The sequence below is a fragment of the Nomascus leucogenys genome, chromosome 7b (assembly GCF_006542625.1).
Source record: "Nomascus leucogenys isolate Asia chromosome 7b, Asia_NLE_v1, whole genome shotgun sequence".
NCBI lineage: Eukaryota > Metazoa > Chordata > Mammalia > Primates > Hylobatidae > Nomascus > Nomascus leucogenys.
The window spans coordinates 39,419,982-39,564,160 of NC_044387.1; the positions used below are offsets into that span (position 1 = coordinate 39,419,982).

Consider the following 144,179-nt stretch of genomic DNA (forward strand, 5'->3'; position numbering starts at 1 on the left):
CCCTGCTACTAGGGAGGCTGAGGTAGCCGAATCGCTTGAACCAGGGAGGCAGAGGTTGCAGTGAGCCGAGATCGTGCCACTGCACTTCGGCCTGGGCAAAAAAGCAAGACTCCGCCTCAAAAATAAATTAAGAAAAAAAAGAAAAAGAAACTGCTGAACTACTTTTCAGAGTGTCTGTACATTTCCACAAACAATGTATGAGAGAGATAATTTCTGTGTATGCTTACCAACATTTGGTATTGTCAGTAGTTTTAAGCTATTCTCATATGTATGTAGTGATATTCGTTGTGGTCTTCATTTGCAGTTTTTAATCGCTAGTGATGAACATCTCTGCATGTCCTTATTTGCCATCTATATATCCTCTTTGGCCTGTTCATGTTTCTTGCTCATTTTCTAGCTAGAATTTTTGTTTTGTTGTTATTGTTGAGTTTTGAGAGTTCTTTAAATATTCTAAATGAATCATCTGTAAGATATACGGTTCCCAAATATTTTCTCCCAGTGTGTAGATTGTCTTTTCATCCTCTTAACAAGGTCCTTCAGAGTAAAAGTTTTAAATTCTGATGAAGTGAGATTTACCAATTTTATTTTTGTGGCTTTTTTGATGTCAAGCACTCTTTATCAAGCCTTAGATCTTAAAGATTTTATTTTTCTTCTGAAAGATTTATAGGATTTTTTATCCTACCACTTTTTAAATTATAATTTTAAAAACCATAAAACTTGCCATGGTTAAGATGAACTATTTTTAAGTGTACAGTTTAGTAATGTTAAGTATATTTGCATTGTTGTGAAACAGATCTCTAGAACATTTTCTTGCAGAACTTAAACTCTATACCCATTAACCAGTTACTCTTCTTCCCTCACCCATCCCCTAGTAACCATTATTCTACTTTATATTTCTATAAATATGATGACTTTAGATACCTTATATAAGTGGAACCATACAGATTTTCTTGTGACTGGCTTATTTCACCAAGCATAGTGTCCTTCAGGTTCACCCATGTTGTAGCATGTGGCAGGATTCCCTCCACTTTAAAGACTGAATAATGTTCCATTGTATGAATATACCACAGTTTGCTTATCCACTCATCTGTCACTGACATTTGGACATTTGCATTGCTTCCACCTCTTGGCTTTGTGAGAAGTGCTTCTATAAACATGGGTGGAACAGGTTTGTGAGAAGTGCTTCTATAAACATGGGTAGTTTGCTTTATAATTAAATCTATAATCCAGTTAGATGATTTTTGGCTAATGTGTGAGATTTAAGGTGAGGATGATCTTTCTGGATATGCAATTTTTCCAGCAACATTTGTTGAAAAGACTCTTCGGCAATACTTGCGTGGAACTATTTCTGGTTTCTTTTTCTATTTCATTGATCTTTTTTCTATCCTTCAGCTAGTACCACACAGTCTTGATTAAGGTAGTTATATAATAACTCTTAAAATAAGATGAAGTGATTTCTCCAACTTCATTTCTATTTTTCAAAAGTTGTTTCAGCTCTTCTATTTCCTTTTCCTTTCCTAATAAATTTTAAAATAACTTTAGTTTTGTCTTTAAAAAATCTTGCTAAGATTTTTATAATAATTGTGTAAAATATGTGTATTACCTTGGGGAGAAATGACATTTTTACTCTGTTGAGTGTTCCAATCCATGAACACTGGATGTCTATTTAAACCTTCTTTGTTTCACCACTGTTTTGTAGTTTACATCACAGTAGTCCTGTACATATTTTGTTAGATTTCTACCTAAGTACTTCAGTTTTTTAAAAAGATTATATGTAGTATTGTATTCTTATATTTTAGTTTCCACAGGACCATTGCTTTCATGTAGGAATACAGTTAATTTTATATGTTTTACTTGGAACTTTTGGCATCACTGAAATCATCAGTTCTAGGAGTATTTTTATAGATCCCTTATTTTTTATGTAGACCATTGTGGCATCTGCAAGTAGAAACAGCTTTATATTTTCCTTTCTAATTGATGTCTTTTATTTCCTTTTCTTACCTTATTGAGCTTCCTAGAACTTCCTGTAATATGTTTACTAGCGGTGGGACTGGGAGACACCACTGCATTGTTCTCATCTTAAGAGGAAGGCATTCTACTTTCACCACTAAGTAAGGTGTTAGCTGTAAGATTTTTGTAAATTTTCTTCATCAAGTTGAGGGTGTTTTTTTTCCTTATTTTCTGGGCTTTTATCATAAATGAGTGTCAAATTTTGTCAAATGCTTATTTTGCCTCAATTGATATGACAATGTGATTTATCTCCTTTATATTGGTAATATGGTGAATTACAATAATTGTTTTGAAATATTGGACCAATTTTACATCTCTAGGATGAATTTCAAATGGGCATTAAGTATAACTCTGTTTATATATTGCTGAATGCTATTTTCTAATAATTCATAAAGGATTTTTGCTCTATATTCATGAGAGATATTGGTTTACAGTTTTCTTCATTTTGTACTTTTGAGCATAAAAGTCATATTGGTTTCATAAAGTGATTTGAAAAATGTTCCCCCCTCTTTCATTTTTTGGAAGAAATTGTGCAGATCTTGTGTTATTTCTTTTTTAAATGTTTAATAGTATTCTCCTGTGAACCGATCCGGACTCAGATATTTCTTTTTTAGTAGTTTTTAAATGATGAATTTAATTTCTTTAATAGTTGTAGAGCTATGCAATTATCTTGTGCATACTGAATAATCCTGGGTAGTTATGTGGTAGTTGTATAGCCCATTTCATCTAAATTGTCAAATTTATGTGTGTAGAGTTGTTCATACCATTTCTTTATTATCCTTTTGATATCTATAGGGTCTATAATTATATTGCCTGTTTCATTTCTGGTATTGGTAATTTGTCTCTCTTTCTCTGTCTCTCTCTCTTTTTTTGCTCTGTCAGTTTTGTTGGAGCTTTGCCAATTTTATTGTTATTTCCAAAGAACCATCTTTTTGTTTCACTGATTTTCCCTGCTGTTTGTGTATTTAATTTCATTGACTTCTGCTCTTATATTCATAATTCTCTTCCTTTAGCTTGATTTGGATTTTTGTTCTTCATTTTCTAGTTTCTTGGTGTGGGAACTTAGGTGGATTTCAGGCTCCTTCTCTCTCTCTTTTTTTTTATTAATTAAAGTTGACACTTTATTCAGATTACCTTCATTTTTATCCATGTTTCTTCTCTCTTCCAAAATCCCATTCAGGACACCCCATGACATTTAGTCCAGGTGTCTCCTTCGGCTCCTCATGGCTGTGACAGTTTCTCCGACTTTCCTTGTTTTTGAAGACCTTGGCAGTGCTGAGGAGCACTGTTCAGGGATTTCATAGAATATACCTCAGTTAGGATTTTTCAGATTTTTTTTAATTTTTTTTTATTATTGTACTTTAAGTTTTAGGGTACATGTGCACAATGTGCAGGTTTGTTACATATGCATCCACGTGCCACGTTGGTGTGCTGCACCCATTAACTCATCATTTAGCATTAGGTGTATCTCCTAATGCTATCCCTCCCCCCTCCCCATACCCCACAATAGTCCCTGGAGTGTGATGTTCCCCTTCCTGTGTCCATGTGTTCTCATTGTTCAATTCCCACCTATGAATAAGAACATGCGGTGTTTGGTTTTTTTCCCTTGCGATAGTTTGCTGAGAATGATGATTTCCAGTTTCATCCATGTCCCTACAAAGGACATGAACCCATCATTGTTATGGCTGCATAGTATTCCATGGTGTATATGTGCCACATTTTCTTAATCCAGTCTGTCATTGTTAGACATTTGGGTTGGTTCCAAGTATTTGCTATTGTGAATAGTGCCGCAATAACCACACGCATGCATGTGTCTTTATAGCAGCATGATTTATAGTCCTTTGGGTATATACCCAGTAATGGGATGGCTGGGTCAAATGGTACTTCTAGTTCTAGATCCCTGAGGAATCGCCACACTGACTTCCACAATGGTTGAACTAGTTTACAGTCCCACCAACAGTGTAAAAGTGTTCCTATTTCTCCACATCCTCACCAGCACCTGCTGTTCCCTGACTTTTTAATGATGGCCATTCTAACTGGTGTGAGATGGTATCTCACTGTGGTTTTGATTTGCATTTCTCTGATGGCCAGTGATGATGAGCATTTTTTCATGTGTTTTTTGGCTGCATAAATGTCTTCTTTTGAGAAGTGTCTGTTCATGTCCTTCGCCCACTTTTTCATGGGGTTGTTTTTTTCTTGCAAATTTGTTTGAGTTCATTCTAGATTCTGGATATTAGCCCTCTGTCAGATGAGTAGGTTGTGAAAATTTTCTCCCATTTTGTAGGTTGCCTGTTCACTCTGATGGTCGTTTGTTTTGCTGTGCAGAAGCTCTTTAGTTTAATTAGATCCCATTTCCAATTTTGGCTTTTGTTGCCATTTCTTTTAGTGTTTTAGACATGAAGTCCTTGCCCATGCCTATGTCCTGAATGCTAATGTCTACGTTTTCTTCTGTGGTTTTTGTGGTATTAGGTCTAACATGTAAGTCTTTACTCCATCTTGAATTAATTTTTGCATAAGGTGGAAGGAAGGGATCCAGTTTCAGCTTTCTATATATGACTAGCCAGTTTTCCCAGCACCATTTATTAAATAGGGAATCCTTTCCCCATTGCTTGTTTTTGTTAGGTTTCTCAAAGATCAGATAGTTGTAGACATGCAGTGTTATTTCTGAGGGCTCTGTTCTAGTCCATTGATCTATATGTCTGTTTTGGTACCAGTACCATGCTGTTTTGGTTACTGTAGCCTTGTAGTATAGTTTGAAGTCAGGTAGCGTGATGCCTCTAGCTTTGTTCTTTTGGCTTAGGATTGACTTGGCTATGCGAGCTCTTTTTGGTTCCGTATGAACTTTGAAGTAGTTTTTTCCAATTCTGTGAAGAAAGTCATTGGTAGCTTGATGGGGATGGCATTGAATCTATTAATTACCTTGGGCAGTATGGCCATTTTCATGATATTGATTCTTCCAACCCATGAGCATGGAATGTTCTTCCATTAGTTTGTATCCTCTTTTATTTCACTGAGAAGTGGTTTGTAGTTCTCCTTGAAGAGGTCCTTCACGTCCCTTGTAAGTTGGATTCCTAGGTATTTTATTCTCTTTGAAGCAATTGTGAATGGTAGTTCACTCATGATTTGGCTGTTTGTCTGTTATTGGTGTATAAGAAAGCTTGTGATTTGTACATTGATTTTGTATCCTGAGACTTTGCTGAAGTTGCTTATCAGCTTAAGGAGATTTTGGGCTGAGACAATGGGGTTTTCTAGATATACAATCATGTCATCTGCAAACAGGAACAATTTGACTTCCTCTTTTCCTAATTGAATACTCTTTATTTCCTTCTCCTGCCTAGTTGCCCTGGCCAGAACTTCCAACACTATGTTGAATAGGAGTGGTGAAAGAGGGCATCCCTGTCTTGTGCCAGTTTTCAAAGTTAATGCTTTCAGGTTTTGCCCATTCAGTATGATATTGGCTGTGAGTTTGTCATAGATAGCTCTTATTATTTTGAGATACATCCCATCAATACCTAATTTATTGAGAGTATGTAGCATGAAGGATTGTTGAATTTTGTCAAAGGCCTTTTCTGCATCTATTGAGATAATCAGGTGGTTTTTGTCTTTGGTTCTGTTTATATGCTGGATTACATTTATTGATTTGCGTATGTCGAACCAGCCTTGCATCCCAGGGATGAAGCCCATTTGATCATGGTGGATAAGCTTTTTGATGTGCTGCTGGATTCGGTTTGCAGTACTTTATTGAGGATTTTTGCATCAATGTTCATCAAGGATATTGGTCTAAAATTCTCTTTTTTGGTTGTGTCTCTGCCAGGCTTTGGTATGACGGTGGCCTCATAAAATGAGTTAGGGAGGATTCCCTCTTTTTCTATTGATTGGAATAGTTTCAGAAGGAATGGTACCAGTTCCTCCTTGTACCTCTGGTAGAATTCAGCTGTGAATCCATCTGGTCCTGGACTCTTTTTCGTTGGTAAGCTATTGATTATTGCCACAATTTCAGAGCCTCTTGTTGGTCTATTCAGAGATTCAGCTTCTTCCTGGTTTAGTCTTCGGGGGGTATAAGTGTCGAGGAATTTATCCATTTCTTCTTGATTTTCTAGTTTATTTGCATAGAGGTCTTTGTAGTATTCTCTGATGGTAGTTTGTATTTCTGTGGGATTGGTGGTGATTTCCCCTTTATCATTTTTTATTGCATCTATTTGATTCTTCTCTCTTTTCTTCTTCATTAGTCTTGCTAGCATTCTATCAATTTTGTTGATCTTTTCAAAAAACCATCTCTTGGACTCATTAATTTTTGAAGGGTTTTTGTGTCTCTATTTCCTTCAGTTGTGCTCTGATTTTAGTTATTTCTTGCCTTCTACTAGCTTTTGAATGTGTTTGCTCTTGCTTTTCCAGTTCCTTTAATTGTGATGTTAGGGTGTCAATTTTGGATCTTTCCTGCTTTCTCTTGTGGGCATTTAGTGCTATAAATTTCCCTCTACACACTGCTTTGAATGTGTCCCAGAGATTCTGGTATGTTGTGTCTTTGTTCTCATTGGTTTCAAAGAACATCTTTATTTCTGTCTTCATTTCATTATGTACCCAGTAGTCATTCAGGAGCAGGTTGTTCAGTTTCCATGTAGTTGAGCAGTTTTGAGTGAGTTTCTTAATCCTGGGTTCTAGTTTGATTGCATTGTGGTCTGAGAGACAGTTTGTTATAATTTCTTTTCTTTTACATTTGCTGAGGAGTGCTTTACTTCCAAGTATGTGGTCAATTTTGGAATAGGTGTGGTGTGGTGCTGAAAAAAATGTATATTCTGTTGATCTGGGGTGGAGAGTTCTGTAGGTGTCTATCAGGTCCGCTTGGTGCAGAGCTGAATTCAATTCCTAGGTATCCTTGTTAACTTTCTCTCTCCTTGATCTGCCATTATGTAATGGCCTTCTTTGTCTCTTTTGATCTTTGTTGGTTTAAAGTCTGCTTTTTCAGAGACTAGGATTGCAACCCCTGCCTTTTTTTGTTTTCCATTGGCCTGATAGATCTTCCTCCATCCTTTTATTTCGAGCCAATGTGTGTCTGTGCACATGAGGTGGGTTTCCTGAATACAGCACACTGATGGGTCTTGACTCTTCATCAAATTTGCCAGTCTGTGTCTTAATTGGAGCATTTAGCCCATTTACATTTAAAGTTAATACTGTTATGTGTGAATTTGATCCTGTCATTAGATGTTAGCTGGTTATTTTGCTTGTTAGTTGATGCAGTCTCTTCATAGCCTTGATGGTCTTTATAATTTGGCATGATTTTGCAGTGGCTGGTACTGGTTGTTCCTTTCCATGTTTAGTGCTTCCTTCAGGAGCTGTTTTACGGCAGGCCTAGTGGTGACAAAATCTCTCAGCATTTGCTTGTCTGTAAAGTATTTTATTTCTCCTTCACTTATGAAGCTTAGTTTGGCTGGATAGGAAATTCTGGGTTGAAAATTCTTTTCTTTAAGAATGTTTAATATCGGTCCCCACTCTCTTCTGGCTTGTAGAGTTTCTGCCGAGAGATCCACTGTTAGTCTGATGCGCTTCCCTTTGTGGGCAAACCCACCTTTCTCTCTGGCTGCTCTTAACATTTTTTCCTTCATTTCAACTTTGGTGAGTCTGACAATTATGTCTTTTGGAATTGCTCTTCTCGAGGAGTGTCTTTGTAGAGTTCTTTGTATTTCCTGAATCTGAATGTTGGCCTGCCTTGCTAGGTTGGGGAAGTTCTCCTGGATGATATCCTGCAGAGTGTTTTCCAACTTAGTTCCATTCTCCCCGTCACTTTCAGGTACACCAATCAGACGTAGATTTGGTCTTTTCACATAGTCCCATATTTATTGGAGGCTTTGTTCATTTCTTTTCATTCTTTTTTCTCTAGACTTCCCTTCTCGCTTCATTTCATTCATTTCATCTTCCATCACTGATACTCTTTCTTCCAGTTGATTGCATTGGCTCCTGAGGCTTCTGCATTCTTCATGTAGTTCTCAAGCCTTGGCTTTCAGCTCCATCAGCTCCTTTAAGAACTTCTCCGTATTGGTTATTCTAGTTATACATTGGTCTAATTCTTTTTCAAAGTTTTTAACTTCTTTGCCTTTGGCTTGTATTTCCTCCTGTAGCTCGGAGTAATTTGATTGTCTGAAGCCTTCTTCTCTCAACTCATCAAAGTCATTCTCCGTCCAGCTTTGTTCTGTTGCTGGTGAGGAACTGCGTTCCTTTGGAGGAGGAGAGGGGCTCTGCTTTTTAGAGTTTCCAGTTTTTCTGCTCTGTTTTTTCCCCCATCTTTGTGGTTTTATCTACTTTTGGTCTTTGATGATGGTGATGTACAGATGGGTTTTTGGTGTGGATGTCCTTTCTGTTTGTTCATTTTCCCTCTAACAGACAGGACCCTCAGTTGCAGGTCTGTTGGAGTTTTCTAGAGGTCCACTCCAGACCCTGTTTGCCTGGGTGTCAGGAGTGGTGGGTGCAGAACAGCGGATTTTCATGAACCGTGAATGCTGCTGCCTGATCGTTCCTCTGGAAGTTTTGTCTCAGAGGAGTACCTGGCAGTGTGAGGTGTCAGTCTGCTCCTACTGGGGGGTGCCTCCCAGTTAGGTTGCTCAGGGGTCAAGGACCCACTTGAGAAGGCAGTCTGCCTGTTCTCAGATCTCCAGCTGTGTGCTGGGAGAACCACTACTCTTTTCAAAGCTGTCAGACAGGGACATTTAAGTCTACAGAGGTTGCTGCTGTCTTTTTGTCTCTGCCCTGCCCCCAGAGGTGGAGCCTACAGAGGTAGGCAGGCCTCCTTGAGCTGTGGTGGGCTCCACCCAGTTTGAGCTTCCCGGATGCTTTGTTTACCTAATCAAGCCTGGGCAATGGTGGGCAACCGTCCCCCAGCCTCGCTGCCACCATGCAGTTTAATCTCAGACTGCTGTGCTAGCACTCCGGGAGACTCCTTGGGCGTAGGACCCTCCGAGCCAGATGCAGGATATAATCTCCTGGTGTGCCATTTGTTAAGCCCATTGGAAAAGTGCAGTATTAAGGGGGAGTGACCTGATTTTCCAGGTGCCATCTGTCACCCCTTTCTTTGACTAGGAAAGGGAACTCCCTGACCCCTTGTGCTTCCCGAGTGAGGCAATGCCTCGCCCTGCTTTGGCTCGCGCACGGTGCGCTGCACCCACTGTCCTGTGCCCACTGTCTGGCTCTCCCTAGTGAGATAAACCTGGTACCTCAGATGGAAATGCAGAAATCACCCGTCTTCTGTGTCACTCACACTGGGACTCTCTTTTTTAACAAAGAATTTAAGACTGTAAATGTCAGCATTGCTTTAGCTGCATGCCCAAATTTTTGATGTGTTAAATTTTCATTTTCTTTCTGTCCCATGTACTTTTAAAATTTCCCCTAAGACTTTCTCCTTGACTCAGGAGTTATTTACAGGTGTGTCTTTTAACACCCAAGTGTGGATATATTTCTGTTATCTCTATTACTAATGTCTAGTTTGATTCCATTTTTGTCAGAAAACATACTCTATGATTTCAATTCTTTTATATTTTTTGGTGTTAGTTTTAAAGTCCAGGATATAGTCTATCTTAGTAAATGTTCTATATGTACGTGTGTGTTCTGCTGTTTTTAGTATTCTAAACATATAAATTAGATGATATTCATTGCTGGTGTTATTTTATATACTTGCTGTGTTCCTGTCTAGTTGTTCTAACCATTGTTGGAAGAGGCTTGTTGATGTATTCAAACATAATTGTAAATTTGTCTATTTATTATTTCAGTTCTATCAGTTTTTGCTGATGGTCTACCACATATTTTGCAACTCTATTGTTTAGTCTATATTTTCTTGTGGGGCTGATTCTTTTATTATTATGTAATGTCCCTTTTTGTTCCTGGTAATTTTCTGTGCTCTAACATCCATTTTATCAGATATCAATATAGTCACTCTTGCTTGCTTTTGATTAATGCTTATATGGCAAATATATTTCCATCCTTTTACATTCAACCTACCTTTATTGTTCCATTTGAATTGAATTTCTTGTAGGCAGCATATAGTGGGGTTCTTTTTCGTCCACTCTACCAACCTCTGTCTTACTGGTATAAGAAGCCTATTTGGATTTAGGGTAATTATTAATTTATTAGAACCTAAGTCCACCATTACTTTAATTTTCCTTTTCTTCTGTTTTTCCTGTTTTCCCTTCATTCCTGTGAGTTACTAGAACTTTTTTTAGAATTCCATTTTGATTTATCCATAGCAATTTCATTACATTTCTTTTATAGCTTTCTCAGTGGTTGTTCTAGGTATTATATAACTGATTATGTAACTTTAAATATAATTTGTTACAATTTACTGATATTGAAATTTTACCAGTTTGAGTGGTTTAAAAACCTTACCTATTTTTATGTCTGTTTATGTTGCTCCTTTATAAGTATCTTCAATATGTCCTTTACATTTACATTACATTGAGAACCAGATCCGTGTTGTAACTTTTGCTTTAATAGTAAAAAATTATAGAGAAAAATCAAGAAGGGAAGAATGTCTATTATATTTGATGCTTCTACTCCCTCCAGAAGGTGTTATTTCTCCCTTCCTGATGTTCCCCAAATCCTTCTTTTATGATTCCCTGCCTCTTTGAAGAAACTTCTTTAATCATTCTTTTAAGGTAGGTCTGCCAGTTTCTTAGATGTTTTCATTAAGGATATCCTGATTTCTATTTCATTATTCAGAAATTCTTTCATCAGATATAGAACTTTGGACTGCCTACTCTACTTTTCTATGAGCATTTGGAAAATGTGACACTTGTCTTCCACAGTTTCTGATGTGAAATCTACTGTCATTCATTTGGTTTTCCCCCATAGGTGAGGTGTTCTTTCTCTATCTCTGCTTTTAAGGTTCTCTGTCTTTAGTTTTCACAATTTCCATTATGTTGTGTTTTGACCTGGATTTCATTCAGTTTATTCTGTTTGGGGTTTGCTCAGTTTCTTGAATGTGTAGGTTAATGGCACTTGTGAAAGTTGGGGAAATTTTCAATTGTTGTTACTTTGAATATCTTTTCAGCCCAACCTTTTATCCTCTCCTTCTGCAATGCCAATAATACAAATGGTATATCATTTGTTACAAGTCTCACAGGGCCCGAGGCTCTGTGCATTATGCATTTTTTTCCCAGTCTATATTATCTCTGTTATTCAGAATGGGTAATATTTATTTTCTCTATTTCTTACATCATCTATTTATTTTCAGTCGCTATTTGCTGAGGTTATTTTTCATTTGTTCTTAGTTGCTCATGAAGCATTTTGATGATGGCTGCTTTAAATAATTGTCAGATAATTCTAACATTTGATTCATTTTGGTTTTGGCATCTATTGTTTTTTTCTTAATCAAATTGAGAATTTCATGACCCTTGGTATGTTTTTTATGGAAACCTAATATTTTAGATATTATGAGATTCTAGATATCATCTAAATCGGTTTAGTAGACCTCCTCTGTCACCACATTACTGGGGAAAGAGATACTCACTTCACCTTATTACTGTCAGGTAGAATTAAAAATCTAAATTCCTCATTCTGCCTCCGTTAAAAATCCAGGGTAAGAGAGGTACCTGTTTCCTCCACATCCAGAGTGGGAGTTCAGGCTTCTTACTAGGAATGAAAGGGGTTCCTTATCACCAGTTCAGGTGACAGTCTTGGCTCCCAGCTCCCTACTTGGGGAGCCTTTGCTGCTAGAGGTGGAGGTGGGGACAAAGTAGCTGTGTAAGTCAGAATATTTTACTGTTTGTTTTATAAGACCTAATGTTGTTAGCTGTACTTACCAGGAGGAGTGGGGGAAAGCATATCTACTCGATCTTTCCAGAAGTTGATCTCCCAATTGTTTTCTAATGCAGTCACCAAAAAAATACAATTACTCACTTCCTTTAAACTGGCCTCACATGCTTTAGAACACCAACACTTATTTACCAATCATTAATCATTTTAGCATATAATTATTTCAAATGAGTCAAATAAAATACATAGTGAAATACTGTATATGCCCCCCTAATATTTTTTCCCCTTAACTGTTATAAACATTAAAATGCCCTACTTGGAATATTGATTCTCTTTTGTAGTACTAGACATTTTCATAGAATATAAATTTTGAAATATTTTGCAAGCATTTGTGCTGAATCAACCTAAACTAACATGGCAAAAAAAAAAAAAAAATGTACCCAGAACAGCGGGAGTCTGGCAATATGGCCAAATAGGAACAGCTTTGGTCTGCAGCTCCCAACGATATCGATGCAGAAGGTGGGTGATTTCCGCATTTCCAACTGAGTTACCTGGTTCATCTCACTGAGACTGGTTGGACTGTGGGTGTAGCCCAAGAAGGGCGAAGTGAAGCAGGGTGGGGCATCACCTCACTTGGAAAGTGCAAGCTGTCGGGGAAACCCCTCTCCTAGCCAAGGGAAGCCATTAAGGACTGTACCGAGCACTCTGGCCCAGATACTGCGCTATTCCTACAGTCTTCGCAACCCGCAAACCAGGAGATTCCCTCCGGTGCCTACACCACCAGGGCCCCTGGGTTTCCAGCACAAAACTGGGTGGCCATTTGGGCAGACACCAAGCTAGCCACAGGAGTTTATTTCTCATACCCCAGTGGCACCTGGAAAGCCAGTGAGACAGAACTGTTCACTCCCCTGGCAAGGGGGCTGAAGCCAGGGAGCCAAGTGCTCTGGCTCAGCGAGTCCCACCCCCACAGAGCCCAGCAAGCTAAGATCCACTGGCTTGAAAGTCTCGCAGCCAGCAGAACACAACAGTCTGGGCTGGACCTGGGACACTCGAGCTTGGTGGGGGGAGGGGCATCCACCATTGCTGAGGCTTGAGTAGGCAGTTTTCCCTCACAGTGTAAACAAAGCCACCAGGAAGTTCAAACTGGGTGGAGCCCACCGCAGCTCAGCAAGGCCTCTGAGGCCAGACTGCATCCTCTAGATTCCCTCTCTGAAAAAAAGGCAGCAGCCCCAGTCAGTGACTTACAGATAAAACCCCCACCTCTCTGGGACAGAGCAAACTCTGGGAAGGGGTGGTTGTAGGCGCAGCTTCAGCTGACTTAAACGTCCCTGCCTGGTAGCTCCGAAGACAGCAGCAGATCTACCAACACAGTGTTCAACCTCTGATAAGGGACAGACTGCCTCCTCAAGTGGGTCCCTGATCCCTGTGTATCCTGATTGGGAGACACTTCCCAGTAGGGGCCGACAGACACCTCATACAGGAGAGCTCTGGCTGGCATCTGGTGGGTGCCCCTCTGGGACGAAGCTTCCAGAGGAAGGAAGAGTTAGCAATCTTTGCTTTTCTGCAGCCTCCACCAGTGATACCCAGGCAAACAGGGTCTGGAGTGGACCTTGAGCAAACTCCAGCAGACCTGCCACAGAGGGGCCTGACTGTTAGAAGGAAAACTAACAAACAGAAAGGAATAGTATTAACATCAACAAAAAGGACGTCCACTCAGAGACACCATCCGACTTCAAAGACCAAAGGTAGATAAATCCACGAAGGACAAAAAGGCTGAATATTCCAAAAATCTGAACGCCTCTTCTCCTTCAAAGGATAACAACTCCTCACCAGCAAAGGAACAAAACTGGATGATGAATGAGTTTGACGAATTAATAGAAGTAGGCTTCAGAAGGTGAGTAATAACAAACTCCTCCGAGTTAAAGGAGCATGTTCTAACCCAATGCAAGGAAGCTAAGAACCTTGAAAAAAGGTTAGATGAATTGTTAACTAAAATAAACAGTTTAGAGAAGAACATAAATGACCTGAAGGAGATGAAAAACACAGCATGAGAACTTCGTGGAGCATACACAAGTATCAATAGCCAAATTAATCAAGTGGAAGAAAGGATAACATAAATTGAAGATCAATGAAATAAAGCGAGACAACAAGATTAAACACACTGAAAAGAAAAGAACAAACCCTCCAAGAAATACGGGACTACGTGAAAAGACCAAATCTACGTTTGATTGTTGTACCTGAAAGTGATAGGGAGAATGGAACCAAGTTAGAAAATACTCTTCAGGATATTATCCAGGAGAACTTCCCCAACCTAGCAAGACAGGTCAACATTAAAATTCAGGAAATACAGAGAACACCACAAAGATAATCCTTGAGAAGTGCAACCCCAAGATCCATAATCGTCAGATTTACCAAGGTTGAAATGAAGGAAAAAATATTAAGGCCAGCAGAAAGGTTGGGTTACCCATAAAGGGAAGCCCATCACACTAACAGCGGATCTCTCAGCAGAAACCCTACAAGCCAGAAGAGAGTGGGGGCCAATATTGAACATTCTTAAAGAAAAAGAATTTTCAACCCAGAATTTCATATCCAGCTAAACTAAGCTTCATAAGGGAAGGAGAAATAAAATCCTTTACAGACAAGCAAATGCTGAGAGATTTTGTCACCACCAGGCCTGCCTTACATGAGCTCCTGAAGGAAGCACGAAACATGGAAAGGAACAACTGATACCAGCCACTGGAAAAACATACCAAATTGTAAAGACCACCGATGCTATGAAGAAACTGCATCAACTAACAGGCAAACTCATCAGCTAGCATCATAATGGCAGGATCAAATTCACACATAACAATATTAACAATGTAAATGGGCTAAATGACCAATTAAAAGACACAGACTGACAAACTGGATAAAGAGTCAAGACCCACTGGTGTGCTGTATTCAGGAGAGCCGTCTCACATGCAGAGACACACATAGGCTCAAAATTAAGGGATGGAGGAATATTTACCAAGCAAATGGAAAGCAAAAAAAAAAGCAGGGGTTGCAATCCTAGTCTTGATAAAACAGACTTTAAACCAACCAACCAAGATCAAAAGAGACAAAGAAGGGGATAATGGTAAAGGGATCAATGCAACAAGAAAAGCTAACTATCCTAAATATATATGCACCCAATACAGGGGTACTCAGATTCATAAAGCAAGTTCTTAGAGACCTACAAAGAGACTTAGACTCCCACACAATTATAGTGGGAGATTTTAATGCCCCACTGTCAATATTAGACAGATCAATGAGACAGAAAATTAACAAGGATATCCAGGACTTGAACCAAGCTCTGGACCAAGCTGACCTAATAGGTATCTACAGAACTCTCCACCCAAATCAACAGAATATACATTCTTCTCAGCACTACATTGCAATTATTCTAAAATTGACCACATAATCGGAAGTTAAACACTCCTCAGCAAATGCAAAAGAACAGAAATCATAACAAAACAGTCTCTCAGACCACAGTGCAATCAAACTAGAACTCAGGATTAAGAAACTCACTCAAAACCCCACAATTACATGGCAACTGTACAACCTATTCCTGAATTACTACTGGATAAATAACAAAATGAAGGCAGAAATAAATATGTTCTTTGAAACCAACGAGAACAAAGACACAACATACCAGAATCTCTGGGACACATTTAAAGTGGTGTGGAGAGGGAAATTTATAGCACTAAATGCCCATGAGAGAAAGCAAGAAAGATCTAAAATCGACACCCTAACATCACAATTAAAAGAACTAGAGAACCAAGAGCAAACAAATTCAAAAGCTAGCAGAAGACGAGAAATAACTAAGATCAGAGAAGAACTGAAGGAGAGACAAGAAAAACCCTTCAAAAAAATCAATGAATCCAGGAGCTGGTTTTTTGAAAAGATCAACAAAATTGATAGACTGCTAGCAAGACTAATAAAGAAGAGAGAAGAATCAAATAGATGCAATAGAAAATGATAAAGGGGATACCACCACCAATCCCAAAGAAATACAAGCTACCATCAGAGAATACTATACATACCTCTATGCAAATAAAGCAAAAAATCTAGAAGAAATTGATAAATTCCTGGACACATACGCCCTCCCAAGACTAAACCAGGAAGAAGTTGAATCCCCAAATAGACCAATAACAAGTTTTGAAATTGAGGCAGCAATTAATAGCCTACCAACCAAAAAAAGCCCAGGACCAGACAGATTCACAGCCAAATTCTACCAAAGTTACAAAGAGGAACTGGTACCATTCCTTCTGAAACTATTCCAAACAACAGAGAAAGAGAGAATCCTCCCTAACTCATTTTATGAGGCCAGCATAATCCTGATACCAAAACCTGGCAGACACACAACAAAAAAGAAAATTTAAGGCCAATATCCCCGATGAACATCTATGCGAAAATCCTTGATAAAATACTGACAAACCGAATCCAGCAGCACATCAAAAAACTTATCCACCACGATCAAGTCAGCTTCATCCCTGGGATGCAAGGCTGGTTCAACATACACAAATCAATAAACATAATTCATCACATAAACAGAATCAATGACAAAAACCACATGATTATCTCAATAGATGCAGAAAAGGTCTTCGACAAAATTCAACACCCCTTCATGCTAAAAACTCTCAATAAATTAGGTATTGATAGAACATATCTCCAAATAATAAGAGCTATTTATGACAAACCCACAGCCAAGATCATACTGAATGGGCAAAAACTGGAAGCATTCCCTTTGAAAACTGGCACAAGAAAAGAATGCCCTCTCTCACCACTCCTATTCAACATAGTATTGGAAGATCTGGCCAGGGCAATCAGGCAGGAGAAAGAAATAAAGGGTATTCAATTAGGAAAAGAGGAAGTCAAATTGTCTCTGCAGATTACATGACTGTATATTTAGAAAGCCCCACTGTCTCAGCCCAAAATCTCCTTAAGCTGATAAGCAACTTCAGCAAAGGCTGAGGATACAAAATCAATGTGCAAAAATCACAAGCATTCTTATACACTAATAACAGACAGACAGCCAAATCATGAGTGAACTCCCATTCACAATTGCTACAAAGGGAATGAAATACCTAGGAATCCAACTTACAAGGGATGTGAAGGACCTCTTCAAGGAGAACTGCAAACCACTGCTCAAGGAAGTAAGAGAGGACACAAATAAATGGAAGAACATTCCATGCTCATGGGTAGTAATAATCAATATTGTGAAAATGGCCCTCCTGCCCAAGGTAATTGAGAGATTCAATGCTGTCCCTATCAAGCTACCATTGACTTTCTCACAGAATTGGAAAAAACTACTTTAAATTTCATATGGAAACAAAAAAGAGCCCATATAGCCAAGCCAATCCTAAGCAAAAAGAACAAAGCTGGAGGCATCATGCTACTTGACTTCAAACTATACTACAAGGCTACAGTAACCAAAACAGCATGGCACTGGCACCAAAACAGAGAGATAGACCAATGGAACAGAACAGAGGCCTCAGAAATAATGCCACATATCTACAATCATCTGATCTTTTACAAACCTGACAAAAACAAGCACTGGGGAAAGGATTCCCTGTTTAATAAATGGTGTTGGGAAAACTGTCTAGCCATATGTAGAAAGCTGAAACTGGACCCCTTCCTTACATCTTACACAAAAATTAATTCAAAATGGATTAAAGACTTATATGTTAGACCTAAAACCATAAAAGCCCTAGAAGAAAACCTAGGCAATACCATTCAGGACATAGGCATGGGCAAAGATTTCATGACTAAAACACCAAAAGCAATGGCAACAAAAGCCAAAATTGACAAATGGGATCTAATTAAACTAAAGAGCCTCTGCACAGCAAAAGAAACTATCATCAGAGTGAACAAGCAACCTACAGAACGGGAGAAAATTTTTGCAATCTATCTATCTGGCAAAGGGCTAATATCCAGATTCCCAAAGAATTTCAACAAATTTACAAGAAAAAAACAACCCTATCAAAAAGTCGGCCAAGCATATGAACAGATACTTCTCAAAAGAAGCCAACAGACACATTAAAAAGATGCTCATCATCACTGGTCATCAGAGAAATGCAAATCAAAACCACAATGAGATACCACCTCACGCCAGTTAGAATGGCGATCATTAAAAAGTCAGGAAACAACAGATTCTGCAGAGGATGTGGAGAAACAGGAATGCTTTTACACTGTTGGGGGAGTGTAAATTAGTTGTGGAAGACAGTGTGGCGATTCCTCAAGGATCTAGAACTAGAAATACCATTTGACCCAGCAATCCCATTACTGGGTATATACCCAAAGGATTATAAATCATTCTACTATAAGGACACACACACACGTATGTTTATTGTGGCACTGTTCAGAATAACAAAGACTTGGAACCAACCCAAATGCCCATCAATGATAGACTGGATAAAGAAAATGTGGCACATATACACCGTAGAATACTATACAGCCATAAAAATGGATGAGTTTATATCCTTTGCAGGGACATGGATGACACTGGAAACCATCATTCTCAGCAAACTATCACAAAAACAGAAAACCAAACACCAGCATGTTGTCACTCATAAGTGGTAATTGAAGAATGAGAACATATGGACACAGGGAGGGGAATATCACACACCAGGGCCTGTTGTGGGGTGGGAGCTAGGGGATGGATAGCATTAGGAGAAATACCCAACATATATGATAGGTTGATGGGTGCAGCAAACCACCATGGCATGTGTATACCTATGTAACAAACCTGCACGTTCTGCACATGTACCCCAGAACTTAAAATATAATGAAAAAAATTTACCCAGAACAACAAGAAAATTTGTTCTCTGCATCATTTTGACTTAAAATATCTATTTTTATGAAGTTCATTACTGCCTTTTAAATTGTTCAAATATATTTTGGGATACTTTGAAAATTCCTTTCTGAAAGACTTCTGGTTTGAAGTGTTAAACTAGGGTCCCAGCTCTAGGTGCACTTTTTCACTGGGCTTGAGAAGGACATATTGTTCAACATGATTTAAATTACTTGTGAGTACACAAAAAGAAAAAAAAATTAGTGTTTTCTGTTTAGTGCCTTTATATTCTCTTTTAAACCACTATTAAAAATAAAAAGCATGACAATGTTTTTCAATACTTAAATTTTTAATTCACAAAGTACTATTTTGTTCAATTTAATTGCATATTAGATGTATCTTTTGAGTTACATGCAACAGAAAATGTTTTTTAAACATTCCTATACAGACATTTTCTGTGCTATTTACACAGTACAGAAAGCCCTCAATGAGAATTTAGGCACAAATGCTTACAAAGGAGAACATTATAATTATTAGAAAGTATGTGAAAATCCATGATCCCTGATTTAAATAAAACTAAAGATTATGATATTTCTTTCTTTAAAAGTACAAAGACAGTTAATAAAATGCTAGTTATAAACATGTGCTATGATTTTGCAGCATTAAATAGTATTAAGTTACATATGTAATAAATATAACATTGTGCTACATTATTTTCTAAAGTAAATTAAAAATTAAACAGCAAAATCAGTTTTTATAAACAAAGTTTTTTAACATAATAAGCCAACATAAATATACATAGTTGTTGCAGGTTAATCTTGTGATTAAAAGTAATTTTGACAATGTTATTCATGAATTATTTTCAGACTTCATAAGCAAATTTTATTGTAAAAGCACAATCACACATTCATGATTCACTGAGAATCACACAGACATTATTATTATGACATGAATCAGAAGATATGCAAGTCCAAAGAGTTCTCCAGTGCATTCCACAGGACAGCAAAAACATGACTTTCTTTGCCAGCTTCTCTTACAATTTGTGAATCATACTTTTGAATGCAATAAATCTCAACCTATTAGAGGCGTTTGGAAATTAATAAAACTTTAAGCTTACTAAACTGTCTCATTATAGGCAGTTTATATTGAGACTCACCTGACATTTACTTAAAATGGCTATTTCCCTATGTTTACTAAAAATGGCTATTTCCCTGAAAGTTGATTTTTGTTTCTCATTTACTTGTTGCAGATGCTACTGCTGTGTCTATGGCAGACTATCCACAATGTACTTAAATTCTCTCTGCAGGCTAAATGTACGACCAGAGAGTATTTTCTGCCTGTTGTCCTGTGGAAATCATAAATAGCACCTTCTTTCACTTTCAGTGGTTGGATGATAAATTTTATGGCCACCCTCCCAATTTATAAGTAAAATTACAAAAAAAAAAAGAAAGAAAGAGTGCTATGGCAAATAAATGTGTCTTGATTCCCCAGCACCACTATAGGGATACAAGAGTGGCAAAGCATGGGTTCCATAAAAATTCCATGGAATTTATGATATAACTGACCAGTTGAAAGGAATAAAATTGTTGTTAAAAAATACAGATTATAGATAATGGCCTCATTTTCTAAGAAGCATGTAATTTGCAGGCCAAAGCTGTTCAACGTGGTGGTTAATCCTAGGCTCTTCAGGACTCGGTGAATGTGAATCTCAGCTCTAAACACTTACAGGCACAGTGACTTTAGGCAGCTTACCTAATCTAAGCTGGAGTTTCCTCATCTATAAAAAAGTAGATATTAACTGTTTTTATAGCATAGGACCATTGTGTGGATTAAATGAACAAAACATGTCAAAGCCTTTTGCACAGTGCCCATCATATGCCATGCACTCAATTCCAGTTATTATCCTTAGTGAAGCAGAATTCAATTGGTAAACAGGGCATGTAACTGACCTTCTGGATACAGTGCAGATATATTCCTAAGTATCATATGAAAGAAGGGCCCATAGTTCCATTTTCTTTTTCTCAATACTAGAGTAGGATAAATTCATGGTTAATTAACAAAAATCAAAATAGACATTACATAAATCTGTATAACTTAAGATTCTAAAACAATTGAGTCATTCTTCTATTTTTCATTCATTCAGTACGTATTTATTCAGAATATAGTACAAATAGGTCACTTTGCCTTTAATTAATACTGCAACACATACTTGAACTTATTTCCACCTACAGATGAACAATACTAATGAGGAGTAAGTCCCCAATTCTTTGCATAGATTTGTTCGATTAGACAAAATGAAAGAAATGCTTTCAGTGATCAAAACTAAACTATGAAACTGTGAAAATAATTATACCTTTTAAGATTAAATTTTGAATTGGATCTGAGATATTCTGAAGTATACTGGCAGGTGAAAGTGGAATGAGGTTAGTGGAGTGAACGCAAACATCAACTCTCTACAGTATGATGTAAAGAAATATAATCACTAAATTTCGGGGGTAACAGATACAGGGTCTTCCTCTGTCTCCCGGGCTGAAGTGCAGTGGCAATCATAGCTCAGTGCAGCATCAAACTCCTGGGCTCAAGTAATCCTCCCGCCTCAGCCACCCAAGTAGCTAGAACTACAGGCAAGTACCACGCCTGGCAAATTTTTTATTTTTTGTAGAGACAGGGTCTTACTATGTTGCCCAGGCTGGTCTCAAGTTCCTATCCTCATGTGATCCATCCTCCTTGGCCTCCCAAAGTTCTGAGATTATAGGTGTGAGCCACCACACCTGGCCTAAAATTCTTGACATTTAAAATCTATGCACTATCTTATTAGAATAAAGGATACAAATAAGGTTTGCATTTGTACTGTCCATGAAACGTTTATGAAGAACAAGGGGAATTTAAATAAGTTGAAAGCAACATAATCTGTGTAATAGTTTAGGAATTAGAACTCATTTTGCTCACAAGACACTAATTCATTATTACCAAAAATATGACTGGACCTTTATACTATTCTATGTGTTTTTCAAAGTAAAAGAAGCAAATACTGAAGTTATAAAAGTTTGTTTTTATTTTTTCAATTCTGATTTGTCACAATTTAGATTGTTTTTCTAAGAATAAGTAGAAATTTACAAAATTTAATTTTTATTTATACATTCATCCATTCAATACACATTTCAAGACAGCTGTATTGCACCCTCTCAGTGGTAGTTACAGGACAAAGAAAGAAAATAATCCAAGTGAGAGACCAACAAATGTATACTTATAACACAGAGTAATAAACACAAATAAATGTGGAGTTATTTAAGCATGTAAGATGGTACATGCTCTACCAGGTATGGGGGCTTCTCTAAGACACAAGATCAGATTAAAGTCTTGAAAGATAATCTGGGGTTAGTCAAGCACGTAGAAGTGTGAAGAGCACTTTCTGAGCAGAATCTCCATGTGCCAAGTCTAGTTCAAGAGACTGGACAGAGATTAGCAATTTGGAGAATGCAGTATTAAGAAATGGCAAAGGTGAGCCTACAGAGATTCCAAAGTTGCATAGTGAGGTTTGTGTTTGAGAAAGTGGACTCAGGCAGCCATGCAAAAGAGGGATTAATAGAAAAGGAGACTGAGGTAGGAAAATCAAGGCATTAGCTGTTGCAGCGGGTGTGGGCAGAGTTGGGGAGGCAATGGGGTGGATTCATGAGCTATTAAAAAGGTCAAAGGAGCAGGGATTCATGACCCATAAGTATTAATTAATACAGAAGAAAATATCAGAATGAGTTCTAGATCGGGGCCTGAGCAGCTAGATGTTGGGATAGTAACAAAAAGACTGCAAAAGGAGAAGATTTACACTTTGGCAAAAAATGTATATGAAAGTATCTGGGAATTTTATGCCATCATTAAATCTACTTATTATGCCGAAAATGCTTGTTAGCTGGAAAGACTAAGAGAATTCCCCAAGGTGCCTAATATATAAACTTGGAATAGTTTTCCTACTTCAGCTTTTATGAGGCTTATTATTTGCAGTCAATTTATAGTTGGTCAGTATTAATCCATTTATCATCTCTGTAAGATTGGTTAATGGAAGCAGATTAAAATCCAACAGTGGTAATTTTCTATAAGTCCTCTAGAGAGACTACAAAAAGCCAAAAATCAACTTTAATTTTTGAGTACTTTTCCTAGTTAAGGTTACTGAGATAAATTGTCTTTGCTAGAAAAAAATAAACAGTATTGCCAATTAAAAATTCAATTTACTATAGAAATATTTCTGATTATTTTACCTTTGGGAAGCAATGCTTCTTGCTTGAAAATTGTATCAGCCTCAATGGTTAGTGGTGGTAAAATGAAGAATGCATACTGCAGATGGGCTACACATTTGTTTCCTTGTGTTCTATATCCCCAGTCACAAATATACTGCTTTGAATTGTATTTAGTCAAACAGCAGACTTGACTAATATTTCCCTGAATTCAAATAGTTTAGATTAATTAAGCTAACTGATTGGTTATCGACCATTATATAGATATCACCCAAGTAATGTCGTCAAAATAATAATGAATTAAACTAAAATAAATGTATGGCCCTGAGACCAGAATAAAATGAAAACCAAGAATAAAATAAAGTTTGCCATTACTGGGATGTATTCACGTTCAGCAAACTTATATATGTAGTTAAGATGCTTTACAACAAAATATTGCATTTTGTTATAGAACAAAGTATTGAGCAGCTTCCAAGTCACTACCTTATGTGTATTATTCATACTAATAATATTGGTAAACATTAGTGATACAATTTTCACTACCAAAATTTTTTTATATTTTTCTTAGCGAATACATGGAGCAAATTTTTATAAAGTATTTCTTTTCAAATCATTGAATTCCTCCTCCCCAACCTTTAAATCCCCTAGTTGCTAAGAATCTTGGATTCCACACCACCACTCTTTGCTTCTGTTCTTAAAGTTGTTGCCCTGTGAGCAGTGGGACACTGCACCCACCAGCTCCAATGACACATCATGGTCATTTATGTTATCTAGTATACTGTGGCATGATTTTAGTATTTCATTCAAGCATTAACAGCTTTTCATGTCGATTCAGATTTTATAAGATTTGATTACAGTGAGTTTATAAAATATTTCAGTTATATATGCAATAGAAACGAAGTATCCTGTTTTTGAAGATAAGTCTAAGGCATTCACAGCAATAAAAAAGAAGTGCTTTAGTACTTCTGGACTTCAGTCAAGGGAATTATTATTGTAAAGCACTAATAATGCAGGTTCAGATATTTAACCAGCCATAGATACCAGGAAGCCAGGTGTTAAATCAAAGACACCAGGAAACCATGAGCCACAAAAGCATCAGTGTAGCAGTGTTTTAAGTATTACGACTATATGGACCTGCACCCTAAAACATAAACAATGGTTTACCTTGTGAAGTTCAAAACCCTACTTAAAGACTAAGAAGCACTTTAGCCTGGTGGGAAGAGCAGTGGTTATGAGTGGAATAAAGACTGGAAAATTTGCTTTTGTAGTGCAGAGCTTTAGAGCAAGCACAGTTTTATTTATTTGCCTTAAACCAATATTTCCGGATAAAAGGTATATTTTTCTTGTGGAGATTGTAGAGTAACTATCATTAGCAAAGGCAGAAAGTATTCATTTCAACTTAGTAAAGACATATTTTTTCACTATCACAGAAAGATGACCTTTACATAAAAATTGTTACATATACTTCCATAGATACTAAGCATGATTTTTTTAAAAACATAACTAAGACAAATGGCAAAGGCTTTCTTTCTCATGAATTCTTTGGTTATAAACAGGTTTTGAGTGATCTTTGTTCTATGAAGTATTAAGTGATTCTGCTGATATCTGTTCTGTGTGTCCTTTGAAGACCAGAATGTAATTAATTTTATTCTGGTCTAACATATTTATTCTGATTTACATTGCTTTTATGTAACATAATTACAGAATGAAAATATACCTTTAGACCTGAGACAGCCTATATCATTGATGAAGGTCCTGCTGAGCATGTTGCACAAGCTTTTCATCCTTTTGAAACTACAAACTCAGAGCCTCTTCATAGGAAGGATAAACAAAGCTGAAATACGAACTCTGTACATCTTCCAATGATTCTCGACATGATGTTTTGTATTCACTGGCCCAGAGACTCCTGAGTTAAATAAAGCATAATCAAATATAATTAGTATGTTCTGGTTATTTTATAGTAACTTACTATCACTTTAGCAAAGCAAAAAATACTGGAGGTGAGGCATCCAATCTACTGCCAAAACAGAGCTCCTACTCTAATGTTGATGAACTAAAAATTTTGAATCTAATCAGCATAGAAAGTTAGCTTATATGCATAAGTTTACACCCCCAAATATATGGGAATATATGAAACTAAAATAACAGAAAATCCAGAAAATTTTAGAGGAAAACAAATAAAGCTACATGAAAAATTGTAAAAGAAACTAGTCCATGGTGATAAAATAAAATATGTAGCCAGTGCAAAAGATTTACTTCTAGATTGGTTGCTATGTGTCCTCTGGTGGAAAAGGAAAGTATTTATTTTTCTATAACTATACTGTATATTTTCCCCTATAATAGTGTAAGCAAGCATATTTGAGTACATCATAAATGACCAGATCTTTTACGGAACTAAAAAAAAGTAACTGATTAATAGACAGCCTATGTATATTGAATTTTACCTTTTATTTGGAATATCATTCAGAAATTACTTACATTTTTTCTACGCCTGGGGACATTTTCTATACCATTGCTATCATCTGATTTCCTGTACAGAAAACAAAAAAGAAAATTACTAAATGCTTATATTATATAAAATTAAGTCAGTACATCACTGATACGGCTATCAGGTTAAAATTCAAACTGTCAATACAGACAGAATTCTTTCTTCCTAAAAATGTTTTACTTACAATGTTGAGTTTATTTTATGGCATTGCTTGAAGAGGAGCTGTTACCACAAATGATAGTGACAAAGGCTTGTTGATCTTATGCACAGGGAGAATTGCTTCTCCCCAAGCATGAGTGAGGACTTGGGCATAAAGACCATAACTTATGTGTTGTTTTGGAAACATGCAAAGTAATAGCCAATTAGGAGGTCAGCCAACATGTGTGATATTGGTGCTATACATTTGTATGCTTATTACACTGAAATAGAGGTTAAAAATGGTTCTTTTTCCACCCAAAGTTTATCAGAGCAGGACTACAAATGTGGGCCTCAGATTATAAAGATTGATGAAAACTAAATAACCAGTATGCATAATGAATACCTTGCCCTTCAAGGTCTTGGGGGCAGGCTTCAATTATCAAATCATAATGCATATCATAAGACAGTGTTACTTATAATTAACGGATAATTAATATTTTCTAAAAAAAAGAAATCCCACCTGAGTGCTTCTTTTTCTTTTGTGTGTACTCTTCAAAAGCAGAATAATGGCCACTAAGAAAACACCTCAGCAACTACTGCAAGAAATGGTTTGAGGGGCACCAAAAAGCTCATTGTTCTGAATGAGTTCAAGTGCCCTTGATATTTGTATACAATCTAAAGATAGTGAAATAACTTAAAGAAAAGCTAAACACCTTCAGTGATCCTTATGGTGCTGTACAAGATGAGCAAAATGATGTACATTAATCCAATTTCAGAAAAATAATTCATCTTTTACACTATATATTGAATCCATTTTACATTGTTCAGAAGTGATGGTCCATTCCACACTGTTCTGGCACCATTCTTTCAGAGTGTGTTTTAAATCAGAATGCAACTTCCAAATGTGAGCTCAGAAGAATGGTTAGAGACAGTGGGAGGCAGAGCTCAGAGAACAGAGGAATCCGAGCAAGGTTCTGTTTTCAGATATGTCAATGACTGTCACGTTTGTTATATGATGCTAAGAACAAAAAAAAAAGGCCAATACGTGGAAATAGGAAAGATTAAAAGTTCAAATCAACATAAATAAGATATCTATGTTCTCCAGAAAGAGAAGGGATTCTCTTGGGAGTGATACAATTCCCTTCCAACTATGGGAGTCTATGATTCTAAGACAACACTGCTTTTCCCTATCTGGTGTTATAGGATTTCTGATGTAGTTATTTTGTGCCCTTAACTTGGAAGCTCATATCATATTGGTTTATTTTACCAGCCTATGTGAACGGAGTGAACATGATTATTTGAATAATGTCAACAAATATCTAAATGACAACTGTCTGCTCCACTCCTGCTATCCGTGCCTATAACACTCACTCCACAGAGCTCCTGTTGGCTGATAAACTCTAAGTGCCATTTTATGTTAGTTATACTTGCTCAGGCCTTCCATTTCTCAGGTTTCTTGCAGCAACTTTAATCTAGCCTCGTTTTCCTGGCCCCCAGCCCTTGGCTCTATTGCTCAGGCTTTAATCCCAGTCTTAGACACCTCTGTCACTGGCCTCTGTACTCAGTTCTCTGGCTTGGAGGCATTTGGAACTCCCATCTTTGCCAAACTAAATTATATCCCTGGTGATTTTATTTCCAGACCTCCTCATGCTTAACTCTAAACAAAGGCTGTGTAAGGAACCTGTGGCACAATTTGTGTTCTCTGAATAATAATAACTAATAGAATTCTAGGCCAGTGATTTTCAACAGAGGATCAAAACCATTTGTAGATGTTTTCAAGAAATACAGATGCCATAGCCCCAACCCAAGAGGTTCTGATCCAGGATATTCAGCAAGGTCTGAGCAACTGTATTTTTAAAGAGACTCTTAAGTGATCAAAAATTGCCAGGCTTCAGAACTATTGCTTTAAAAAAATAATATTAAATACTTCCTGATGGTTACTGCACACCTTCTGTGCACCATAACCTATGCTATGCATTTACACATATAGAATATTCATTCCATCCAACAACCTCGTATGGTGAGTACTATTATTAAATCCATTTTGTAGAGAAGAAAGCTAAGTACAGAGAAGTGCAGGTAGTAAGTGATGAAGAATTCTCACGCAGGCAGGCAGACGTGGAATGCCACTTTCCACCACCACGTGGACATATACAGAAAATACTCCTCTGCCTTTTTCCCCCTAACTGCAAACATTTCATTCAATTTTATAATTCCCTGTATTTTACTCAAGTGAAAATTAATCTGTAAAAAATAATACTTACAGCTGTTCAATCTGCTCAAATTCTTTCCCCTCATCTGTGTAACAAAAGAAGAATTTGACTATGAAGTTGGTTTGTCATTTTTATGGAACATATATGCTCAATTAAACCTCCTTCCTAAGTAAGAAAGTACTATGCTATTTCTCCTGTTTGGAATGAAGGAGAGACATGCTACCTTAAACACCTACACCTCCTTTATCTGCACTACAGACCTTATCTGCATTTCTGATCAAACATAGTTAGTGGTCTGGTATTTTCAAAAACATGACTGCTTAGTTTGTCATTATTTAAATCATTAAAAATGTAGTATAAAATCGGAAAGAATATAGGATGTAAGGTCAATTTTCTCGAGAATTACGGCTTTATCAACCTGTAACCCATCAGGCACAGGCCACAAAAATAGGAAATGACAGGACAGTCTCTCTTTAATAAGAACTCTGGTTAATAAAATATTTTTTAAAATGATAATCTAAGTGAAAGAAAAATTGTTTGAGACTTTTTATATTAAGTTATCATAGATTTTTCTAATATTCCAGTGCCAGAATACATATCACCTAATTGGTACTTAGGTACCAGTAGCACCAAAAAAAAAGGGGGGGTAGGGGGGCGAGAGAAAGAAAAAAGGCATTTTTAATACTAAGCTTTTTCAGGAATTGAAACAGGAAGACCATGGATATATGTTTCCAGCTCACTGTCACCATTGTTATAAACCTAAATACTGCTCCAAATAAGAAAATGAAGATTTTCCCCAAAAATCCTAAAGTCATTGCAATGTATCAAATCATAATCCATAAGTAAATGATACGTATAATTAACTGATAATACTTTCTAAAAAAAACAAAAAAAAGAAATCCCACCTGAGTGCTTCTTTTTCTTTTGTGTGTACTTTTCACAAAGCAGAATGGTGGCCACTAAAAGAACCACCTCAGCCACTATTGCAAGAAATGGTTTGAGGGGTACCAAATAGCTCAGCACCACAAGCTCAACATGTTCTTCACTCTCGCCTAATTGAAACAGCGCACGGCACCAGTAAGATCCCCCATCTTCCTCCAAAAGTTCTGTTATCTTCAGCTTTGTTTCGTTAGCATATGTTCCATTGATGACATATTTATTCATTTGAACACCAACAGGAACCTAACATGAGGAGACATTAAAATCCATTCCTATCATAGTACATAAAAGATACATGATATAGTTTTTCAGTGAAAGCTATAAGATAATGCCAACAACATTGCTTACTAGAGAAAGGCATATTACAATTTGTGAGAGGTTATCTATAACAGGCTTAAGTCTTCTCAGAGTTTGATCTCCCAGGGAGCAAACAGAGAAAAAATGTATACATTGCTATAAGGATTTAGCACCGAATGTTTCAAACTACAAAGAAGCAAATAGGTCATCACGGCTAAATATTATAGAAGAATTAAAAACAGAAAAATCCCAATCATCTGAGTCTCACATTCCTATCCTTGCCTAGTGCTTTAGTTAAAGTACTTTTTCCTTCACAAGCACAGGCGCACATTCAAACTACCACCACCCCAGAAGCTACTATTTCTGATCATTTCTATAAAGGAAAATCGCTCATTCGGACAATGTGATTTCCCCAGGCAGAAATGAAGATGAAACTTTCAGGCCTTTGGAGCTGATGTAGATAGAATGGAGGGGACCCTCTGTAAGCCTGGGATCTGAAGTGAACTGCACACCTTCTGTCTTTTCATATCTGAATTTCTTTCTCTCTCAGATAAGCTGGCTTCTAAGATTTGCTGGGCTTTCCACAGCCTCACAAGGTGCCATACTAAGCTATTTGGGGCTGTTTTATTTAATCTATTTAAATTAAATTTTATTCCCAAGCCATTTGATGATTTTCCTGCTCCATCACTCAACCGCACTGTTCAATAAATGCTAATCTGCATACAAATATTCTCAGAGCTTATCCAAGGAAGAACTATCTGTGAGTATATTATTCACGCAAAAAAAAAATTCCAGCAACCTGGCACCATGTGCACAACACTGCCTGGAATGTTTGGTACTGATTGGTCAAAGCTAATCAATCAAAGTACCATATTTTTAACAAGTACCCAGCTGATTCTGATGCACATGGTTGCTCTACATTTTGAAAAGGCATTTGTGCTCAAGTTTTGACCTGTGTCCTATTCCCCAAACTTTTCTCACACCCTAATAAGACTCATGCTTAGAGTCAAATTAAGAGGATAATGACTAGTATGGCAATGGACAAAAGCAACAGTACGTCTAAAATGACATTTTCAACATCTGATATAATTAGAGGAAGGCTAATGTTTTTCAGGTATTGTTGTACCACATACACATCAATAAATAAAGCTGTGTATTTCAAATACCACAGCTGACATTTGTTTTTACAAAATTACACTTTTTTAAAAAAAATTACATATACACAATGATTGCCTTTCCTCATCATCCATCAGAAGACAAGCAGGAGTAGGAATGGCTTTAGTCTGCATCTATGGGATTTGGTTGGAGCTATTTCATTGAAAAACTAAACCTGTTAGCACAGAATAATTCACACTCCCTTCTGAATCATCTGTCATCCTTCAATAGTCTATAATAACACCAATTTTGTCTAAGAAGAAATTTAATATTTCATTGTAACATCTACACTGTCTCACATGTTCGTTCTACAATTATAGCTTGCCTTTAACGGGACTTTAATTGTAATGCTTATTAGTGCCAGAGCAAAGGAAGGGTGTCTCCTAAAGGACAATGTCCTGAATTTTCCTGCCATTAGAGGCTATTTGTGGAGAAGAAAGGAAACCAGGAATTATTTATAAAATACTCATGTTTTTCTTAATATCAGCTCTTTGAATAGTGATTTCTCTTAGTAAAAAAGGAATTAAAAGTATTTGGCTTCTCTCAGGTAGCTTGAAAAGGCCAATGACACTTACTGATAGAATCTAACATGTAAGATTAAGTTACAAAGTTTTCATTATTTTCTCAAATAGTGCCATTATTTTGCATTCTATCACAGATGTTTCAGGAGACAGAAGCCCAAAAAGCTGTCTAGCATTTTTTCTAATTACTTTCATGGAATGATTTTTAAAAAGAATATTTTCTAATGGGGTTATTTCTAAACTAGGCAACTATACACAAAATGTAATTTCTTTTCAAAGAATGTAATTAAATTGTTAAACCTAAAAAACAAACTACCAGCTAATGAAACGTTAAGAGTACCTTCATATGTATAATGTAAACATGCCAAAAACCATCAAATGACAACTCTGTTTGTCACTGCTCTTTATGAACATAAGCTAAACAACAAGATAACAAAAGTATAAATCATCCTAGGAATGCTGAGTCTGTTACAATCTTGTTATTTTTTAAATAAATGTTTTTTGTTGTTGTTGTTTTCTTCAAATCAAGGAACTATCTTACCTTTACACTCCCATTACTACTGTACCAGGTCCAATTTAAAGGAAAACAATTTTGACATTTACATGTCAAGACAGCAGAATCCCCTACGTAAGAGATCAATGGCTTGTTTTTCCCATGAAGTTCAGGGACTGAGAATAAAATAGAGAAATATATGTTACTGAAAGAGTTTAGGTAAAGGAAATGTATTAAATGTGCAGATGTGGTCTCCTTTCATTTTTCATTACATTATTTTACATACTTTCAGTTATATATAAATGAAACTAATTTATAGTAGTTAGTAGTAATAATAATAGTAGATAGATTCAATATAATTGTCTCCAATGTACAGAAATGGAAGGTCTTCTATTATTGAGCCTAACAACAAAAGTATTGTTCCTTTTTGGATAAGTTACATGTTTTGGGTAAGAAAGAGGCTTCATGTTTTCAAACCCCTGTTCCTTCTTCCCACCTACTAAGCTACCTTAGAGTAATTATTTTCTTCAAAGTTTTAACCTCAGGTAGCATTTGAGTGAGAAGATAAAATTTCCAGGATAGGAAATCTTTAGTTGACACTAATTTATGAAAAGCCAGCAAAGAGTTAGAGAAGGTGGGAACAAGGAACAAAGGAAAATTAACAGAAAGAGAACAGCGTTAAGAAAGAAAATAAGATTTAAAAATGCTTTCATGTGGTTTTATAAAAAATATATATATACTAATATCCATCATGATAAATTTCCTAGTCAAGGAAATTTAAAGTAGATTCCATTAGAAACAGAATACAAATGAGCACTGAATTTAGAAAAAAAATAAGTTTTAAGGGTGCAAATAACTTGGTAAAGAATATTAAAAGATAACAGCATGAACAGTACAATGAAAAGCCTACATGGTGCATCAGTTCCTTCTGATTGACCTTGAAGGATGTATTATAGAAGGTACACTTGCATTGAAGATGTAGACTCATCAACTAAGACTATTTTGTTAATTTTTTTCTTTTACTTTTCTCAATTTTAGCAGGTTTTTTGCTTCTTTTGGTTTTGTGTGTCTGTGTGTGTGCACATGCGTGTGTTTGTGTGTTTACTTTTTTCATTTATATGTTTAGTTTGCCAGTAGGGAAAGAATGTGTGAAATCATGTCAACTAAAGACCTGCAGATAAGCAGAGATTGGAGCTTGGCTAAAATAGGGATTCTTTGCTGAAGCCACAAGGTTCCCTACAACCTGAGAGGAAAAGCAGCCACACTTCCTGAGTTCCACCTGAAGAGGCACAAGATGCATTAGTGCATTACTAGGGCAATGACCTCTACAGCCCTGTTAGGCTTACCTTAAAACAAACACTGTTTTGGAGTGCAGGCTTTGCATTAGACGCTAAGTAGTTAAGGACACAGTTTCCGCTTTCCCAGGTTGTTTATCTCTCAGATATCCTATTTCTCAATCTCTACATGTTTCTTTCTGGCAATTGAGTCATGCTTTAGCAGGAAAATATGTGTTGAAATAGGTTCAAAATACCAAAATTTACCCACAGGCTAAGAATAAAATGTGGAAGAAAGGTAATTCTTGGGGAAAAACCTGGCAGAATATACACTGCTTTTCAGTATTCCTCGAAGAGCCACCTGCTTGGGAAGCATACTGGAAATTGCAAGGGGCTTTTCAAGAAAGTTGAGTATTCTATGAGCTTTGATGAGGAACATATGACTATGTTATTAAACCATCCCAACTAAATATTAAAATCAGGCTGTAAATTGCAGGTAGCTGACAATGACTGAGTGACAACATGGAAAAGCTGAAACCAAAATTCTGTTTTCTTGCCATCTCTTCAGTTTTCTTGATTATCCCCTAGACTAATGACTAAAATACCATAAACCATGCTTTTGTTCTGCTATATATGGCTAATAACAGCAGTGTGGATTTAAATTATAAAATGCACTATGTTCAGGCAACATGACATCTGTTTGAACTATTCTGGGGTTCAGGGCCACAGCTTATATTTAGAAATATTTATTAATATAAGGACAGTGAGACAGTATTCTAATGTGCCCTGTTGACCTTTTAAGACTTTGCATAAAGTAGGATGCATTAGAGTGCTAGGGTTGGAATAAACCAGGTTTGAAGGAGGTGAAATTGCTGATTCAGGCTAGTTTCTAGGAAGATGGGGTTTGGATATACCCAGTAAAAGTAACAGCTCTCTGGAGTTGTAAAACTGGAGACTATATTTGTGTATTCATGAACTAGAACAAATTGGCCTAAATGTCATATTGGTTCAAAGACTTTTAGGTATCACCAAATTAGGAAAAAAGATTACTCCATGTAGTAAAAGAATGCTAACTATACTTCAACACTGGGATCCAGGGCTGAAGTCCCAGGTGATTCTATTATGCTACCTTTCCATACTTTATATTTTTAGATACTTCCAGGGCAAGACAGATAGTTGACCTATGACAGGCTTCACTACATTTGGTACTATCAAAATCTCATCATGACTTCCAAAAAGTTCTTGTTCTTTACCAATTAAATTTCTGCATACTTTCTACTAAGAGATTTTAACATTGATAAATATTATGGAAGCTTTCAGCAACCACTCAGAATATTTGATCCGCTACTGAGAAACACTGTAGACCATCACTCATCTTTCTCTTTCTTGGGTGGCAAGTAATCAGCAACATATTAGCAGTCACAAACTTCCAGTGTACACTTTTGCTGTCTCCTCTGTCCTGGCATCAACAGTGAAACACATAAAGTCAGCAGGTTTTTGTGCATTGAACCAATCAGTAATCTTGAGGGACTTTGACAACCTTGTAGTAGTAAATCAACAAGCACCCATAAAGACAGCAGCAGGGACTTTGCTGATGAATTGTTCTGAAGACTCAGGCTCATGCACTATAGGTGGCTCATGTAGTCAATGGCAGAAAAATTTATCTTTGGCTCAATTTAAAATAGAGAATAAAACAGGCTTTTCATCTACATGCAGTTGTAAGTCTTCTAAGAAAAGATAATTATTGTTCTTAGGAAAAACCATTAAGTAAACCATATGGAGAAATAATATAATAGGACATTTATAAAAATACACACCATTTTATAAGGCTTTCAGACCTATTAAATAACTATAATATCAATAATATACAGATGTCTTTAAATACTACTCAAGTAAAATTATTTCTCTAAGCAATATTCAATTTAGAGGAATTATAGAGAATTTTTATTTTACGAAGGAAGATTTGAAAGGACCCAACTTATTAATTTTATAAATATCTTCAAGATATAATACATACTTAAAAGTTATGTTAATGTTAAAGGGGCATTAAAAACAAATTAGCTAACCTAAGCTGCTTCAAGACAACTAGAAAAAAAAAAAAAGTAAATGTTCAGTGATTCTTTGCTTTCCTTAAAGCCTTGATTTAAATCCTGGGCCTTGGGTCAGCGCTGCTGACACCAGCCAAAATCAGCTTAGTTATGTCAAAACAGTTGGAGAATCAAGAGGCCTTCCGTGTGAATACTTGCAATTCAATGTATTGGTATGTTGAAAAGCAAAATGCTTGTTAATCTTCACATTAGACACAAGAATGATTATGAACTTCCACATAATAATTTAAGTAATTATCAAAACTAATGAGAAAAATGTGTTATCTTCAATATTGAAAGCAGGTGTGACTAGTATATATTTCCAGAGCACAATGTCTTAGAAAAAAAATGAAAAGTGTTTAAAGTTGAGTATCTTGGGAGAACTTTAAGTCACAAGATTCTGTGAGCATTTCCTCAGAATTTGTAGGCCTTCTTTACATATTTTTTTAAAAACTCAATAAAGCATGTTCACTGAAATTTTGTGTGTTTAGTATTATATTTTGCTCATTGGGAAGAAAAAGAAAGAGAAAGGGAGGAAAAAAGGAAGGAAGGAGGAAGGAAGGGAAGGAAGAAAACGAACTCAAAAGGTGGGAGGGAAGAAAGGACAGAAAAAGGGAAAGGAAAAGAGAGATTAAGGAAAGAGGAGGGGAAGGGCAGATGAGGCAGGAGAGGGAAAAATGAAATGCGTAAGGAAAAGGAAACTGAAAGGAAATGTATATGGTGTTATCTAGTCCTTCACTAAATTAAAGGCAAATGGAGGGAAAAAAGTTAAGAAAGAATATACACGACTAAAATAATCAAAGAATGATACTAGTTTCTGCTTTTGGAGAGACCAAGACATATAAATACAAGAATTTATTATATTCAACACATTGGAACAATTACAAAGCCATAAAAATAAAATGACTCTGTGAGTGCAGAAGGGATGCAATGAGGGACAAAAGAGTGAACCACTAGATCATGGCAATGGTGAAGCAAGCCATTCTGCTATTGATGGAGCCTTGAGAATAGCATCCACATTCTGTCACAGCAGACAGTCGGGCTTTAGGAGTTTTAGGAAAAGTTACAATTTTCATGTTTCCTGGGAAATTAGTGCAAAGCAGAGTCCAACGTAGTTAATATGGCAACAGATTGCATTTCCCAAATACCAGCACGATATTATGGTTCACTAATCACCACAAAATACTGGGTTTTTCATAATGATAATTATCTAATTCAAATAACTAGTCTTTATTATGAGATTGAGACCTTCCTGAGTTTTGGTTTAATGATGGTAACAGTAAAATATTTTAATTCGTTTGTTTCCAAGGAAAAGAAATGTGGATGATATTCTGGGGCTTGTATATATCTTTAAACCTCCTTACTTGGTAAGATAAAAAGTAGGCAACCCTTTGTGCATCTCCATATTATTTTTAAGTTTTATGGATCCTAAAATCCCATGTCCTGGATATAGAACATCAACCCACACTCTCAGAGGCTGGGACCACAATAACTTAGAGATGTGGAGGACAATTATAAAAGCTATGAATTTAAAGGGATAAATAAAGAAATTCAGGCGACTGATATAATTCACTAATAATGTGGTAGGCTGGCCTTTTGAACTAAAACCTGTGTTTTAAATTGACGAATAGAAGCAGGAAGGAATTGGACTTGGGGGATACAAGACCATTTTCAAGGCTGCCTCTTGTGGCTCTGGAAAGCATATGACTTTCTTTCAGCTACATTAGGTTTATTATTGTAAAAATAATTTAAAAATTACAGGATTGAGAAATCGAAGAACATAATGCTGAAGTTATTAACTATTCCTCAAGTTATTAATACTGACCTTTGAAATTAAATGTTCCCCTTTGTTCCTTTTCCTCTCGAAAGAAACAAGAATAACTTCCCATTTGTTTGCTATTAATGATGGTGAACCTAAAGATAATTCAAGTTATTAATATAGGCTTAGTTCTCAAAACCTTCTTAATGAAAATGAAAAGACTTAGCCATTAATCAAAATTAAAAAAGAGAAATAATTCTGTAAATATGCAAATTAGAATATTAGCATAACATTCAAGTGGCTGCAGAGGAAAGAATGCTCAGTCAGCAAGAATATTTAGAATCAAGCTACTTTTGGTGAGCAAGGTAGGTTAAAATTTGTATACTCACCTGTATTGGGTATACAAGGTGCTTCCTGTCGCACTGACAAGATAATTATTCTCAAGTTGTTCACCATCTTTTTTCCAAGTCACATTTACTGCATTCAAATCCCCAGATGCTGTGAACTGGCATGTGAGATTTACATTAGAAGGCCTTTCCAAAGTGATATTTTTTTCTACTAGCATACTAGAATGTTCTGTTGGCACAAAAGAGGACAAAATGTGAAAGTTATATTCAGAGGAATCTAATATATAAAACATTTTATATTGTTAACAGTAGTGTTTTATTGACAATTTCTTTTTTTTTAACTCAACAATGTTTATTAGAAGGCAACTGTTTTTATTTTTTTTCAAGGGAACAATAGAACCACAAGCATTAGCGAAAGATGAATTATCTTTGAAGTTTTGAATGTTTGAACCAGATTTGGATCATATTGATGATGGTCCCTTGTGATAAGCTTGTTTCTTTTGGATAATCTTCAACCTAAAATTACTAATTACTGAAAAATCAGATTAATGTATTATTTTCTTAATAATACAGAAAGGTAAAAGTCTGTGTGGAATATATGGAGTGTTACTTGTGCACCATGTAATAATGAATATTTAGAAACAGATTCAACACTGAAACACTTAAAGCAAATTTCAGGGGCTAACTCCAATATTACATATACAAGGAAGCACTGGTCAGATTCATTTTAAGTAGTCATAAATAATTTCAAACAGTTACCTCCATAAAAGAAACATTCTTAATATAATTTAACAGAAGTTCTGAAACTAAAATTTTCCAAGATTAACTGGTAGTTCATTGTAAATGAACCTAATGAACAGAATTTATTACTCCACTGTGGAAAATGCTATCAAATAACTAAGGAATATATATGGAATAAGTGTACATATGTAAAATATTGTTACTAGAGTTAAATATGTGCCAAAGTCCATTTATCCCAAGTCCTGTCTGAAAAGGAGGGGTACATTGGTAAACATTTTGAAGTGCTTAAAAATGCCAAAAACAAAATGGTAATTTCTACTTTGATAAAGTAAAAAAGTTAAATGTGTGTAAAAAAGTGTTCTGTGTCCTTCTACTCCAGCATCGTCTCATGTAAAATAAGAAAGCCCTAAAATACTGTTGGAGAGAAAAAATTAACTAGGTTGCTACCTTATTAGCCTAAATACTTTTTTCCATTTTGTTAGATTTTGCCTTTCTTTTGGAAGGAAGGAAGGAGGCGATATTCTGGATTATAAAAATGAATTGGAAACATTATCACAATTCCACACAATTTCTTAATGTAACATTCATTTGAAGACTTATTCCTCTATCAACATAGTTGGTTCCCTTTCTTATTCCCTTTTATATGCACACCTAGAGAAAAGTTTTGATCCAACATTAACACAATTAAAAAAAAACCTAAAGCTGTGATAGTTATCTCCTTAAGCTCTGTACTAAACAGAATATAGGGTAGAGAGTACCCTATAACGTGCCATATGCTCTGACAGTGTAAAAACAGCACAACTGTAAATACAAACACACACTCATGGGTGAGAATGGAATGCCTGTTTCAGTAATTTTGAGTAATCACGTTGTTGGTAGTTGTTATGAGAATGTTTTGTCTGTAACGTGGATTTGAGTGATATATTATATTCTAACCATTCCTAGTCTTCTTCAGAACCTGTAGGGACTGGATATAGACATAGGTACAGGACAGAGAATTTAAATAAGCATCCAGTAGTTCTGAATTTTAACTGAATTTCAATATCAGTATGAATTCATGAGGTGTTTATCCTTCTTTTTGACTTTCAAAATAGATATTTATTTTGGATTGATTGATTATCATAAGAATGCTTAACATTAGACCTTCCTTCTTAGCAAATTTTTTAAACTTGTACCTAAAAAGTAGTCTGAAAGGTTCTCAATTTCTCTTCCCATCTACAGGTGGGAAGAGAAGGAGCTAACCCTTAGAGAAGCTTTAGGGAAGTTGAGGTGTTTATCTTGAAAACAACACACACACACACACACACACACAGACACACACACACTGAAGGGGTCCAGAATATGCCAAGATAGCGTACAAATTATTTTGAGCAGAAGGCATTTGAGTTCCTAAAAAGCTACTCTGACTAAAAGCAGAGCCTTTCAAAGGAACTCCAAAAAACCTCCATTGTCATAAATCCCCTCCCTAGGAGCAATAGGGAGAATAGACTCTTATCACTGAACAAGAGAAATCTTCACACCACACCCAAACAGACACTGTCACAAAACTGTATCTTCCACCTGTTATCTAAAAGGCTCATTTATCTTTCCTAAAACTCATTTCGTTTTTCCATAAGCTGCCTTTCTCTCCTCCTCTCCTTACCCTACTAAGATGGTATATAAGCCCCCACTTTTAACTGCCCCTTTGAGCTACATGTTTTTGTAAATTTTGTCCATATGTGATTAAATACACTTTTTGTTTTGCTAATCTATCTTTTGTCAGTTTAATTCACTGAGCCTGAAACTGTACAGAATTGCAAAGAAAAAGTTCTCCCTGACAGTTTGGCAAGGAATATGGAATGGTTAGGACTCTCCACCCTTCCACTCCAACCCGATTTCCAAAGCCTGAGATTTCAGGACCTCTGACCCAGCAGGTAAGTACAAGCTTTTTTTTTTTTAACAGTATCCCAGAAACCCAGATTTCTGGGATACTGGTGTAAAAAAAAAAAGGGTGCACTAGAGCAAGAGCAGTAAGAGCCTCTACTTGTCTTTTGTTTCTTCAGTTTAACCCTCAGGTTCCCAACCACTACCTATCCAACAATACACACATACACACACACGTGCGCGCACGCGCACACACACACACACTTAGGGAAAACACAAAAAAGCTAACTTTAATTTTGAACAGTGGCAAATAAAGAAAAAATATTAAGCATGTAACTTGTTTGTCCTACACTAACTGTATCACTGGCTAACCAAACAGTAGAGAAGTTAAACGTTCTCTTTATAGAAAAATTCCAGCAAATGAATAAAAAAGAAATCATACAAATATACCATAATGATGCTGCAACCCCTAGTGAATCATGGATCTAGGCACTTTGCATCAGCTGCTGCAATAATTTCAAAAACAGAATTATGTCTCTCTTGAGGAAGAATACCCCACTACCTAGGATATAGTCTTGTCAAAAAAGGTGCTGGAGGAGGTTCTTGAAACTGGTTAAGTCTCTTGATCCAATTCCCAGTTTACAGGAAATATGGATTATGGAAGAACACATTAACCTACATTTCATGAAAGTAATCAACAAAATCCAGATTCTGGGAAAATTCTACATAATAAATGATCTGTTTTTTCCTTTTTCTGTCTTTTTTTTTTTTTTTTTTTTTTGAGATGGAGTTCCATTCTCGTTGCCCAGGCTGGAGTGCAATGGTGCTGTCTCAGCTCACTGCAACCTCCGCCCCCCAGAGTCAAGCGATTCTCCTGCCTCAGCCCCCCCAAGTAGCTGGGACCACAGGCGCATGAGACCATGCCTGGCTAACTTTTTTTTGTATTTTTATCAGAGATGGGGTTTCACCATGTTTGCCAGGCTAGTCTCAAACTCCTGACCTCAGGTGATCTGCCTGCCTTGGCCTCCCAAAGTGCTGAGATTACAGGCATGAGCCACCGCACCTGGCCTGGTTTTTTCAATAGATAAATTTTAAAAGGGAGAGAGATGTCTCTGTATTGGAGGTCAGGTGCTATGTTTGGGGCACCTGAAGATTATAAGATACTCAAAAAATACCTTTAAAAGAAAAGCAAAAATGAACTGTAATATTTAGGGATGCATACCTGGGTAATAAAACAATATAGAAAAGCAAGAAAGTGACTGCATAAAAATCAGAATAGTGGTAATTACTCTTAAGGGAAGAGAAGGAGTTGTGTTTGGAAGACGGTAGTGCATCATATAAACAAATTTCTCAAGCTCTTCTCATTCTCAATAATGGTATAGTATGATTAAATGTAGAATGCAGAGCCAAAATGTAGAAAGAAAAATAATACAACTCAAATAAAATGGTCAGGTGCAATGGTTCATGCCTGTAATCCCAGTAATTTGGGAGGCTGAGGTGTGTGGGATTGCTTGAGCACAGGCGTTCTAGACCAGCCTGGGCAACATGGTGAGACCTCATCTCAAAAAAAAAAAAAAAAAAAAAAAGAAAGAAAGAAAAAATTAGCCAGGCTTGGTAGTGCATGCCTGTGGTCCCATCTAGTCATAGGCAGAGGTGGGAGGATCTCTTGAGCCTGAGAGTTGAGGCTGCAGGGAGCTAAGGTGGCATCACTGCACTCCAGGCAAGGTGATAAAGCAGGGCCCTGTCTCAGGAAAAAAAAAAAATTCTATCACTTTTAATTACATTTGAAACTTTTCAAAATGCTTCCATAAGCAAGGACCAGATGCAAGGTTTGCAGACAGTGAAGTACAGCTTGTGCAAAGTGCTTTGTGAGCACATGCTTGAAATAACTACTTGTATAATTGCAAAATTGCTGAATTGAATTTAATGCTCAAAAAGAAAAATAACATTTGATGTCTCTAGAATACATATATTGCCAGAGACTAGCTTATTCCTTGCAGTTCCCTTTACTGTGCTCTATTTCACTATCCTAGTATATTTTAAACATTTTGCTAGCCACACCAAATTATTCCAACTACCTTTTAAATGTTGGTGCCCATCAGGATTTTGCTCTCTGGTCTCTTTACTTCTCAATTTGGCACTCCTTTGTTGGATTCAACTATTAACTCTAATGCTCTTTACTTGCAAAATTAGAACCTCCACTGAAGTCTTTTTTTTATTTTACAGCTCCAGGGGTCTACGGAGCATCTAAATCTGGATATCCCATGGGAACTTCAAACTCAAAATATCCGAGAGCGAGCCATTAATGTTTCCTTGCACTGACCTATAACACTGAATCACATGCAGTAGTATTTAGTTGATTCTACCGCTAAAATGTCAAACAAATTTGCCCAGTTTTATCCAACCCTCCTATTACTGGCCTTTATTATCTTTCACCAAGACCAGGCAAATTATCTAATTTCTCTTGGCCAGCTTCTCTTGAAGCAAAACTCTCTCTTTGAGCAAAACTCAAATTGTTTAACTGCCTTGATTCTATACCTTGCATTTGAAAATCAAAGTATCTTTGTATTAGACATCAGTTTCCTTATTTGTAAGGTGGGACAATAATATTTCATGAGATTGTAAAAAGTTCTATCATAACAAACGCCAACAGTAATATAGCAATTAATAAATGTAATATAGCAATTAATATATACACCAACAGTATATATATATAAACGTCAACAGTAATATAATATAGCAATTAATAAATGCCCACTTCTTACCATTATCTCACTGGGGAATATTATAAAAACTATCATATATGGTGCTAAGGGTTATATGTTGATTAAATCATTTAATCTTCACAACAGCTTTATGAGGTAAGTATCACTGTTACAATTCCAATTTTAGAGATGAGGCAAAGAGAGGCTGACTATCTTGTCTAAGATCACACATCAAGGCAAAGGCAACACTGAATCTCAGATTTAGGTATGCCTGAGTCCAGATTGTGATAACCAACAGAATATACCAACTCTCAAACATATTAAATTCTCATTACAATGGAATTAACTTCATCACCTTCAAACTGTTGAACCAAGATTTTAAATAAAAGAAAATATTAATAGAAGATTAAAGAAATGTACAGTGTAGCTATATACCAATGTGAATGTGATGATAAATGAACAGTGCAATCAAGATATTTTAAAAATACACATTTTCAACTAAACATAGTTTTACATAACTTAAAATGCAACACAGGTTTTCTTAATGGTAGGCCATCCTCCAAGCCCTAATCGTTGTCTCACTGTTTCCTATAATACTTTGCAGGTGCTTCTGCAGTTTGCTGTGCTTCTGCAGTTTGCTTTCCTTCCTGTCAAGGAATCACAGCATCAAAAACATGCAGAAAGCTCTACCTTTTTACATATTTTGTGGTTAGCCAACAAACTAACGTGAGCTCAGTCAACAATGTTTCAACTTCCTTAATACTGCACAACTGCAATGCATTTTTGCTGCTTTAGAGTGCTGCAAAAACATCTATGACATCAGCATTTCTAAAACGATAACAATTTGTTGTTTCTGAAACATATTTTTAACACTGTTCTTAAAACCGTATAGTAATTTATACCTGTCTAAATAATTTCTTATGTTCATAGATAACATTTTTAAAGTATATAGGCCTTTCAGCAATTAGCAGTCTTCAGAGAAATGACATTTATTTTCTTGGGTCTATTCAGGACCCAATCTTGTAAACATTTCACTAGAAATAAAAGTCTGCTTTGTTCATTATTAAGCAAAAGAAAATATGGAAGAAGCCAACTAAAATTTATTGCATAGGATAGTGTTTCCAAACATGCTTTAAAGACAGAAACTCTTACTAAAAACAGTTAAGTGAACTGTGATGTATACGACGGATTAGATGGGACAACTCTGATAGAAGCCAAGATAGAAAATTCAGAGCCCTATCAGCCTGACTTTTCATTATTCATAATGAGGTAGGAGGTGGAATGTGACTCTGGACCAGATTGAAGACTGACAGAAACGAGGAAGAGGCAACAAAAGCTCCTCTCCATAAGACACACCCACCAGCACCATGACAGTTTACCATTGCCATGGCTACACCCAGAAGTTACCATCCCTTTCCATGGCAATGACGCAGAAGTTACCTTCTGTCTTCTAGAAATTTCTGAATAGCCTGCCCCTTAATTTGCACATAATTAAAAGTAGTATAAACATGGCTGCAGAACTGCCCCTGAGCTGCTACTCTTGACACACTGCCCTGGGGTACTCCTGCTCTGAAGGAGAAGTCACAGAGCTGTAACACCCCTGCCTCAATAAAGCTGATTTTTCTACCACCAGCTCACTCTTGAATTCTTTCCTGAGCCAACCTTCTAGAGCTAAACCCCAATGTTGGGATTCACCTGCCCTGTAACAATTTCACCATAAAAGTCAATAAAGTTTCATGATGCAACCCAAAATGTCTATTAAACATCCAGAATCCTTACAGAAACAGAAGGCCACACTAACATGAGGCCAACACCCCTATATAAAAATGATGCAATGGATCTTATTTTTATCATTAATGTTGTGCATCTTAAACATATGGAGTTAACTTATGAATAACAATAAAATTCTTAAAGTTTATATCCAAAATTTATAAAACATAATACTATTCCCTTGATTCTTGTAATTTCACTTCTCTCCCAAATAAGTCTCACATGGATTGAAGAATCATGATAGTTTATCAAGTGATCCTATCAACAAGTTATTTACATGCCATCTGATTAGTGCCACACCAATGTGATACAGCCTAAAACATATGTGCTTCCTGAATCCCATAAACTTAAAATGTGAAATCACCAATGTGCACAGAGAAATCTGAAATTATATAAACCCAACTAGAGTAAAATGTAGTACATATACACTTTGATACACTTTTTTATATGTATATAAAATCTCCAAGTAATCCCTGGAGACTCCCTCAAGACCTATGAACTATGTGGCTGGTGTTATATGAGCTGAGCCTATTTTCAGACTTTTAGAATTTTTTTTTTACACAGACATCCTCAAAAGAAAGAAATACCAGAAAACATGAATGGCTTCTACACAAATGAAGCCAGGTTTTCCAAAATAATTCATCAAAGATATGGCAATATTTTGGAAAATATGTTAAAATTATTTAAGAGGAGATGCTAGTTGAATTTCACTAAACAAAGCTTCTATCAGTCACTGTTTTCCTCCACTTCAATTAGTAACAGAAATTAAGGCATGTAATGGTCATTTCTCTACTTTCTAAACTGATTTAACATCATTTCAAAGAAAAAAACAATTCTGTTTGAATTCCAGAATTGCATGTCTCTTGTTTCAACAATGTAGTATTTAATTTGAGACAATAACATTGGGTAACAATCCAATAATTAAATATATTTTTCTACAACATAGAGAACAACACTGCAACTATTGTTTACATCAGTTACAGGAAAACTACAGTAAATGGTTACATTGTTTTAGTAACCAAATACATTTGTTGCCACTGTTTCCAAATAATTAACATGAAGTTAATCCAACACTATAGTGGGGACCACTGATCATATTTTTGGACAACCAGAATCCAAACACCCTTCCCATCCATGTAAGGTTTGGTGATAGGCAAAGTACTCACTCACTGCAGAAACCTAAGAACAGATATGTCTTCTCTCTGCACAGCTGAGCACTAGGGTTTGGCCACTTTAATTATAACCTTCTACTCATGGCTTTAAAGTTAGAGGGAGGGAGTTAGGGACCTAGGCAGAACTGAAAATTAATCACAATAGCAATGGCAAGTGTCTAGCAGTGATTGTGCCTCATTATTCTTTCACTCACTCATTTAACACTTATTTACTGAACACCTACCACATGCTTTTCATTTATCCACTCGTTTAACAATTTTACTAAAAATATATTACGTGCCTTTATTCTAGGCCCTAGTATCAAGAGTCCAGTGCCTGCAGAAATATCTTAAGCAGACTCTTCCAGTAATCCTTGCTGTCTGTCATCCTGAGGTCCTTGGCATTGCCAGAACTTGATTTCCAGTTTTCTCATCAATTCTGCTAGCCAAAATCCTTTATTCAACAAGTTATTTCCTGCTTAACTGGCTATAGACTGTTTCTGGGCTTGAGATCATTAACCTAATCCATATACACCTATCAAGATTTACACTAGATACTTCATCTATGCACTCCTTCCATTTGATTAAAATTACACAGCACTGATGTCACTTGGCAGCTCACAAATATCTAGAACATATGATAATGTTTGGTCCCCAGAATAAATTCTGCAAAGTGGTAATCATAGTACCAGTTCAGTACATCTGAAAGACAATACCTGAGGTTACACAGGGGACAAGATCCAGGCTGAGGGAGCAGTCCAGGACTCAGATCAGCCAGTCCCTGGCCCTGTATGCTCCCCTCCATGGCTAGTCCTGCCCTTTTGTTCTTGTAGCTATAAATCACACTTTAGTATTTTTTCCATCTCTTCTACATTTACAAATCAAAATCATCTCAAGCCATAACAACTTGCCTCCAATCTTTATATCTAATTTCTGCCTTCTCTACCTTGATAAAAAGGTTTCATTTATTTTGAACCATTTTGCACATATCCACTTCAATATAATGGAAGAAAGGAACAGCAAATGACAATGTCATATCATTTGATTCCCCAGTATGAGAACCATTTAAATTTTGAAATGGATTATTCTAATGGATTTCAAAATTATTTTAGTAGCAGAATTGTTTCAGAAATAAATCACAGGAAAACTTAAACAGAACCCCCACCTACACACACACACACACACACACACACACACACACACACACACACAGATAACTGTATAAAACTGATAAAAAATGTTGCTACAATTAGTGAAGACTGGAGAGGGTGTGGAAAGCATTCAAGATTGGCCTCTTCATCCCTTCATCTTCTTTCCCCATCATGGTTACATCGCATGGAACAAAGGATTTAAAAGTGACACATGCACATGTATGTTCATTGCAGCACTATTCACAACAGCAAAGACATAGAATTAACCCAAATGCCCATCAATGATAGACTGGATAAAGAAAATGTGGTGCATATACACCATGGAATACTATGCAGCCACAAAAAGGAACAAGATCATGTCCTTTGCAGGGACATGGACGAAGCTGGAAGCCATTATCCTCAGCAAACTAACACAGGAACAGAAAACCAAATACCGCATGTTCTCACTTATAAGTGGGAGCTGAACAGTAAGAACACATGGACACAGGGAGGGGAACAACACACATTGGGGCCTGCCGATGGAGGGCAGGCGGTGCAGAGCATTAGGGAAAAGAGCTAATGTATGCTGGGCTTACTGCCTAGGTGATGGATTGACAGGTGCAGCAAACCACCATGGCACACGTTTACCTATGTAACAAACCTGTACATCCTGCGCATGTACCCCAGAACTTAAAAAATAAAATACAATAGAAGTAACTGGATTCCATCAAAGGAGAGGTAAACACAAGCCTCAGTACACACCAGATCAAGATAACGGCTCACAAATACCTAATGTAAACTGCAAGCATGGCCTGCCACCTTGGTAATGAATTTCTCCAAACTGCAGGTGTTTACACCTGATGCCAGTCCTTGATACTTAGTCTTACAATGGTTTATGTCTCATGGTATCAACTTCTAAGGTGCTAGCCATGCAGACACTCAAGGAGGCAGTACTTACAGTTTGTACATACCCCAAGTGACTGACTGTCTCAGGTCACATGCCTTCTTTGCAGAAAGGGCTCCTCTAACCTTACAACACTGCTAACAACAGACTCTCTCTATCACATTTCCTTTATATACTTCCTAGCATTTGGCACTGTCCGGTTTCACCTTTCGTGTTAATTTGTTTACTTATTCATTGTCTTTCTCACTGAAACATATACTGTATGACATGGGGGGAGGAGGGCAGAAAGGGAAGTCTGCCACGTTCACTACTGTAAACCAGGCTTTCAATAAATTTTTGTTGAAGTGGTTGTAGCTCCTGGAATATAGTACTTAAAACATGAATCACTTCTTTAGACAGATAAGGCACCTTCCCTTAGACTGAAGGTTCAAGCATATTAAAATTCTGCCTCATGATTTATATGATGAATTCCAGGCGGAAAGTACTTTATGGGATATGCAAGAAATGAGTAAGAAGTTCTTGTCTCACACAGTTGACTCATCCATTGGCCAAAACAAATTTGTTTAGCACTTTTATATGCTATATGTGATAGAGAGGGGATTTCAAAATTACTAATCTAGCAGGGGACATATAACTCAAACATAAATAACTACAATTAAGTCTAACTACAACAGATACTGTAAATCAAATGAGATCTAAGTCACAGATGGCAATAGTACAAAAACATTAATTTTCCCCAAAATAAATCTACAGAGTTGGTGAAGAATCAAATTCCAAAAGTACTTTTTACAGAACCCAATTTTAAGCAATGCAACCATCAAAAAGTGGGTGAAGGATATGAACAGACACTTCTCAAAAGAAGACATTTATGCAGCCAAAAGACACATGAAAAAGTGCTCATCATCACTGGCCATCAGAGAAATGCAAATCAAAACCACAATCGGATACCATCTCACACCAGTTAGAGTGGCGATCACCAAAAAGTCAGGAAACAACAGGTGCTGGAGAGGATGTGGAGAAATAGGAACACTTTTACACTGTTGGTGGGACTGTAAACTAGTTCAACCATTGTGGAAGTCAGTGTGGCGATTCCTCAGGGATCTAGAACTAGAAATACCATTTGACCCCACCATCCCATTACTGGGTATATACCCAAAGGATTATAAATCATGCTGCTATAAAGACACATGTACACGTATATTTATTGCGGCACTACTCACAATAGCAAAGACTTGGAACCAAGCCAAATGTCCAACAATGATAGACTGGATTAAGAAAATGTGGCACATATACACCATAATGCAGCCATAAAAAAGGATGAGTTCATGTCCTTTGTAGGGACATGGATGAAGCTGGAAACCATCATTCTCAGCAAAGCCATCGCAAGGACAAAAAACCAAACACCGCATGTTCTCACTCATAGGTGGGAATTGAACAGTGAGAACACATGGACACAGGAAGGGGAACATCACACACTGGGGCCTGTTGTGGGGTGGGGGGGGGAGGGGAGGGATAGCATTAGGAGATATACCTAATGTTAAATGACGAGTTCATGGGTGCAGCACACCAACATGGCACATGTATACATATGTAACAAATCTGCACGTTGTGCACATGTACCCTAAAACTTACAGTATAATTTAAAAAAAACAGAAGTGCACGTGAAAGAATGAAAGTCCAAGAAAGAAAATCTGTTTTTTTAAAAAGAACAGATAAAAAGATGTTTTTAAAAATAATACTAACATGTTAATTGCACCATAAAATACCAAGAAATTAATGAAATAAAATAGGCAAAACTTTTCAGACTGCATGCAAAAATCTATTAGTGAATCAGGATATCAATTTAATAGTTATCAACAGATTTGTTTTTTAATGGATTGGAGTAAAAGAGAAATTACCAGAGTATAAGAAGCCTATTAGGTGTAGGTGTTATTTGATGAATATTTTGTTTCATATGTGTGTGAACATGCAGTTGGTGCATCAGGTTACAAAGTAAAATGTACTTCTCACTTTGGGAAGTACTTTAATAACTTTGTAAAACAACGTTAACAGTAGAGAAACAGAACAGAGTTTGGGAACTGAAATATGATTAGAGTACTATTTCAAAGCTATCAGGAAAAGAACTATTCAGTTAAGAGGGTTGAGACGCTGGCTAACAGTACAAAATAATAACCATAAAATTAGTTCCTTCTCACTTACAAGACATAAAACTATATCATAAATGGGTTAAAAAGTGAAAGGTGGAAATGTATGCAAATAATAGGAGGAAATATAATGAAACTTCTTCACAATTAAAAAACACCACATAAAAGTTTAAAGTGGGAAAAAATATTCGCAACTTCTATAAAAAGTAAAAATTCAGTATCCAAAATTTATGCCTACCTCATTTAAATTAATTCAAAAAATAAAATATAAACCTAGTATGTGGGTCAGGGGAAGGGGTCAACTCTCAAGATGTTTTGAAGGCCAGTCTGGAAGTATATATTAAAATAAAGATGTGCATAATTTCTAACTGAGCAATTCTACTTTGTGGTATTTATCACAGAGAAACATTCACAATTATGCCCAGAGAGATATATGTAGGGTATCCCTTGCTACATGGTTTATAACAAGAAATATATTAGCCAACTAGGGTCCATTAGGAAAAAAAATGTCTAAGTAAGCTGGTGTATTTATACTGTGCATACAAGTGGAAAAAAAAACAAGCTAGATTCATATGCAATATGACTAGATCTCCAAAAACTAATGTTGAATGACAGAAATCAATTTTCAGAACAATACATATGGACTAATACCACTAAAACTAAAGAAAACAAACAATACTACATAGTTTTTATGGATGCACACACACACACACACACACACACACACACACACACACACACAGCATGGGAAAGAAACACATTGAACAGTGTATACCCTTGGAAAAGAGGAGAGAGAAGAGAGATAGAAATGGTGGGTAATTCAATGAGACTTGAACCTCATCAGTCAAGTTTTTTATTTCACCTCCTGAAGTTCTATTTGGATATTTTTTGAACTGCTTTGTCTTTTTAAAAAAACAGTGTGATATTCATTCTCATGTTTTTAATATTTGTTTTATTTCTCTACCTAGTATTTCTATAAGCTCTGGAATGTCTAATCCTACTGCTCCTCAGCTCTGTTAGGGACTGTGTGTTTGTTTTTTATATTTTTGTTTTGTGACATGTTGAGACATGTAACAGCAGGGATTATGTCACCAGGATGGACAATGCATTCTTCCACAGAGGGTTTTTCATTGCTTTCCTGTGGAAGTACTACCTGCCAGGGTCATTTTTGTGTTATTTCTCAGCTCGGAGGCTCCTGTACAGTATAATGCAGGTAATGTAAATCTGCAATTTAAACTATGTTGAGGACAGGCCCACGTCTTTAAATACTAAGGGAAATCTTCAGGGATTTGGAGGTTTTTTAAAAAAATATATTTTTATTCATATTATTTGTAATTGGCAGATAACACTGGGAATCTTTTGGTTCAAATGCCTAACAAAACTTCAAAAGAAAGAAGCCAACTTGTCATCTTGTGCTGTCGGCTGATTTTTTTCCCTAAATCAAACCTTTCTCTACATTTACAGCCTAGGAAGGATAGTTTTCTGCAGGTTTTCAGTTCCAACTCTCCTCCTTGCATGAACTCAAGGCCTTGTTTTTTATATTTTTGTAGCTCTTAAAACTCAAATATCTTGGCAACAAACACAGGAAACCTAACACAATATCAGTTAACAGGTTTCACGCCCTGATCACCAATTTTGATCAGTAGAAACTTCTTTACTTTTATGTACATTGCTATATATTTAAAAGAATGTTTACTGTATTTTAGATATTCATAGGTGTGGCAGGAGGGTTTTCAGATTTTCTAATTTACTCTAATGCTGAAAATAATGTTTTAATATTTTCAAAACAGAACTCATTTTTACTTACAGAATTAAAAATTAACAAAAATACAGTAAATACATATCAGAGAAGCAGGAACGTATGTGCTTCTCTGATATGTGCTTTATTGAAGATGGGATCTTGGCTCCATTCTTAAAGAGAGGAAGGATTTGAACACCAGTAGTAGGGAGGGAAGAGACAGGTCCAACTTACAGAGTGTGAGGTCCTGTGCCTGTGATTCAGCACCATCATCTAACTTTATGGTGAGATTCTTTACTAAATGTTAATCACAAGATTATTAAATCATGTGTATTCCCACAATAAGGGGATGGGAAACATGTGCAGGACTCTCATTTTTAATGTATAGAACAGTGGGGATAATTTTCAAGTGGGGAAAATTTTGTCCCCCAGGGAATGTTTGACAATTATCTGGAGACATATCTAGCTGTCATAACTTAGCGGGTGTTACTCACATCTAGTGGGTAATGGCTAGGAATGGTGTTAAACAACCCACAATTCTGCAAACAACCTCCTATAACCAAGAATCATCCAGCCCCAAACATCAATACTTCTGTTAATAAAAACAAAAACAAAAACAAAAAAACCTGATATAGAACAAAAGTTGATCACAGCCACTGCCACTTTTTTTGCTATGGGTATATCCCTCTTCCATCTTCGCTTTCTCTGACTCTCTATGAATGTTAGGTCTCAATTTTTATCTCTGTACATCAACAGTCTACATATCAAGTTTGATGAGTACCTCTGAAAAATATCCTAACATTTGCAGCATTGGAGTCATGCTAGAATCTTTTCTGCAATAAAGTATTTTCACTTCTTTTCTTCTTCTCAATCTTCTCAATCACCTACCCCTAGAATCTGGGTGATCCTAACCTAGACCTCTTGCTGGCCGAGATTTAGACAATGTGGTTGTTTTTCCTTATCTTGACTAATCTTCCCGAATCTTACATTGTGCCCTAATTTGCACATCTGCACCTCTAATGTCTGCTTATATTATCTCCTTGTATCACAAGGACCTTGTGGGACAGCTGCTCACATCTCAACATGTAAATAAAATGTGCCATTCGGTCAACACAGGAGAGCTGATTCCAACGTTAACAAGGTGGTCAAGGAAACTGTCAGCTGTTTATTTTTATTTCAATCTCTTCCGTTAAACTATAACACACTGATTGAGAAACTAAACACTAATATGCAGAGAGGAAAAAAACAAAAATAAAAATATATTGTGGTAATACAAACAATACAATGAATTCCAAATACTATGGACATTGGAAAATTAAGTACAGTGATATAAAAACAGTCCATTATCAAAAGATCTGTTTTAAAACCTCTGAGAGTAGAAAAAATACTTTTAGTTTCAGTCAAGTCAATTACTTTCACAAATTTATGATTAAGCAAGTGCAATTTCTTTTTTTCTAGGGGGCAGGGGAGATGGACACTTGCTCTGTCACCCAGGCTGGAGTGCAGTGGCACAATCTCGGCTCACTGCAACCTCCGCCTCCCAGGTTCAAGTGATTCTCCTGCCTCAGCCTCCCAGGTAGAAGGGAATACAGGTGCCCGCCACCACACTTGGCTACTTTTTGTATTTTTGGTAGAGACGGGGTTTCGCTATGTTGGCCAGGCTGGTCTCGAACTCCTAGCCTCAGGTGATCCGCCTGCCTCGGCCTCCCAAAGTGCTGGGACTGCAGGCAACAAATGCAACTTCCAAAGCAATAGCTTTATTACTAAATAAACCTAGAAATAGCAATAAACCTAGAAAATAGCTTTATTTTCATAGTTTACTATATCATTTCAAAACTAATGTCATTCTTCTTAAAATAAATATAATTGATTTAACAATGCTGTTAAAAGAAACAAGTAACTGGGCATTATGCCCAGAAAGAAAGGCTGCAAAGCATAATGGTTAATAGCACAGACTGGGCACCAAGCTGCCTGCATTTAAAACCATAAGCTCTAACTCAGGAACTGTGATCCTGGTCAGTTCACTTCGTCTCTTTGTGCCTCTCTTTCCTCACCTGCAAATTACAAATAGTAACACTACCCACCTCATTGAGCTGTTATAAGAATTAAGTTATTTAGAAATACAAACATGGTACATAGTCAACATCATGAGTTTGTTAAGTAAATAATTAGCAATATTTTAAAAATATTAAATAAGTAAGCTTTTATGAATCAAAAGCCATGTTTTCATTCTCCCAGGCACAAGAATCCATATGTTTTCCAGTCTCAAGAATCTTTGGATAAGTATGAGCCAGACCAAAATCTTTCTGGTCTAAAATTTACAATTAACGTATTGTATTTGAAACTCTCTACAAGACACATTTTATCCTAACAGAGAGATTAACTTTGACAATGGCCAGAGGGAAAGAGAAAATAATAAGTAGCAACATAGAAATGTTATTAGTATTGCTTATAGACAACAATGAATAATGATAAAATCAATATTGATACATATCAATGTTATGAAAATATGAAAACACTCCGTTTACAAATAGTAGGTTAAAAATCTTAACAGCAGCAAGAAGAAAGTCTATGGTTCATAAGGTAAAAATTGATAATCAGGAATTGGAGTTATCTTGTCATATTCAACTAAATTAGAGTCCAGAGACTCAGTAAAAAAGAAAAAAAAAGAAAAAAAAAAAACACTTGGGACACAAAGCACCTGCCCGGGGCTAATACTGCAAGCTAGCTGCTGAAATGACCTGGTATAACTTTAAGAACAGTTTTACCTAGCAGCTTCTGAAACAAATCGTCATGACTCTAAGACTAATTTACCCACCACCATCACTCACCAGTCAGAGCTTGTCAGCTCCCAAAAACTTTGCTAGTGCTAATGACTTTTCTTCCAAAACAATATATAACATTTCTCTCTAATAAAACCTCTAAACTTCTCTTTGGTTTTCAGTCATACTGAAGACCACTCCACTCTGTGTATGCCCTCAACTCCAATTCTGTTCTACCAAATAAAACATTTTGTTTAGAGATTCATCTCGATATTTTTATTTTACATTGACACTAAAAATTATAAATATATCTTCAAATTTAAATTCCGTAGTTCAGCAAAGGTAGTTTCTAAGACCAAACTTTTTGATGAGAAGGCACTAGAGCAACAACCTAAAATGTAACCATTCAGTGCCCAACTCGGAGATCTAATGTTTCTAAATTGTCAAATCTCTTGTCAAAAACAAATCCAAAGTTAAATGAAGACATTATTATTATTACTATTATTATTATTATTATTATTATTATTTGACAGAGTCTCACTCTGTCCCCCAGGCTGGAGTGCAGTGGCTCAACTTCGGCTCACTGAAACCTCCAACTCCTGGGTTCAAGTGATTCTCCTGCCTCAGCCTCCCAAGTAGCTGGGACTACAGGTGTCCACCACCATCCCCAGCTAATTTTTGTATTTGTAGTAGAGACAGGGTTTTGCCATGTTGGCCAGGCTGGTCTTGAACTCCTGACCTCAAGTGATTCACCCACCTTGGCCTCTCAAAGTGCTGGGATTACAGATGTGAGCCACCCTGCCCAGAGTGAAGATGTTATTTTTAAAAAGACTATTGCAATAGACTGTTGCAATAGAGAAAAAGCTCCAAACTTAAGGTCTGCAAGCATCCCAAAAGTAAACAGAAAAGGCTATTTTTTAATATGGAGAGGGATAAGCAGTAAAGCAGGAACTTTTTTAGGGAAACTGGGCAAATGAAAGAGTGTACACAGACAGCATGATCGGGCTTGCAGTCAGCCAATTCTCAAGATGTTCTTCATTTTAATGCTTGCTCAGACTTAGGGCAAGCCATGTTTCAGGGGTCTGCAAGGAAGAAAAAAGACAGACTAAAGTTTAATCAAGCCAAGGCAGAGGCAAGTAATGGATAATTGCAAACAATTAGTCTTTTTATAACAGTGGGAATATGGCTTTAAATAGCACTATTCAGAATAAAAGAATAGGAGTTAAACTCTCCAAACAGGTTAAGTAAGTAAATAACCAGTCTGATAACAATTAAAAAGTCCATATTTTGCTCCTGCCCTGAGCATTGACTGTTTCGTTTCCAGGCCCCAAATGTACTGGTTGAGTAAGCAGTGCCCTGCTGCCAACATTGCCAGGCTGGTTAGAGAATGTGCAAATCGCTTTCTCACATGAGTCTCTTAAAGAAACATTTCATCTTAACAGAGGCAACCAACAACTAGAACTTGCAAAAAGTAAAAGAACATAGGAAAGTTATAATAATTATTTTTTACAAGAATGAACTCTATACATTGGAATGAGGGCATTTGGGAACAAACAAAAGCTGCACAAAGTCAAAAAATGCTCCCCCAAAAAACTCAGCGCAAACATTCCATTGTTATCAGATTGGGAAACACACAGCTGCACACACACATACACACACACACACGCAACACACACCTTCTATTCATATTAAACAGAAATAGAGAAACAGTTCGTAAGACTAGAGGACAGTTAAACACTAGATGTGTATTTGGAAAAACCTAACTATTGATTTAATAATAGGTTTGTGATGTTTTAAATTCTAATTATACAATTTTAATATTGTTCCTAAAACAGATTAATGACTCTAAGGAATTTAAAAGACTAAGATTACTTTGGAAACATGGAATCCAAAACTGTGAAAGAAAAAGCAGAGAAAGCAGGGCTGGGTTTAATTTTGGAGTTCCTTGCTTGCTTCTCCTTAGCATGGTGACTCATTTGATATCATCTTTAATTTCTCTGGCTAAAGGTTTTCCAACAGATACACAAATTATCTTCTTGACCTAGAGTGATGTAATGGAGGTATCAGCAGGAATTAATGAAAACATAAGAGTATCTGCAAATCAAAATTGATTCTCTCTTTTCTCAGGTATCCGTTTTCTGGGGAGCCACTCTTAGCCTTAGCATGTCTGGAATATTTTCCTCCTTTGTGCGCCCCCAGTAAAACGTCCTCACCACATTAGATTCCCAGCACACTACTGGTATGTTTTCCCACTGGGCCAGGAACAGGGTTTACCACTTCACAAAGCAAAAAGCAGTAGCTTTGTTTAAGAAAAATAGCTTAAACCCTTTTTTTGGAATTGCATTATTTGAAACATGATACATTTACCAGTCAGTGATATGTTATGACTCTCCGAGGAAAAGTTATTTGTCATCATTTCTTCTCTGAGAAGTGGACTTGTAAAAGGCGAATCTATAAGAGAAAGAACACGTGATTACACACTCCTATCAAGAGTAAATGACTATCTAAAAACTACTTTGAAACAGCTAAAACACTGTTGTGAACTATTAATGAAAAACTGTGTTTTCAGGAAGCTCAAAGTCTTATATACTTCAAAGACACTTAGAGATATATTAGGCTATTAAATGTGAAAAAAAATTCTGATTTTTTTTTCTTTTTTAACCTAAAAATCCCTACTGACTTACATCAGATGGCTTTTTTTAAATAACACCTTCCATTTTTATTCTACTATTATAGTTTCTTTACAAAACATAAATAAACTGAAGATACCAAGGAATTAGATGAGAGCGCCAGAAAATGGAAAGACATGAAGAGGCAGAGAGAGAAGATGAAAGAAGAGCGACAGGCAGACCTTAATAAAGGGAATTAAAAAAACAAAATAGACAGCATTGGGCACCAGGGAACAGAGAAGATAAAATGGCTGACGGGCCAGTTTGGGTTGCTATTTGTTTTCTAGCTACGGTTACCAAGAGGCATGCCCTCTATCATCTGACTTTCAGTTTCCTCTGCCTCTGTCACTTCTCTCTCCTTTTGAAAACTTTCATTAAAGAAACAAAGTTTCTATTTCCATCTCTCTCACTCTCCTTGAAGTTAATTTATTTATTTTATTTTTATTTTATTTTATTTTATTTTTTGAGATGGAGTCTCACTCTGTTGCCCAGGCTGGAGTGCAGTGGCATGGTCTCAGATCTCTGCAACCTCAGCCTCCCCGGTTCAAGCTATTCTCCTGCCTCAGCCTCCTAAGTAGCTGGGACTATAGGCGCCCACCACCACACCCAGCTAATTTTTGTATTTTTAGTAGAGACGGGGTTTCACCACGTTGGCCAGGATGGTCTCAATCTCTTAACCTCCTGATCCGCCCACCTCGGCCTCCCAAAGTACTGGGATTACAGGCATGAGCCACCGCACCTGGCTGACGACATGGCCTACTGTTCCTTTCATTTTAGAGTACCAGACCTTACCTTCCAGGAAACCACTCAAATATATCAAAGAAGTCAGAGAAGGGGGAAAAAAGGCTTATTATTGTAAACTTGGCTGCGTTATTTAAATTAAATCCCGTTCAATTTAAATGAAACCTGAGCCATTTTTATTACACTTTTTAAAAATAATCTGCTCAGAAAGTTATTTCTAGTAGAAGATTTCCAGTTCTTTCATTTTCTTATATGTATGAAAAATGCTATCAGTTAGTGATCATTTTTGTTACTTTAGCTTTAGAACATTGCTTTTACAATATCGTCTAATAAAATAACGTACCTAGCAGAACCTAACTCTCCAACAAGCTGTGTTCCAAAGGTTTAATCACTTCTAAAACAGCTTTGGAAGTTTAATGCACTTTCTAAACCACCATGGCATATGTATACCTATGTAACAAACCTGCACATTCTGCACATGTATCTCAGAACTTATAATAATTTTTTAAAAAAAGAAAAAAAGTCCTTAAATAACATATTAAATCAGACTACCCTCTCCCAATGATTATATAGGAAAATATGTCCTGAGTTTCTCACTGGGCTATCAAGTATACGAAACCTTTCCTCCAGTCACGTCTAGTATTCATTCATTCATTCATTCACTCATTCATTCATATTCGTACTCATATTCTCCCATTCTCCCTTTCCTCCCATCACCCTCCTTCTCTGTCTTTTCACCCCTTTTCTCTCTTCCTCTTCCCTCCCACCCTCCCCAATTCTCTCTCTCTCTCTCACACACACACACACACACACACACACACACACACACATACACACTGCTTAAAAGAAAGGCTCCCATAAATGTTATTTTCCTAATGAAAATTCCTTGTTTCTATTCTTGGGGCTAGCATACTTAGAGGTTATATTAAAGACAAAATATTTCAGGAAGATCAAGGCAGATGCTATTCACTTATGGACAGGAAGCCAGGCCGGGGTGGATGAGAAGGAAACCATTATTCTACTCTATCATCTGTTCTGTGAAGCCTGCAAAACATAAGCTTTGATATCTTTGCTTTCCTCCCCAGGGATACCCCACTGTACAGCAGAATACAATCTTAAGGGTTTTTAAACTCTTTATCCCTGAAACAAGCCCATAACCTTTTTGAGATTTCCAGCATCATTTATTATTATGCTTCACAGTATCAGTAACAATAAGAGTGACATAAACTAAAGAAAAAGTGCTTTCTGTCATTCTTATTCCTATTCCACTTAAGTAAGTGAATATACACAGTATCTCATGCACACTTGGTACTGATGGGGAGTATGACGCTGGGCAAACTTGGTCCTTAAAGGGCTATATGGATCATAATAGTAGTGGTTTGGGCCCACAATTTGAGATTGAGAGTCATTAAAATTTCAAGCAGCACCCATTAATGCATAGTATTGACTATAACTAGCCAGTATATTTTATACAAATTGGCACATGAGCTAGAGTGTGAAGCCTGAGCCTGGAGGTGGAAGGAGGGTGAAGATAATTCCAGGAAGATGAGCTCCAGTGCTGGGGCTATTCTCCCTTACTGATCACTAGGACTTGTCATGGATGGGCTCAACAGGGACCTGTGTCAGAACAAGGAGAGAAAATGAGTCTAAGTTTGGCTTTGGCACAATCTAAGCTGATGACAATTGAAGGATAGGAAAGGAAGGAAACACCAAGTTTCCAGAGGTAGGGAAGTCTGGGTATTTCTAGAATATACTAGCTGTTGAGGCCATTTCCAATTGCTGGCTCACGTATTAAAAATACAATCAGACATCCATAAACCAAACACCACCAGTACCTTAACTTCATATTCCCTTTAAGGCATTAATCTTGATCAAGCTTCAGGTTCCACTGAAAAAGCCCCAAGTGCAAAAGAACACGTGTAACTGCTGTGTGGCTTTTGCCTTGGGAAAAGTCCCTTAAAGAGGCAATATACAGAAATGCCTTAAGTGGAAAAGCAGGGCAGCCTACAGAAGGTATTAGGACAATAAAAGAAGTTCTTTGTTTAGGCAAGATATTTTTTAACCAAAAAAGTGAGAATGTAAACCTTATTGCTTTTAGTTGGAGGACAGCTGGCAGGAGGCTGATTCAGCTAACGGTTGGGGTTTAAAGGAAATTGGCAAGAGACTCAGGCAGATGTGGTTTGAATACTTCCCTAAAAGGATTAGGCTGAGTCACAAAAACAAGTATAAAATGGAGAGGAAGGAATGTGGGGTCTTAATCCAAATTCTGTCACTGACTGTTACTTAGAGTTTCCAAAAGCCATATGTCCAGCTCAGTGCTTTGAAAATATGTCTCCACTGTAAACCTCATCTGATAGGGAAAAAAAATGAGGATCAGAAAAGTTGTATAAATATGAGTGATGATGCCAAGATCATAACATGCATTTCTCAAGTTATCAAACTCACCTTTTCTTAATCATTGCTGGAAAATTTCCATATAGCATTCTTTTACAGGTAGAGACAAAAATATCAACATGAAAGAGTAACATCAAATAGTTGCTCAAGAGATTAAAAGACTTTTTTCTCTCTTTGCAGGGCAGTTGAGGCATGAGACTACTGCATCAAAGAATTGAGTAACATCTTAATTTTCACCTGTTATAATTTTCTGTGAAATAGCAAAATGGTCTCTACTTAAATGTTTTTCACATATTATATTTTAAAATATGTGTTGCTAGAAGGGCTTATAATTTATTCTATTAACACTTTCAAGTGAAATAAACATGCTATAATTCTACTTAAAGGCATTAAGGTAACATTTTCACATATTTCATTTTGAGGGCTTCATTTAATTGAAGTAAGTTGGGAAGAAAAATAAGTAACACTAGAAAACTGCATTGGGTCTTAAGATTTGCTTTTTTAAATCAGGAAATAAATGCAACTACATCTCTCATTAAGAATAAACATTCTCTCTAAAGCCCCCAAAATCCCTTTATTATACGTTAAAATCTTGGAAGGTTCTGAACTTCATTAAGAAAAAAGTGTAAGAAGCAACTACTATTAAAATAAATATTATTCTTTATCTTTCTCATCTCTATACTGATTGCTATCAACATGCAGTACTTAATCTTAATTTTAACATTCTGATATACAGCATTATAAATGTGCAACGCAATTACAGAAACACTGATAGGAATGAATATTACATATTATTCATAAAATAGAGATTTGGAAATAAGTATTCATGGAAGCAATATTATATATAACCATGTGATCCCATGCCAAATTGTAAAGGCCACTTAAGCCATGATATGGTTAAACCTTAGCTTTAAAATACCTAATTACTAAGTAAAATACTGATTATACACAACACATGGAGAATTACGGGTTTTAGGAGCAGAGTAGCCCTATCCCCTGTCCATAAATGCAGCAGAAGGAGGAAAAAGGAAATAAGTCATCTCTGAGTCCTGGAAATTATACTCCAGAGAGATTCATCCAAAAAAGAAGAAAAACAAGGGAAAAAAAAAGCTTGTCAAAAAATTCTAGTTATCGGGGCCAGGCGCGGTGGCTCACGCTTCTAATCTCAGCACTTTGGGAGGCCGAGGCGGGCAGATGATGAGGTCAGGAGTTCGAGACCAGCCTGGCCAGCATGGTGAAACCCCATCTCCATTAAAAATGCAAAAAATTAGCCAGGCATGGTGGCATGCGCCTGTGGTCCCAGCTACTTGGGAGGCTGAGACAGGAGAATTGCTTGAACCTGGCAGTCAGAGGTTGCAGTGAGCTGAGATCACATCACTGCACTCCAGCCTGGATGACAGAGTGAGACACTGTCTCCAAAAAAAAAACAAAAACTTATAGTAATCCTGATGGGGACATTTATAAGTCAGACTTTCTAAGTCAGGGACAGATAATACTCCACACAGAGAACTCTCGAACTCTTGATATTTTCTGCATAGTATGGAAGCTATTGAGCAAGAAGCCTTTACAGACAAGGTTTTTTTTAAGGCCTACTGACAAGTACAATGTACACTTTTACCAGTCTTGTAAAACTATTTTAAAAACCAGATGGTATAGGAATGGAAATAAATTGATCTTTTTAAAAATATATAATTTTGGCAATAATATACATTTCAAAGGGCAACGTAAAAATTCTGTTTCAAAACACCTCTATGTGGGTCACTAAGATACTTTAACAGTAACTTATGCCAAATAAAAACTTTTTAAAAAATAAAACCCCAAAAGTTAGTAACTAAGATTTCTGTTCTTTCTAAAGACTGTAGATTTGTTAAATGTTTCAATTGTTAGTCTATTCGATAAGAGTTGGGATTTTGTTCAGTGGCTCTCAAACGTTGCCCCACAGGAGACGACATTTGGCAATGTCTGAAAGCATTTTGCTTGTCACAATTGGGGGAAGATTACTACATTTACTTAGTAGGTTATGTAAGTTTCTATAACAAATTACCACAAATTAGGTGTCATAACAAATGACTACAAATTTGGTGGCAAAAACAACAGAAGAGTATTCTTTCACAGTTCTGGAGGCCAGGAGTCTGAAATCAAGGTGTTGGCAGGGCCTTCCTCCTCTGAACTCTGGAGTGAAGAATCCTTCTTTGCCTCTGCCTAGCATCTGGGAGTTGCTAGCAACCTTGGCATTCCTTGGCTGGTGGTAGCTGCATTAGTCCAACACCTGCCTCTGTCTTCACATGATCATTCTCCCTCTGTATATGTCTCTATGTTCAAATCTCCCTCTCCCTTTTTTATAAAGACCACAGTCATTAAGTTTACAGTTTAATTTAGTATGACCTTATTTTAGCTCATTACATCTGCAAAGACCCTACTCCCAAATAAGGTCACTTTCACAGGTACCAAAGGTCAGGGATTAAACATATCTTTTTGGGGTGTGCAATTCACCCACCACATATGTAGAGGCCAGGGATACTGCTAAACATTTTAGGGTAACAGCTTGCCACGAAAAAGAATTATCCAGCGGAAAATGCCAATAGTACCAAAGTTGAAAACCTTGATTTTGAACAGATATATCGGCAACCCTGATTCTTCAATGTGATGATTCTTAATAATCTTCCAATGGCCCTGTGGCCCTAAATTCCTGTTCTGCATAGCTTAGGTGCAGACATTTTTAAAGTGTGAACATTTTTTGCCACCCTTCCCTCCCAAGAACACCCTCCTGCCAGCGGCCTATTTTGAGGACTTTTATGAAGAAAAACCACATTCTAGATGGATGCTGAAATGCAAACCAGGAAAACAGTTATAGCTATTAGCTATCTCATTGCTTTTGGCTAAGTTACAAAAGCACTTTGGGCTTCAAGATCAATCAAACGAGGTATCTAAATTCCCTTTCAGGTTCTCAGAAGTATATAATTGTAAGGCTATTAAAAGCTTCTGCTTTGGGATTAGGGACACATTAGTACAATAACCTCAATAACTTCAAAAATGCCAGGAAAATGCTATTTTCAAAGAAAAGAATAACAACTCTTTAAAGGTAACATTCATTATTTCTATTCTAACATTATTTGAGATGTTCTATTTTAAAGAGCGGCAATTTTATTAGGAGTAGAGTTTATTTTTAGCAAAGTGTTGTGAGGTTTGTTCTACATCAGCATATATGTCATAAGTTGTTAATTTCTAACGTTCACCTTATATTGTGCAATATGTGAGACCAGCTGTACAAAGTTAATGTCAAAAGATTACACTTTAGAACAAACAGCCTCAACACATGTGATTTGTTTCTGTTGGAGGGCATATACACCTTTGGAAAATGATACCTAAGAACATTAACAGATTTCTCAACTACTCTTTTAGTTTAATGCCTATGTAAACTGAAGCTTTCTCAGGTAAACTAATTATTTTTGTTTCTTTTCAAACAATCTCAAAGTAGCAGAAACATTTCAAGAACAGAACATTTTCTCCTCTGAACCATGTGAGAGTAAGTTTCTGACCTGATGCTTCACGCCCCTCTAAAACATTACCATCTATTTCCCACAAAGGACATTCCCCATACCATCCCACTACAGCCATTAAAATCAAGAAATGAATATGTATGAAGCACCATCTCATCCCCACACCCCATCTAAGTTTCAAAAAAAAGTCCCTATAATGCACTTGGTAGCAAAAGGTTCCAGCTCAGAATCACCCACTGCCATTGGCTGTCACTTCTCTCTAATGTGGCTTCACTGTGGAACTGCGACAATCTCTTCTGACTTTTCCATAACCTTGACACTTTTTAAAATTCCAAGACAGTTCTGCTGTAATATTATATTTGAGGTAGGCACCTTTGGCAGTAAGATCATACAAGTGATGCTGTGCTCTTCTCACCAGATCGTCTCAGATGGCACACCATTTTTTGGTCTTTGATCATTTGATCAAAGTGCTGTCTGCCAAGCTTCTCCACTATAAAGTTACTCTTTTTTCCTTGATATTAATAAGCATATTCTGAAGAGTTATTTTGTATCTTTAGTACTTTGTACCCCATCAAAGTTTTCATTGATTCATTTCTTAATTTGCATCAGTTGGTACTCATGAATCCCCATATTATTAAATGGGTTACAATCCACTAATATTATTATTTATTTTGACGCTCAATTTTGTCCCAGATTTGTCCAGTGGTAACCCCTTCATGTTGGCTCCTGTATCTTTTTGACATGACTCATTATCCTTTGAGCACTCCATTGCTTTCTGGCACAAGATGTTCTAGGCTTACCTGCTACTTTCCCACACTAGCCCTGAAATCAGCCATTTCTCCAAGAAGCCTTGGTTACTATTAGTAAAGAATGGTATTTAGAACCCAAGATCTGGGTGCTAAGTATACTCATCACTACTGGAAATCACTGCTAAGAATACATGTGCACATATTCGTATACACATAAAACTTGTAATGTGTATCATATACATTTACGTATATGATATGCATGATACGTATTCATCATACATATATTTACACATATACTTGTTTAAAGCTATATATAGACTTAGGTAAAGAGATAGGGATTTAATGTCATGGATTCCCATGGATACTGCCAACTGCAGTCCAACACCACAGGGTTCATTCTACCTTTTCTCTATCTTTATTTCATTCTTTAGTGAAAAACCTAGATCCTATCATCTTTCCTAGATTTAATTATTTGATCAATCACCCTGTATACTACTAAACTCTCATTGCCACTGCCACATCTGTCCCCACAGAGACGTCTCCTTACCCACTCAGGCTCCAACCTCCATCGCTGGTCTGACCCTCCTACATGCTTTCCTCCACATCTTGTTTGGGATTAAACATCACCCATCTGCTGCTCCTGAACAAAAGCCTTGTTAACTTGCTCAACTCTGGGACCCTGTGTCAAGCTGCCCGCTGCAGGAGCACCCATTCACTGTGCTCAGGCCCTAATACTCCACACCAGGCTGCCCTCCTGCCTGATGCCATCCTTACCAGGGTCAGCCTCGGATATCCTGATCTGGGCCCCTTGGGCTTCACCCACTTAGTGAGGATGTCTCCTTGCTCTTCCCCACCAAATAACTATAGGACCTATGGAGGGAAAGATGACAGGGAGGAGGGAAGGCAATGAGGGTGACACAAGATGAGGAAGAGACAGTTGCCCTAATTCTAATTTAAAACAAATGTTTTAAAAATATAATTGTTTTGTGATGATAAATTTAGGGTAAAAATGTTCATGCATCAGAAACATCACTATTAAAGGTAGGCTTAGGCTGGGCACCGTAGCTCTCGCCTATAATCCCAACACTTTGGGAGGCCAAGGCAGGAAGATCGCTTGAGCCTAGGAGTTCAAGGCCAGCCTAGGCAACGTAGTGAAACCCCATCTCTACAAAAAATACAAAATTTAGCCGTGTGTGGTGGCATATGCCTGTAGTCCCAGCCATGTGGGAGGCTGAAGTGGGAGGATCCCCTGAGCCCAGAAGGTCAAGGCTGCCCTGAGTCGTAAGTGTGCCTCGGTACTCCAGCCTGAGTGAGAGTGAGACCCTGTCTCAAAAATTAAATGAATGAATGAGTGAATAAATAAATAAAGGTAGGCTTATGGTTAATCTGTTCCATTTAAACAGATTTTGGTCTTTGATCATTTGATCAAAGTGCTGTCTGCCAAGCTTCTCCACCATAAAGTTACTCTTTTTACCTTGATATTAATAAGCACATTCTGAAGAGTTACTTTGAATCTTTAATACTTTGTACCCCATCAAACTTTTCATTGACTCCTTTAATTTACATCAGTTGGTACTCATGAATTCCCATATTATTAAATGAGTTGCAATCCACTAATATTATTATTTATTTGATGCTCAATTTGTCCCAGATTTGTCCAGTGGGAACCCCTTTAAATGTCCTTAAAGGTAAAAACTGCTAGCATGTTCTACTGAGATATGGACTAACAATGTCAGACATATGCAGGTGCTTGAATAGTATTTGCTTCAAAAATATTTATTACTAGAAAACTGCTGTGTTTGGGGTGAGGCGTTAGTAGGGAAGGGGGTTCATAAAGGGAAAGCAAAAGCCACGTCCTCTGGAAGTTAAAAGGATCATTTAAAATGATTCTACTGCAAACATTTTTCAAAAGATAAACATGACCCATTTCTCCAATTTGTGCCACGTAATAGTAATAATGATATTTAAATACTCCCACTGATGTATCCTTTACAAAGATATATTACATATCTTATTTAATCAAAAAACCTTAAAAGAGTCCCTGTACCTAATTTTATTCCAGGACTCAAACTGTGTCAGCATGTCACTCAGTGCAAATCAGACATTTAGATGCGTAGGCTATGCTGTCAGTAGTTCTGAACTTTCATAGACATTTCCAATTAGCTCGGAGAGACAACTGGATATTGTGTTTAAGCACTGTGTTTAAGAAAACAAGCACTGGATGGACCAATGCCAAATTTCCTGCTCTGCTGCTTAACTAAGTATGTATACTTGGGCAATTACTTAAGCCAAGCCCCAATTTCTTCATCTTGAGCCCAGAAGGTCAAGGCTGCAGTGAGTCGTGAATGTGCCTCTTGCCCTCCAGCCTGAGCAACCGAGTGAGAATTCCCCAGGAGTGCAGAGGTTCTCAGAACTGCAATACTCTGAGATGGATTTTCAAAGGTGAATCAGGGATAGAAGAACTGGAGATACTCAGAAGGGGGAAAAATGTCCTGGACAATTCTGTTTCTTTTTCTTGAGACAGTTTTGCACTGTCACCCAGGCTGGAGCTTAGTGGCACCATCACCATCATAGCTCACTGCAGCCTCAAACTTTGGGCTGAAGCAATCTTTCTGCCTTGGCATCTCAAGCACCTGGGACTACCGGTGTACATCACCACAACCGCACTTTAAAAATTTTTTTTTAATAAAGAAGGGACCTTGCTATGTTGCCCAGGGTGGTCTTGAACTCCTGGATTCCAGCCATCCTCCCATCTCAGCAGCCAAAAGTGCTGGGATTACAGGCCTGGACAATTCTTTATAAGTGGTATTATGGAAAAGAGATGTGGCACAAGGAAATTTAGAACTGAAGCAACCCAAGATATTCTGTCCAAGTTGCTAACAACTAGACCTTTTAAAAGGCATTTATAAAAATTAATAGTCTTACCTTTTGATTATCCTTCTTTCCCTATAGTGTTACAAAAATTCCACATATTACAAGCCCATGAAAATAAACTCCCATGAGAGTTTGAAAACTTTTTGCAGAATAATGTCCCAATTTTAGTTACTGGTGGCCAATATTTACCAGCTTGAGAGGTGGTGTTTTATTACCCTTACTGGCTGCTAACATTTATGACACAGAAACTTGCGATAGGTTGGATGGAATCCTTTCAATATGAAAAGTAATTATAAACAGGTGGAGGTAAAATAGCAACTTTCGTGTTGGCTTTGGTAATGTTTTGCACGTAATCCCTCTGGCAAAGTGTCTTAATAAAACAACAAGCAAAAATCACACACACACACACACACACAATTTTGTTTTCAAAGACCACGGTGTAAAATGAAGATACACACACGTTATCCTGTAAGTTGTGGATCTTTGGCTGGCTAGTTGGTTATGATGTTTTTTCCCCCACTCAGCTCTAAAAAAAACATCCTCGGCAAGGTGAGGTGGCTCACGCCTGTAATCCCAGCACTTTTCGAGGCCGAAGCGGGCGGATCACCCGAGGCTGGGAGTTCAAGACCAGACTGATCAATGTGGAGAAACCCCGTTCTACTAAAAATATAAAATTAGCCGGACGTGGTGGCGCATGCCTGTAATCCCAGCTACTCTGGAGGTTGAGAGGAGAATCGCTTGAACCCGGGAGGAGGCTGCGGCGAGCCGAGATCACGCCATTGCACTCCAGCCTGGGCAACAAGAGCAAAACTCCGTCTCAAAAAAAAAAAAAAAAAAAATCCTCAAAGCCAACCCATCTGCCAAGAGGAGGGAAGGAGGTGATTACTCGATCCTTACTCTCCAATCAAGAAAAGGGAGTAGGCCTTGGGGAAATGTGGCTTTCAAAATTCATGCCACATTTGCACAAGCCAAATTGCTAGCTGGTCCCTGCATCCACCCACACCCCCCACTGCCGTCTTCCTAGGAAAAACCAGCCTCTGCCTTGTTACCTACGCGCCCGACTCGCGGGGCGCTGTTTGTTCAAGACTCGCCCCAAAGAGCGCAGGAGCGCGAGCCGCACCAGTTCCAGGGTTCAGCTTAGGTGACACAAACGTAGCCAATGGGAGGCCGCCGACTCTCCCCACCCGGCCTTACCAGCATCCCCGCGCCTCTCCCCGCCACCCGCTCGGCGCGCCGGCGATGCCGTCCGCCCCCGGAGACCCGAGCCTCGCGCGCCCTCCGCCCTCCCTACCCTGGCCCCTGTACCCATCACACCTGGGGCACTGCCGTCCGCCGAGCTTGGGCGCGCGGTGGCGAGAAGGCACTGGAGGAGGAAGAGCAGCCGGGGCGTAGGCGCCCTGGCCCCCAGCAGGCCGGGCAGGGCGCGCATGGCGCCAGAGGGTCCCCCTCGGTCCTCGTGGAGACTGGTCCCTCAGCTCGCCGCCGTGGGTGTCCGCAGTCCCTGCGCACACTCGCAGGTGGCCCGGCGCCCGCAGTCAGTGCCGCGGGCAGGACGCCGAAGAAAAGGCTGGATGGGAGGGGCCCCACCGCCTTGCCCTACTCCCCGGAGACGATCTTACCGCGCCCGGCCCGCCATCAATTATGCAGCCCTCAGCCGGCTGCTGGCGTTCCCGGATGTGCGGTGCTACTTCCCGCCTGCAGTCTCCCGCCTCCGCCCTCTCGGCTCTAGCAGGTCGGGAGAGAGCTTGGGCAGGTGATATCTAGCCCATCTCATGGGGAGAGGTTGAAACTCTCCCTGCAGACTGGCCTTTGCACTTCACCTGAGGCAGGTTTCACTAATTTGCGTTGATGGGACAGATGAGAGACACTTTTCTCCTCCCCGACCCCGGACATCTTTGGGCTTTCTTATGACAGAGGCTTATTTTTGCGCAGGTGTAAGGTTTATCCAGCTGCCAGACAACTTGTACTAATCTTTCTTTGCTTTGCCTACCAATCACACACACCCACTCTTCTAGCCTCTGAAGGCTTAACTGATTTTCTCCGGATGAAGGTTTCAGAGTCCCAAGGCCCCATACCGTGTCCGATTTTACTTTATTTTTGTTTAAGCCTAACAGCTTCTGAGGAGCCACCTAGAGCTCAAGAAGCAAAAGCGACTGAGAGTAGATACTGTGTAAACTGCAGAAGACGTTGACCTTTGTTAAATCCGAACACTGTTTAAGATAATGCTATCTCTTACCCACTAGGCTGTAGCTTGGAATATTCAGTGCTCTGAACCAAATTAAATAAATTAGTGCTTTATCCGGGAGGGGAGGAGAAATGTATGTTGTAACGTTGAAACACATTGATTTGATTTCTCTCCAGGATGTTACAACGCATTAAAAGAGACTTTAAATATTTTTCACGAGCTTTGTTTCCTCTCCCTTTATTTTTTGAAGTTCAGCTTTCACATTCATAAATTCAAAATATATCACCGTTAATAAAAAAGGATTGGAAATAACATAAAAGACAAATTTTGAAAATTGAACTATTTAACAAAACCTATGCTTATTCCAGGCAGGAATGGTTAATTTGTAATTGGTACGTATTACTAAAACGTCCGTTTTTGTTTTAGTGTTGTATGCGCAAAACTTTGGAAACAATGTAGATTCTTCAAATTGGCAGTGAGAGAATATGAATAATACAATTCATTCAACAATATTATCTACCAGGTGCCAGTCATTGTGTTCAAAAGAGGCTAGATAGGCACACGTGCACAAGTGCACGCATGCACACATGTACACACACACAAATTAGACAACTGTTTATCTGTGAATAACAAATCTCAGGAAAACCTCTTCTCAGAAAATTATGGTCACAATGATTAAAATCTTTTGAATGAAACTTTAAAAGATGCCTTCAAGTACTAAATTTTATACACTGTTGACCTGAGGGCATTGACTGGGCTTGCTAAACCCAAATTGCCTAATCAATGGCTGCTACATCATGCCTCTTTCTACCCTGCATCTGGTCTCAGGACTAACTGCACACATTTCCCTATAATTAGGTAGAGTGTCAACAGTAAGCACTTCTCACCTCAAACTAAACTCTGACTGACTTTTCCCACTCAGTCTCATAAAATCCTTAGACAAATTCACCCTTCTTCAAATGAGCTGAACTTACTTAAAGAAACATTTTTTTCAGTTGAATCAGCCTATTTATGACCAGAAAAACTTACTTGCCCAAGTTGATGCTGATCCCCACTGTTGCTTTTGCTGTTAGAACAAAAAAGTTGAGAAAGAAATATAATTCTCATTTTGCTAAGCATTTTGAAAGTCTTTTCATCATTGTTCCTGTTCTATATTTAGATATTTGATACTTCCAGCCTTATGCACATTCCACTTCTTCAAATGCTCCATATCCTTTAAAACCAGCTTATCAACTGCCTTGCCTATATAACTTTTTCTGACCTTTCTGGTCCAAATTGACCTTTTCGTCCTTGGTGAAATAAATATTGCAACAAGCACTTTGATACCATCACCATCATGAAGTGTATAAAGGGTGAATAAGGGTTCTTTGTTTTCTCCCCTTGAGTTGGGTGGGCTCTGTGACTCCCCTAACCTACTGAATATTGCTGAAGAGTTGGGGGGTGGAGCCAAGATGGCCGAATAGGAACAGCTTCGGTCTCCAGCTCCCAGCCCCAGCGACACAGAAGACGGGTGATTTCTGCATTTCTGCTTGAGGTACCAGTTTCATCTCACTAGGGAGTGCCTAACAATGGGTGCAGGACAGTCGGTGAAGCGCACTGTGCGCGAGCCGAAGCAGGGCGAGGCATTGCCTCACTTGGGAAGCGCAAGGGGTCAGGGAGTTCCCTTTCCTAGACAAAGAAAGGGGAAGCAGACGGCACCTGGAATATCCGGTCAGTCCCATCCTAATACTGCGCTTTTCCAACGGGCCTGGAAAACGGCACACTAGGAGATTGTGTCCCGCACCTGGCTCGGAGGGTCCTATGCCCACGGAGTCTCACTAATTGCTAGCACAGCAGTCTGAGATCAAGCTGCAAGGCGGCAGTGAGGCTGGGGGAGGGGCGCCCGCCATTGCCCAGGCTTGCTTAGGTAAACAAAGCAGCCAGGAAGCTCGAACTGGGTGGAGCCCACCACAGCTCAAGGAGGCCTGCCTGCCTCTGTAGGCTCCACCTCTGGGGGCAGGGCACAGACAAACAAAAACTCTGCAAGAACTTCCACAGACTTAAATGTCCCTGTCTGACTGACAGCTTTGAAGAGAGTAGTGGTTCTCCCAGCACGCAGCTGGAGATCTGAGAATGGTCAGACTGCCTCCTAAAGTGGGTCCCTCACACCTGAGCAGCCTAACTGGGAGGCACCCCCCCAGTAGGGACAGACTGACACCTCATTCAACCCGGTACTTCTCTGAGACAAAACTTTCAGAGGAACTATCAGGCAGCTGAATTTGTGGTCTCACGAAAATCCGCTGTTCTGCAGCCACCGCTGCTGACACCCAGCCAAACAGGGTCTGGAGTGCACCTCTAGTAAACTCCAACAGACCTGCAGCTGAGGGTCCTGTCTGGTAGAAGGAAAACTAACAAACAGAAAGGACATCCACACCAAAAACCCATCTGTACATCACCATCATCAAAGACAAAAAGTAGATAAAACCACAAAGATGGGGAAAAAACAGACCAAAAAAACTGGAAACTCTAAAAAACAGAGCACCTCTCCTCCTCCAAAGGAACGCAGTTCCTCACCAGCAACGGAACAAAGCTGGATGGAGGATGACTTTGATGAGTAGAGAGAAGAAGCCTTCAGACGATCAAACTACTCTGAGCTACGAGAGGAAATTCAAAACAACAGCAAAGAAGTTAAAAACTTTGAAAAAAAATTAGAAGAATGGATAACTAGAATAACCAATGGAGAGAAGGGCTTCAAGGAGCTGATGGAGCTGAAAGCCAAGTTTCGAGAACTACGCGAAGATTGCAGAAGCTTCAGTAGCAGATGCGATCAACTGGAAGAAAGGGTATCGCTGATGGAAGATGAAATGAATGAAATGAAGAGAGAAGGGAAGTTTAGGAAAAAAGGATAAAAAGAAATGAACAAAGCCTCCAAGAAATTTGGGACTATGTGAAAAGACCAAACCTACGTCTGATTGGTGTACCTGAAAATGATGGGGAGAATGGAACCAAGTTGGAAAACACTCTGCAAGATATTATCCAGGAGAACTTCCCCAATCTAGCAAGGCAGGCCAGCATTCAGATTCAGGAAATACAGAGAACGCCACAAAGATACTCCTCGAGAAGGGCAACTCCAAGACACATTATTGTCAGATTCACCAAAGTTGAAATGAAAGAAAAAATGTTAAGGGCAGCCAGAGAGAAAGGTCGGGTTACCCACAAAGGGAAGCCCATCAGACTAACAGCTGATCTCTCAGCAGAAACTCTACAAGCCAGAAGAGAGTGGGGGCCATATTCAACATTCTTAAAGAAAAGAATTTTCAACCCAGAATCTCCTATCCCGCCAAACTAAGCTTCATAAGTGAAGGAGAAATAAAACACTTTACAGACAAGCAAACGCTGAGTGATTTTGTCACCACCAGGCCTGCCCTAAAAGAGATCCTGAAGGAAGCACTAAACATGGAAAGGAACAACCGGTACCAGCCACTGCAAAAACATGCCAAATTGTAAAGACCATCGAGACTAGGAAGAAACTATAGCAACTAACGAGCAAAATAACCAACTAACATCATAATGACAGGATCAGATTCACACATAACAATATTAACGTTAAATGTAAATGGGCTAAATGCTCCAATCAAAAGACACAGACTGGCAAACTGGATAAGGAGTCAGGACCCATCAGTGTGCTGTATTCAGGAAACCCATCTCACGTGCAGAGACACACATAGACTCAAAATAAAGGGATGGAGGAAGATCTATCAAGCAACTGGAAAACAAAAAAAGGCAGGGGTTGCAATCCTAGTCTCTGATAAAATAGACTTTAAACCAACAAAGATCAAAAGAGACAAAGAAGGCCATTACATAATGGTAAAGGGATCAATTCAACAAGAAGAGTTAACTATCCTAAATATATATGCACCCAACACAGGAGCACCCAGATTCATAAAGCAAGTCCTGAGTGACCTACAAAGGGACTTAAACTCCCACACAATAATAATGGGAGATTTTAACACCCCACTGTCAGCATTACACAGATCAACGAGACAGAAAGTTAACAAGGATATCCAGGAATTGAACTCAGCTCTACATAAAGTGGACCTAATAGACATCTACAGAACTCTCCACCCCAAGTCAACAGAATATACATGTTTTTCAGCACCACACCACACCTATTCCAAAATTGACCACATAGTTGGAAGTAAAGCTCTCCTCAGCAAATGTAAAAGAACAGAAATTATAACAAACTGTCTCTCAGACCACAGTGCAATCAAACTAGAACTCAGGATTAAGAAACTCACTCAAAACCACTCTACTACATGGAAACTGAACAACCTGCTCCTGAATGACTATTGGGTACATAATGAAATGAAGGCAGAAATAAAGATGTTCTTTGAAACCAACGAGAACAAAGACACAACATACCAGAATCTCTGGGACACATTCAAAGCAGTGTGTAGAGGGAAATTTATAGCACTAAATGCCCACAAGAGAAAGCAGGAAAGATCTAAAATTGACTCCCTAACATCACAATTAAAAGAACTAGAAAAGCAAGAGCAAACACATTCAAAAGCTAGCAGAAGGCTAGAAATAACTAAAATCAGAGCAGAACTGAAGGAAATAGAGACACAAAAAACCCTTCAAAAAATTAATGAATCCAGGAGCTGGTTTTTTGAAAAGATCAACAAAATTGATGGACCGCTAGCAAGACTAATAAAGAAGAAAAGAGAGAAGAATCAAATAGATGCAATAAAAAAACGAAAAAGGGGATATCACCACCGATCCCACAGAAATACAATCTACCATCAGAGAATACTACAAACACCTCTATGCAAATAAACTAGAAAATCTAGAAGAAATGGATAAATTCCTCGACACATACACCCTCCCAAGACTAAACCAGGAAGAAGTTGAATCTCTGAATAGACCAATGACAGGTTCTGAAATTGTGGCAATAATCAATAGCTTACCAACCAAAAAGAGTCCAGGACCTGATGGATTCATAGCCAAATTCTACCAGAGGTACAAGGAGGAACTGGTACCATTCCTTCTGAAACTATTCCAGTCGATAGAAAAAGAGGGAATCCTCCCTAACACATTTTATGAAGCCAGCATCATCCTGATACCAAAACCTGGCAGAGACATAACCAAAAAAGAGAATTTCAGACCAATATCCTTGATGAACATTGATGCAAAAATCCTCAATAAAATACTGGCAAACCAAATCCAGCAGCACATCAAAAAGCTTATCCACCATGATCAAGTGGGCTTCATCCCTGGGATGCAAGGCTGGTTCTACATACGCAAATCAATAAATGTAATCCAGCATATAAACAGAACCAAAGACAAAAACCACATGATTATCTCAATAGATGCAGAAAAGGCCTTTGACAAAATTCAACAACCCTTCATGCTAAAAACTCTCAGTAAATTAGGTATTGATGGGACGTATCTCAAAATAATAAGAGCTATCTACGACAAACCCACAGCCAATATCATACTGAATGGGCAAAAACTGGAAGCATTCCCTCTGAAAACTGGCACAAGACAGGGATGCCCTCTCTCACCGCTCCTATTCAACATAGTGCTGGAAGTTCTGGCCTGAGCAATCAGGCAGGAGAAGGAAATAAAAGGTATTCAATTAGGAAAAGAGGAAGTCAAATTGTCCCTGTTTGCAGATGACATGATTGTATATCTAGAAATCCCCACTGTCTCAGCCCAAAATCTCCTTAAGCTGATTAGCAACTTCAGCGAAGTCTCAGGATACAAAATTAATGTACAAAAATCACAAGCATTCTTGTACACCAATAACAGACAAACAGAGAGCCAAATCATGAGTGAACTCCCATTCACAATTGCTTCAAAGAGAATAAAATACCTAGGAATCCAACTTACAAGGGATGTGAAGGACCTCTTCAAGGAGAACTACAAACCACTGCTCAATGAAATAAAAGAGGATACAAACAAATGGAAGAACATTCCATGCTCATGGGTTGGAAGAATCAATATCGTGAAAATGGCCATACTGCCCAAGGTAATTTATAGATTCAATGCCATCCCCATCAAGCTACCAATGACTTTCTTCACAGAATTGGAAAAAACTACTTTAAAGTTCATATGGAACCAAAAAAGAGCCCACATTACCAAGTCAATCCTAAGCCAAAAGAACAAAGCTGGAGGCATCACGCTACCTGACTTTAAACTATACTACAAGGCTACAGTAACCAAAACAGCATGGTACTGGTACCACAACAGAGACATAGATCAATGGAACAGAACAGAGCCCTCAGAAATGATGCCGCATAGCTACAATTATCTGATCTTTGACAAACCTGACAAAAACAAGAAATGGGGAAAGGATTCCCTATTTAATAAATGGTGCTGGGAAAACTGGCTAGCCATATGTAGAAAGCTGCAACTGGAGCCCTTCCTTACACCTTATACAAAAATTAATTCAAGATGGATTAAAGACTTATATGTTAGACCTAAAACCATTAAAATCCTACAAGAAAACCTAGGCAATACCATTCAGGACATAGGCGTGGGCAAGGACTTCATGTCTAAAACACCAAAAGCAATGGCAACAAAAGCCAAAATCGACAAATGGGATCTCATTAAACTAAAGAGCTTCTGCACAGCAAAAGAAACTATCATCAGAATGAACAGGCAACCTACAGAATGGGAGAAAATTTTTGCAACCTACTCATCTGACAAAGGGCTAATATCCAGAATCTACAATGAACTCATACAAATTTACAAGAAAAAAACAAACAACCCCATCAAAAAGTGGGCAGAGGACATGAACAAACACTTCTCAAAAGAAGACATTTATGCAGCCAAAAAACACATGAAGAAATGCTCATCATCACTGGCCATCAGAGAAATGCAAATCAAAACCACAGTGAGATACCATCTCACACCAGTTAGAATGGCCATCATTAAAAAATCAGGAAACAACAGGTGCTGGAGAGGATGTGGAGAAATAGGAACACTTTTACACTGTTGGTGGGACTGTAAACTAGTTCAACCATTGTGGAAGTCAGTGTGGCGATTCCTCAGGGATCTCGAACTAGAAATACCATTTGACCCAGCCATCCCATTACTGGGTATATACCCAAAGGATTATAAATCATGCTGCTATAAAGACACATGCACACGTATGTTTATTGCGGCACTATTCACAATAGCAAAGAGTTGGAACCAACCCAAATGTCCAACAACGATAGACTGGATTAAGAAAATGTGGCACATATACACCATGGAATACTATGCAGCCATAAAAAATGATGAGTTCGTGTCCTTTGTAGGGACATGGATGAAACTGGAAAACATCATTCTCAGTAAACTATCGCAAGGACAAAAAACCAAACACCGCATGTTCTCACTCATAGGTGGGAATTGAACAATGAGAACTCATGGACACAGGAAGGGGAACATCACACTCCGGGGACTGTTGTGGGGTGGGGGGAGGGGGGAGGGACAGCATTAGGAGATACACCTAATGCTAAATGACGAGTTAATGGGTGCAGGAAATCAACATGGCACATGGATACATATGTAACAAACCTGCACATTGTGCACATGTACCCTAAAACCCTAAAGTATAATAAAAAATAAAAAAAAAAAAAAAAAAAAAAGAGTTACTGTGTGGGCTGGCTGGGCATGGTGGCTTGTGCCTGTATTTCCAGCACTTTGGGAGGCTGAGGCAGGCAGATCACAAGGTCAGGAGCTCGAGACCAGCCTGGCCAATATGGTGAAACCCCGTCTCTACTAAAAATGCAAAAAAAAAAAAAAAAAAAAAAGAATTAGCTGGGTGTGGTGGTGCATGCCTGTAATCCCAGGTACTTGGGAGGCTAAGGCAGGAGAATTGCTTGAACCCAGGAGGCAGAGCTTGTGGTAAGCCAAGATTGCGCCACTGCACTCCAGCCAGGGCAACAGAGCAAGACTCTGTCTCAAAAAAAAAAAAAAAAGAGAGAGAGAGAGAGAGAGATATTGTGTGGGCTTTCTGTTCCAGACCACAAGAGCTTCCACTTCCTTTCTCCTGGAGACCTTGCTCATAGAAGACAGCTGCCTGTTGAAAAGTACTACGGTATTATCCTGAGACTGCCACACTGTGAGAAACCCAAACGCCATGGAGGACCCTGTAAAAATAAAGTCAGGTCAAGTAAAAAAGGAATATGAAGGTTATTATACATGCAAAAGAATAGTTCACAAACTGGAAGACTTCAAATCAAAAGTAGTAAGAAACTTGACATGAGAGTTACAGTGCAGCTTATAAAGCATCAATGAGGAAGTGCATTGACCTCTATTGTGACTGGCTGTTAAAAATTTATATTCCTTTTTGGGCAAGTAGAGCTGTATAAACTTATTTGTCTGTAACAAATTGGTTCAATTTCATCATACTAACAAGAAAGGAAAGCTTAACTTTTCCTTTTTTAATGGTCAGAAATTGCATTTCAGAGAAATCAGGATAGCTTAAATTTTGGTTATGTGGCTATGAGTGGTTGACCTAAGGATATACTGTGGCCTCCATTTTGATTATACTTTAACAAATCCCCCATACAGGACCTTAAATCATTGTTGATTGTTTCCTTTCCTGTGCAGAAGCTTTTTAGCCTGATTCAATCCCATTTGTCTATTCTTTCTTGGTTGCCTGTGTTTTAGAGGTCTTACACAAAATATCATTGCTCAGACTAATGTCCTGGAACACTTCCCCAAAGTTTTCATCTAATTGTTTCATAGTCATAGTTCCAGGTATTAGATTTAAACCTTTAATCCATTTTAATTTTATTTTTGTGTATGGTGAGATATAGGGGTCTAGTTTCATCCTTCTACATGTAATTACCCAGTTTTCCCAGCACCATTTATTAAACAGACTCTCCTTTTCCTGTTGTATGCTCTTGGTGCTGTTGTTGAAGATGAGTTGGCTGTCAATGCATCGATTTATACCCGGGTTCTCTGCTCTGTTTCATTGGTCTATGTATCTGTTTTCTTGCCAGTTCTATGCTAATTTGGTTACTATAGCTTTTTTTTAATGTTTAATTTTTGTTTTAAGTTCCAGGGTACATGTGCAGAATATGCAGGTTTCTTATGTAGGTAAATGTGTGCCATGGTGGTTTGCTTCACAGATCATCCCATCACCTAGGTATTAAGCCCAGCATGAATTAGCTATTCTTCCTGATGCTCTCCTTCCTGCAACACCACACCCCCAATGGGCCCAGTATGCGTCCATGTGGTCTCATCATTCAGCTCATTCAGGTAAGAATATGTGGTGTTTGGTTTTCTGTCCCTGCGTTGGTTTGCTGAGGATAACAGCTTCCAGCTCTGTCTGTGTCTCTACAAAGGATATGATCTTGTTCCTTTTTATGGCTGCATAGTATTCCATGATGTATATATGTACAACATTTTCTTTATCCATTCTACCATTGATGGGCATTTTGATAGATTCCATGTCTTTAATACTGTGAATAGTTGGTTACTATATCTTTGCAGTAAATTTTGAAGTCAGGTAATGTGATGCCTCCAGCTTTTTTTTTTTTTTTTTCTTTTTTTGCTCAGAATTGCTTTGGGTCTTCAGGATCTTTGTGGTTTCATATAAATTTTAGCATTTGTCCTATTTCTGTGAAGAATGGCATTGGTCTTTTAATAAGGATTGCATTAAATCTGTAAATTACTTTGGATAGTATTGTCATTTTAGCAATATTAATTCTTCCAATCCATGACATAGAATATCCTTATTAATGTTTTGTTCGATTACTTTAATCAGTTTTTTATAGTTATATTTGTATAAATCTATCAGTGTTGGTGCACAGATGTATATAATGGTTACATTTTCTTGCTGAATTGACCTTTTTATCATTATGTAGTAACCTTCTTTATCTCTTTTTACAATCTTTGATTTGTAGTCTATTTCCTCTAATATAAGTATAGTTACTCCCACTCTCTTTTAGTTTCCAGTTGCATGCAATATCTTTTTTCACCCCTTCACTTTCAGTCTATCTATATCTTTAGAGGTGAAGTGGGTTTCTTATAGGCAGCATGTAGTTAGGTAGTGTTTCTTTACCCATTCAGCCACCCTATGCCTTTTAATTGGAAAATTGAGTCCATTTAAATCCAGTGTTATTATTGATAAGTAGGGAATTGCTACTGCCATTATGTTGCTTGTTTTCTGGTATTTTGAAACTCCTCTCTTCTTTTCTTCTTTTCTCACTCTCTTCTTTTGTGGTTAAGTGATTTTCTGTGGTAGTATGTTTTAATTTGCTGCTTTTTAATTTTTGTGAATCTATTATATGTTTTTGCATTATGGTTACTATGAGGTTTACAAAAAAATCTTGTAGATATAACAAGTTATTTTAAAGAGATGACAATTTATCTTAGATCACAAAGAATGGAAACAAAAAACAAAACTTCCACATTTTAACTTCATTTCTCTCTCATTTTGAATTTTAATTGACTTTACATATTTTTATATTACCTATCTCTTAACAGGTTTCTGTAGCTATTATTGTTTTAGATAGATTTGCTTTTTGAGGCTTCATGTTAGAGTTATAAGTGGATTACACACTACAATTACAGTATTAGAGTATTCTGAGTTTGTGTCCGGAATTTATTCCTTCTGGTGGATTCTTGGTCTCGCTAACTTCAAGAATGAAGCCACAGACCTCGCGGTGAGTGTTACAACCCTTAAAGGTGGCACATCCAGAGTTTGTTCCTTCTGGTGGGTTCATGGTCTTGCTGACTTCAGGAATGAAGCCACAGACCCTTGCGGTGTTACAGCTCATAAAGGTAGTATGGACCCAAAGAGTGAGCAGCAGCAAGATTTATTATGAAGAATGAAAGAATAAAGCTTCCACAGCGTGGAAGGGGACCCAAGCAGGTTGCCACTGCTGGCTGTGGTGGCCAGCTTTTATTCCCTTATTTGGCCCCACCCATGACCTGCTGATTGGTCCATTTTACAGAGTGCAGATTGGTCCATTTTTACAGAATGCTGACTGGTGCATTTACAATCACCTAGCTAGACAGAAGAGTTCTCCAAGTGCCCACCTGACCCAGAAGCCCATCTGGCTTCACCTGTCAATCCCCTCTCTAAATAGGACACCGCAACTGCTGTGGGAAATGTGTGATGACGACTTTAGCTACTTCCTGCTGGATAGGGGCAAAGAAGAGGCCCTGCAGTTGTAGTGTCCTCCAGAGGGGAACTCTCTAGGCCAGCCAAAGGGCCAGTGAGTTGATCCAGGGGTCCTCAGTAGAAGTTGTTAGTTGAGCTCATTTAGGGTTCCATTTGTAAGACCTCTATAGCTTGATGGCATCGATCCTGGAGGAAACAAATTTGACAAGGAGGTTAAAAACACAGGGCCCGAAGGTGAGTAATAGCAAGATGGCTGAAACAGGACCTAGAAATGGGAGAAGCCATGTTGTTCAACTCCAAAGGTTGGTATAAGAGTTTGAAAGGCATTGCCAGGCACAGTGGCTCACGCCTGTAATCCCAGCACTTTGGGAGGCCGAGGCGGGTGGATCACGAGGTCAGGAGATCGAGACCATCCTGGCTAACACGGTGAAACCCCATCTCTACTAAAAATACAAAAAATTAGCCAGGCACGGTGGCAGGCGCATGTGGTCTCAGCTACTTGGGGGGCTGAGACAGGAGAATGGTGTAAACCCGGGAGGTGGAGCTTGCAGTGAGCCAAGATCACGCCACTGCACTGTGGCCTGGGTGAAAGAGCGAGACTCCATCAAAAAAAAAAAAAAAAGTTTGAAGGGCATTGTCTCATTTCAGAAGCCCTTTCCTGTAGATGCCGGGTGGCATCTTGTACTATCCCTGACTGGTTAGTGTAAAAACAACAGTCTTCTCCTAAGAAAGTGCAGAGTCCTCCTTTCTCAGCAGTGAGGAGGTCTAGGCCTCAGCAGTTTTGGAGAGTCACTGCTACCAGAGTCTATTTTGGATTGTAGAGTAAGGACAGATTTTGTTATTTTTTGCAAACTGTCTGAGAACTCCTTTGAGAGTGTAGTAGTAGGATAGTACATGTTACACTGTTAACTTTTAGCAAACTTTGCTTTTGTTGAAAACCTTGTAAGTTTGGGATTTCAATTATTCTTTGCTATTAATAAGACCTCGTTCAGTCAGTATTAACTTAGAATTGGTATAGATGGCTCCTTCCTGATTCTGTAAGTACTTTAAGGTTTGGCTGAGTGCAAACAACTGGCACATTTGAGCAGACCAATTATTAGGCAATTTTCCTAACTCTGCTTCTACAAGAGTTTCCTTATTACTTAGGGAATACCCATTGTGTCTTTTTCCCTTAATCGCCCAGCAGGAACCATCTATCATCCCGTCCTGAAGGGATTACTTCCTAGGTCTGGTCAGACCTTTGCATGGTAATTAATTAAGATTTTTAGATCCCCTGTTAGGAAACCTGCTGGGTTAAGGATTTTTTTACAGGAAAGCTACGGTTTTGATAGGAAGGCTATGGATTGTTAGTGGCCTCAGTGTTTTTGGGCGACACCCTTGTTTACACTAACAACAAGGTGGCTTGGAGTGTTATAGGGTTATGGAGAAGACCTTCAATTATCAATTATAGGTTTAAAATTTACCCTGGCTTTGAAAGGAATAGAATACACTGTTTTTTCTTTACTACTTCCATCTCTCTTTCTCTTTGACTTCTTGTCTTTGTCTCTCTTTCTGACTCTCTCTTTGTCTCTTCCTCTTTCTCTTTGACTTTCTATCTCTTTCTATCTCTCTCTGACTCCCTTTTTGTCTCCGTCTCCTCCTCTCTCTCCCTCTCTCTCTGACTTTCTGTCTCTTTCTCTCTTTGTTTTCTGCTGGTCTTTGCCTGCCTCTGCCAGCTGCTTATGCTGCTGCTCTCCCCTCTCCTTCCCCTTTTTGATGGCTTCAGCATCAAAAAGCAATGGTAAGACTGCCACCTCCTTGGGTTTTTGCACTGTGTGCAATAACTCCATGATTTCCTTGTGTTATTTAATGGGGCTCCCCCAGAGGTTAGGAACTCCCTTTCTTTCCATATTGCGGCATGGGCATGTGGGATTAGTTAAGCATACTTAGCGTCTGTAGCAAATTAGAACTGAGGAGGTGGGAGAAATACCTGGTTACAGGCTGTCCCAGGATTCCTCAGATGGTAACAGACCTTGAGGACAGCTGTCTGGGACAGGAGATTAACACTGAGAAAGATGCACCAGTGTCCAGGAGGATTTCAATTTCCTGGCCCTCAATAGTTAAATGTACCCGGGGCTCAGCGAGGGTGATGACATGAGCTGGCGCTTGCCCTGGGCAGCCTCGGTCCTGTTGTTGGGTCATCTGATTGGGGATTTCTGACCCAGAGAACGTTTGTCCTCTGGGGCAATGAGCCTTCCAGTGATTGCCTCGGCATAATGGACATGGGCGAGGGGCGGCTTGTTTCTCATTGGACAATCTTTTTTAAAGTGTCCTTGCAAAACCACACTGATAACAAGCCCTACCAAGTGATTGGCCTGCTCCATTTTCTGTCCTGTCTGAACCACCAAGGTTTGTTTGTCTGAGGGCCATGACTAAGGCTGTGGCCTTTCTCTGATCTCGCTTTTCCTTTTCAGCCTGTTCCTCTTGGTCCCTATTATAGAACACTAATGTTGCCAGGTTTAATAATGCCTCCAGAGTTTGTTCAGGGCTCAGGGCTCGCTTTTGGAGCTTTCTCCTGATATCTGCAGCTGATTGGGTAATAAACTTATCTTTTAGGATCAATTGACCCTCAAGGGAGTCAGGTGACAGGGGAGTATATTTTCTTAGGGTCTCCTGTAGCAGCTCAAGGAAGGCAGGATTTTCTTCCTTTCCCTGAGTTATGGTGGACATCATTGAATAATTCATGGGCTTTTTTCTAATTCTCCTTAGTCCTTCTAGAACACAGATCAACAGATGTTTGTGACTCCAGTCCCCATGATTTGAGTCTGGGTCCCAGTGGGGATCCATACTGGGGGTGGCTTGCTGACTGGTAGGGAATTTGTCCCTTTCTTCAGCTGTCATTCTATCATTTTCTTGACTAAGATACCAGGTATCTCCAAACTCTTGGGCTGCAGCTAAAGCCGCATTCTTTTCATTAAAGGCCAGGGTTTGATCTAATAGCATGACATCTCTCCAAGTGAGATCGAATGTTTGCCCTAGACCCTGTAGGACATCTATATACCTATCATGATCATCTGAAAACTTCCCCATGTCTGCTTTGATCTGCTTTAAATCAGAGAGGGAGAAGGGGACACATACCCAGGTTGGGCCAAATTCCCCTCCCCCTACAGCTTAAAGGGAACATAACTGATAGGCCGGAGGTTTCTGTGGTCCCTTGGAGATTTCTTTCCTTGTTTCCCTCTGGGCAAGGATATTAGAGGAGGCTTATCATTAATAGGAAGGGGAGCTATAGGGAAGCTAGGATATGGGGGTAAGCTAAGACGTCCTCTTGTGGGATGTAAATTAGAAGCTTTGCATAGTTGTGGATTCTCCTTCAGTGAAAAGAAAGCTTGGACATAAGGTATTTCACTCCATTTGCCTTCCGTCTTACAGAAAAGGTCCAGCTGCAGGATAGTATTATGATTTATACTTCCCTCAGGTGGCCATTTTTCCCTATCAGAGAGATGATATTGGGGCCAGGCCATAGAGCCGAAAAAAATGAGCCACCTATTTTTCAGGGTTTGCTGGTCAAATTGGTCCCAATGGCTTAGGATGCATTTCAAGGGTGAGCCTGTTGGTGCCTGAGTGTTTCCTATCACTCGGTGAAAGTCGCATCTGGGTTGGCAAGATGTGTCCTGAATTTATTCCTTCTAGTGAGTTCTTGGTCTCGCTGACTTCAAGAATGAAGTCGCGGAACTCACAGTGAGTGTTACAGCTCTTAAAAGGTGGTGCATACGGAGTTGTTCCTTCTGGTGGGTTCGTGGTCGTGCTGATTTCAGGAATGAAGCCGCAGACCCTCGCAGTGAGTGTTACAGCTCATAAAGGTAGTACGGACACAGTGAGCAGCAGCAAGATTTATTATGAAGAGTGAAAGAACAAAGCTTGCACAGCGTGGAAGGGAACCTGAGTGGGTTGCCACTGCTGGCTCGGGTGGCCAGCTTTTATAACCTTATTTGGCCCCACCCATGTCATGCTGATTCGTCCATTTTACAGAGTGCTGATTGGTCCATTTTACAGAGTGCTGATTGATCTATTTTTACAGAATGCTGATTGGTGCATTTATAATCCTCTTGCTAGACAGAAAAGTTCTCCAAGTCCCCACCTGTCCCAGAAGCCCAGCTGGCTTCACCGCTCAAGTTTATTCACGAACATAATTTTACCAACATATTTTATACCTTAATTTTGTTTTTGCACATTAATGGTTTTTACTTTCAGAATGAAGAACTCCCTTTAGCATTTCCTGTAAGATGAGTCAGGTAGTGGTGAATTCTCTCAGGTTTCCTTTGCCTGGAAAACATTTTATATCACCTTCATAATAAGTTTGCTAGGTACACTATTCTTGAATGACAGTTTTGTTTGTTTTTTAACTTTTATTTTAGGTTTGAGGATACACGTGAAACTCCTGTCATTGGAGTTTGTTGTGCAGATTATTTCGTCACTCAGGTATGAAGCCTAGTACCCAATAGTTATTTTTTCTGCCCCTTTCCCTCCTCCCACCCTCCACACTCCAATAGGCCCCAGTGTCTGTTGTTATCTTCTTTGTGTTCATGAGTTCTTATCATTTAGCTCCCACATATAAGTGAGAATGTGCGGTATTTTGTTTTCTGTTCCTGTGTTAGTTTACTAAGGATAATAGCTTCCAGCTCCATCCATGTTCCCACAAAAGACATGATCTCATTGTTTTATGGCTGCATAGTATCCCATGGTATATATGTAGCACAATTTCTTTATTCAGTCTATCATTGATGGGCATTTAGGTTGATTTCATGTCTTTGCTGTCACGAATAATGTTGCAGTGAACATTTGTGCACATATATCTTTATGGTAGAACTATTTATATTCCCCTGGGTATATACCCAGTAATATGATTGCTAGGTCTAATTGTAGTTCTGCTTTTAGCTCTTTAAGGAATCACTATACTGCTTTTCACAATGGTTGAACTAATTTATACTCCCACAACAGTGTATAAGTGTTCTCTTTGCTCTGCAACCTCACCAGCATCTGTTATTTCTGACTTTTTAATAATGGCCATTCTGCAATCATTAAAAAGTCAGGAAACAACAGGTGCTGGAGAGGATGTGGAGAATTAAGAACACTTTTATACTGTTCGTGGGACTGTAAACTAGTTCAACCATTGCGGAAGTCAGTGTGGCGATTCCTCAGGGATCTAGAACTAGAAATACCATTTGACCCAGCCATCCCATTACTGGGTATACACCCAAAGGATTACAAAACATGCTGCTATAAAGACACATGCACACGTATGTTTATTGTGGCACTGTTCACAATAGCAAAGACTTGGAACCAAGCCAAATGTCCAACAACGATAGACTGGATTAAGAAAATGTGGCACATATACACCATGGAATACTATGCAGCCATAAAAAATGGTGAGTTCATGTCCTTTTTAGGGACATGGATGAAACTGGAAGTCATCATTCTCAGTAAACTATCGCAAGGACAAAAAATCAAACACCGCATGTTCTCACTCATAGGTGGGAATTGAACAATGAGAACACATGGACACAGGAAGGGGAACATCACACTCCGGGGACTGTTGTGGGGTGGGGGGAGGGGGGAGGGATAGCATTAGGAGATATACCTAATGCTAAATGATGAGTTAATAGGTGCAGCACACCAACATGGCACATGGATACATATGTAACAAACCTGCACATTGTGCATTTGTACCCTGAAACTTAAAGTATAATAATAAAAAATAATAATAATAATAGCCATTCTGACTGGTGTGAGATGGTATCTCATTGTGATTTTGATTAGCGTTTTTCTAATGATCAGTGATATTGAGCTTTTTTTATATGCTTCTTGGCCACATGTATGCCTTCTTTTGAAAAGTGTTTGTTCATGCTCTTGGGCAATTTTTTAACGGGATTGTTTTTCTCTTGTAAGTTTGTTTAAGTTTCTTATAGATGCTGGATATTAGACCTTTGTCAGATACACAGTTTGCAAAATTTTTCTCCCATTTTGTAGGTTGTCTATATACTCTGTTGATAGTTTCTTCAGCTATGCAGGAGCTCTTTAGTTTAATTTGATCACATTTTTCAATTTTTGCTTTTGTTGCAATTGCTTTCAGTGTCTTCATCATGAAATCTTTACCCATTCCTATGTCCAGGATGATATGGTCTAAGTTATCTTCCAGGATATTTACAGTTTTTGGTTTTACATTTAAGTCATATGACTAGTTAGTTATCCCAGCACCATTTATTGAATAAGGAGTCTTTTCCCCATTTTTTTTATTAATTTGAACTTTACTGGTTTTATACATTTCTTATGAAATTGTCAGACTCATATAACATTGTGTTGTTTTTCTTTCTCCTCTGTGCATATTGCTTTTTTCTAAACTTTATTTTAAGTTCAAGGGTAGGTGTGCAGGATATGCAGGTTTGTTATATAGGTAAACGTGTAATGGGGGTTTATTACACAGATTATTTGATCACCTTAGGTATTAAGCCTAGTATCCATTAGTTATTTTCCCTGATCCTCCTTCTCCTGCCACCTTCTACCCTCCAATAGGCCCCAGTATGTGTTTTTCTCCTCTGTGTGTCATGTGTTCTCATCATTTAGTTACACTTATAAGTGAGACCATGCCATATTTGGTTTTCTGTTTCTGCATTAGTTCGATAAGGATAATGGCCTCCAGCTCCATCCATGTTCCCACAGAAGGCATGATCTCATTCCTTTTTATGGATGCACAGTATTCCATGGTGTATATGTACCACATTTTACTTATCCAGTCTGTCGTTGATGGTCTTTGCTATTGTGAATAGTGCTGCAATGAACATACACATGCATGTGTCTTTATAATAGAATGATTTCTATTTCTATGGGTATATACCGAGTAATGGGATTGCCGGGTCAAATGGTATTTCTATCTTTAGGTCTTTAAGGAATTGCCACACTGTCTTCCACAATGGCTAAACTGATTTACACTCCCACCAAAAGTGTAAAAGTGTTCCTTTTTCTCCATAACCTCACCAGCATCTGTTATTTTTTGACTTCTTAATAATGGCCTTTTAACTGGTGTGAGATGATATCTCACTGTGGTTTTGACTTGCATTTCTCTAATAATCAGTGATGTTGAGCTATTTTTCATATGTTTGTTGTCCACGTAAATGTCTTCTTTTGAAGTGTCTGTTCATGTCCTTTGCTCACTTTTTAATGGGTTTTCTTTCTTGTAAATTTGTTTAAGTTTCTTATAGATGCTGGATATTAGACCTTTATCAGATGCATAATTTACAAAAATTTTCTCCCATTCTGTTGGTTTTCTGCTTATTCTGTTGATAGTTTATTTTGCTATGCAGGAAATATTTAGTTTAATTAGGTCTCATTAGTCAATTTTTGTATTTGTTGCTATTGCTTTTGGTGCCTTCTTCATGAAATCTTTGCCTGTGCCTATGTCCTGAATGTTATTGCCTAGGTTGTTTTCCAAGGTTTTTATAGATTTGGTTTTTACATTTAAGTATTTACTCCATCTTGAGTTAATTTTTTGTATATGGTGTAAAGAAGGGGCCCAGTTTTAATTTTCTGCATATGGCTAGCCAGTTATTGAATAGGGAATCCTTTCCAGATTGCTTGTTTTCATCAGGTTTGTCAAAGATCAGATAGTTGTAGGTGTGCAGTTTTATTTCTGAGTTCACTGTTCTGTTCCACTAGTCTATGTGCCAGTTCTTATACCAGTACCATGCTATTTTGGTTACTGTATCCCTGTAGTATAAAGTCAGGTAGTGTGATGCCTCCTGCTTTGTTTTTTTGTTTTATTGTTTTATTGTTTTCTTAGAATTGTCTTGGCTATTCAGGCTCGTTTTTGGTTCCATACGAATTTTAAAATAGTTTTCTCTAATTCTGTGAAGAATGTCAATGGTCGTTTAATGGGAATAGTAGATTCTTCATGATATTGATTCTTCCTATCCATGAACATGGAATGTTTTTCCATTTGTTCATGTCATCTCAGATTTATTTGAGCAGCGGTTTGTGATTCTCCTTGTAGAAATCTTTCCCCTGCCTTATGAGCTGTAGTCCTAGGTATTTTATTCTTTTTGTGGCAATTGTGAATGGAATTTCACTCATGATTTGGCTCTTGCCTTGACTGTTTTTGGTGTATAGGAATGCTAGTGATTTTTGCACATTGATTTTGGATCCTGTGACTTTGCTGAAGTTGTTTACCAGCTTAAGAAGCTTTGGGCTGAGATAATGGAGTTTTCTAGTTATAGGATCATGTCATCCACAATGAGAGATAGTTTGACTTCCTCTCTTCCTATTTGAATGCCCTTTATTTCTTTCTCTTGCCTAATTGCCCTGGCCAGATATTCCAATGCTATGTTGAATAGGAGTGGTGAGAGAGGGCATCCTTGTTTTATGCCAGTTTTCAAGGGGAATGCTTCCAGCTTTTGCCAATTCAGCATGATGCTTGCTATAGATTTGTCATAAGTGGCTCTCATTATTTTGAGGTATGTTCCTTCAATACCTAGTTTATTGGGGGTTTTTTACATGAAGGAATGTTGAATTTTATCAAAAGTCTTTTCTGCATCTATTGCGATAATCATGTGGTTGTTTGTCTTTAGTTCTGTTTATGTGATTAATCACACTTATTGATTTGCATATGTTGAACCAACCTAAGGCCTACTTGATTGTGGTGGATAAGCTTTTCGATGTGCTGCTGGATTTGGTTTTCAAGTATTTTGTTGAGGATTTTTGCATCAATGTATATCAAGAATATTGGCCTGAAGTTTTCTTTTTTGTTGTATCTCTGCCAGATTTTGATATCAGGATGATGCTGGCCTCATAGAATGAGTTAAAGAGGAATCCCTTTGTTTCAATTTTTTGGAATAGTTTCAGGAGGCCCATTGCTGCTTTTTGTCAGCTTTTTCAGAGGTCAGATGGTCATAGGTATGCTGCCTTTTTTCTGGGCTCTATATTCTGTTCCATTGGTCTATGTTACTGTTTTTATACCAGTACCATGCTGAAGCAGTTTTCTGGCTGAGACTATGGGGTTTTCTAGATTTAGAATCATGTCGTCTACAAACAGAGATATTTAGACTTTCTCTCTTTCCATTTGGAGCCCTTTACTTCTTTCTCTTGCCTGACTGGTCTGGCCAGGACTTCCAATAATATGTTGAATAGGAGTGGTAAGAGAGAGCATTCTTGTCTTGTGCCAATATTCAAAAGGAATGCTTCCAGCTTTTGACCATTCAGTATGATGTTGGCTGTGGATTTGTCATAGATGGCTCTTATTATTTTGAAATATGTTCCTTGCACACTTAGTTTATTGAGTTTTTAACATGAAGGGGTGTTGAATTTTACTGAAAGCCTCTTCTGCCTCTATTGAGATGAGCATATGGCTTTTGTCTTTAGTTTTGTTTATGTGATTAATCACATTTATTGATTTGCGTACATTGAATCAACCTTGCATCCCATGATGAAATAGCTTTTTGATGTGCCGCTGGATTTCATTTGCAAGTGTTTTTGTTTTCTATTTTTTGAGGATTTTTGCATAGATACTCATCAAGGATATTATTGGCCTGAGGTTTTCTTTTTTTGTTGTGTCTGTGCCTGATTTGCATGTCAGGATGATGCTTCATAGGATGAGTTGGGGAGGAGTCCCTCCTACTTAATTTTTGGAATAGTTTCAGTAGGAATGGTACCAGTTCTTCTTTGCACATCCAGTAGAATTCAGCTGTGAATTCATCTGGTGCTGGGCTTTTCTGGTTAGTAGGCTATTTATTACTGATCCAATTTTGGACCGTATTATTGGTCTGTTCAGGAATATTGTCTATTCCTGGTTCTGTCTTGGGAGGGTGTATGTGTCCAGGAATTTATTCTTTTCTAGGTTTTCTAGTTTGTGTACATAGTGGTGTTTTTAGTAGTTTCTGATATCTATTTTTATTTCTCTGGGGTCAGTGGTAACATCTCCATCATCATTTCTGATTGTATTTATTTGGATCTTCTCTCTTTTCTTCATCAATCTAGCTAGTGGCCAGTCTGTCATAACTTTTTCAAAAAACCAACTCCCCAACTCCTGGATTTATTGATCTTTTGAATGGTCTTTCGTGTCTCTATTTCCTTCAATTCAGTTCTGATTTTGGTTATTTCTTGTTTTCTGCGGAATTTGGGGTTGATTTGTTTTTGCTTCTTTGGTTCTTTCAGTTGTGATGTTAGATTATTAATTTAAGATTTTTCTGCCTTTTTGATGTGGACACCTAGTGCTATGAAATTCCCTTTTAACACTGCTTAGCTGTTTCCCAGAGACACTGGTATGTTGTATCTTTGTTCTCATTTGTTTCAAAGAACTTCTTGATTTCTGCTTTAATTTAATTATTTACCCAAAACTGATTCAGGATCATGTTGTTTAATTTCCATGTAATTGCATGGCGTTGAGCAATCTGCTTAGTCTTAACTTCTATTTTAATTGCACTGTTGTCCAAGAGTGTGTTTGGGATGGTTTTGGTTCTTTTTCATTTGCAGAAGATTGTTTTATGACCAATTATGTGGTCAGTTTTAGAGTATGAATCATTTGGTGATGAAAAGAATGTATATTCTATTGTTTTGGGGTAGAAAGTTCTGTAGAGGTCATTAAGGTCCATTTGGTCCAATGTTGAGTTCAGGTCCTTAATATCTTTAATTTTCTGCCTCAATGATCTATCTAATACTCTCAGTGGAGTGGTGAAGTCTCCCAATATTATTATGGGGAATCTACACCTCTTTGTAGGTCTCTAAGAACTTCCCTTATGAATCTGGTTACTCCTGTGTTGGGTGCATATATATTTAGGGTATTTAGGTCTTCTTGTTGAATTATTTACTATTATGTAATGCACTTCTTTGTCTTTTTTTTTTAGTTATTTACATTTTTAATGTAATTTTACAATCCTGGATCCCAAAAAGTCTTAGCTTGAATTTGCTTTTCTTTTTGTTTAATATAATTTAAGTTTTACAGTACATGTGTACAACGTGCACGTTTGTTACATATGTATACATGTGTCATGTTGGTGTGCTGAACCCATTAACTCGTCATTTAACATTAGGTATATCTCCTAATGCCGTCCCTCCCCCCTCCCACCACCCCACAACTGGCCCCGGTGTGTGATGTTCCCTTTCCTGTATCCATGTGTTCTCATTTTTCAATTCCCACCTATGAGTGAGAACATGCGGTGTTTGGTTTTTTGTCCTTGCGATAGCTTGCTGAGAATGGTTTCCAGCTTCATCCATGTCTCTACAAATGATATGAACTCATCATTTTTTATGGCTGCATAGTATTCCATGGTGTATATGTGCCACATTTTCTTAATCCAGTCTATCATTGTTGGACATTTGGGTTGGTTCCAAGTCTTTCCTATTGTGAGTAGTGCCACAATAAACATGCGAGTGCATGTGTCTTTATAGCAGCATGTTTTGGAATCCTTTGGGTATATACCCAGTAATGGGATGGCTGGATCAAATGGTATTTCTAGTTCTAGACCCCTGAGGAATTGCCACACTGACTTCCACAATGGTTGAACTAGTTTAAAGTCCCACCAACAGTGTATAAGTGTTCCTATTTCACCACATCCCCTCCAGCACCTGTTGTTTCCTGACTTTTTAATGATGGCCATTCTAGCTGGTGTGAGATGGTATCTCATTGTGGTTTTGATTTGCATTTCTCTGATGGCCGGTGATGATGAGCATTTTTTCATGTGTCTTTTGGCTTCATAAATGTCTTCTTTTGAGAAGTTTCTGTTCATATCCTTTGCCTACTTGTTGATGGGGTTGTTTGTTTTTTTCTTCTAGATTTGTTTGAGTTCCTTGTAGATTCTGAATATTAGCCCTTTGTCAGATGAGTAGATTTCAAAAATTTTCTCTCATTCTCTAGGTTGCCTGTTCACTCTGATGGTAGTTTCTTTTACTGTGTAGAAGCTTTTTAGTTTAATGAGCTCCCATTTGTCAATTTTGGCTTTGGTTGCCATTGCTTTTGGTGTTTTAGACATGAAGTCCTTGCACATGCCTATGTCCTGAATGATATTGCCCAGGTTTTCTTCTAGGGTTTTTATGGTTTTAGGTCTAACATTTAAGTCTTTATTCACTCTTGAATTAATTTTTGTATGAGTTGTAAGGAAGGGATCCAGTTTCAGCTTTCTACATATGACTAGCCAGTTTTCCCAGCACCAATTATTAAATAGGGATTCCTTTCCCCCTTGCCTGTTTTTGTCAGGTTTGTAAAACATCAGATAGTTATAGATGTACGGCATTATTTCTGAGGGCTCTGTTCTGTTCCATTGGTCTATATCTCTGTTTTATTACCAGTACCATGCTGTTTTGATTACTGTAGCCTTGTGGTATAGTTTGAAGTCAGGTAGTGTGATGCCTCCAGCTTTGTTCCATTGGCTTAGGATTGACTTGGCAATGCAGGCTCTTTTTTGATTCCATATGAACTTTAAAGTAGTTTTTTCCAATTCTGTGAAGGAAGTCATTGGTAGCTTGATGGGGATGGCATTGAATCTATAAATTACCTTGGGCAGTATGGCCATTTTCATGATATTGATTCTTCCTATGCATGAGCATGGAATGTTCTTCCATTTGTTCGTATCCTCTTTTATTTCATTGAGCAGTGGTTTGTAGTTCTCCTTGAAGAGGTCCTTCAGGTCTCTTGTAACTTGGATTCCTAAGTATTTTCTTCTCTTTGAAGCAATTGTGAATGGGAGTTCCCTCATGATTTGGCTCTCTGTCTGTTATTGGTGTATAAGAATGGTTGTGATTTTTGCACATTGATTTGTATCCTGAGACTTTGCTGAAGTTGCCTATCAGCTTAAGGAGATTTTGAACTGAGACAATGGGGTTTTCTAAATATACAATCATGTCATCTGCAAACAGGGACAATTTGATTTCCCCTTTTCCTAATTGAATACCCTTTATTTCCTTCTCCTGCCTAATTGCCCTGGCCAGAACTTCCAACACTACATTGAATAAGAGTGGTGAGAGAGGGCATCCCTGTCTTGTGCCAGTTTTCTAAGGGAATGCTTCCAGTTTTTGCCCATTCAGTATGATATTGGCTGTGGGTTTGCCACAGATAGCACTTATTATTTTCAGATATGCCCCATCAATACCTAATTTATTGAGTTTTTAGCATGAAGTGTTGTTGAATTTTGTCTGAGGCCTTTCCTGCATCTATCAAGATAATCATGTGGTTTTTCTCTTTCATTCTGTTTATATGCTGGATTATGTTTCTTGATTTGCATATGTAGAACCAGCCTTGCATCCCAGAGATGAAGCCCACTTGATCATGGTGGATAAGCTTTTTCATATGCTGCTGGATTCACTTTGCCAGTATTTTATTGAGGATTTTTGCATCGATGTTCATCATGGATATTGGTCTAAAATTCTCTTTTTCTGTTATGTCTCTGTCAGACTTTGGTATCAGGATGCTGCTGGCCTCATAAAATGAGTTAGAGAGGATTCCCTCTTTTTCTATTGGTTGGAATAGTTTCAGAAGGAATGGTAACAGCTCCTCCTTGTACCTCTGGTAGAATTCGGCTGTGAATCCATCTGCTCCTGGACTTTTTTGGTTGCTAAGCTATTAATTATTGCCTCAAAATCAATGTACAAAAATCACAAGCATTCTTGTACACCAATCACAGACAAACAGAGAGCCAAATCATGAGTGAACTCCCATTCACAATTGCTTCAAAGAGAATAAAATACCTAGGAATCCAACTTACAAGGGATGTGAAGGACCTCTTCCAGGAGAACTACAAACCACTGCTCAATGAAATAAAAGAGGATACAAACAAATGGAAGAACATTCCATGCTCATGGGTTGGAAGAATCAATATCGTGAAAATGGCCATACTTCCCAAGGTAATTTATAGATTCAATGCCATCCCCATCAAGCTACCAATGACTTTCTTCACAGAATTGGAAAATCTACTTTAAAGTTCATATGGAACGAAAAAAGAGCCTGCATCGCCAAGTCAATCCTAAGCCAAAAGAACAAAGCTGGAGGCATCACTCTACCTGACTTCAAATTATACTACAAGGCCACAGTAACCAAAACAGCATGGTACTGGTACCACAACAGAGACATAGATCAATGGAACAGAACAGAGCCCTCAGAAATGATGCCGCATAGCTACAACTATCTGATCTTTGACAAACCTGACAAAAACAAGAAATGAGGAAAGGATTCCCTATTTAATAAATGGTGCTGGGAAAACTGGCTAGCCATATGTAGAAAGCTGAAACTGGATCCCTTCCTTACACCTTATACAAAAATTAATTCAAGATGGATTAAAGACTTAAATATTAGACCTAAAACCATTAAAATCCTACAAGAAAACCTAGGCAATACCATTCAGGACATAGGCGTGGGCAAGGACTTCATGTCTAAAACACCAAAAGCAATGGCAACAAAAGCCAACATTGACAAATGGGATCTAATTAAACTAAAGAGCTTCTGCACAGCAAAAGAAATTACCATCAGAGTGAACAGGCAACCTAGAGAATGGGAGAAAATTTTTGCAACCTACTCATCTGACAAAGGGCTAATATCCAGAATCTACAATGAACTCAAACAAATTTACAAGAAAAAAACAAACAACCCTATCAAAAAGTGGGCAAAGGACATGAACAGACACTTCTCAAAAGAAGACATTTATGCAGCCAAAAAACACATGAAGAAATGCTCATCATCACTGGCCATCAGAGAAATGCAAATCAAAACCACAATGAGATACCATCTCACAACAGTTAGAATGGCCATCATTAAAATGTCAGGAAACAACAGGTGCTGGAGAGGATGTGGAGAAATAGGAACACTTTTACACTGTTGCTGAGACTGTAAACTAGTTCAACCATTGTGGAAGTCAGTGTGGTGATTCCTCAGGGATCTAGAACTAGAAATACCATTTGATCCAGCCATCCCATTACTGGGTATATACCCAAAGGACTATAAATTATGCTGCTAAAAAGACACATGCACACATATGTTTATTGCGGCACTATTCACAATAGCAAAGAGTTGGAACCAACCCAAATGTCCAACAACGATAGACTGGATTAAGAAAATGTGGCACATATACACCATGGAATACTATGCAGCCATAAAAAGTGATGAGTTCATGTCCTTTGTAGGGACATGGATGAAACTGGAAAACATCATTCTCAGTAAACTATCACAAGGACAAAAAACCAAACACCGCATGTTCTCACTCATAGGTCGGAATTGAACAATGAGAACTCATGGACACAGGAAGGGGAACATCACACTCCAGGGACTGTTGTGGGGTAGGGGGATGGGGGAGGGATAGCATTAGGAGATATACCTAATGCTAAATGACGAGTTAATGGGTGCAGGAAATCAACATGGCACATGGATACATATGTAACAAACCTGCACATTGTGCACATGTACCCTAAAACCTAAAGTATAATAATAAAAACAAAACAAAAAATTTTAGTGGGGAAAAAACCACATCCAACAAACAAACAAAAAATAAAAATAAAAATAAAAATTATTGCCTCAATTTCAGAGCCTGTTATTGGTCTATTCAGAGATTTAACTTCTTCCTGATTTAGTCTTGGGAGGGTGTATATGTCCAGGAATTTATGCATTTCTTCTAGATTTTCTAGTTTATTTACGTAGTGGTGTTTATAGTATTCTCTGACGGTAGTTAGTATTTCTGTGGGATTGGTGGTGATATCCCCTTTATCATTTTTATTGCATGTATTTGATTCTTCTCTCTTTTCTTCTTTGTTAGTCTTGCTAGCGGTCTATCAATTTTGTTGATCTTTTCAAAAAACCAGCTCCTGGATTCGTTGATTTTTTGAAGGGTTTTTTTGTTCCTCTATTTCCTTCAGTTCTGCTCTGATCTTAGTTATTTCTTGCCTTCTGCTAGCTTTTGATTGTGTTTGCTCTTGCTTCTCTAGTTCTTTTAATTGTTATGTTAGGGTGTCAATTTTAGATGTTTCCTGCTTTCTCTTGTGGGCATTTAGTGCTATAAATTTCCCTCTACACACTGATTTATATGTGTCCCAGAGATTCTGGTATGTTGTGTCTTAGTTCTCATTGGTTTCAAAGAACATCTTTATTTCTGCCTTCATTTCATTATGTATCCAATAGTCATTCAGGAGGAGGTTGTTCAGTTTCCATGTAGTTGAGCAGTTTTGAGTGAGTTTCTTAAACGTGAGTTCTAGTTTGATTGCACTGTGGTCTGAGAGACAGTTTGTTATAATTTCTGTTCTTTTACATTTGCTGAGGAGTGCTTTACTTCCAAGTATGTGGTCAATTTTGAAGTAGGTGTGGTGTGGTGCTGAAAATAATGTATATTCTGTTGATTTGGGGTGGAGAGTTCTGTAGATGTCTATTAGGTCCACTTTGTGCAGAGCTGAGTTCAATTCCTGGATATCCTTGTTAACTTTCTGTCTCGTTGATCTGTCTAATGTTGACAGTGGGGTGTTAAAGTCTCCCATTATTATTGTGTGGGAGTCTAAGTCTCTTTGCAGGTCTCTAAGGACTTACTTTATGAATCTGGGTGCTCCTGTATTGGGTGCATATATATTTAGGATAGTTAGTTTTCTTGTTGAATTGATCCCTTTAGCATTATGTAATGGCCTTCTTTGTCTCTTTTGATCTTTGTTGGTTTAAAGTCTGTTATATCAGAAAGTAGGATTGCAACCCCTGCCTTTTTTTGTTTTCCATTTGCTTGGTAGATCTTCCTCCATCCCTTTATTTTGAGCCTATGTGTGTCTCTGCCCGTGAGATGAGTTTCCTGAATACAGCACACTGATGGGTCTTGACTGTTTATCCAATTTGCCAGTCTGTGTCTTTTAATTGGAGCATTTAGCCCATTTACATTTAAGGTTAATATTGTTATGTGTGAATTTGATCCTGTCATTTTGATGTTAGCTGGTTATTTTGCTCGTTAGTTGATGCAGTTTCTTCCTTGCCTTGATAGTCTTTACAATTTGGTATGTTTTTGCAGTGGCTGGTACAGGTTGTTCCTTTCCATGTTTAGTGCTTCTTTCAGGAACTCTTTTAGGGAAGGCCTGGTGGTGACAAAATCTCTCAGCATTTGCTTGTCTGTAAAGTATTTTATTTCTCTTTCACTTATGAAGCTTAGTTGGGCTGGATGTGAAATTCTAGGTTGAAAATTCTTTTCTTTAAGAATGTTGAATATTGGCCCCCACTCTCTTCTGGCTTGCAGAATTTCTGCCGAGAGATCAGCTGTTAGTCTGATGGGTTTCCCTCTGTGGGTAACCCGACCTTTCTCTCTGGCTGCCCTTTACATTTTTTCCTTCATTTCAACTTTGGTGAATCTGACAATTATGTGTCTTGGAGTTGCTCTTCTCGAGGAGTATCTTTGTGGTGTTCTCTGTATTTCCTGAATTTGAATATTGGCCTGCCTGGCTAGATTGGTGAAGTTCTCCTGGATAATATCCTGTAGAGTGTTTTCCAACTTGGTTCCATTCTCCTCATCACTTTCAGGTACACTAATCAGACGTAGATTTGGTCTTTTCACATATTCCCTTATTTCTTGGAGGCTTTGTTCATTTCTTTTTATCCTTTGTTCTCTAAACTTCTCTTCTCACTTCATTTCATTCATTTGATCTTCCATCACTGATACCCTTTCTTCCCATTGATAGAATCGGCTACTGAGGCTTGTGCGTTCATCACGTAGTTCTTGTGCCATGATTTTCATCTCCATCAGGTCCTTTAAGGACTTCTCTGCATTGGTTATTCTAGTTAGCCATTCGTCTAATTTTTTTTCAAGGTTTTTAACTTCTTTGCCATGGGTTCAGACTTCCTCCTTTAGCTCAGAGTAGTTTGATCATCTGGAGACTTCTTCTCTCATCTCATCAAAGTCATTCTCCATCCAGCTTTTTTCCATTACTGGTGAGGAGCTGCATTCCTTTGGAGGAGGAGAGGCACTCTGATTTTTACAGTTTCCAGTTTTTCTGCTCTGTTTTTTTCCCATCTTTGTGGTTTTATCTACCTTTGGTCTTTGATGATGGTGACATACAGATGGGGTTTTGGTGTGGATGTCCTTTCTGTTTGTTAATTTTCCTTCTAACAGTCAGGATCCTCAGCTGCGGGTCTGTTGGAGTTTGCTGGAGGTCCACTCCAGACCCTGTTTTTGTGGATATCAGCAGGGGAGGCTGCAGAACAGCGGATATTGGTGAGCAGCAAATGTTGCTGCCTGTCATTCCTCTGTAAGTTTTGTCTCAGTGGAGTACCTGGCCGTGTGAGGTGTCAGACTGCCCCTACTTGGGGGTGCCTCCCAGTTAGGCTACTCGGGGATCAGGGACCCACTTGAAGAGGCAGTCTGTCCCTTCTCAGATCTCCAGCTGGATGCTGGGAGAACCACTACTCTCTTCAAAGCTATCAGACAGGGACATTTAAGTCTGCAGAGATTTCTGCTGCCTTTTGTTCAGCTATGCCCTGCCCCCAGAGGTGGAGTCTACAGAGGCAGGCAGGCCTCCTTGAGCTACGGTGGGCTCTACCCAGTTCGAGCTTCCCAGCCACTTTGTTTACCTACTCAAGCCTTGGCAATGGTGGGCACCCCTCCCCCAGCCTTGCTGCCTCCTTGCAGTTTGATCTCATACTTCTGTGCTAGCAATGAGCGAGGCTCCATGGGCGTGGGACACTCTGAGGCAGGCACGGGATATAATCTCCTGGTGTACCATTTGCTAAGACCATTGGAAAAGCACAGTATTAGGGTGGGAGTGACCCGATTTTCCAGATGCCATCTGTCACCCCTTTCTTTGACTAGAAAAGGGAATGACCTGACCCCTTGCACTTTCTGAGTCAGGCGATGCCTCACCCTGCTTCGGCTCATGCTCAGTGCACTGCACCCACTGTCCTGCATGCTCTGTCCAACACTTCCCAGTGAGAGGAACCCAGTACCTCAGTTGGAAATGCAGAAATCACCTGTCTTCTGAGTCACTCATGCTGGGAGCTGTAGACTGGAGCTGTTCCTATTTGGCCATCTTGGCTCCACCGCACAAATTTGCTTTTCTTTGTAACAAACAATTTTATTTCCCACCTTAAATTCTATATTTTCTTCATCTAAATTGATACCACAATCTATTCCAGTTTGGACAATTGAAACATCATCTTTATGGTGTTTCAATGAGGTTAATGATCCCTTCCAAATTACATGTCCCTTATGGGTTAATTTAAATTTTTTTTCTAACTGTCCCTTTTGGACTCTGCAGCAATCCACAGGAACTTTTTTCTTCCCTTCTGTTATAAAGAAGGTAGCTAGTATAGATGCTTCACCTACTGGGTGCTCTTCCACAGCACAGGGTAATCTGCTCCTCACTTCCTCTTTCAAATCTCCAACAACATGGTAAATTATTTTGTGAAGTTTAATTTTTACTCCTTTTTTGCAGTTGACTGTTGGATAACATTGCCTGTATTCACATTAAAGCCATATATAACACCATCAAATCTTTCAGCAAGGTTAATATCATTTGCACTTATATCACCCACTCCAAAATGTACTAATTCTAGTTCACACTCCTGTGATGCATCATAGGTATCTATAATGTTCAAAATGGCCTAAACAGATCATCAACATCACTTTTAATAATCACTAGGAAGTACATTTGAATCTCTTTCTATTTTCCCTCTTGGCTTTAAGGATGTTTGTTCTTTTCTTTCTAAATACTTTAGAAATGATCTCTCCTTCCACTGCACATTGCCATACTTCTCATGGGCTTTCCGATGTGCTTCTTGGTGTTCCTTTGACTTTTCTTCTATTATTTTCAGATCCTCTTGACTTTTCTCCTGTTCTTGTTCATACTTCTTCCAGTCAAAATTTCATGTGCCCTTAGCTCAGATACTACTTCAAGAATTTCATCTCCTTCAGAAGGAAGGTCTCTCCAGCTTATAATTCCCTCTGCCATGCTGGGATAGGGCTCATTGATTGTTTTTCCATTTTCATCAAACATTAAGCGTACTTTTGCCCAACTTTTTCCAGCAACCAGAATAGAGTCTTCTCTTAAAGTTCTTCTTTCAATTATAGCTGTAGTAACAGGTCCTCTTCCTTTGTGACTCTATTACTGTTCCTTACACTGGACCAGTGGGCTCTGCTTTCAATTCTAACATTTCTGCAGTTGTTCTTCTGCCAAAGCCATCAGATTATCACCCGCAAGTGCAGAGAAGGCAGTGTTTGAACATCACCTCCATGATCTTCACACACCACCTCAGAAGCCAGTAGCTCTTTTTTCACTTTCTCAGGATCAGCCTCAGCTTTGTCCCATCTATTTATGGCAAGGACAATAGGAAATTGAGCATCTTTGGCACGCTGAGTAGATTCCACACCCCATTATCTGCAGCTACAAACAAGATCACAATGTCAGTGACTTGAGCCCCTCTGCTGTCATTGCTGAGAAAGTAGCATGTCCTGGAGTATCAAGAAAAGTTATCTTTTCCCCAGAAGGCAGAGACACAAGAAAGGCACCAATTTGCTGAGTGGTGCCTCCAGCTTCCATTGTTGCCACTTGAGTTTTTCTCTTTTGTTTTCTTTTCTTTTTTGTTTCTTTTTATTATACTTTTAGTTCTAGGGTACATGTACACAACGTGCAGGTTTGTTACAAATGTATACATATGCCGTGTTGGTTCGCTGCACCCATTAACTCCTCATTTACATTAGGTATTTCTCCTAATGCTATCCCTCCCCTATCCCTCTACCCCATGACAGGCCTTAGTGTGTGATGTTCCCTGCCCTGTGTCCAAGTGTCCTCATTGTTCAATTCCCACCTATGAGTGAGAACATGCGGTGTTTGGTTTTCTGTCCTTACAATGGTTTGCTCAGAATTATGGTTTCCAGCTTCATCCATGTCCCTACAAAGGACATGAACTCATCCATTTTATGGCTGCATAGTATTCCATGGTGTATATGTGCCACATTTTCTCAATCAAGTCTATCATTGATGGACATTTGGGTTGGTTCCAAGTCTTAGCTATTGTGAATAGTGCTGCAATAAACATACATGTGCATGTGTCTTTATAGTTGCATGATTTATAATCTTTTGGGTACATAACCAGTAATGGGGTGGCTGGCTCGAATGGTATTTCTAGTTTTAGATCCTTGAGGAATCGCTACACTGTCTTCCACAATCATTGAACTAGTTTACACTCCCACCAACAGTGTAAAAGCATTCCTATTTCTCTGCATCCTCTCCAGCACCTGTTGTTTCCTAACTTTTTAATGATTGCCATTCTAAATGGTGTGAGATGGTGTCTCATTGTGGCATTGATTTGCATTTCTCTATGACCAGTGATGATGAGCATTTTTTGAGGTGTCTGTTGGCTGCATAAATGTCTTCTTTTGAAAAGTGTCTGTTCATATCCTTTGCCCACTTTTTGATGGGCTTGTTTGATTTTTTTCTTGTAAATTTGTTTAAGTTCTTTGTAGATTCTGGATATTAGCCCTTTGTCAGCTGGGTAGATTGCAAAAATTTTCTCCCATTCTGTAGGTTGCTTGTTCACTCTGATGGTAGTTTCTTTTGATGTGTAGAAGCTCTTTAGTTTAATTAGATCCCATTTGTCTATTTTGGGTTTTGTTGCCATTGCTTTTGGTGGTTTAGTCATAAAGTCCTTGCCCATGGCTATGTCCTGAATGGTATTGCCTAGGTTTTCTTCTAGGGCTTTTATGGCTTTGGGTCTAATATATAAGTCTTTAATCCATCTTGAATTAATTTTTGTATAGATGTAAGGAAGGGATCCAGTTTCAGCTTTCTACATATGGCTAGCTAGTTTTCCCAGCACCATTCACTAAATAGGGAATCCTTTCCCCATTTCTTGTTTTTGTCAAGTTTGTCAAAGATCAGATGGTTGTAGATGTGTGGTGTTATTTCTGAGGCCTCTGTTCTGTTCCATTGGTCTATATCTCTGTTTTGGTACCAGTACCATGCTGTTTTGGTTACTGTAGCCTTGTAGCATAGTTTGAAGTCAGGTAGCATGATGCCTCCAGCTTTGTTCTATTGGCTTAGGGTTGACTTCACAGTGTGGGTCTTTTTTGGTTTCATATGAACTTTATAGTTTTTTTTTTCCAATGCTATGAAGAAAGTCATTGGTAGCTTGATGGGGATGGCATTGAATCTATAAATTACCTTGGGCAGTATGGCCATTTTCAAAATATTGATTCTTCCTATCCATGAGCATGGAATATTCTTTCATTTGTTTTTGTCCTCTTTTATTTCATTGAGCAGTGGATTGTAGTTCTCCTTGAAGAGGTCCTTCATATCCCTTGTAAGTTGGATTCCTAGGTATTTTATTCTCTTTGTAGCAATTGTGAATGGGAGTTCACTCATGATTTGGCTCCCTGTTTGTCTGTTATTAGTGTATAAGAATGCTTGTGATTTTTGCACATTAATTTTGTATCCTGAGACTTTTCTGAAGTTGCTTATCAGCTTAAGGAGATTTTGGGCTGAGACAAATGGGTTTTCTAGATATACAATCATGTCATCTGCAAACAGGGACAATTTGACTTCCTCCTTTCCTAATTGAATACCCTTTATTTCTTTCTCTTGCCTGACTGCCCTGGCCAGAACTTCCAACACTATGTTGAATAGGAGTGGTGAGAGAGGGCATCCCTGTCTTGTGCCAGTTTTCAAAGGGATTGCTTCCAGTTTTTGCCCATTCAGTATGATACTGGCTGTGGGTTTGTCATAAATAGCTCTTTTTATTTTGACAGATACTTCCCACCAATACCTAGTTTATTGAGAGTTTTTAGTATGAAGGGCTGTTGAATTTTGTCGAAGGCCTTTTCTGCATCTATTGAGATAATCACGTGGTTTTTGTCTTTGGTTCTATGTATGTGATGGATTATGTTTATTGATTTGTGTATGTTGAACCAGCCTTTCATCTTAGGGATGAAGCCGACTTGATCTTGCTGGATAAGCTTTTTGATGTGCTGCTGGATTTGGTTTGCCAGTATTTTATTGAGGATTTTTGCATCAATATTCATCAGGGATATTTGTCTAAAATTCTCTTTTTTTGTTGGGTGTCTGCCAGGCTTTGGCCTCATAAAATGAGTTAGGGAGGATTCCCTCTTTTTCTATTGATTGGAAGTTACTGGTTCCTTGTTTTGTTCATTTGAGGAGAACATGGTTTCCTGTTTGCTATTGTTTTTTGTGGATGTATATCTGTGTCTTTGCACTGAAGGATTGGTTGTGTATTCCTGTGTTCCTTGTCTGACTTGTTTAGGTTTTTACTGGATATATTTGCTTAGAGGTTATTTATTGCAAGGTCATTGCCTCCTTTTCAGTTCTAGATGGCACCTTAATCCCAGGTTCACCTCAGCTCTAATAAACAATCAGAGTGCTGCCCTTTGCTAAAGGGAGAAGTCCAAAAGGGGATGTCCCAGCAATGTAGGAAGGCTAGTTAGGGGATCATGCTCAGGGGACATGTGGGACAAACTTCTGACAGTGTTGTGCTGCTGAATAGCCAACCTGATTTGGCATCTCCTTTGGCTGAGTGACACAGCAGAGTTTCCAGGGCTGGGCATGGTAGACATTGCTAAGCTCCTTTTGAAAACTCTGCCCACCAATACTTCACCAGGGCTTGAATCATTTTATCAACTCTATGGTAAGTAAAAGAATGAAAAGCTCAGAAGAATGGCAACTTTAGGGATTCAGAAAGTACTAAACAGCTATCTGGGTGCCCCCAGAATCTCTCAAGGATTTCACATCCTGTATTAATCCAATCTTTTTTTTTTCTGTTTCTAAGACATATTTTTACCATTCTTGTAAGTTCTGAGTTTTTATTTATGTCCTTTGGATGGATTTCACTCAAGGTGCATGGTTTATTAGTTGAGACAGTTTTGAAGCTTTTTTTTGTTTTTTGTTTGTTTTTTTGATGGCAGCTTTAGCATGAAAATAAGCCATGGAATTTCCCTGATATTCAGGGTCTCTTTTATAAGTAGGAGTTTTAATTTTTATGATAGCTACTTATGATGGAAGCAATAATGCAGAGATTAGCAACCTGAGACCCATCTTTATAGGCATATCATTTGACGTTAAGGATCCCTTCTGTTTCTACAACATACTAAAATCACGGACTACTGCAAAAGCATACCTGACATCAGTCTAGATATTTACAGTCTTATCTTTTGCTCTTTTACAATCTCAAGTGAGGACAAATAATTCTGCAGATTAGGCTGAATTAAACTGGGGAGATCTCCTTTTTATCATAGTTCATGTTGGATTGTAACAGCATGCCCAGCTTAGTATTTTCCTTCAAAATTTTTGTCATAGGGGCCATCAGCATAGAGCAACAGTTCTGGATTGGTGAATAGAATTTCTTGTAAATCCAATCTCAGAGTCCAATTTTGAGAAATCAGTTTAACACAATTATAGGTCTCTCTTTTGTTGGGTAAAGGTAAGATGGTAGCAGAGTTTAAAGAAAGAATTGCAGCAAAGAATATGCAGATTTGAAGGTGATAGGAGCAGAATCACATAAAATGTTATCCTGCTGGCTGAGAATGCTGGGTACATTCAGGATTTAGCAAGCTTTCTACAGCATGTGAAAGGTGTAGGCATAAGTTACTGCTTTGAACAAGTTCTGAGAAAGATTGTATGATTTGGCACCTGCAACTACTGGCTTTAAACAATTTGGATATTCTGTAGCAACCAGACATAACTGTACACTACACTAGTCTATACCTGTAATCCCAGCTACCCAGGAGGCTGAGGCAGGAAAATCACTTGAACTCGGGAGGCGGAGGTTGCAGTGAGCCGAGATCACACCACTGCACTCCAGTCTGGGCAACAGAGTGAGACTTCATCTCAAAAAGGAAAAAAAGAAAAAGAAAAGAAAGCAAATTAAAAGGGTCAATCACAATTTTAATGGATCTGATGTATTTGATCTTTCCCACATCTGTAGAGTAGAAGCCCATATAGTATCAGGAATTTCAGAAAGATGTATATCTTTCTGTATGGATGTAAATCTATACATTTATGGAACTTTTATGGCCTATTTTGTCCTACAAGTTTTTGAGCGAGGACCCCTAAATTCTGATTGTTTCATTCATGAATAAACAATGTGAATGGTTTAGAATAATTGGAGAGTCATAACACGGGAGGATTTTGCAAAATGTGTTTTAGTTCAGTAAGGGCCTCCTACTATTTTGCTTTCCAAAGAAAAGGGTCCTGATTGCTATTTTTAGTTAGTTCATGGAGTGGAGAGGCCAGTGTTGTGAGCTGGTCTATCGTGAAAGTCTGAGGAATCCTCTGAGTTGCCTTTTAGTCACAGGTCTAGAATAATTTTGAATAGTATTTATTTTTTCTGGAGACAGAAAGATTACTTTTGCAGAGAAGTCACGACCTAGATAATGTGCCACTTCTTGTGAGAATTGAAGCTTATCTCAAGAGGTCTTATGTCCCTTATAAGCTGGTTGTTATAATACATATATTTGGTCAATTTGTATGTCCTCTTTAGATGAAGAACAAAGAAGCAAAATACCTACATACGGAATCAAGGTAGAATGTCTGGGAAACTGCAGTGTTCAAATCTTGATATAAAATTTGTGAGAAATATGAAGGAGCCTTTAATCCTTAAGGTGTTACTGTCAAAGTACATTGTTGATTTTTCCAAGTGAAAACAAACAAATACTAACTAACACTCTTTTTGTCTACTGGAATGCTAAAATATATATACAAAATATAAGTCTACTACTGTGAACCACTCAGATTCAGTTGATTCCTTTGACAACAAAGTGTTTTGGTTTGGTATCACTGGGAATCTTTTTTTTTTTTTTTTTTTGAGACAGAGTCTCGCTCTGTCGCCCAGGCGGAAGTGCAGTGGCGCAATCTCGGCTCACTGCAAGCTCTGCCTCTTGGGTTCATGCCATTCTCCTGCCTCAGCCTCCCTAGCAGCTGGGGACTACAGGCGCCCGCCACCACGCCTGGCTAATTTTGTTTTTGTATTTTTAGTAGAGACAGGATTGCGCTGTGTTAGCCAGGATGGTTTCGATCTTCTGACCTCGTGATCCACCCACCTCGGCCTCCCAAAGTGCTGGCATTACAGGCGTGAGCCACAGTGCCTGGCCGGGAATCTCGATATATAATTTTATTTGTAGCTCTAAGGCCCTGTACAAATCTCCATCCTTGTCCATGATTTCTTGACAGGTAAGATAAGAAGGTCACAAGGACTAGTACACGAAATAATTATTCCTTGATTTATTAGGTCCTCTACTCTTAAAGTGAGTCCCTGCGTTGCTTCAGGTTTCAGAAGGTATTGGGGTAACTTACAAAGCAGTTTAGGCTGGGTGCGGTGGCTCACACCTGTAATCCCAGCACTTTGGGAGGCCAAGGTGGGAAGATCACCTGAGGTCAGGAGTTTGAGACCAGCCTGGCCAACATGGTGAAACCCCATCTCTACTAAAAGTACAAAAAGTAGCTGGGCATGGTGGCACATACCTGTAATCCCAGCTACCCAGGAGGCTGAGGCAGGAAAATCACTTGAACTCGGGAGGTGGAGGTTGCGGTGAGCTGAGATCACACCACTGCACTCCAGCCTGGGTAACAGAGTGAGACTTCGTCTCAAAAAAGAAAAAGAAAAGAAAGCAATTTAAAAGGGTCAATCACAATTTTAATGGATCTGATATGTTTGATCTTTCCCACATCTGTAGAGTAGAAGCCCATAGAGTATCAGGAATTTCAGAAAGACATATATCTATACATTTATGGAACTTAATAGTTTCCTTAGGATAGTCAATTTGGGCCTGGAGAACCCACAATGTTTTATTGTCTGATAAATCTTAGATTTCTAGGGTCATTTCTCCAGAGGATAATTTTATTGAGCCTCCTATTTAGGAAAACAGATCTTTATCTAGGAGATTCAGAGGAGCAATATCACATAAAAGGAAGGCATGATTCTCAGAAAAAGGGCCAAGGGTGACCGTTGAGAATTCTGTTAAAGGAACCCTTTGAACTTGATTTGAAACTCCTGCCATTGAGATAACTTTTATTATCCTGAGAAAGTTCTTGATATATCATGGTGGACTCTAAAGTAGAAAGAGTTGTTCTGGTGTCACAGTACAAATTTCTTCATTTAAGTTTGGTTTCTCCTCATTGATTTAAAGGAGTTATTGGAAGTAGCTTACTGGGCAATTCCTTGGAACCCTATCAACATTAAGAGTTGTTAAAAGGATGTGGGGGTTGTTCCAATTTCCCCGTATTTAGCAATGGGCAGTCTTTTTGCCAATGCCCCTTCTGCTTCCAGTAACCCTAAGCATCTTTATCAATGAAGGCAAAATTGGGAATAACATTTTTTAAAGATAGGCCAAATTCCTTACAACTGTTGTAATTGTATATTGGTTTGTTTACCTGTTGGCTTCTTTTTTTTATCTAATATCCCTTCAACATGCTCTACTAGATGTTGCAGTTCTGTGAGAATTACCTCTCATTTTAGTTTAGATTTCTTCAGTAAGTCACTTATTTCTGTGTGCAATTCAGGAACAAAATGGGCTGGTATAGCCACTTTATCATCCTGGCCTTTAAAGCCAGTATTATGTGAAAACTGTCTACAGATGGGCATGATAGTCTGCAGCAGATTCATTTTTTTATAAGGTTAGATTATGGTCCAGCCTATTTTCATTGGAAGTGCTTCAGGAATAGCATCTAACAGTTGTTGGTCCATTTTTCTGTCCTCCTGCATTTCTTATTTAAAAGCATGCTCAGCAGGATCCTCAGTATATCCAGATGGATTATCCCAATGGGGTTTTTCTAGCCATTTTCAGTTACCTCCTGTGCATACTATCACGTGGACAAATTGGTACAAATTAAAATCATGGATTATAGACCCCCTAAAAAAATTTTAAATTCTTCTATAAATTTGGTTGTATTTTTTTAATATCACAAAATCTTTTATAATGGCTCAGAGTTCTCTGTAAGACCAAGGTTTAAATTCAGCTGTTACAGGTACTCCTGGCTTATTTGAGTGTCTAATTTTTTAAAGGAAGCTGGTGTGAAGAGGTTTAGGTGGAAAAGCCAAAACATTAAAGGGGTTAGTAGGTTCAGAAAAATCAATTACTGGAAGATAAAATGAAGCAAAGGGATTCACAAGAAGGGTCTATAGAGTCAGGCTGAGTTTTAGCTTTTAAATTAGTATTTGCACACTGGTAGAGATTATTTTGGAGAGGTTATTGTGAGTCATTCTGTCTATTAAAAGCCTCTGCCTACCAGTCCAAGACTGCATTCCATTGTCTTTGAGAGGTTCTCGGTCATTTCTTTTCTTTTCTTTTCTTTTTTTTTGAGACGGAGTCTCGCTGTGTCGCCCAGGCTGGAGTGCAGTGGTGCAGTCTCGGCTCACTGCAAGCTCCGCCTCCGGGGTTCACGCCATTCTCCTGCCTCAGCCACCTGAGTAGCTGGAATTTCAGGCGCCTGCCACCAGGCCCGGCTAATTTTTTTTTGTATTTTTAGTAGAGACTGGGTTTCACCGTGTTAGCCAGGATGGTCTTGATCTCCTGACCTCGTGATCCACCCGCCTCAGCCTCCCAAAGTGCTGGGATTACAAGCGTGAGCCACCAAGCCCGGCCAAGGGTCTTTTCTTTTCAAGAATGCTTTCAGAGTGAACTATTTTATCTAAGTTGAAGGTTACCCAAAGCAGCCATTGCAGCCTCACATTGTCCTTTATAAAGTTCACCAATTTTTCACACACACACAAAAAGACACAAGATCCTGATCCATAGCTGTTATAAATATAGGAAGCAGGGGGTTCAGACAGATGTAGGGAAGGGATTATGGACCAGGTGGAAAGTATCTTTGCCTTGGATTTCCCCAAATGAATGTATATATAGGGAACCTTGTACTTGTACTGCTGTCTAGAAACCCAGTGGAATGGCAGATTGTCTCCTGTTACAGACACAGGGAATAATGGGTTTTCTCCTCTTGCAAATGTAAGGATGACTTATCAAGAAACTTTCACACAGCACAGGTATGCACAAAAAAGTTGAAGAGCTTGAAATGCAGAGAGTACATCTTGGATCTGAGAGTACCCTTGAGCTCTGTGTTCAGCAAGAAAGCACTGAGTACCATGGGCTCTGTGGTACTGGCATCAGATTACTCACCTGTCTTGGAGCTTATCAACGATCTACTTTACATCTCATATTTGATACCAGAAACTGCTAAAAATAAAATCAGATCAAGTAAAACAGGAATATAGGAGTTTATTGTGCCTACCAAAGAACATTTCAAAAACCAGGAGATTTCAAACTGAACATGTTAAGAAGCTCATCTCACAAGTGTTAGAGCACAGCTTATAAAGCGTCAGTGAGAAAGACATTGAACTTCTATTGTAATTGGCTACTATAAATTTGTATCCCTTTTAGGGCACATAGAGCTGTAGAAGCTTATTTTTCTGTAGCTGATTGACTCAACTTTATCATACTGACATGGGAGAAAGGCTTATGGTTTGTTTATGGTTAGAGCTTGCATTTCAGAGAGATCAACATAGCTTACATTTTGTTATGGCTATGGTTGGTTGTTCTGAGAGTATATCCACACTGTGGCCTTCGTTTTCAATTTTTTTTAACATCCCTTAACAATGAGATGCCATGCAGAGAGAGAAAGAGAGAGGCCAAGGAGCAGTGAGGTGCCAGATTTGTGAGGGACCCTTCTTGGAGCTTTCAGGCAAGGCAAGCCTCCAGCTGAGTACCACACAGTGATCCAGTTCATGCCACTTGGAGCAGAAAAACTGCCCAGCTAAGCTCTGCCCAAACTTCTGACCCATTTAACTGTGAAGTGTAATAAAATTGCCATTGGTGCAAGCCACTAAGTTTTGGGGTAGCTTATGTCACCACAATAAATAATCCAAACATTCTCCTCTAAACTTAGATTGTCTATAGGATTAATGTGACAATTAATAACTTACAGCCTTGTGACTTGACCTCCACTGTTGGCTTAAATTTCAATTTAAATATTTTATTTTTATTCAGTTTGTCATGTGAGTACATCTTCTGTCCCAGTGAGATTACAATTCTTTTTTAGTACCTACAAATAGTCTTATATATAGTATTTTTGGTGAACTCTGCTTTTATTCTTTAGCAAATTAGTATAGGAAAAACTCACCTTTTTTTAACCGAAATTTGTGTTGTGTTTGTATAATGTTATAAACATCTTTATTTGTTTTTCCTTTTAGTATATGAGCCATCATTGAATGAAAGCGAGTGACAAGGTGCTGGGAAAATGTGGAAATGAGAGTGGGAATGTGGATATAGGTTATCGCTTATTAAAAATAATATTTGATTAAAAATCGCTAGAGAAAAACATATGTCAGCCACTGAGTGGTATACAAAGTAATAAAACAAAGGTGAGAATTTACAAATGATCCACTAGTAGAAAATAAACAATAAAAAAAACAAAAATACAAATGCAAGTCCTGGGATGGTATAGCCAAAATTCTGTGATATATCATAACTTATATAATTCATTCCCCTTGAGCATGGAAAGGCCTGTGAATATATTGGGGTAGTCACTCCTTGATTAGATAAGACTGCCTTTTAGCCAACTGGATGGAGAAATTCCTAGTAAGAGAGATGCAGTCATGCTTGTCTGGAAGAAGTAAATGGCCACATTGTGAAATGCCTATGAAAAGGGGTAACCTTCTAAAACTGAGCACCTTAGTCCTACAACGCCAAAGAACTGAATTCTGCCAACAACTGATGAACTTAGAAGAGGCCCCCAGAGTCTCAGATGAGATCACATCCTGAGCTAACACCTTGATTGCCCTCTGTTGAGACTGGAGCATAACACCCAGTACCTGTGCCTGAATTCTTTACTCATAAAATCTGTCAGATCATAAATTTCTGTTGTCTTTCTTTTTCTTTTTTTTTTAATTATACTTTAAGTTTTAGGATACATGTGCACACGTGCAGGTTAATTCCATATGTATACATGTGCCTGCCATATTGGTGTGCTGCACCCATCAACTCGTCATTTAACATTAGGTGTATCTCCTAATGTTATCCCTCCCCCCTGCCCCCACCCCACAACAGGCCCCGATGTGTGATGTTCCCCTTCCTGTGTACATGTGTTCTCATTGTTCAATTCCCACCTGTGAGTGAGAACATGTGGTGTTTGTTTTTTTTCTCCTTGCGATGGTTTGCTGAAAATGATCGTTTCCAGCTTCATCCATGTCCCTACAAAGGACATGAACTCATCATTTTTTATGGCTGCATTATGGTGTATATGTGCCACATTTTCCTAATCCAGTCTATCATTGTTGGACATTTGGCTTGGTTCCAAGTCTTTGCTATTGTGAATAGTGCCACAATAAACATAGGTGTGCATGTGTCTTTATAGCAGCATGATTTATGATCCTTTGGGTATATACCCAGTAATGGGAAGGCTGGGTCAAATGGCATTTCTAGTTCTAGATCCCTGAGGAATCGCCACACTGACTTCCACAATGGTTGAACTAGTTTACAGTCCCACCGACTGTGTAAAAGTGTTCCTATTTCTACACATCCTCTCCAGCACCTATTGTTTACTGACTTTTTAATGATGGCCATTCCAACGGGTAAGAGATGGTATCTGATTGTGGTTTTGATTTGCATTTCTCTGATGGCCAGTGATGATGAGCATTTTCTCATGTGTCTTTTAGCTGCATAAATGTCTTCTTTTCTGAAGTGTCTGTTCATATCCTTCGCCCACTTTTTGATGGGGCTGTTTTTTTCTTCTAGATTCGTTTGAGTTCCTTGTAGATTCTGGATATTAGCCCTTTGTCAGATGAGTAGATTGCAAAAATTTTTTCCCATTCTGTAGGTTGCCTGTTCACGCTGATGGTAGTTTCTGTTGCTGTACAGAAGATCATTAGTTTAATGAGCTCCCATTTGTCAATTTTGGCTTTTGTTGCCATTGCTTTTGGTGTTTTAGACATGAAGTTCTTGCACATGCCTATATCCTCTATGGTATTGCCTATGTTTTCTTCTAGGGTTTTTATGGTTTTAGTCTAACATTTAAGTCTTTAATCCATCTTGAATTAATTTTTGTATAAGATATAAGGAAGGGATCCAGTTTCAGCTTTCTACATATGGCTAGCCAGTTTTCCCAGCACCATTTATTAAATAGGGAATCCTTCCCCATTGCTTCTTTTTGTCAGGTTTGTCAAAGATCACGTGGTTGTAGATATGTGGCATTATTTCTGAGGACACTGTTCTGTTCCGTTGGTCTATACCTCTGTTTTGGTACCAGTACCATGCTGTTTTGGTTACTGTAGCCTTGTAGCATAGTTTGAAGTCAGGTAGCGTGATGCCTCCAGCTTTGTCCTTTTGGCTTAGGATCGCTTGGCTATGTGGGCTCTTTCTTGATTCCATATGAACTTTAAAGTAGTTCTTTCCAATTCTGTGAAGAAAGTCATTGGTAGCTTGATGGGGATGGCATTGAATCTATAAATTACCTTGGGCAGTATGGCCATTTTCACGATATTGATTCTTCCTACCCATGAGCATGGAATGTTCTTGCATTTGTTTGCATCCTCTTTTATTTCATTGAGCAGTGGTTTGTAGTTCTCCTTGAAGAGGTCCTTCACATCCCTTGTAAGTTGGATTCCTAGGTATTTTATTCTCTTTGAAGCAATTGTGAATGGGAGTTCACTCATGATTTGGCTCCCTGTTTGTCTGTTATTGGTGTATAAGAATGCTTGTGATTTTTGTACATTGATTTTGTATCCTGAGACTTTGCTGAAGTTGCTTATCAGCTTAAGGAGATTTTGGGCTGAGATGATGGGGTTTTCTAAATATACAATCATGTCATCTGCAAACAGGAACAATTTGACTTCCTCTTTTCCTAATCGAATGCCCTTTATTTCCTTCTCCTTCCTGATTGCCCTGGCCAGAACTTCCAACACTATGTTGAATAGGAGTGGTGAGAGAGGGCATCCCTGCCTTGTGCCAGTTTTCAATGGGAATGCTTCCAGTTTTTGCCCATTCATTATGATATTGGCTGTGGGTTTGTCATAGATAGCTCTTATTATTTTGAGATACATCCCATCAATACCTAATTTATTGAGAGTTTTTAGCATGAAGTGTTGTTGAATTTTGTCAAAGGCCTTTTCTACATCTACTGAGATAATCATATGGTTTTTGTCGTTGATTCTATTTATATGCTGGATTACATTTACTGATTTGCATATGTAGAACCAGCCTTGCATCCCAGGGATGAAGCCCACTTGATCATAGTGGATAAGCTTTTTGATTTGCTGCTGGATTTGGTAGGCCAGTATTTTATTGAGGATTTTTGCATCAATGTTCATCAGGAATAGTGGTCTAAAATTGTCTTTTTTTGTTGTGTCTCTGCCAGGCTTTGGTATCAGGATGATGTTGGCCTCATGAAATGAGTTAGGGAGGATTCCCTCTTTTTCTATTGGTTGGAATAGTTTCAGAAGGAATGGTACCAGCTCCTCCTTGTACCTCTGGTAGAATTTGGCTGTGAATCCATCTGTTCCTGGACTTTTTTGGTTTGTAGGCTATTAATTATTGCCTCAATTTCAGAGCCTGTTATTGGCCTATTCAGGGATTCAACTTCTTCCTGGTTTAGTCTTGGGAGGGTGTATGTGTCCAGGAATTTATCCATTTCTTCTAGATTTTCTAGTTTATTTGCGTAGACGTGTTTATACTATTCTCTGATGGTAGTTTGTATTTCTGTGGGATCAGTGGTGATATGCCCTTTGTCATTTTTTATTGCGTCTATTTGATTCTTCTCTCTTTTCTTCTTTATTGGTCTTGCTAACGGTCTATCAATTTTGTTGATCTTTTCAAAAAAACAGCTCCTGGTTTCATTGATTTTTTGAAGGGTTTTTCGTGTCTCTATTTCCTTCAGTTCTGCTCTGATCTTAGTTATTTCTTGCCTTCTGCTAGCTTTTGAATGTGTTTGCTCTTGCTTCTCTAGTTCTTTTAATTGTGATGTTAGGGTGTCAATTTTAGATGTTTCCTGCTTTCTCTTGTGGGCATTTAGTGCTATAAATTTCCCTCTACACACTGCTTTGAATGTGTCCCAGAGATTCTGGTATGTTGTGTCTTTGTTCTCATTGGTTTCAAAAAACATCTTTATTTCTGCCTTCATTTCATTATGTACCCAGTAGTCATTCAGGAGCAGGTTGTTCAGTTTTCATGTAGTTGAGCAGTTTTGAGTGAGTTTCTTAATCCTGAGTTCTAGCTTGATTGCACTGTGGTCTGGGAGAGAGTTTGTTGTAATTTCTATTCTTTTCCATTTGCTGAGGAGAGCTTTACTTCCAACTATGTGGTCAGTTTTGGAAGAAGTGTGATGTGGTGCTAAGAAGAATGTATATTCTGTTGATTTGGGGTGGAGAGTTCTGTAGATGTCTATTAGGTCCACTTTGTGCAGAGCTGAGTTGAATTCCTGGATATCCTTGTTAACTTTCTGTCTCGTTGATCTGTCTAATGTTGACAGTGGGGTGTTAAAGTCTCCCATTATTATTGTGTGGGAGTGTAAGTCTCTTTGCAGGTCTCTGAGGACTTGCTTTATGAATCTGGGTGCTCCTGTGTTGGGTGCATATATATTTAGGATAGTTAGCTCTTCTTGTTGAATCCATCCCTTTTCCGTGATGTAATGGCCTTCTTTGTCTCTTTTGATCTTTGTTCATTTAAAGTCTGTTTTATCAGAGACTAGGATTGCAACCCCTGCCTTTTTTTGTTTTCCATTTGCTTGGCAGATCTTCCTCCAACCCTTTATTTTGAGCCTATGTGTGTCTCTGCACGTGAGATGGGTCTCCTGAATACAGCACACTGCTGGGTCTTGACTCTTTATCCAATTTGCCAGTCTGTGTCTTTTAATTGGAGCATTTAACCCATTACATTTAAGGCTAATATCAGTATGTGTGAATTTGATCCTGTTGTTATGATGTTAGCTGGTTAATTTGCCTGTTAGTTGATGCAGTTTCTTCCTAGCCTCGATGGTCATTACAATTTGGCATGTTTTTGCAGTGGCTGGTACTGATTGTTCCTTTCCATGTTTAGTGCTTCCTTCAGGAGGTCTTTTAGGACAGGCGTGGTGGTGACAAAATCTCTCAGCATTTGCTTGTCTGTAAAGGGTTTTATTTCTCCTTCACTTAGGAAGCTTAGTTTGGCTGGATATGAAATCCTGGGTTGAAAATTCTTTTCTTTAAGAATGTTGAATATTGGCCCCCACTCTCTTCTGGCTTGTAGAGTTTCTGCCAAGACATCAGCTGTTAGTCTGATGGGCTTCCCTTTGTGGGTAACCCAACCTTTCTCTTTGGCTGCCCTTAACATTTTTTACTTCATTTCAACTTTGGTGAATCTGACAATTATTTGTCTTGGAGTTGCTCTTCTTGAGGAGTATCTTTGTGGCATTCTCTGTATTTCCTGAATTTGAATGTTGGCCTACCTTGCTAGGTTGGGGAAGTTCTCCTGGATTGTATCCTGAAGAGTGTTTTCCAGCTTGATTCCATTCTCCCCATCACTTTCAGGTACACCAATCAGACGAAGATTTTTTCTTTTCACATAGTCCCATATTTCTTGGAGGTTTTGTTTGCTTCTTTTTCCTCTTTTTTCTCTAAACTTCTCTTCTCACTTCATTTCATTCATTAAATCTTCAATCACTGATACCCTTTCTTCCAATTAATCGAATCAGCTACTGAAGCTTGTGCATTCATCACATAGTTCTTGTGCCATGGTTTTCAGCTCCATCAGGTCATTTAAGGACTTCTCTACACTGGTTATTCTAGTTAGCCATTCATCTAATCATTTTCAAGGTTTTTAGCTTCTTTGCATTGGGTTCGAACTTCTTCCTTTAACTCGGAGAAGTTTGATCATCTGAAGCCTTCTTCTCTCAACTCATCAAAATCATTCTCCGTCCAGCTTTGTTCCATTGCTGGAGAGGAGCTGCATTCCTTTGGAGGGGGAGAGGTGCTCTGATTTTTAGAATTTTCAGCTTTTCTGCTCTGTTTTTTCCCCATCTTTGTGGTTTTATCTACCTTTGGTCTTTGATGATGGTGTCATACAGATGGGGTTTTGGTGTGGATGTCCTTTCTGTTTGTTAATTTTCCTTCTAACAGTCAGGACTCTCAGCTGCAGGTCTGTTGGAATTTGCTGGAGGTCCACTCCAGACCCTGTTTTCCTGGTTATCAGCAGTGGAGACTGCAGAACAGCGAATATTGCTGAACAGCAAATGTTGTTGCCTGATCATTCCTCTAGAAGCTTCATCTCAGATGGGTACCCAGCCCTGTGAGATGTCAGTCTGCCCCTACTGGGATGCCTCCCAGTTGGGCTTCTTGGGGGTCAGGGACCCACTTGAGGAGGCAGTCTGTCCATTCTCAGATCTCAAACTCCATGCTGGGAGAACCACTACTCTCTTCAAAGCTGTCAGACAGGGACATTTAAGTCTGCAGAGGTTTCTGCTGCCTTTTGTTTGGCTATGCCCTGCCCCCAGAGGTGGAGTCGACAGATGCAGGCAGGCCTCCTTGAGCTGAGGTGGGCTCCACCCAGTTTGAGCTTCCCAGCCACTTTATTTGCTTACTCAAGCCTCAGCAATGGCGGGTGCCCCTCCCCCAGCCTCACTGCCACCTTGCAGTGTGATCTCAGACTGCTGTGCTATCAATGAGTGAGGCATCATGGGTGTGGGACCCTCCAAACCAGGCGCAGGATATAATCTCCTGGTGTGCCATTTGCTAAGACTGTTGGAAAAGTGTAGTATTGGGGTGGAAGTGACCTGATTTTCCAGGTGCCTTCTGTCACCCCCTCCCTTGGCTAGGAAAGGGAATTCCCTAACCCCTTGTGCTTCCTGCATGAGGCAATGCCTCACCCTACTTCAGTTCACACTTGATGGGCTGCACCCACTGTCCTGCCCCCACTGTCCAATGAGCCCCAGTGAGATGAACCCAGTACCTCAGGTGGAAATGCAGAAATCACCTGTCTTCTGCGTTGCTCACGCGGGGGCTATAAACTAGCACTGTTCCTATTTGACCATCTTGGAACCACCTCCCATATGTCCCCATTCTAATTTTCACAGCCCAACTCTCTCAGTAAATACATTTCCTTTCACATAAGAGAACTACATAGTATTCAAATTCAACTCTCTATAATGCAAAAATTCCAAGGTTAAATATTTTAGTTTGATTTTTAGTTACATTAAGTTTTGAAGCTGCATATGACAAAGTATTATTTTGCATTAGATAGAAACTTTTGTTTTTCTAACACTGACTTCAGCCAAGATTTCAGAACTTTACATGATCATTCTCTTTCTTTAGGTTCTCCAGCACAGTTGGAAATAAGCAGACAATCTCACAGTCCTTGAATTCTCAAGCTCAGCAATTTCCACACTTAGCAGCACTTGATATCTAAGGCTTTCCCATCAATGACACTTCATTCTAAATGATATTTGAATTAGTTGCCTGGTCATTCCATGCTTTCAAATGCCATTAGCTGTATCATCCCAGCCTTTCTCTTTGATGAAGAAATTCCACTATGCCCCCGGAATAATCCCACTTTTTAATTTTTTGGATGTCCTTTTTCTTTGACTACCTACATATTACCATATCACTTGTGACTGTTAATAGCAAAGAAGAGAATCCATTCTGGCAAGTTTAGCCAGACAAGCAAACAAATCATCATATGGGCTAGAGAAGAAAACAATTTTGTGCAGCCAAGATCAACATTGTAAAACTACACTTAAAAAAACAAACAAACAAAAAACTGACCTAAAGAGTATATTGCCACTGTAGCCATTGCCTCCACCAAGTATAAGATACCAGGAATCCAAAAATATTAAAATTATCGGCCAGGTGCATTGGCTCATGCTTGTAATCCCAGCACTTTGGGAGGCTGAGGTGGGAGGGTCACGAGGTCAAGAGATCGATACCATCCTGGCCAACATGGTGAAACCCCATCTCTACTGAAAATATAAAAATTAGCTGGGCATGGTGGCACACGCCTGTAGTCCCAGCTACTCGGGAGGCTGAGGCAGAATTGGTTGAACCTGGGAGGTGGAAGTTGTAAGTGAGCTGAGATCATGCCACTGCACTCCAGCCTGGCAACAGAGTGAGACTCCGTCTCAAAAAAAAAATAAAAATAAAAATAAAAAAATTATCCTACAGCAAGCACCAATGCCTTTTTGTATCAGGAAGTGAACCTTGAAATCACTGCAACTCACAAAAATCAGAGGCCTTTATTATCACCTATATTAGCAAAACTGGAAAATCCTCAGAGCCCATTTTCTCTTCATGTTAACTGATGAATCAGTGTGTTAAATGGGTGCTTGTGTGACTGTCAGAGGCTAGCTTACATAGTTTTGTTATACTTGGGTGGGAAGACAACATAATTCGGTTAATTTCCCAAATATAAAAATAGGACAAATGCACATAATAGCACATGTATTTCTTTTTTAATGAACTAACTGTTCAGGTCATTGATTGTCTATTTAGTGTTCCATAGTAGCATTTCCCAATTTGCCTTTTGTCTTGTGACATTGTTTATAACCAAAAATTATTTTGGTTTTTAGATTAACCAGTCTTAAAAAAAATCTTATGCTTTTGTTTAAAAAGTATAAAAAATAAAGATATCTTATGTTTTCTTCTAGTATTTTTTGCTTTGTCTTCTTATGTTTGAATCTTTGATGCATTTGCAAACTTAATCTAATAATTATGACTCACTTTCCTTTCAAATTTAACCATCCTTTATTTCAGAATTTCACGTTGCTTCCACATTTTTGTCAATAAAGTAACCGTCATTTAAATAAATTACTCATGTATTGTTTTTAAATATTCTGTACTGTTTCTCTTATTTCAAACTGCCTCGAAGAAGTGGCAATGTCTAATTAAAGCTATGTGGAAGGGTGGCTAACCAAACACACAAACAGAAAAGGAAAATTAAGTAATCTGAATATGTAGCTTGATGGAAGTAAAGATTTCATAACTGAACTGAATCTCATGAGATCCAGTTTGTGTTTGCATTTTAGAAATGAAGCAATTTATAGAAGGTGAAATCAGAGACATAAAAGTCCTTACACATGAAATTTTATCTCAACTTTTACAAGAGGGAGTGGGGAAGGGATAAGGAAGGACATTTTTCATAATAATGATGTAAAAGTCTTAATTTTTATTCAAGTGTTTGAATTCATGCAGTTTTATCTCCAAATAGAGTCAATATATTATTTTACATGGCATTTTAACTGTTTTGTTTAAATATTTAAAGGAATAAATCGTAAAAGTTATATAAAACTTGGCCAGGTGTGGTGGCTCACACCTGTAATCCCAGCACTTTGGGAGGCTGATGTGGGCGGGTCACCTGAGGTCAGGAGTTTGAGACCAGCCTGGCCAATGTGGTGAAACCCTGTCTCTACTAAAAATACAAAAATTACCTGGGTGTGGCAGTGCATGACTGTAGTCCCAGCTACTAGGTAGGTTGAGACGTGAGAATCATTTGAACCTGGGAGGTGGAGGTTTCAGTGAGCCAAGATTGCACCACTGCACACCAGCCCAGGTGACAGATTAAGACTCTGACTCAAAAAAAAAAAAAAGCTACATAAAAGTAACTAGTCTCTATGATATAGTTTGGCTGTGCCCCCACCCAAATCTCATCTTGAATTGTAGCTCCCATAATTCTCACATGTCATGGGAGGGACCCAGTGGGAGGTAATTAAATCATGGGGGTGGGTCTTTCCCATGCTGTTCTCATGATAGTGAATAAGTCTCATGAAATCTGATGATTTTATAAAAGGAAATTCCCCAGCACACACTCTCTTGCCTACTGCCATGTAAGACATCCCTTTACTCTTTCTTCATTTTCTGCCATGATTCTGAGGCCTCTCCAGCTATGTGGAACTGTGAGTCCATTAAAATTCTTTCCTTTATAAATCACCCAGTCTTGGGGATCTTTATTAGAAGCATGAGAACAGACTAATACAATAAATTGGTACTAGTAGAGTGGAATGCTGCTGTAAAGATCCAAAAAAAATGTGGAAGTGACTTTGGAACTGGGTAACAGGAAAAGGTTGGAACAGTTTGGAGGGCTCAGAAGAAGACAGGAAAACATGGCAAAGTTTGGAACTTCCTAGAGACTTGCAGGACACAGAAGACAGGAAAATGCAGGAAAGTTTGGAATTTCCTAGAGATTTGTTGAATGGCTTTGATCAAAATGCTAATAGTGATATGAACAATAACGTCCAGGCTAAGGTGGTCTCAGATGGAGATGAGGAATTTATTAGAAACTGGAGTACAGGTGACTCTTGCTGTACTTTAGCAAACAGACTGGCAACATTTTGCCCCTTCCCTAGATATTTGTGGACCTTTGAACTTAAAAAAGATGATTTAGGGGATCTGGCAGAAGAAATTTCTAAGCAGCCAAGCATTCAAGAGGTGACTTGGATGTTATTAAAAGCATTCAGCTTTATGTATTCACAAAGATATGGTTTGGAATTGAAACATGTTTAAAAGGGAAGCAGAACATAAAAGTTTGGAAAATTTGCAGCCTGATGATGCAGTAGAAAAACACACAAACAAACAAACAAAAAAAAACATTTTCTGAGGAGAATTTCAAGCCAGCTGCAAAAACTTGCCTAAGTAAAGGGAAGCCAAATGTTAATCACCAAGACAATGGAGAAAATGTCTCCAGAGCATGTCAGAGACCATCCCAGCAGCCCCTCCCATCACAGGACTGGAGGCCAAGGAAGAAAAAATGATTTCGCGGGCTGGGCCAAGTGACCCCCGCTCTGTGCAGCCTAGGAACTTGGTGTCCTGCATCCCAGCTGCTCCAGCTATGTCTAAAATAGGCCAAGGTACAGCTTGGGCTATGGCTTCAGAGGGTGCAAGCCCTAAGCCTTGGTGGCTTCTAGGTGGTGTTGAGCCTGCAGGTGCACAGAGTCAAGAACTGAGGTTTGGGAACCTCTGCCTAGATTCCAGAGGATGTATGGGAACACCTGCGTTTACAGGCAGAAGTTTGTGGCAGGTAGGAGCCCTCATGGAGAACCTCTGCTAGGGCAGTGTGGAAGGAAAATGTGGGGTTGAAGCCCCCAGAGAGTCCCTGCTGGGGCACTGCCTGGTGGAGCTGTGAGAAGGCCAGCATCCTCCAGAACCCAGAATGGCAGATCCACCAACAACTTGCACCATGTTTCTAGAAAATCCACAGACACTCAACACCAGCCCGTGAAAGCAGCCAGGAGTGGGGCTATACCTTGCAAAGCCACAGGGGCAGAGCTACCCAAGACCCTGGGAACCCACCTCTTGCATCAGTGTGACCTGGATGTAAGACATGGAGTCAAAGGAGATCATTTCAGAGCTTTAAGATTTGACTGCCCTGCTGGAATTTTGTCTTGCATGGGGCCTGTAGCCTCTTCATTTTGGCCAATTTCTCCCATTTGGAATGGGTGTATTTACCCAATGCCTACACCCCCATTGTATCTAGGAGGTAACTAACTCCCTTTGGATTTTACAGGCCCATAGGTGGAAGGGACTTGCTTTATCTCAGACGAGACTTTGAACTGTGGACTTTCGAGTTAATGCTGAAATGAGTTAAAACTGTGGGGGACTGTTGGGAAGACATGATTTGTTTTGAAATGTGAGGGCATAAGATTTGGGAGGGGCCAAGGGCGGAATGATGTGGTTTGGCTGTGTCCCCACCCAAATCTCATTTTGAATTGTAGCTCTCATAATTTTCACGTGTCGTGGAAGGGATCCCCTGGGAGGTAACTGAATCTTGGGGGCGAGTCTTTCCCATGCAGTTCTTGTGATAGTAAATGTCTCATGAAGCCTGATGGTTTTATAAAGGGGAGTTCCCTGCACATGCTGTCTTGCCTGCCTCCATGTAAGCCTTCCCTTTGCTCTTCCTTCGTATTCCAGCATGATTGTGATGCCTCCAGCCATGTGGAACTGTGAGTCCATTAAACTTCTTTCCTTTATAATTACCCAGTCTCGGGTGTGTCTCTTAGCAGCCTGAGAACAGAGTAACACACTCTAAAATTAGATATTTATCCATTGATAGTACTACTAATATCCTCATTTCCGTTTCATCAACTGTTGCAGAGAAAACATACTTTAGTTTTACCAGCATGGTAGGTGCTCTATATGTCTTCTTGAAGATGTGGCAAAATAAAGAAATAAATAGCAACATTGTTCTAGGCTCTGATACAAAGCAGCTTTGTTTTTATTCCGGACAATTAATGGTTGCTAAACAAAGTGGTTAAGTAATAACCCTAGGCATTGTTATTTACGGAAACTGATAACCAAAAGGGAAAGGCAGATAGATTAGCTTCCCTCAATGAAGAAAACTAGCAAAAGTAAAGAGATCATGAAAAAGAAAAACAGAAAAACTTCTGCCTGGAGATGAGACAGCTTTGCATATTCACACTGGTAAGAGGATGTTTGGAGGCAGCAGTTTTGAGACTCAGCACTATCACTTACTCTTTTTGTGAAACCGAGAATAATCACTTAACCATTAACTTACTTTACAGGAGTTTCTTTTCCTGTAAAGTAGGTAAATAATACGGTCTGCCAGTGTTGTACAGTTTAAAACAAAAGTTTTGGCAGTGCTACAAACTATAAAATAAAATATGTGAATGTTTGCTGTAATGATTGTTGTTGGTGTTGTTACCATTGTTATATATTATATGAAAGTAATATTTTTTTCCTTGAGCAACATGTGCAAAATGAATCCATTTGGAGCTGTGTCTTTTTGTAAAGTGCAGCTCAGGAAAGACATTAGCAAGTCACTCTAATGGGTTAATGAGCAGATTTTAATGGCAAAACTCACAGGGTATGTGTTCACAGAAAAGAAAAGCATGCATTTCCCAGTGCGTCACTTGATTGCACAAAGAGGCATGGAAGGTCAAGGTGCTCTATTAGACACACAGTGTGGGATCAGCATTCAAAGACCCCATCCCACTGTTGATAGAGAGGACAATTTTTCACAGGAGAATCAAAAACGGCTTACCAACAGGCAGTCTGGATTTCAGCCACCAGCCACATTTTGGGGTGGTAGAGAAAACTACCCAGGTTGCGACCTTGGTATCCACAGAAAGCTAGATTTAGGCACAGCTGCCTTATTGGAAAGGGGAAGAAAGAAGAGTGAAATTCAGTGCTAGAATGAGGAAAATTGTGTGAAGTTCAAATTACAAACAGTGGAGTCCCTACCTTCATTTTACGCTGTTGGACAAATGTCCCTCTCCCACCCTCGGAGAAAACTGGAGAGGGTAAAACCAAGGGCCTTTAGTCTTAGAACTTCAGACTTGATGATATGGGTACCCAAGACTGGATACATAATTTGTGGAACCCAGTGCAAAATTAAAATGTGAGTCCATCATTCAAAAATTACTAACAATTTCAAGATGGCAGTAGCAGATAATTAAATTAAGCATGAGGCCCTTCCAAGCACAGGGCCGTGTGACATCATGGGGAGGTTCACCGTATAGGAAATGTACTGAAAATAAAGACTAGTGTTTACACACACAATGAATGCTGAGTACTGAAGCCTTTATTAAATGACCATTACCTTTACTCTTGAGAGAGGACGTTGAAGGAATATTTTCAAATGCATATGAGTAGCCCAAGGGTCCTCAAAAGCATGTTACTTAAGATAACCTTCAAGTGAAGTTCAAAGTCAAAAAATCACACGCACTTGCTCAGAATGATTAAAATAGACTTTTAATCTCCTTAATCTTAAACAAAATAAACAACTAAAGATTGCCAAACACCCCAAACAATTATTTAATATGGAAAGAGAAACCAAAACAGAAGAGACATGATTTGTTAGTAATAAATATACAGAGAGAAGAAATTTTACAAGAAAGTATTATAAAAATCCTGAGAGTAAAAGATTACATTGCAACTATGGAAAGAACTATGACGAGGACATCCAGGGGAAAAAAAGGAGATCATAGGATAAATGAAATAGACATTTCAGAAAATAAAGTTGAGGAAATCTCACTGAAATTAGAACAGAAAGGCAAAGAGATGGCTATGAGAACAGAAAAAAAAGGCAGTATCAGTGGGTTAGTCCAGGATGCCCAACATCCAAATAACAGAAATTCTAGAAAGATAAAGAAAATAGAGGGACAAAAATCAACAACGAATAACTCAAAAATTCACTAAACTGAAGGCAATTCAAAGTGAGGGCTTCTGCAAGGTTCTCAGCAAAATGGATAAAAATTGACCCATGGCAAAGCACATCACTGTGAAATTTCAAAACTCTGTGGAGAAGGAGAAGTCACATAGGTTTTGTAGAAGGGGCGAAGGAATATGGAATGGTCAGAAATTAAAATGGCTTCAACTTCCTTAATGTAAAAGAAACACCTCCAACATTCTGAAAGAAAATGTTTCCAACTAGGCCCTATTGAAATGTCAGTTAAATATGAGGTTAGAATAAAAACATATTAAAATACAACCTGTCTCAAAAAAAAATTTTCATGCATCTTTTTTCTCAGCAAGCTCCTGGGGAATGTATTCCCCAAACCTGAGAGAGTAAATCAAATTAAGGAGAAGGATATGGGAATAGGAATCATCTTATGTTGAAGAGCGATGCCAGGATGATAAATAGGCTCCAAAAAATAGAGCACATTCAGCTCACATTGGAGCCATGTGACTTGCTGAGGGCTCCCCTGTGCATGCCTCTGCCTTTGTCCCTTGGACCTGACCTCATGATTAACTAGGACAAAACAAGGCAAAACATCGGATAAGAGGATGGGGCCAGAAGCAACAGATCCAAGCCAGAAGAGAAGCAGAGGGAATTCAAAGCATAACAGAAAAGGAAAGTCCTAGAATGACAGCTCCATTTCTGGCCTAGAATGCAATCAGTCCAGACCCTCAGAAAGGGGCTTTCCAAGAGACTGTTTCCAAGAAAATAATTGAAATATCTGTTAAGCTGATGTGATTGACCTTATTGAAAAGTGTACTTAAAGGCTATTGAATGATTGGGGTTGTGCAGAGGAAATAGCAATATAAGCACACAAAAAGAAAAAGCATGAAGATAAATAAAAAGGGGGAAAAAAATATTCATAATACACTAAAATTATCAGCTGTGAAAAATAGTTCCATAGGCCAAATACTGTAAACATTGAATATTGACTTAACAATACAGCATAAGGTCAAGTGGGATATATTTTAAAATACAAGGAAATAATTCAACATTAGGAAATATATTCATGCAATTTGCTATTTTATATTAATAGAGAAAATGTATAATTATCTCTATATATGCTGGAAATATATTTGATAAAAATTTAACATCCATTTTTTATTAAGGTTACAACAAAAACTCTTTAGTAAGCTAAAAATAAAAGGAAAGTTCTGTCATATTATTACTGTATCGACCAACAACAAAAACATATTTAAGGGTAAAATACAATAGAAATTCCAATGAAAGTAAGAAACAAAATGAAACATACCGTTACTATTCAATATATTTTAAAGGGTATGAAATATTTTTGTTAATTTTTTTTTTCTCTGCTCAACATGTAAGCCTTGATCCTATGATTTGGAAAATTTCCCACAAATAGAAGAACTCTGAATTGTGAAAAACACACTTTTCCCAATTTCCCTTGCCACTTTGGCATGTGCATATGACCTGGGCTTAGCCAGTCAGATATTCAAACACAACCTTAAATTGGAAATAGTGCAATGAAGCAAGGACAGGAGAGAAGCCACTATGGCTTCCCAAGGAACAAAAAGGCAGTATTGTGGTGCTGGGAATGCCAGCTGTTCAATAGCAATAGCAGTAACATGCTCACCAGATGGATTCATTTTGCATTTGATTCTGACTGCTTAGTGTACTTGTTTTCCAAATGTGGTTCGATAGTTTTCCTTTGAACTACTTTTTATGTTTTGTCAAAGTTAACCAGAGTCTGACTTATCCTCTTGTTTAAAATCAAGTACTATGATCATTACATGGAAGTCCCGACAAGTAAGAACTTAAATAAGATATTAGAGAGAAACAAAGTCTTCACTAATTGCAACTTATGTGATTTCCTACATAGAAAAGCCTGGAATATCAGTAGAAAAACTATTGGAATAAATGAAATAATTTAAGAAAATGGCCAGTTATAAGATAAATTTACATCTTTTTTAATTTACAGAAATAAATGGCAAATACTTATTTTAAAATTCCTCTAACAAAGACAAAATAAGGGTATACTTATGAATTTGTTTAACTAAAGTTGTGAAGGAAAAGTTAAAAATTTTCTAAGAGCCAATAAAATGGAAAGATATTACAAGATGGAAAGTATTCAACATTACAAAGATGCCAAATCTCCCCAAGTAGATCTTTAAATTTAATACAATTTCTATTTAAATTCCAAAAGAATTTTATTATAAAAATTGATTTTGAAATATCTGTAAAATGTAAATCAAGACAATAACCAGGGAATTTTTAATGACATTGAAGGAGAATTTGTCCTACTAGATATCATAATATACTACATAGTTATAATAACTTCAACAGTGTGATATAAATACAGGAAAAGGCAAATAGTCTAATGAAAGAGAATAGAGAGAAAAAGAAGGCATATATACATGTAAGAATTTGGCACATAGCAAATATGATATTTCAAAACAGTTAAAAAGAGTTAGATTATCCAAAAAGTGGCTGTTTATTTAAAAATCTAGCTAGTTTGATAAATAAATTTAGATGTTTGTCTTACATATTTATCAGACAATAAATTCTAATTCATTAGAGTTCAAAGGATAAAACCATTAACATTGTTCAAACGCTACAGAAGAATTTTAAAGTTATTTTGGGGATAGAAAAGCCTTCATAGGCATAAAATTTAAGAATAAAGAGGCCTGGCACAGTGGCTCACGCCTGTAATCCCAGCACTTTGGGAGGCTGAGGCAGGCGGATCACCTGAGGTCAAGAGTTCAAGAACAGTCTGGCCAACATGGTGAAACTCCGTCTCTACTAAAAATACAAAAATATCTGGGCATGTTGGCAGGCACCTGTAATTCCAGCTGCTCGGGAGGCTGAGGCAGGAGAATTGCTCAAACCCAGGAGGCAGAGGTTGCGGCGAGTGGAGATCGCACCATTGCACTCTAGCCTAGGTGACAGAGTGAGACTCCATCTCTAAATAAATAAATACAGAAAAAGACTAAACTTTTTCATTACACAAAATTTAAAAGAAAGTTTATACGTGGTGAAAGATGCCACAAAGTAACAACAAAATGCAGAGGAGAAAATAGGTGCAATGTATCACTTATAAGGGGTTAATCAGCACAAAATATAAAATACCCACTTGAAAAAAAAAATATGGGATGGGGTGCAGTTGGAACAATACATAAATGAATTAAGGTTAGTCTTAAAAATTTGGATAATTAAGTAGTCTATTGCAGTTTCATAGCTCTCTTTGCTAGGTTCCAACCACCACAAATCTAATTTTATAACTACCATAATGAGCTCCCTTGTAAACCAGAAATAAAAGGACAAATAGACCCATCAGCAAAATCACTGGCACGAAGACACCCAAAAAGTGACCCGTAAGTTCATTTGGATGATCGGGACCATAGAAGAGCCAGGTACACAGCAAATGCTGTGGGACTCAGTATCTTCCAGATCTTTGAGGGGATGAATTATATTTTCCATCTGTTTGTGGCTCGGCAGGACTCCGTGGCCAAGAAAAAAGAGTTCTATTGTCCTGGTGATGCTTTGAAAAGCATTTTGGAAATGCTGAATCCTTTCCTGGAGAAACAAGTCAACAGCATAAGTTTGGGGTAGGCCAGGGAAACGGTAATGAGGGTGAATGAGGTGGCCTCAAAAGTCCTGAGAGACTCTGGAGAAGGTTGTCACAATGAGGGAGTCAAGAAACATTGTCAAACGAAAACACCTGCAGCAACATCTAGACCATGTCACCGAGCTCTCTGCCATTGAGGGATCCTCTCCAGGACATCAATCAACTGGGCTGAGATAGCTCCATTATTGGCAGGACCCAGTGCAAAATGTAAACAGGGGCCCCTTATTCTAAAAGCACCAAAAAAGTTCCACTAAATGTACTAAGCTATCAAGCTGTTACCTTTCTCCCACAGTCTCCATGTTGTTTTGTCATGTCTCTTTTATTTGCTATTTAATGTCATTCTAAGTAAAGAAAAAAATTTTGATTATTACAAAGAATTTTACCATTCATCTTTGTATTGTGTAATACCAGATTTAGATGCTAATATAAGAGCATTTAATTTATATGTATAATTACTGAAATTATACAATTTATATTTAATAGTTCATACATACATGTGTATTTTGCTCTTACCAAATAAGAAGAAATTTTGCACCAAAGCAGTTCAATGGTTTTTATTTTACTTCTCGATACATGCACATTCTACCAACACTCTCTACCTTTTGCTACAGGCAAGTAAGGAAAGACTGAAAGGAAAAGGAACTATGGCTGTCCTATTTTTCCCTTTCCTTCTGTGTCATCATTTTTTATGTAAGTGCTTGGCCAATATAAGAACATAACTTAAGAAAGGGTGTGATAGGCTTCTTTGGTTATTCACATGTCACGAAAGGCCACTGCTTTCTTTCTGCATTTGAAGCAAGGTTGTGTTCAAAGGAATGCACTAGCTCTAAAAGCTGTCAATGTCCTGTTTCATCACCCTCCTCTTACTCAGTCCCATGTATAAAATGCTTACCTTTTATTTACTTTAAGTCTCACTGAATTCCCAAGCCTAGTGGTCCACTGAAATTCTGTGCATATGGCACATTGCAAAGGCAATCTGCAAGTGGAGTGTCAAGGAAGTGCAGTGTACATGCGCCCTGAATGTATCTCCTCTGCTCATGTGCATGTTCCATTATCCCACTAAACTCTGCTTAGAAAGCACAGTTCAAAGAAAAAGTTGTTAAGAATGTTCAGATAATAACAGCAGAGTTAAACCAGACTCAGCATCTTTCTGAGCATAGGGCTCTGTGTAAGTGCACTGGTCAAATGCTCATCAGGCCCACTCTGATTTGCAGGATGAAGTCTGAAGACTGAAGTTTCTCCACACCCTGCATGTCAAAGTGCCTTCTACCACTTCACATATCAAGGCTGCAGCCCGGGTCCGAGAGAGCATGGCTTCTTTGTCACAGCAGCTTTTCCATATCTTAGAAGGCCTGGAGGAGCAGAGTGGTGACCACCTTCTTGATGTCGAAATCTCTCACCTCCACTCACCACCAGGCTGGTTCTCAAGCCACACTTGAGGATAACATTCATTCCTGCCTTAGTTCTGTCTTTAGAGGGGCTTCTTGTACCCACCTTGTTCTGTTCTCATAAATTAGTCCTTCCTTCTATTCCTAAGACTTCCCTAAACAATACAAAGTTTTTAAAAAGAAAAAAACAAGAAAAGGAAAAGGAAAGGATAAAAACAGTAATCTCCTGGAAGAAAAATTAATATGGTTAATAAATAAAAAATAAAAAAATGGATGGATAAATAAACGATAAGTGATGTGTATCACCAGTGATAAGGGATATATAAATTAAACATCATTTGTCACTGATTTGTTAAGTGTTAAGAAGATTGACAATAAGCCGGCCTTTAAATTAATGCATAATTTATGATGTTTGGATTCCTACACTGAAGACATGAATGTTTTTTCCTGTACTATAAAGGCATTCATTCTGGAATAACAAACTTTAAACCAAAAGTCCAAGCTTTTTAGTTAGAGTCTGGAAATATAATTCAGGGAACATTCCCGTGGTCAAATTAAAATACATCTTATTACCCAAAAAAAAAAAAAGAATGCAAATTCAATCCCCTGGTATGTTTCCAAACTCTCACACAATGCCATGCTGTTGAAGCATTCACAGCTGATACTTTGCAAAATTAAAATTGTGTATTTCATGAGTGAAGCTCTTTTGTTTTTGTTGCTTTCAGTTTTGTTTTGTTTTTGCTCTTAAGCATAAGCATGACTGGAAAACACCAGTTACCATCTCAAGAGTTTTCCAGGTACAGAAGTAGCAAAAGGGGATCAACCATTGAAGTCAAGTTGATATTTATTGGCTATAATTTTTTTAAAGACATATCTTACCACACTGAAGGCATGTTTTACTATAGTGAAAGCACTATCTAAAAAATATATAACAAACTAACCAAAAATAACAAAAGTCTGAAAGTTTGCTGAGTAGAACCAAGACATCATATGAAAGAATTTTAAAAATTGGGATCTTGGAGAAAATGCCAGACAATATTAATAAACTAAACTCATCTGCTCCACTAAGCATTAGTAGTAATGATTTCTTTAATGAATAAAATCCTATACATTTAGTTTTTGACAGACCCTTTAAAATTTAGATTCATGTAACATGACAAGAGAACACTTTTTTCCAACTTATTAGAATACATTTTTTCTGTATTTTTTAAAGGAAACCATCCTAATATAACCTTTAAGTTTACTATCCACCAATTTTCAGAGACCTGATTTTAGGAACAAATGTATCTGACATTGGCAATAGTTTAGAGAAAGGAATGCCTTCATATTTCATATTCTTTTTTTTTTTTTTTCAAGTCTCACCGTGTTGTCCAGGAGGCTGGTTTCGAATTCCTGACCTCAAGTGATCCACCCACTTGGACCTCCCAGAATGCTGGGATTACAGGCGTGAGCCACCACCACACCTGTCCGGGAATGCATTCATATTCTATTAGAGTAAGTTCACATTGTTTCCACTTTTGTTAAAGGGCAAAATGGAAAAAACTATCAAAATGTAAAATATGCAAAATCTCTGACCCAGCAATCCACATCTATTGTTTAAAAATTGTTACAGTATATATTCATCCATTTTCATGCTGCTGATAAAGACATATCCGAGACTGGGAAGAACAAGAGGTTTAATGGACTTAACAGTTCTACTTGAGTGGGAAGGTCTCACAATCATGGCAGAAGGCAAGAAAGAGCAAGTCAACATCTTACATGGATGGTGGCAGGCAAAGAGAGAGCTTGTTCAGAGAAACTCCTGTTTTTAAAACCATCAGATCTCATGAGACTCATTCACTATCACGAGGCCAGTTCAGGAAAGACCCACCCCTATAATTCAATCACCTACCACCAGGTTCCTCCCATGATATGTGGGAATTGTAGGAGTTACGATTCAAGATGGGATTTGGGTGGGGACACAGCCAAACCGTGTCACACTAGTTTACAAAGGTTTACACAATGTTTATTGCAGTTTCACATAGCAGTTGACATCAAAAACTCTGATGCCTGATTATCTTTGCATAATTTCAGTACCAGTTTAATAATTCTGTAATTTAGGACACATTATTTAAACTCTCTGCTTCAGTTTCCTCATTGGGAACATATGGGAATAACAACCATTCCTAACTCATGAACGTATTAAGATTAGACTACTAGAGCTGTGCCTGACCCATAGTAAGTTCTTAGTAAATATCATCTCACTTGTTTTTAGAGAATTAGTTACATGAATGATTGTATTATAACTACAGAATTCTAGGCAGTCTTTAAAAAGATGAGTCCATTGCTATGTATGCTATAAAAGAATATCTATTACAACTTGTTGAATAAAGAAAAAATATGACATGCGTATGAGTATTTTGCATATAAATTGTGTGTGTGTGTGTCTAGAAAAATTTCTAAGTAACTAAAACCACATCCATCAGTGCCACCTCCACAGTTGCACTGGGAACAGAGATAGAGTAGGAAAGGCTGTCAATTTTATTATAAAGTACTATATGGTTTGAATTTTTATAAAATTTAAATAAAGCCAATAAAATAAGATAAAAAAACCTTTTCCAGCATACCCTGACCAATCCTGTCTGTCTTATCCTATGTAATACTAAAGCCTATCTGATATTCATTTGAAATCTCTTTCATTACCTCTCTTTCTTGATTCATGCTATAGATGCAGGCATCGGCACTTTCAAATAATGTAAAATGGTACATTGTATTATTACAAAATTATTGCTCTTGTCCTCACTTTTGGTCTGAAATATTTCACTTAAACGACACTATGATGTATACGTTACTCTTAGTTTCAGCTGAGTATAAATAAATAAAATGTTATACCCATTCCAGTCGAACCACCATAAACATTTCATGAAAAAACAAATAAACAAACAAAAACTAACCAAATGGTCAGCCAAGAAACACGGATATAATTCTGGTCCCGTAAATAGAAAAAAGCAATGCTTTCCATCCTGATGTAGCCAAGGCACATGACAAACAATGGAGGTCATGGTGAAGAAAAATTGCAATTACAGATTTAAGTTCATTCTCACTCTGTCATGACACTTTGCTTATGATTATTGCTACATATTGTAAAAGTGCAAGTACTGGTATAAGAAAATAACAATGACTACTTTTCAAATGTGCATACTACCTTTCGGATGATTGAAAAAATAAGGTAAAAAACAGATATCATATCTTCAGATGAAAATATTGACAGATTACATTTATTTATTCAGTCATTTATTCAGCAAGTACTTATTGGGCACCAATGATACTCCAGGTACCATTCTAGGTTCAGGGGACAAAGTAATGCACTGAAGAAAGGTCCTACCTTGATGGAAGGGAGCGAGTGACCACAAATGGAAATATAATGTCTCTCAAACTAATAAAAACCCATACACACATTTAATCTTCATAAGCTCATAAGTCTGGTGCTCTCATCATTGTCATTTTTCTGATTTTACAAGTGGAGAACAGAAGGAATAGAAAGGTTGTCACTTACTGGAGGGCATATAAGCAGTAATATAAATAGTTTGTGATAGAAATAACATTCAAACCCCAGAATTTGATGCCAGATCCTGAGGTCTTGATATTCCTGTTCAAAATCACATCACAAGGTTGTTCAGAGGATTAAATGAGATAATTTATGTTGAACCATTTTTTAAATTGTATTTTAAAAAAACATTGACATCATCATCACCATTAGCTATGCTATTTTTGTCAGGGCAAATTGCAAACTCCAAGGTTGGCATTGGAAAACAGCATCGGCTGTGCTAAATTTTTCTCAGGAATTTAGTGAAAGTCCTTTGGTATAAAACAGCCAAGAAAGCCTGTGCGTGATTCAAAGGTCCAAAAAAATTCACTACGTCATACAGAGGAGGTACAGAGAGGCGTAAGTGTTCAGGGGCTGCAATGAGGCCCAAAAACTTAGCATGAAGATTATTTAAGAGCACAGCAAGAATAATTCCACCTGATGCCATACCTTCTAGAAAGCTGCTTCTTAAACTGTTAATATAATAACAGTAAAACTAAATCTCTTCATACTTCTGTAAAGATATGATCAAGAGAAATCTCTCTAAAAGAAAGAACTAGAAACTGAACTATAATCTAGCTATAAAATCACACCTCCCACATACAAATTATTTATTTCTCAGATACTGCAGCCTCTCTCACCATTGAGTCAAAGTGTAAATATCAATGAAGAGTGGCCTTAACATTCAACCTACATGTATTGTGAATCCTGAGGGAGAATTATTATGAAAGATGGTAATTATCAAATTGAGAATGGAAGATGGAAAAGATGCTAAACTGGGCCAACTGAGTTAATAATTAAAAGGTTATTTTTATACAGCAATGATATATTTACCACAGGAAAAACAAACAGTGGATGATAATTGTCTTAGTGAGGGTTTTATCAGAGAAGCAGATCCACTATAAGTGATATAGAGTAAGGGATTTTTTCCAATTTAGAACTTATGCAACTGTGGCAGTGGTCAGACTGTCTATATAAGGCCTTACTTGGCCTGAAATTGGCAGTTAGTGGTTGAAAACAACATTTCCTCCAGGAATCTCTTTCTGAGGTCCAGAATACATTAGGTCTCTATAAAATTAAGACTTGTATTTGTCTGCTGGTAAGAGAAAATGGAAATAATAATGGCTTTAAAAATTCAGGTTACTACTCTTACATAAAGAGGTTCAGAGGTAGGAAGACCAACTTCCCATTGTCAATAGGATCCAAAACCCTCTTTCTACACCATCCTGGCACGTGATTTTCATAGTCACATTTACCTCAGGTCACTATGTGGCTGCTAGAGATCTTGGCATCATGGTCATGCTAGATGTCACAAAAAAATAGGATAGTTAGAGGAGAAAAATGGTGGTGTGGTAGTGGGCTGTGATCTCTAATTTGTGTCAGGTCTCATTAATCAGTTTTCATGGAGGTCCCACACATCACATCTTCTTGCATCTCATAGATCAGAATATCATCATCTAGCGACACGGGAAGAAGGTAAATTTATTCCTTATTCCAGGTAGCAATGTGCCCCACAATAATAATAATAATGATTTAAGAATCATTATTATGGATTCAAGTAATAAAGATGAAAATGTGAACATATTAAATATTAAATTAACTACTAAAGACTTACTTTGTAGTTTTTAGATAAAAATATATCCAAATGCAAATTCTATTTTTTTTCTTGCACTCTAAACAACATTCCAAAACATCCCCTGAAATACATACAAATCACTTTGGAAGCCATTGATTTAGCGAATGGAAAAATGTTATTTGAAAGTGACAGATGATGACTAATAGTTCACATGTGTTGATTCCCAAGAGACGCATTCTTTCATCCAGCATTTATTAATATAGATTATTTGGTACATTAATATTTAAAGGATTATAATGCATATATAATAAACATGCATTGAATTTATATATTTATTGGATATGATTCAAAAGATTTCAAAGAAAGATATTAAAGTTACTCATGTATAGAGTTAAATATGTCGCTGAACGATTCATGTCATATATTTGAGAGTGAGCACTAAGACACACAGACATTTTGGGTATACACACTGGCACACATACACAAACATATGCACACATACATCCATTTACTTATTCAACTTTTTCTTTAAAACTGAAAATGAATGCATTTTGAAGGGCTAATTTAAATTTCTCTCAGGGTGGCAGAACTAAAATTTATCTTTTGCTTATGATTACTATATATGCTATCTATAAGTTTTTTACAGAATCTTTACTTTTAGTAAATAAAACATTTCTTTAAAGAATGTTTTATTTTCAGTAGGAATTAAACAATAAAGCTTTAGAAACTGTAAAAAATGTGATATTAAAAGTTAAACATTTTTACTTTAAAATATTACCAGAAACAGCTCCATAAATATATAGCAAAAAATTCTTAATTAGCCCTTATCTCATCTTAAAAGCTAAAGTATTTTGCAGCTTCTAGAGTAATTTCAAATATCTGATTTTACCCATTGATGGCCTTACACTGCTTATGTTTCCTATTTCAACAGTCATTTCTCTTTGAAGTGGCATAGTTTGAAATGAGATATTACTCCTTGAGGAAATTCTAGACTTCTGCCTTTCAGTTTCACTTCTCTAAACAACTCAAGTTTATAGATGGGAAGACAGGCAGCATCTTTTACATATAAAGGAAGAGAAAGAGAAAGGCAGAAGAAAAGATGGACTCTTGATACTCTGTTACTAAATAAGCTCTTTAGTTGAATTTGCTTTATTCCATAATTTACACTATTGTGTTCACTTTCTACACAATTTCATGAGCATTAGTACCTGACTGGATTAGCCTCTCTGCACTCACAATTATTGTTTATTTGACAGAAACAGCCACATTTTTCTCTGAAGTTTAAATTTCCCAGGGTTGCAAATATAACCTGGTTCATACACTATGGAGGTGTGTGTGTGTGTGTGTGTGTGTGCTCAAGCATGTGTGTGTCATATATGCAATTACTGAAGATCCCCTATTAGGTAGGCTCTGCACTTTATATATCTACTACTAAATTTAAGGGAAGTAAATGCAAAACTATTTTATCAAAATTATAATATTTAACTTTCAATATTACATATATCCATCAAATAGCTATACTGCTACATTCTGCATTGTATATAAATGTATTTGGAATATAAAATGGTATTTTCCCTATATTCTCATCTAATGGGGAATTTCATCAACATTATATTAAAATAATCGCATACTATTGCACATCAGGTTTTAGGATTATTTGTAGTTATCTATTTTCTACCTTTTACTGGACTAAATTATAATTAGTCTCTAAAATGCTTTATTGTACTTTGTTTAGAGTATTTTCCTCAATCCCATTTTGCCTACAGAAAAGAATATTCAGAAAATTTCGAAGAACAGAACAGTAATGCCCTCACGGCATGGAAAGCACATGAGATTGCCCTAAAATACACAAATTCATTTCAAGTCATACACAAATGCATATACATATGTGTGTATGTATGTGTTCATATATATATAATTTCAAATTCATGTATATGACAAAATTTTCAATTTAATATGTATACACAATTTATGAAATTAGAAATAATAGAAATATTTGACTAAAAGTCCAGATTCCTCACAAAATAACACAGTTCAGTGTGTATCACTCTTTAAAACATGAAACTATGTATACAGCTTCAAAATTATCAGAACCTTTCTGCATATGACTCCAGTTGTGGTACTAAAATAGCAACATAATCCTTTCAAATAACAGTGGCTGTTCCATCTGAACTCTAACCTTCTCAGGCTAAGATCAAAACCTGAGCTTAATTCAACTCCTTTCTTAAATCAAACTATGTGCCCAAACAAGGCAAAGCAAAAATACACAGTAGTTTGAAAACTACATATTAGTGAAGCACTCATATTCGTTGATTTTTAAAGATATTTTACTAGAAAATAATGTTAAACCACTGAATTTGGGCATGTTCATTTGACCATCAATTCATTACCATGTCCTCTAGTTGACAGTTCTCCACCTTGTTGCCCGTCAAAATCCATTTTTGAAATGTCTTACAAGCACAGTTGTAACTACAGTCTAATTCAGAGCTACTTAATCAGAATCTTTGGGAAGAAAATGTAAAATTTTTCCCTCCTTCCTTCCCTTCATCCCTTTTTCCCCCATCTCCTTTCCTCCCTTTTTCTCCCTCCCTCCAGGCATGTTATAGGACAAAAAAAATTAATACAAGATGAAAGAGAGAAATAAAGAAATAATGAAAATAAATAAATCAGTATTAAAAATCTTCACTTAATAGAACAAAATTAAATATTCAAATACTTTTTTGAATGAAAAATATGACTTATCCAGCTCATATAAAAGTTGTACCAAACTGTTCAAAACCAGATATAATACCAAAGAAGATAACTCCATGTTTTTGTTTTTGCTTTTCTGAGACAAGGTCTTACTCTGTTGCCCATGCTGGAGTACAGTGGTGTGACCACAACTCATTGCAGCCTCGACCTCCGGGGCTCGAGTGATCCTCCTGCCTCAGCCTCCTAAGTAGCTGGCACTACAGGCACACACTACCACGCCTGCCTATTTTTTTTTCTATTTTTTGTAGAGACAGAGATTTGCCGTGTTGCCCAGGTTGGTCTCGAACTCCTGGACTCAAGCGATCCTGCCTCACCCTCCCAAATTGCTGGGATTACAGGTGTGAGCCCCCACAACTGCCAACAACAGCATTTTAGGCCTTTTAAAATAAGTATTTATTTCAAGGGTGAGAGGTTCCCACTATCATGTTTCTATGGCATTTTACTGAAACTTCTGAGGGTCCAATATGATTGGTTTAGTTGCCTACCTATATACATCTATAATATGAATTTCTTAGAGGAAATTTAATAGTACTGAGTTTGTCTCTAATTTGGCGCAATTTATCCTGCTCCTTCCTTGCTTCCACTGCCTAACACACCTTTTCTCATCTGTATTTGTCAGGATTCTCCAGAGGAACGGAACCAATAAGATATATGTATATATAAAAGGGAGTTTATTAGGAAGAATTGGCTCACATGATTACAAAGTCAAATCCCATGATAGGCATTCTGCAAGCTGAAGAAGAGAGAAGTTGGTAGTGGCTCAGTCCAAGTCCAAAAGCCTCAAAACCAGGAATCCAACAGTGCAGCCTTCAGTCTGTGGCAGAAGGCATGAGAGCCCTGGGGAAGCTTCTGGTACAAGTTTCAGAGTCCAAAGACCAAATAAACTGGAGTATGATGTCCAAGGGCAGGATGAGCAGAAGCAAGCAACCAGCATGGAAAGAAGAAAGAGAGCTGCCTGCCTTGTCCTAGCTGGCCGGCAGCCAATTAGATGGTGCCCACCCACATTTAGTGTGAGTCTTCCTCTCCCAGTCCACTGACTGAAATGTCAATCTCTTCTGGAAACACACTCAGACACACAGAGAAACAATACTTTACGAACCATCTGGGCATCCCTCAATCCAATCAAGTTGGCACCTAATATTAACCATCATGCTATCTTATTCATCTCTAATTGCTTTATTTCCTTCTGAATTAAGCTTGTACATTCAGTACATAATTACTGAATGCCTATTTAGTGCCAAGAGTTGTGATTCCATAGAAAATACAAAATGGAATTAAGCTTTGTCTCTTCATCAAGGATATTACTGTCCTGCTGTTGGGAGTGATAGGTAAATAAATAATTACAGAAAGGTATAACGAAGATGTGCGTGGAACCAATCCTCAATGAATATCAAGAGACAACTGTATATCATTACTATTTAGGCTTTAATGTGTCTACTTGGCTGTGCTGAACTACATTTTCCAGCATTCCCTTATTTGTATGTTAGGGTGGACCACAAGGGAGACATTTGGCAGATCTGAAGAGCAGATAGGAAGCAACAACTTTTGTTGCTAACACCTGTTGTTGCTGATCTTTGAAATGCAGCTAAAGCAGTATTGGGAGGAAAGTTTACAGTGCTAAATTCCTACATCAAGAAGTTAGAAAGATCTCAAATTAACAATTTAACAGTGTACTTAGAGGAACTAGAAAGAAAAGAATATGCCAACCCCAAAGCTGGCAAAAGAAAAAAAAATTAACTAAAGTCAGAGCACTGAATGAAATTGAGATGCAAAAACTTATACAAAAGATTAATGAAACCAAAAGTCTGTTCTTCGATAGATGAAACAAGATTGATAGACCACTAGCTAGATTAACAAGAAAGAAGATCCAAATAAGCACAATCAGAAATGACAAAGATGTCATTACAGCTGATCCCACAGAAATCCAAAAGATCCTCAGAGACTATTATGAACACCTCTGAGCACACAAATTAGAAAACCTAGAGGAAATGGATAAATTCCTGGACACGCATAACCACCCAAGACTGAACCAGGAAGAAAGTGAAAACTTGAACAGACCAGTAACAAGTTCCAAAATTGAATCAGTAATTTAAAAAAACCTACCAAACAAAAAAAAAGGCCTGGACCAGATAGACTCACAGATGAATTCTGCCAGACATACAAAGAACTGGTACAAATTCTACTGAAACTATTCCAAAAAATCAAGGAGGAGGTAGTCCTCTCTAACTTTTTCTATGAAGCCAGCATCATTCTGATACCAGAATCTGGCAGACACACAACAACAACAAAAAAGAAAACTTCAAGCCAATATCACTGATGAACATAGATGCAAAAATCCTCAACAAAGTACTAGCAAACCATGTTCAGCAGCACATCAAAAAGTTAACTTACCACAATCAAGTAGGCCTTATCCCTGGGATGCAGGATCAGTTTAACATATGCAAATCAATAAATGTGATTCACTCCATAAATGGGATTAAAATAAAAAACCATATGATCATCTCAACAGATGCAAAAAAAGCTCTTGATAAATTCCAACATCTTTTTATGATTAAAAACCCTCAACAAATTAGGCATCAATGGAACATACCTCAAAATAATAAGAGCCATCTATGACGAACCCACAGTCAACATCAGACTGAATGGGCAAAAGCTGAACCATTCTCTTTGAGAAATGGAACAAGACAAAGATGTCCACTCTCACCACTCCAATTCAATATAGTACTGGAAGCCCTAGCCAGAGCAATCAGAAAACAGAAATGAAAGAAATACCCTTCTTGATATCAGCGATGGTAAATAATTTATGGCTAAGTCCTCAAAAGCAATTGCAACTAAAACAAAAATTGATTAGTGGGACCTAATTAAAGTAAAACACTTCTGCACAGCAAAAGAAACTGTAAGGAAGTAAACAGACAACCTGCAGAATGAAAGAATATACTTGCAATCTATGCATCCAACAAAAGCCTAATATCCAGGATATATAATAAACTTAAAGAAATCAACAAGTTAAAGACGAATAACCCCATTAAAAATTGGACAAAGGACATAAACAGATATTTCTCAAAAGACAACATACAAGCAGCCAACAAACATATGAAAAAATGCTAATCGAAACTCATTATCAGAGAAATACAAGTCAAAACCATAATGAGACACCATCTCACACCTATCCAAAAGGCTTTTGTTGAAAAGTCAAAAAATAACTGCTGTTGGTGAGGTTGCAGAGAAAAGGGGACACTCAGACACTGTTGGTGAGGATGTAAATTAGTCCAGCCACTATGCATTACAGAGAGTAGTTTGAATACTTCTCAAAGACCTAAGAGTTTAACTATCATTTGGTGCAGCAATTTCATTACTGGTATATACCCAAAGGAAAATAAATTATTCTATCAAAGGACCCATTCACCTGTATGTTCTTTGCAGCACTATTTACAATAGCAAAAACATGGAATCAACCCAGGTGCCTATCAACAGCGGTTTGGTAAAAAAATGTGTACATATACACCATGGAATACTATGCAGCCATAAAAAATGAAATCATGTCATTTGCTGCAACATGGTTGCAGCTGGAGGCCATCATTTTAAGCAAACCAATGCAGAAACAGAAAACTAAATACTGCATGTTCTAACTTATAAGCAGGGCTAGACATTGAGTAAATGCGGACATAAAGATGGGAAAAATGGACACTGAGGACTACTAGAATGGGGAGAGGGGGAGGGAGTAAGAGCTAAAAAACTACCCATTGGATACTATGTCCATTACCTAGGTGAAGGGTTCAGTCATACCCCAAAACTCAGTGTCATGTAATATACATTTTTAATAAACTTGCGCATGTATTCCCTGATTCTACTATAAAATTTGAAAAAGAAAAAAGCATAAAAAAAGGAACAGCATAATATTTGCATATAACCTACACATGTTCTCCTATATACTTTAAATCATCTCTAGATTACTTATAATATCTAATGCATTGCAAATGCTACATAAGTAGTTCACTATACTGTTGTATTATTTAGGAAATCATGACAAAGGAAAGAAGTCTGTATATGTTCAATACTGATGCAACCACTTATTTTTTATAAAATACTTTTGCTCAATGGTTGATGAAATCCATGGATGCAGAACCCATGGGTACAAGGACTGGCTGTGTTGTTCACCTACCAGGCTACTTTAGAAGAAAGTATACTACCTGTTTTCTCACATTTAATAATTTCACTGTATTTGACAGACAATATCTACATTCAATGCTGGGTCTTGCTTTTTAAGAAGGCCTTGGAGGAAATGAAATGTGATCTGAAGGTGCATTCATAATAGTCATATGAGGAAGATTCTGGTGACCCTTGAGATTTTTGAAAAGTTCACATTCGGAAGATGTAATAGGCTTATTTGGCTTACTGCAGAGGATCAACAGTTAAAATGTCATGGAAATGTAATTTTTTTTCTTTCACTTAAATTCTGAAAACTCGTCTTAAATGCAAGCTCTACACAAACAGGGAATAGTGTATTTGTGTGTGTGTGTGTGTGTGTGTGTGTGGTGTGGTGTGTATTTTTAAAATTTCCAATGCTCAGTACATATCCACATAGTTAAAGTGATCAAAAATGTTTGTTGGATTAATCAATTAATTGATGGACAACTGAGACAATTTTCTTGAAAAAAAATAAAATTGAACTAGTTAACTGTGAAATGGGCTATCCATATATTCCATAACTCCATTGTGTTACAGCATAAGTGTGCCATCTCTTTATAAGCATATATTCTTGTAAAAAACAGATGACGAGAAAATTTTAAAACATAAGCAATCTCCATAAAAGATTCAGAATATCTCAGATCTTTGAGAATTTACATTTTAATAAAATCATGAAAATAGCACAATAGCTAAAAATATTTTATTATTCCTCGGGCAACCTGAATTTGTTGAATTGTAAAACTAGGTGAAGGGTAAAAAATTATTTTAATTTATTTTGTAGTAATGTTTATTATTCCCGAATGATATAATTGACCAAAACATGATTTCATTTCTCATTTACTTTTATTGGCTTAGTAGTAACTAATTCTACATCAAAGACAAAAACATTGAGGATACAAAATAGCGGCTACTTAGGAATGTTTTTGGTTTCACATGTTTTTGGTTTCACATTTAGGTACCTGGCATCTTTTGAGCAACCCACTTGTATATATATATACAACCAATGTTTGCATCACAGGTTGCCTGCAACCCCAGCAGCAACATACAAATGCAGTTGGAATACCAATCAATTCTCCTAAAACAAAACATCCTGCCTTTTACTCATAATCCAAGGTCCCTTCTGCCCAATACCCCAAATATGAAGTATTTTTATTATAGTACATGAGATAATTTTCTATCAAAATACTTCCTCAACAGTAATAGATTTTCAAAATAAATTAGTAGCATTCCATGTATTTGTAAGCATAACAATGTGAATTTAATGTTGTATATAAAAACAAAATTATCCTTCTAGAACTTTCCGTATCCCTCATTTCAAACTGTTGTATTTTTCTTAGTTTTTTGAAATTTGGTTGCAGAAAATTGAGTTAGTTGTACTCTGAAGAGTATCATCAGCCCATTCAAGACCCTTTGCTGGTTGATACTGACTTTTCCCTTTCGTCCCTGATCCCTGTCCCCATCACTTTTCTCACCTCTTAGATTCATTCACAGCAAGTCCTTGAATAACATCTTTTAATTCAATGTCACTTTGTAATAACCGTAATGAGAAAACAAATGGATTCCCACATGAGACCACTCTCCGTGTAGAATTTGCATGTTCTCTCCATGTTTGCATGGATTTTCTCCAGATATTCCAGTTTTCTCCCACGTCCCAAAGATGTACATGTTCAGTTAATTGGTATGTTGAAATTGTTCCAGGATGAGCTGGTGTGGGTGTGTATGTGAGTGTGTCCTGCGATAGAATAGCATCCTGTCCAGGGTTGGATCCTGCCAGGATACACTGTGGCCACCCATGTCCCCAGAATTGGAATATGCAAGTTAGAAAATAAATGAATAAATGAATGAATGAATGAATACAAATTATTTTAAAATAAAAATTAGTAAACTATACAATAATCTTACAAATGCTCCACAATAAACAATGAGGTAAAAAAGCCCTCATGAAGTCATATTTTGTGATTGTTTTTGAGCTGCATAGTGGTAGGACGTCCTGATTAAAACTTTCACTTTGCAACATTTATTCTTTGATTTAACTCATGACCGCTATGACTGCTGTAACTCACTGATTCACCCAAAATTAAGTAAATAATTACTTTTCTTGTTTCTATTCATCTTTCTTATATGTATGTATAGCTCATGTTTATTTCAATGTTTAATATAAGAAGTGTTTGGGGCCTTTATTTAGAAATTTGGTGATGTTTTTGTGTCCAGAAATATGCCAGAAATAGCAACTTAACTCCTGTTTATATCAATTAGCTTATGGTAAAATTGGTTCCAGTATTTGTCATTTTGCCTAAAGTCACAGTTTCCAAGAACTTACAAACAACAGTAAGTGAGGACTTACTGGATATCCCTGCAAATTATATTGAATTTTGGGAATGTCAGTATTTTAAACTTTTTCCTTTGCCCTTTTCTTCCCCCTGGATTTTCTGTCTTTTCCATGTTGATTTTCATGAATTCCTTCCCTAATCTAGATGTCAATCTAGAATATTTATTTATTTTATACATTGTAAATATCTTTTCTGAATTAGTCAACAACTGTTTGTTTGTCTCTATTTCTTCATTAAAATAAACCTTTAATTGTAATGTAATCAAATCCGTAATTTCTTTTTTCTCTCCCTCCTTCCTTCCTTCCTCCCTCCCTCCCTCCCTCCCTTCCTTCCTTCCTTCCTTCTTTCCTTTATAGTTCATCCTCCTAGGGTCATAATCAACATGATTTTCCACTACCTCCAGGTAACACTTATATTCTCATGATTTTTTTTCCTTATTAATAATTCTACTTTTCACTAATTTAATGTGTGGCATATGGCCTTAACTTAATTTTTTTCAATATTCCAATGCTATCTACCAATCTGTTTCCCCAAATCATTTATAGTTCAACTTTATTATAAATCAAATTAACACACATGTTTATAACCGCATGTTTGTGTCTATTTCTGAGCTCTCTGTTATGTCATCTTTCTTTCTATCTGTGATGAATACCACACTGGTTTCATTATTATTATTATCATGACCTTGTACTTTATGTCTAGCAAGATGTGTCCCCATTCCTCTTTCTTTTTTCTTTTTTCTTTTTTTGACAGAGTCTCACTCTGTCACCCAGGGTGGAGTGCAATGGTGCGATCTTGATGCACTGCAACCTCCCCCTCCTAGGTTCAAGCAATTCTCCTGCCTCAGCCTCCCAAGTAGCTGCGATTACAGGTGTGTGCCACCATGCCCAGCTAATTTTTGTATTTTTAGTAGGACGGGGTTTCACCATGTTAGTCAGGCTGGTCTCGAACCCCTGACCTCAGGTGATCTGCCCACCTCAGCCTCCCAAAGTGCTGGGATTACAGGCTTGAGCCACCACACCTGGCTGCTTTTCTTTGAATAAAAGTAACTAAACTAGTCATAG

General features: G+C 38.0%; 1 protein-coding gene and 1 pseudogene across 1 annotated transcript; both read right to left on the reverse strand.

Annotated features, from left to right (window-relative positions):
• Window positions 1–21,671: 21,671 nt before the first annotated feature.
• On the reverse strand, window positions 21,672–68,012 carry EMB (embigin). Its single transcript, XM_030815759.1, has 9 exons — window positions 67,649–68,012; window positions 55,775–55,858; window positions 36,542–36,728; window positions 36,219–36,307; window positions 31,081–31,208; window positions 28,533–28,809; window positions 27,679–27,712; window positions 25,267–25,318; window positions 21,672–24,694 (listed from the first exon to the last, which is right to left on the reverse strand). The coding sequence occupies exons 1-9, from the start codon at window positions 67,761–67,763 to the stop codon at window positions 24,677–24,679; spliced, it is 984 nt and encodes a 327-aa protein (XP_030671619.1). The 5' UTR covers window positions 67,764–68,012; the 3' UTR covers window positions 21,672–24,676.
• A 157-nt stretch (window positions 68,013–68,169) lies between these two features.
• On the reverse strand, window positions 68,170–107,862 carry LOC100590699 (annotated as a pseudogene).
• Between the last annotated feature and the right edge of the window lie 36,317 nt (window positions 107,863–144,179).

Bases quoted from the DNA above. Each gene is read 5' to 3' on its own strand.
- EMB (XM_030815759.1), bottom strand. From the start codon at position 67,763: ATGCGCGCCCTGCCCGGCCTGCTGGGGGCCAGGGCGCCTACGCCCCGG. The intron at 36,308-36,541 runs GTGAGTATACAA...AATTATCTTTAG, and splicing joins ACCTTGTATACCCAATACAG to GTTCACCATCATTAATAGCA. The intron at 28,810-31,080 runs GTAAGATAGTTC...TCCTCATGTTAG, and splicing joins GTAGTAATGGGAGTGTAAAG to GTTCCTGTTGGTGTTCAAAT.